This window comes from Cygnus atratus, chromosome 4, assembly GCF_013377495.2.
Source record: "Cygnus atratus isolate AKBS03 ecotype Queensland, Australia chromosome 4, CAtr_DNAZoo_HiC_assembly, whole genome shotgun sequence".
NCBI lineage: Eukaryota > Metazoa > Chordata > Aves > Anseriformes > Anatidae > Cygnus > Cygnus atratus.
In genome coordinates, this window is record NC_066365.1 from 63,606,708 (window position 1) to 63,750,886 (window position 144,179).

General features: G+C 38.8%; 2 protein-coding genes across 6 annotated transcripts; one reads left to right on the forward strand and one right to left on the reverse strand.

The window, feature by feature from the left end:
- The first annotated feature begins 47,453 nt into the window (after positions 1-47,453).
- Positions 47,454-115,054, forward strand: CLNK (cytokine dependent hematopoietic cell linker). The gene is made up of 18 exons (XM_035547150.2): positions 47,454-47,644; positions 82,446-82,517; positions 83,523-83,572; positions 87,753-87,793; positions 90,240-90,402; positions 92,088-92,167; positions 92,472-92,517; positions 94,818-94,846; positions 95,189-95,208; positions 95,914-96,042; positions 99,111-99,138; positions 101,881-101,899; positions 102,978-103,047; positions 104,257-104,297; positions 108,164-108,303; positions 108,666-108,743; positions 112,041-112,196; positions 114,923-115,054. The coding sequence occupies exons 1-18, from the start codon at positions 47,454-47,456 to the stop codon at positions 115,052-115,054; spliced, it is 1,485 nt and encodes a 494-aa protein (XP_035403043.2).
- A 4,602-nt stretch (positions 115,055-119,656) lies between these two features.
- ZNF518B (zinc finger protein 518B) lies at positions 119,657-131,488 on the reverse strand. Of its 5 annotated transcripts, none has more exons than XM_035547367.2 (3): positions 129,952-131,488; positions 129,284-129,401; positions 119,657-123,123 (listed from the first exon to the last, which is right to left on the reverse strand). In XM_035547367.2, the coding sequence occupies exon 3, from the start codon at positions 122,915-122,917 to the stop codon at positions 119,663-119,665; it is 3,255 nt and encodes a 1,084-aa protein (XP_035403260.1). In that variant the 5' UTR covers positions 122,918-123,123; positions 129,284-129,401; positions 129,952-131,488; the 3' UTR covers positions 119,657-119,662. The 5 variants fall into 5 exon arrangements, 4 of the variants coding, with proteins under 4 accessions (XP_035403260.1, XP_050566628.1, XP_035403261.1 ...); XM_050710671.1 differs by lacking the exon at positions 129,952-131,488 and adding an exon at positions 125,978-126,054 and having other exon boundaries at positions 129,284-129,596; XM_035547368.2 differs by lacking the exon at positions 129,284-129,401.
- Positions 131,489-144,179: the final 12,691 nt, after the last annotated feature.

Consider the following 144,179-nt stretch of genomic DNA (forward strand, 5'->3'; position numbering starts at 1 on the left):
GTCCTGTTTTCTTGTGGCATGATGAGTCACCACCGAGCATTTGCATGGTGGAGTGTTACTTACAGATGGAACTGTCAAAAACAAGTTTTCATTATACAGGATGACAAACGTAATCCTCTTGGGAGAAATTTCTCAGCATAATTAAATCTAATCTCTCTAATTTCAACATTGGTGTCTGTACTTTTGTAAATAGATCCAGAGGACTGGAAGGCGAAAGATTCACTGTCTCTTCATTTCTGTTTTCTCAGCTTCCCTCTAATTACTACTTTCTTTAGAAGGGTTTCACACATCACTCTTTTTGTCAGCTGTGACGAAGTAATGAGAGAGAAGGGGAAGAGGCAGTAATGCCCCAAACTGAAAATGTTTCTTTCTTCCATGCACTTTCTTCCATGTACAATATGTTTCTCCTATTGTATCTCTCTGTTATAATGGTTCCCAGATGAAACATGGCAAGGTATACAAACAAGATCTGCTAGACCTATGCCAGCTCTGCCCAGCTAAATTTTTGTCTATCGTGAGTTCATGTACATTCTCCCATGCACTTGGACCACTTGACTAAAGGGACTATGTTGCAGTTTTGTCTTCCTGATTTCCTTGATTATTTACTGTGGAATCAGCTTCTGCTTTGACTCTTTCCCTATCCCAAAACAGAGATGTCTTACCAACTGTCAAGCCAGCAAAGCTAAAGAAGAAGCAGGCAGAGTAACTGCTGACAAGTGGCACAGAGACCACTACAGTACACTCATATGAACTCATATAAAGCTTGTTTTCAGAAAAGATTGGGAACTGCTGTTTTCCAGCATAAAATACAGAAAGCATCAAGATAAGGTAGAATACTCAAACTTTTCTTCTTCTACAAGGAGGTTTCAATGTTTATATGCCCACCAAATAGCATGTGTTTCTACAATTTACCCAAGGACCTCTGTGTATACATTGAGCTATATATCTGTATGAAAGAGAAATCTTTCCATTGAGTAAGGCAACATGGTCAGAGCAAAAGCAGCAGCACAACTCAATAAGCTCCACATTCTGCTCCAATTTTTACTTTCATTTGGTCATTTAATCCACTCTCACTACGTGCTCAGGTCAGAGCATTAACTAATACATTATTAATGACAACTTTTATTCCGCTCATCAATATCTGTGTGGATAAAGATGAAGGATGTGTCTGCTTTATAGTGTGCTTTAGAAAGTGAGATTTTTTAGATAGGCAGCAGAATCTATGTAAGAAGCTATTATTTGTTTCAAAATATAAACAATACTTTCTGCTTTATAAAAAAAAAAAAAATCTGAAATGATTACACAAAGCACCAAATAGCTGGCTACTAGTCTCTCTAAATTGTTTTAGCTTGTGAAATCTACAACTGGACACATAGAGCATAAATGTGCTTTAAAAAGATTATTTTAGTGTACTTTCATCTGTAAAGTCTTCATCTTGTGTACCACTTTTTCAAAGAGAACGGATCAGATCAAATATTCTTATGCAGATTACATGCAAAATCACATTGCAAATCACATGCAAAAGCCCATTGTTTTTCATTGTAGATATCCATCGTGTGGATGGAAGAAAATAGAGCATGAAGAGTTACAGTAAAAAAAAAAAAAGTTTCTATTACAACAGGAATCAAGACAATTGCCAAGATATGATATGGAATAGAATCAGTAAAGGTAATTTTGTACTCTTACTGAGAGTGGGAAAGAAATAATTCTCTTCCTTGGTCTCATCCCATAAAATTACTGGTGGTTTGCAACACCGTTCTTTTGTTGCAGCCTAACATCTGGTCTGCTCAACAAACTTAGCCGTAGTGTTACTGCATTTTATGTTTCCATATAAGTTTTTGTGTTGCTACCTATATTACCAGAGTTACTTTATATGATTACATGGACATTTTGGTATAGTTTATTCCATTTCCCATTCAGGACCAAACCCTGTTTCTTGACAACTGGAAGAACCCACACAGGTACAGTTTACGAATTCTGGTCAATAATGAAGTTGCTATACTCTTAACTGCTTCAACAGTAAGCTATTCCTTGAAGTAAGTCCTAATATATCACCCACCATGTCTGGAAGGGGCTACAGATCAGAGGAAGCAAATCTGCGCTATTTGTACACTTCAAGCAGAGGGAAAGCTAGGGTTGATTAAAATGGGGGTCAGGGGCCAAGAAGAGTGAAAAATCCCCCAAACAAAATAACAGCTGGGACCCATCAGCCATTAATAATAACACTGAAGACAGCTGCACACAGGTGAGTCTGACCTCTTTGCTTTCAATGTTAGTACCTGCTGGAGAGAGTGTCAGATGAGACCGTAATGAGTTCTCTTTGTGAATATGTGTGAAAACTGCTTTCCTATGGTTTCTCTGGGACAGACAGAGCTGAGTTTTCCTGAAGTGAATGCTGGGCTTACTTACATTCAGAGCACTCGATAATAAAGCAAATGGTGAAATCTGATGGATTTATAGAATTGCTCTTTCCCTACTTAGTTGCCACAAGCTACTTCTGGTGATCTGACCACACCATTCTACTTCAGAAGCTACTCTTGACAGTAAAGAAAAGCTCACAGAAGAATCGAGGGCAATGAGGGACAGTTTTTGTTCTGCATACTTAGAAATTTGTCCCCAAAGATGTAAGGTTTTTGGGTGGATTGTTTTGGTTTAACACTTAGGGATTCAATCAGTGAGCTATGGCAAAGAGATGTAGATATGACCTTTTCCAGCTAACATGGCTCCACTGGAGGAGTCAATCCTGTCATAACACAGCAATAAAAAGACCATATATTTCAGGAGACATCACTTTCTTGTAACTAGGAACTCTACTAGCTAAAGAAATCAGTGTTCTCTCGAGCTAGTTGCTGCCTTTCTTCTTCAACGCATGGCCTTTGCTCATAACCTTTCATATTCCTCCCCACCCTTGCTTCCTGTTGCAATTTAAAGGAAAAACTAAGTATATCTCACTAACTCCAGAAAGGCAGGTAGTCACTTGCTTTGTGAGTCTTCTGTCACAAACATGAAGTTAGAATTTGCAGTTAGGGCTCCATATCTAGATGTCTTTCTGCCAGAGGCTTCAGAAGAAAATGTGATAAACTAACACTATCCAGCCAGTACAGTATGCTTCTTAGCTTCTTCACCTTCTGGTTCTCACACAGACACAGTACGCAGTGCCATTTCTACCTATGTGCATCTAATATCTTTGCTGATGAAAATCAGCATAATAATTATAAAAGATAGTGAAAAGGTTGAAAGTCAATGTAATCATACTGAAACGATTATAAGTTAAGAAAATGTAATACAGACTCACTTTTTTCCATCCATAAGGAATTATGAAGATTACTCTGTGGTCAGTACTTAATGCTATCTCCATTTGCTCTTGTTCAGTGTGAGTTTAGGTTTTCAGATGGCCCCTCTGTGTCTGTGGGAGTAAGTGTAAATTTCAGTACTGGTATTTGTAGAAAAAAACAGGTGTTTGCTTGTCAAGTCAGTTACAGTATCCATAATAACTAGTTTGCACAAACCAACATGTGCTTGTGGTGAGGTAAACAGATGGTGGGAAATGCATCACATTTTCCTACCTGATGCAAACACTTTTTAAAAGCTTTTACAAATATTGCTTCAGTAAAGTTAACAGTGTCACAGACAAACATATTTAGCACCTCTTTTCACTTCTAATTCAAGGTACTGATGCATTTGTAGTTTCTTTATCCACATCTATATTCCTCAAGTCATATATTATCCTTTAGATACAATGCTTGATTGCATTTTGGCCCTCTTCAAGTCAGAGAGGCTTTTGCCACTGATGTAACTAGTAACAAGATTACTTCTCCATAACCACTTTTTATTTTAACCGTAAGCTTTCTCCCTATTTCATACATCTGCCACTGCAGCTTAGATCTTCTGAATACACAGGTAACTTCAAACAGACAATACTTTAATCTCTGATACTACTCATCTGCTTAGATCTGCTAAACATTTGTAGGATTAGGGGTTCTGTGATGACTCTGATCCAATTTTAACACACATGCTGGAAAGACACATTATCTTACTGTTTGTTGCTTAGAGCTCCAGTTAGAACCAAACTACCTCATGGCTGTAGGAGGGCGCAGAACTGAAAATACTTCCCCAGTAGCAAAGAAGTGTCTGGATCTCAAGCTACCCTCTATCATCTGTGAATGTTACCTCACCAATGTGAAACACAACCAAGTGAGCCTACTATAATAGCAGCATGTGCAATGCCTCTTGCTGGAGTCAGAATGCAGATACTCCTACATGCCTGAAGCTGAACCTCTATGACATCTCTGGATGCCTTTAGCTCTCATGAAACTGAACAGGTACAAGTCTATGGGGACCGATGACATACATCCATGGGTCCTGAGGCTGATGGATTTGCCAAGCCTCTCTCCATCATATTTGAAATGTCTGGGCAGTCAGGTGAAGTCCCTAGTGACTGGAAAAAAAGGGAAACAACACTCCCATTTTTAAAGAGGGCAGAAAGGAAGACATATGGAGCTGCCGACTGGTAAACCTCAACTCTGTGCCTGGGAAGACCATGGAAGAGATCCTTCTGGAAGCAATGTCAAGGCACGTGCAAGACAAGGAGGCAATTAGAGACAGCCACCACAGCTTCATCAAGGAAAAATCATGCCTGACCAATCTGGTAGCCTTCTATGATGGCATGACTGCATCAGTCAACACGGGAAGATGAACTGATGTTATCTGCCTGGACTTCTCTAAGGCCTTTGATGTGGTCCCACACAGCATCCTTATCTCTAAATTGGAGAGATATGGATTTGAAGTTGATGAATACAAGGAATTAGATGATTTTTAAGGTCCCTTACAACCCAAGCTGTTCTATGATTTCAATTAAAGGTTGACAGTGGAAGCCTGAGAGTTTTATCTGTACCTTACCAATTCCACATGCCTTAGAGCTTTGATTGATGTTTTCTACAAGTCTTAGGTTAAAAGAGACAAAAAAAAAATCTAATAAATATGTTATTTCACTCAACAGAAAACTACTTCATTTAAATTTCTAATTGAGAGATTAATACTGATCTTGTCTTAGAACACAAGTCATGGTCATCTGCATGCATTCTGCCCCTTTCTTTCACTTAATTTTCTTTGCACAGTGTGGACAGACACTCTCTGCTTGATCATTTGTAGGCGTTTTTGTCAGCAGGACAGATGTATAACCCACCACTCATAAAAATCAGCTGACAGATTTAGTAGGTAGATTCACCTCGATTATTTCTTTCTACAACTTTGTACAACTGAACTAGATTACTAGCCTTGCTTTACCTTAATAAGAAGAAAGAGACATTGCTGGAGGCAGAGCTCATGTTACATTTCTAAGATTTAATTTCAGTAGAAATCACACTATATTGATTGCATTGGCTATAAGGGTGACTAGGAAAATTAATTCTTGTTGTAGACACTAGGATGAAATCAGCCTTCTGACCAAAAGAACTTATGATTTAATGTGGGAGGTAAGATTCAACAAGTCACTACAGCAAAACCTCAGACAATTGATGTAGATTCACACGTAGCTCAAAAGGCAACAGCTAAAGAGACTGCTGCTTCAAGATTATTCTATTAATACAGATAGCAACAAATGTCAAGTACTCATTAAAAATACAAGCCAGTGCAAGCTCTTATGACAGTAGTTTTGTTGGCCTGTGTTTTATTGTCAATTTTATTTTAGCATCAGACAGGCTAAAAGGAAACTGGAGGTAGTGGTTTACAGCATTGTAAAACCAATGGCAAGCAAACTGCAATCAGACATATAAATTAGGAGATAAAGTTTCTTTTTAAAGTGTTGTGTAATTCAAAATAAAATATTAATATTGAAATTAATAAGTATTTCCAGAATCCTGTAGAATCTGTTGGGGTTTTTTTTGCTACTTTGACTCTGGCATTTATATCCTCACAGAATAGACTCAGTAAGAGAGAAGGAGGTCTCCTGTAAGTCAATTTTGTCACCCAGTCATCCTGACTTGAAGCCTAACCCAATGAAATCTAAGGACAATATTGTACCATTGAAGGTTATTTTTGTTTTCAAAATCACTCTACACGGTATTATCTATGGACTTTGCGAAAAACAGAATTTTGAAAAAAAAAGTTTTTGACAGTTTTCAACTTTCATTGGTGTAAAATTGAGATTATATTTTCATTTCTATCAAAGGGAAGGCAATGGACTTATTCTCAAATCCCTTTTCCCACCAAGTGGAACAGAATCTACAGTCCTGTCTCATGAAGGAGAGAAGAGAAGTCATGAAGTAACCTCTCATCTCCATATCCTGAGTCTGGAAAACCTTTCCAAATGTGGTCATTAGAACTATCATTTTTCTAAAGAACATTTTGGTTTTAACAGACAAATGTTTCATCTATTTTTTTTTCCTTTCTTTCTGATTTTATTTTTAATCTGCTTTGGCTATAACAGAGACTGCCAAAGCAGCACCCAGAGGGGATGCTGCACTGCTGATGCCTGACTCTATAGTTATTATACTTGTTCAGAAAAAATAAATAAATAAATAAAGACAATTTCTTCTAAACCACATTATCAGTGATCAAGTAAGACTAGAGAGGTACTGTCAGGAAACAGGAAGGATAAATCAAGTGGAATGTTGCACCTTCACAATGTCTTTGATAGGTGGAAATAGTTTAAAGGAGAACCAGCATCATCTTTCCATCCACTTCTCCCATAGCTCCTGTCAGTCAATGAATAGTATCGTGTAAGCAGAAGGAAAGAAGAACAAGCAGCCAGGGGCCTTGTAGCTTATGTTATGTCCTGACAGTGTTCTCTGCAAATCATAGTGCTCTATTTGCATTGTCACTTTCCCTGGATTTCCTTAACAATAATAATAAAATGCAAGAAACTGCAAGGCAGGAAAGAAAATGCATTTATGAGCATAAATGACACATTTAAAGGAATACCACATCTCTACTGTAGGAATCAGAGTTCAGTAAATACAGAGATTGTGTCAAATGTAGTCTAAAATAAACACTGTGATTAAAAAACAGGACAAAACAAAACTCCTAGACTGCTGCTGAATCAATTTTTTGGTAAATGTGATTAAGATTTAATCTCGCTGTCATAATATTAGGAAAACAAAAATGAAAAATAAGACATTTGGACAGCAGAATAATAATAATAAAGTAGCAATGTTTACTCTCTTCTTCAGTAAATTTCTAAATGAGCAGTCACTGGCAATAACAAATGATGCATATTTCTATAATCACATACTGCAGGGCTGCTCAATTCTGACAAAAACTTAAGATTGCTAAGTAATCCAAGTTTCAGACATTGCTTCATGGTACTAGCATTCAGGATAGTAATAAAAGGGGAGTCAGAAAACAGAGCAAGAAAAGAATGAACAAATTTAATATTAGCAGAGAGTTACATATTTAGAAGAATGGGAATACAATATCTTTACAGAAGGAAAACAGTAACACTTGTACCTGATTCAACGGTACAAGTCACAGAAGAGTGTCTTATCTGACAGTGGTCTTGGCATCAAGTCCAGTGTAACTGAACCTAGTATGAAACTGATTGATCAACTATAGATAATAATTTAGAAAAAGAAGACTTAACAGTTTTCATCTCCAATTTTTGCCAATACACTTGCTTATTTTTGTGGAATCCATATATAATGATATAGAATTCACAAAAACTTTTATTTCAGTGAAGATCAAAGTCTTCATTTCCAAATACAGATTCTTTAGATGTTTCTTAAGTATCAGACACTTTAATAGATTAAATCTACTTTTATTTACATCTAGACACCAAGTTTAAAAGTAGCTCTGTATCTCAATTAGAATACATCCTTCCAGATCACATCAGAAAGCCCTGAAAATCACTCCACAATCTGACAATTGGTTATCTTAATGCAATAAGCCATGAGTCCCATATGCTGCACCTTAGGACACTGAAGCTGAGCATCTGTTCTGCTGCACCACATTGTACATTAAGATGACTGTGAAAACCTGACTTCTTCTAAATGGTTCATAGCAAGTGGCAACCTATTTCAGATAAATCAACAGAAACAAAGACTCCAAAGCTGTTTCCCTTCATAAGCTACATCTCACCTTCTTGCTCAGTGTTTCCAAGCCATATGTTACTTTTCCTTTCTATTGTTTAATATATGATATATATCATGTTCTCCTTATTCCCATCAATGGCTATCATTGATTAAGTTTGGTGACGCCTGTCACAACTTATACTTTAATCAGACATAGGAACTAACTCCTTCATTCCTGTTCATTCTGTATAGTAACCCATGACACAAGTAAAGGGGTAGTAGAGACAAGACTGCAAGACTAGACCAAGAATTGAAAGGCCAAATGACCAAACATACATAGACTCTAATGGAAACTGCAAACATTTACTGACTATTTTTTATTTCAGAAAGAACAAGAATACCAAGTGTAATGCGGGACTTTTAAGTACTTTTGCTGAGTAGAAATTAATCAAGCATTTGACTTGGTGACATTTGATTTGCACATTTAGAGGATTGTGAGAATTTTATTAACATCTGTTTCCTAAATAAAAGACAGATTTACAAGGTTTATATGGATTTATTCTGAAAAAAAAAAAAAAAAAAAAAAAAAAAAGATCATTAGGGAACAGTTGAAACCGTTGAGAGGGGAAAAAAAAAAAAAAAAAAAAGCAGAACATTTCAGGATTACCAGGTTAAATGATAATAATAATAGTTTGCTAACAAATAATTACATAATGATTTAACTTTAGTTGTCTTTTAGGCAAGCATTAATCATACAACATAGGGAAAAGAACTGCAATAAATCATGGATTAACAGAATAATTTATGTTGGAAGTGACATACTGAGATCATCTAAGTCCAACCCTCCTGTTCAAGCAGGGCCACATACAGCAGGTTGCTCGGGACTACGTCCAGTCACGTGTTGAATATCTCCATGGAGGTTAACTCCACAGCCTCTCTGGGCAACCTGTGCCAGTGCTTGGTTACCCTTTCTTGAGTTAAGATGGAATGTCATGTTTTTTTCATTTGTGCCCATTTCTTCTCTCTTGTTTACTACTGAGAAAAGTCTGGCTCTCTTGTCTTCATTCCTTCTCGTCAGGTGTTTATGTACATTGATGAGATCCCCCTGAGCCTTTTCTCCAGGCTGGAGTCCCAGCTCTCTCAAGCTCTCCCCATACAAAAGATGGCCCAGTTCCTCCCTCATCTTTGTGACCTTTTGCTGGACTCACTTTAGTAAGTCCATATCTTTATGGTACTAGTAATCCCAGTAAGTTTAAACAAACCCAAATAAGTTTATTCATTGCTTTCTAAAATGTTGTAGAAAAGAGAAATGACACAACACCTATTGTAAAGAAAAAGAAAATCTTTGAAGAAGAAGAAAGGATTTTGCATGTTACACAAGTTATTTTTTATATTTCTATTTGATTCCCTTTCAGATTAATAAAAACCTTAGTAGACTCCAAAAGCAGAGGAAAATTTTCTGCAACATGCAAAAAGAGAACAAATCATTGAAGAAAAAGAAAACCAAGTAAAATACATAGATAATGTCTGATTTGTTTTCTACAGATGCAAGGCCACAATGACACAAAGGAAAGCAGAAAGGCAATGCTACAGCAGCAGTAGTTGACAGTTAAGAAAAGGCTCAAACATAGGCACCTTTCTGAAAAAGAGGAAGTCAAGAAAGCAACCACAATTTACAGCAACATGTGGATATTCTGGAGTAAATATGCACAAGTAGAGATAAGCTAGAAAACTGTTCAAACTTTACATGACTATTCATTTTACTACTTCCTCACATAATACTTATTTTCTCATTTTTCTCCTCTAGGCTTCTTCCATGATTGAAATGATCAGACATACATATTGAATCTGCCCATACATGCTCTGCCTCTTTTCTGTGACTATGCTGGATACTCTTCTATACATCAGCTAATGTAGGTACCTAAGATGCCTGGGAGCCCAGATGATCTTTCTGTAATTTGTCAGCAAAATGAGAGAGGTGTCTAGAAGATGCCTTTTGGATCACATAGTTCCTCAGCGCACCTCTGCCTTGCTTTAGCCTTCATCTCCCATCAGGGCATGCTGACAGTTCTACACAGCATGTTTATGCAAAGGCTGTCCTTAGGCCACCATTCCTGGGAGAGCCACTCTACCATGAGCCCTGCCATTCCTGAGAGTAGCCTAAAAGTCTCAAATTCTGTCCGTTCTGACTGCATAACCCTGTAAAAAAGTATACAACAGAATGGCTGAGATCTCAGCCACACCCTCTTTACAGCACCACTTCACTTACTCTAACACAAACTTTAGAGACACTTAAAGCAATGCCATGGAGAATATTGCAGCTTTTGCAGCACACGAAGCAAAAGCAATGGAGCACATCTTACCTGAGGCAGGTAAAAAGCAAAAACCTAAAATGATTTCTTTACAACTTTTAATTCTTGGATATCTTTTCCTCTCCACAAATTATTGTAGAGTTAATATTATTTTCTCTCTGGGGATGGAGTTTTGAAAGGATAACTAAATAAACTGGTCTAAATGGTATAAATTAGTCCAGTGATTTTTGTGTTGATTCATGCCCATTAAGGATCAATGTTTTAAGTCTACTTTCTGTCTCCCATCTGCAGTTATTTTAGATTATATTTTCAGTTACATCTTTGTCTTTCTGTCGTTTTCCTTTTTTCCTGTCATATATCCACAACACCACTCTTCTTCTCATCACTGCAAAATGCAAAGAGCAAAACTGAGTTCTCAAGCAGCTCAACCACAAACCACCTTACTCTGATGTTATTACAGTATTCTATCCTGTATCTTTGTTTATTTTCTCTCTTGCAGGAATTTTGATTTTCTCAACCAGACACATTGGCACAATTATTTTTACCTTATTTTATGCACCCTGCTGTGTATGTCTACAGGCTCACAGCAAACGTCTGCTTCCTCAGCAGCTGATAATCTTCCAAGCTCTGTGGGACTTGTTTAATAGTCTGTGCCAAAGGGGCACAATGTTCTTTGAGTGGCTCTAGTAGAGAGCTGTTGAATTTTTTACAAAGATGAAAATCAATGATGGGAAAAAACAAGGATGAATTTGCTGTCACTTAATTACATCAAAACAGTACATTTTCAAAGGAGAGTCTCAATTACTCGATCCTGCTATTGTAAAGACATAAACCTTATAATTATTTGGGCTGTATTTTGTGGCTGCTTTTGCTATTGTTGTTGTTTTGTTTTTAAACTAAAGCATAAATAACCAATCAAAACCTGATCTAAGGAAATTAGAATGGGATTTTGATTCTCTTTTACAATATCCAAGTTAAAATATTGGCAGATGATGTCAGATGTATATCATGGATATATAAAATCACCATATAGCCTAGCTAAGTGCTTAATCATGTCAAACTTGTAGTCTCTCTATATCCAGTATGTGCTGTTGAATCAGCTCTCCACATATATATATTTTTTAAAGCAACCACCTACACTACGACATAAATAAGATGAAACAAATAGGATTTTTTCTCCCTGTGCTCTACTGCATGGGGGAGACAGCACGTCCCACTGGACAACAGAACCTAATTTTATTTCATGCAGTCATATTTCCCTTCCCAATTCAGCCTCTGGATGCGCTGGACAAGTCATTTCACTTCTACTTCTCCCATGAAACAGGACCTACAATATTGACCTCAACTGCAGATTGCTTTGAGATTTAATGACAGAAACAAAATAGAGAAGACAGGAATTATAATAAGATGATTATAGAATGTTATCATATATAATGATCATATATATATATCATATATATATGATCATATATATATAAAGATCATATATAATCTTATTATAAGATTATAATAAGATGACAATCATTTAATTGTTTGCACATCAGCAAAAATGAAATTAAAAGGTAGTGCAGTAATCTTAAAACAGTATGTAAATTCAGCTTTTGAAGACTGCTTTGCTATGCATTTGCTAAACTTTATACTGATGGTTCCCAAAGTCTGTTTTCCAAGAAAACACTGTTACTTTTCACCTAAAGGTATATCAATTATCAGCAACTTCCTTTATAAACAATAACTTACTATAGATACATGAATTACTTCTGTGAAATTTGAGTGTTTGTCTTAATACACTTGGATACTTTTAGCATGCTCAGATTTTCCTTTTCTACAAAGCGGAATAGCTAATAACCACTTCTGTTAAACTATCAACTGATGGGACAAACTCCAGGCAAAATTTAACACAACCAAACTTCACTAAAAGGTTGAGCTGGAACAGCATCCCTCTGAGATGGATTCCCTTTGGGGCAGAAATGGACAAATTGACTACTTCAGCTTTACCACCCTGAAACTCTCCAAATCATACAAGGTCATACTGCAGATTTTTCTGGAGTTTTGCTGTAAGAGTCTTACTAAACATAATCCTCAGAAAATCCTTCTGGTTTTGGTATCATCCCTTTAAAGAGCTTGGGTTAATTGAATTAGCAAGATTAAAAATTACATGTGCTAAATAGCAGAAGTCAGCATCAGATTCTGCAGTTCATGCTACTGTCATAACAATTGCAGTAGGCCATTCATATCATGGTACCAACATCCACCTATTAATTCTAATGCCTTTGGTGGGTACAAAATCAGGAATAAGGTTTAAATTGGCTATTCTGATTGAGTAAAACATTTTACATGTAGTTCTGAGTGTTGTTATTTGCCTTACTAGCCTGAAATATGATTAAGTGGTCATGGTTATAACTGCATGATGTAAGCAATAGTCATAGCTGTATGTTTGTCTTGTCAGTTTTAGAGCACGTAACAAACACATACAGTTACAAATAGAAACTTTTTTTTTTCTTGTATTCTAACCTATGTCTTCTATCCTAGTGGGAGTCCAGAAAAATAAAAAAGATATGTACCAAAGTAAAATTATGTGACTGCTTTTCTCCTAGGGCCCTCACAAGAACAAAGGCATGGATACTGGGGGCAAACAGACATCATTTGACATGACAAATAAAATAAATGCACCAGCCTCAAGGACAAAAGGAATAAAGGCTTGAGTAATAGGTCAAATTTCAGGCATCTTGCTGAGGTAACTGACAAATTTCCTGTCATGTGTTATAGAGTCACCAGGTGAAAGGAATTGCTATATAATGGTTAAAGAAACTTTGATAATATTCAATTATGGTAACTTTTTCTTCTTTACATGACATACAACTCAAGTATTTGGATGAACAGAATAATATATGAAGCTACAGCACAAGTGACAGATATAGTCATGTTGCGGTATAACCTGGCTGGAAGCTAAGCACTACACAGCTGTTTGCTCATTCCACCCCAACCACCCCCATCCCCACCCCAGCTGGAACACACAAAAAAAGTGATGCACAGTGCAATTGCTCGCTACCCACTGAATGATGCCCAGCCACTCCCCGAGCAGCAGCAATCCACCACCCTGCCAACCCCCCCAGTTTTATTGTTCGGCATGATGCCATATGGTATGGAATAACCCTTTGGATAGTCAGGGTCTGATGTCCTGGCTGTGTCATCTCCCAGCTCCTGGTACACCCCCAGCCTCCTTGCAGGCAAGGCAGCATGAGAAGCTAAAAAGCCCTTGGCTCTGCATAAGCACTGCTCTGCAATAGCTAAAATATCAATGTGTTATCATCATTATTCTCATTCTAAATCCAAAATACAGCACCATACAAGCTACTAGGAAGAAAATTAACTCTATCTCAGCCAAAATCACCCCTTATTCTATATCATCTGTGTCATGCTCAGGTACACTTTCTAATACATCTCAATTAATCAACACTTCCTTTTCTGTCTTTTGATATATACACACAGATATCATTCCCATAGTTTATGGGTCATCCTCCTAAAATGTCCATTGAGTTTGTTTAGTCCATGACTTTGGGATCCATCTGCCATTAACAGTCTTGCAGTGCAGGAGAGATGGTGTGTGGTGTCGAACTTTTGCATGCTGAAGCCAGTTCTGGTTCCACCACCACTGTGCTTGTCCGGTTCTGTCACCGCTGTACTTTGATCAGTTCCATCAAAATTCATTTTTCATTAGTCTGGGTGATTCTTACTGTAATACCATTGATATGGCATATAGTAACCACAATAGTACTGACATACAGTATTATATAGTAATTCACATCATATAATTCAAATTATTGTCTACTCTAACCCAACATTAAAACCCCTAGATGTAGACATTGGACTTTCCCATCCTTCCACATTACCCATCAAGTGCACCCTGGTCCTTGAGCCTTGAGTGTTGACTAACCATGATTCACAGTGTTGACTAACAACATGGCTTTTGCCAAATGTGTATCCCAATGTTTGAATGTCCCAGCACCCATTGCTCTCACTGTAGTCTTTAACAGTCCATTGTGTAAGTTGATTTTCCTTGAGGCTGGTGCCTGATAGGGGATGCGATACACCTATTCAATGCCATGCTCTTTGGCCCAGGTATCCAAGTTGTTTTAAAGATGAGTCCCATTGTCTGATTCAATTCTTTCTGGGATGCCATGTCATGACAGAACATGCTTTTCAAGGCCCAGCATAGTGTTCTGGCAGTGGCATGAAGCATGCGATGTTTCCAACCATCCAGTGGTTGCTTCCGCCATTGCAAGCACATGGTGCTTGCCTTGGCAGGTTTGTGGGAGTGTGCTATAATCAATCTGCCAGGCCTCCCCGTATTGATATTTCAGCCATCATCCTCCATACCAGAGGCTTTAACCTCTTGGCTTGCTTAATTGCAGAAGGTGTTTCATATTCATGGATAACCTGTGCAATAATGTCCATGGTCAAGTCCAACCCTCAGTCATGAGCTCATCTATATTTTGCATCTCTTCCTTGATGGCCTGAAGTGCCATAGACCCACTGAAATATAAATAATTCACCCCTGTATTACAAGTCCAGACCCACCTGAGACACTCTATCTTCACAGCCTAATCCTTCTGCTGGCTGTTTTGATGTTCTTCAGTGGCCTGACTGTTGGATACATGAGAATCTATGTGGCATAATTTTACAACCAGGATCTCTATCCGGGCAGCAATATCTTGCCATGATGTGGCAGCCCTGATAGGTTTCCCTCTGTGCTGCCAGTTTTTCTGCTTCCATTGCTGTAACCACTCCCACAGGGCATTTGTCACCATCCATGAGTCAGTACAGAGATAGAGCATGGGCCACTTTTCCCATTCAGCAATATCTAAAGCCATCTAAATGGCTTAAAATTCTGAAAATTTAGTTAATTCACCCACTCCTTCAGCTGATTACTCCTTGTCTCTCCAATCGATGAATCACCTTATGGATGGAAAGTGGGGTGTCTTGGTTGATGCAATATTACTACCGGAGCACCACTGAGGTAATGATCAGCACTTGCTGTTCTTCAACCATAAGCAACACCAAAACAGAAGGGTCCTCTGAGAGACTGGGCAAGGTAGACAGCTGTTTAATTTCCTCTGTCTCCAAGGCATGCATGCCAAAAGCTTGTTGGTACCCTTCTGGGTCTTTGAAGTATCCTCTCCTGAGGTAGTCTATGACAATGATGCACAGAGCATCTGGGCCAGTCACAATGGGGTGCTTTTACCAATCTTTCCCAGTTAGGCTCACTTTGGTCTCCAATAGAATTAGTTGGTGGGATCATATCCCATCCAAAACCAGGGCAAGTCAACAGATTACAAACGGAAAAAGTTATGAAAATAAAACTAGGCAAATACCTTCTGCAGATTGAACATCTAAGAGTTGACCATGATACACAAACTAAAACAAACATCCATAATAGAACAAAGATGGAATGAAGTAATATGGGACCACTAATTAATTTTGAAAATATTTAGGTTGTTCTTTTCCCTTTGACATATCCACTAGCTTTTAAATTTATCATTACTCTTATTGGATAATGAGCTGCCTACTTTGGTTTAATCTGAATATATTGCTGTTAAGATTTAGCAGCCTAATGAAATATGAATAAATAATATTTTCAGTGTCAAAGCATCTCTCTTACGCAATATCACTATACTACAGTAAGTTTTGAAAGCTCTCTGTGTATTTACATCTAGTGCTATGCTTACATGGAATGCAGATAAGCTCATTTAATAAAGAAAATTACTAATTATTCTGTAGCTTCTTAAGGAAGGCCATATGGGAGATACTCAGATGTTTTCCTTAAGTGAACCTACATTTCAGAAGTATGAAAGAAACACATTTGAGGGCATATTCTAATCTAATATACAAGGCTACAGACACTGATAAACAATACAGGAAGTCCATATTTTAAACAAGCATATATTAAAAAATTTGTTTTTAAAATTTATGTTGAAAAATGAACTTTTAGCCTCCTTGATTCAGACATGAAGTTCCACATAACAGGAATGGCATCTTTTTTTCCACTGATCAGTCATTTCTTTGAGGCAGTTAAAACAAAGTTCTTGCAGAAATTCTCAACATTAACAAATCAAATTATCAGTTGTTCACACAAACTTTGACCCTGCAAATATTAAGGGAAAATTAAGATTCAATTCTATACATTCAAAAGCAGCACTACTGCTACCATATACTAACATAAATAAATACCAAAGCACTTACAAAGTTTGATGCCAAAAAATCTAATATCACAACCTATAAAATTAATCAGTAAATCCAATAAACCTGAACACAGCTCACTGGCCCACAAAATCATTTTGGGGATAGGGAAGTTTAACATGTGCAGTACAGAGATAGTTCAATGGCCTTTAGATTTCCCAAGTGGATGGCAGTGCTCATTACTGGTGATTACAACTCAAAGTGGTAAGTGGGCTCTGATGTGTAGGGCACCTACATTCTGCAAAGTGGGATTTCTTGAACACTAAACTACTTTTAGCATGATTCTTAAGATTGTATTGAAAACCACCTACACACTTAACATTTACACCTTTAGGAAGGACATACACATCATGGGAGCAATTACTGTTAGAATGATTATTGTTTTTTCTTTGCTTTTTCTCCATGTCCATGTTAATTTGGGAAAATAAAATCTCCACATGTTCAAAAATTGTGAGAAAAACTGTTATCAATGCAGTATTTCCTGAATTAATATTTTTGTAAAAAATATTAGTATAATTTTGCAGTTCTTCTACAGATGAATAACTTACAGGGAAAAAAAAAAAAAGTAGGTCAAGTTAAATCTATGGTGCAATTCTACTGTAAATTGATTATATTATTCTTAAAATGCACTTGGCAGTTGATTTGTGCCAAGACAGCACATTCACATTTCTAAAAAGTTAAATGAGTTTTAGTAAATCCTTTTCATCTCTGAACTGGAACCTCTTCCTACTGTGTTTGAATCAAATGCATCAATGCACTGAAACCCACAGAACCAACTGTATGTCTGTGCCTGAAAACTTCTGCTACATCCAGTTTAACAGAGCAAAAAATCCTTTGAAGGCAGGGTCCCAAAACGTACTGCACTTTAATGTAAAACAAGGGATGTAACTTGTAAAATGTTTCCTTCCCAATGTGGAAGACAGTATTTCACCTTTGTTTATAGTGTGCTTATAAATTAAGATGGGTGTATCTCCTTGACATTGCAAACATTCTTAGGTGATTTTGTATCTAAACAATGCTCTCCATCCCTTTCTGATTCAGTTGAAAGGGTGTGAATTGTAAAGAAAATACATTGGAAATTGCTTTATCAAGGGCAAACAGTTCTGCATACTCTATGTCATTAAACCAAATTATTCCTTTTATATATACATATGTATATATATGTGTGTGTGTGTATATATACATATATATATATTTGATGTCCTTGATCTTGAAATCAGGCATGGAAAAATCTACATTCAGAGTATTAGGTGCTTTCTAGTTAACAGATGATAGGCAGAACACAGTAAGCATCCTAGCGTCGCTGACCAAAGGTGAGACTTGGGCTGTGGGTTTGAGACATGACCACACTCTGAGTGTGGTCTAAACTCTGTCCATGGACTGGGGTCCTTGTTCAGCTCTTAAGATTCTGCACTGCATTTATTTCTGATCCTGTAATCAGTGTCTAGTCAGCCTAAGACCACTCTCACATTTGCATAACCTTCACTGAACTTTCACTTGGTCTCTTACTAGTTATTCTTTAACTTCTCTGGGTTCCTCATTAAGCTTTCTTTTAGACTAATAGAGCAGGAGACAAAGGAGTGCAAATTTAGCCATGCTAAGCCAGGTTTAACCAAAGTATATACCTTACCCTTGCTTTTTAAAGCCAGTGCAGATTTGGGGTGATCATCTGTTCCTTTGTTGAGAAAAGTGTTCCTTTCTTTTGGCTATGCAGACAAACTGCGTATTTATAGATAGAGCATTGCTGTTGCTGAGGAGACAATCCACCATTATGAGGAACTAGACCAGCAGTTGTAGATATCAAAGATGATGCTCCTTAACTGCTGTCTGATGCTTTCCCAGTCACTAGCCCTGCAGAATTTGTCACTAACCTCCAGTGGAATACACCATGGCAGATTTGCCTGGGCAAGTTTAAACATACATTGAACACAACAAAGTGCAAGACTGTCCAAAACAGATGCATGCCTTGTGTCACAGCCACCTTCCACCACTCCACTTTCAGTTTAGAAATAAAACTGATTTGCTGATTATTAGCAGTCACTGATGTTACTGTGTGATTTCTCAACCTTATTTTGTTGATGATATCTTAGCAAGGTTCTGGACAGGTTGTTGTGTTCTACTTACCTCCTGCTCCTCATTGTTCTTACATTAGACTGGAAATTCTCTACTGCTTCCTTTCCTAAACTGATGCATATTTGTAAACAAATTTCAATTTTACTACTTTTAACTGACCAATGCAATTCCTGTAATTATTTGAGTTTCTGGCAATTTTTGTGCTGAAACTGCTCCAGTTAGTGTTCCTATTCTTTTCTAATTTTCACTGTATCCATCAACGCTTATAAAAATTCAAATCAACATTTCACACATCCACATTAGCTATGACTAGAGAAACAACTTACTGATTGGTTCTTTTGAAAAAATCTACTCCCAATGAAAATTTAATAAATGAAATTACAAAGTAAAGGAATTAGGATGTTGTGATACCAATTAGATTATGCAATGCTAATCTTACTTAACTCATAGTAATTGTGGTATTGATGACTTAGGATAAATGACAAAGCATGGCATACCCTCATAAAAAGGTAATGATTGGCAATATCTGGCAGTAATAAAAATTATATTAAATTGAAATATACTTGAGATTATCATTTTTTTGTAAATATATTTGAAATTATTAAAGAAAGGAAAGGCTTGGTTATTTTATCTGTTTGGCTTCTTATCACTTGTCACAAATGATAACTACGTTTTCTCACTATATTCTCCCTCCACTCCCAATTAGTGACCTTTAACTATGATGGGATTTTGTTTTCGGCAAAACACACTAAAAGTATGCAGGGGATGGATGTAGATTCTTTGTGCATCATCAATTTTGATGGTAAAAGCTAGGCTCCAAAAATCTAATAGAGACACCCGCCCAAGTTCCACAGCCTGCTCTCTCACACAGTATGTCTTGGGAGCACATCTGAAGTTCAGAAAATCCGTGGCTGAAATAATACAACTTCACTGCAGACAGATCTCCTTAAATTGTTGGATTTTTACAAGAAATAATGAAAACTAGCAATAGAAATAAATTGATGCCATTTGCATAGCTCTCTGTAATTATAGATTCTAATCATAAATGCATTTAAAACTATCTTTTGAAGTGGCTCCTAGTCCCCCAGATCTTCAACTCTAACAATTCTCATTTTCTTCCCACAGCTCAGTCGCCTCGATCCCCACATTCTGTCCTTCAAAGGTCTCTGTCTTTCCAGTCTTCTAAGGAGACAGGTCTTCAGTCTCATACACCATTTAACAAGTGACCCCTGTTTTTTTGGATGAAGACAAGCCATGATCTTATACTGTCTTTAGGAGAAACACATTTGAGTTGGCCAGCAGAAGCAGTTTACAAGCCAATTTCTTTGACTGACCTGTGAAGATCCACATTTCCTTTACATCCTTTCCATTCTGGAAGACTGAGCAAGCTTTAATCTCTCGGTCAGTGACTACCATGCTTCGAGTTCAAAGAATAAAACATAATCTAGTGGAAACATATGATTTACTCTTACTATCACCAGGCCAGCACTCTCATGATTTAGAACACATTACCTGTGAGTCCTTCCTTAAATTTCATCAAGAGGAGATTAAAATCGTGGAATATCATCCAGTTCCAACCATATCATCAAAACAAAATGTTATCCACTAATTATTACACATCTGGGGGATTTTAAGGTTTTGCTTAATTTATTTTTTTTAACCTTCTCTTCATTGTTTCTGCTTCTTTTAATCTTTTCCTTCCACCATTATTTCTTTCTTCTCTACTGATCCCAGCAGACCATACTTTGCTTTCTCAGGTTTTCATCTCATCCTCACCTTCATCCTGCTCCAATTCTCACCTTCTTTTGTGCATTCTATTTTTTATTATTATTATTACATATATATATATATGTTATGTATTCAGCTCACATTTTTTACTTCCACATCCTTTCTGTTCCTTTGGTTATTACCAAATATCTCTCTTCCTTCCTCCCACTTGATCTCCTCGCTATTTCCCAGCAGTTAATAGGAACTCTGCAGCTGACAGACTCTTGCCTCTCAACATCTTTGAGGCTTCCTACTCTACCTAACAGCTAAAGTAAAAGGAACACCAGACACAATATGAAAAAGGAACCTCATTAATGACAGTATAATTACAATTTTCTTATCAAATTGCCAAAAGCTATCAGCACTTAATTGCTATGATTTGAATATGTCCAGCCTCAGCTAATATCAGGAAATCCTAGAAAGTATATTTGGGACTATTTTGTAGTTTAAAGAGGTATTTGAGTCTTTACCATCTATCTTTACTGATATAGCACCAAATGGATGCAGTTATGCCATTCCAGACATTTCATTCTCCATATGGAAAGATGAATAAACTGTATTAACTCAGAGCATTATTATATTAGATTAACTGTATCCCTGAGGTTTTCCAGTGTTATGACTATTGTTAATATGTTACATCTTCTATGTATACACAAGATCTCAGATGATCTAGATAGCCCTTAGGCTTGACCATTACACCTGAATGCAGTCATTTAAATGATTTGCTGTATTTTCCTAACTTAGCTAAAGGAAAACAGTTATTGCTGTGCAATTTGGTATTGCTACTGGTATAGAAGGATCTTGTATAGAACTTGCTTAGCATAAGTAGCTAAATTTGCTGAAGCCTAAGGCTGCAGGCTGTTGAATTTTTACCTGGTTACAAGTAAGGAAGGTCACAAAGATGGCTTGAACTGGAAGATAAGAATGTAAAAAAGACTACACTAACAGATTCTGCATTCATCAGCACATTCTACAACCCTGAAGATAGGAGAAAACAGCCCACCTAGAGACAATGAAAGGAACCAAGCAAGAGCAGAGACCTCCAACCCTACTATTACTGTTGATATGGACTGTTGAGTGAGGGGTTGGAAATGTAGAGTGCAAGGGCACAATTGCCCAGAGATTTATTTGTTCAAGGTCCCTTCTTGGAGGCACTCAGCTTGAGCTGTTGCTGTAACTTTAACTCTGCAGAAGGTTTTGCTTTTTGGTGTTTTTGTTTGTTTGTTTGTTTTTGTTTGTTTGTTGCGTGAGGTTTTTTTTGGTGGTTGACTCTCATAAATTCCATAACAGCTTTGTGACATATAATTTTCTTTGTCAACAAAATGATGGAATTATTTTTCTCTGTTTCCAGTAGCTGTTTACTCCTGGTAGCTAATAACTTGGTGACAGTACCTGTTTTATTTTTAATTTTATAATAAAATAAGTTTTATAAATTTAACTCAGGCATTAGAGAGAATATATGACCCTTTTGTACAACATACATAATTTTTCTGCTGTCTGTGGTTAATTTTAAACTTACTGTGTTTTTTGGATCTCTTATTCGGATTATTTTAAGTAGTGCCACTATGGATTTTTAGGTATGTGCTTGGATGTAACTTTGAATTTTATGTACAGGAAAAAAAAAAAATCAAGTATCTTGTTCTGAACCAATATGTCTATATATATATATATATATATATATATATATAAAAGACAAAACATTTTACATAAAATAGACTTCTTCATTGTCCATTTCCAGTGGGACTCCTCTCATGGAAATTCTGGGATGATATTTTAAAGGACAAAATGATATTTTGTCCTTTAAAACATGTCCTTTAAAACATGACACTTCGGCTGGAGGCAAGGTTTTCCATCTGATCAGGAAAGCGAGGGACGTAAGTCAACTCTTATGGAAAAATACTGCTAGCTAGAGTGATCCACTAACAGATATGCTTTGTTTTCTGAAAAAGCAGAAGTGCCAATGTTTGTTGTTGTTGTTGTTGTTGTTGTTTTTAATACCATTTCTGATAGACAGCCGAAAAATTCATAGTGTGTTTTCCGACATAACAGATTAGAGATTGCCATTGTAGCTTCTTACACTGTCTAACCAAGTTTACTGAATGCAGAAATATACTCACTGCTACAAAGATAATGTCTCACACTGCTCTCTCTCCTCATTGTCTGCATTTATCTTGTCATAATCCTACATGAGAAGGGGAAAGGCAAAGAAAGATGTACTTAATTTGTATGCAAAGTGGGATCTGTTTTCTTAACCGGAAGTACTGTGGCACTCTTGAGATATACTCATCTGCTTCATGCTTTATCTAACATGCATTTCTTTTCACTGGCACCTTGACCACAGAGTCTTCAATAACCCCAGTACTGTGCTCCACAATACTGTAATCCATACTGCAAAGGGACTCTGTCACCAGACTTTACCCAGGTTGACCAAGAAATCTGCTGTGGAAATGGAAACCTAAGCCTACAATTTCACAACTTAAATCAGAGCCTTAAACCCTAAGCCATCATAAAATATTACTTACTATACATGAAACCATGTGTATTAAAGAAATATGTTGTCCTGAGAACAAGTTGGTGGAATTTATGTTTTTATGCTCTCCACTTCACTAGGCAGAAGACAGATTCTGACTAGAATTTAACAAATATGTGACAAAGCATGCTACATTTTGCCACTAGCTTTATCACTGCTTATAAAATAACATTTACTTTGACATTTACATTGGCCTTTCTTTTGCTCCTACATACATTTCTCTCTATACTCTAAACACAACTTTACGTTTTGTCATGACAGCATTATTCTGATGAATGGTCTATACCAGTTATGTTTCAGTATATACAGGATCATGCCAGCTTCTAGTGGCTCAGTACCTGCACCATACATAGGATTATGGGACAAATCCTACAGCTTTATTGGCATACTAGTTACACTGACTGCATCAGAGTTACTACTGTGGGTAAGATAGCTGTGATATATTCAGTACAACTGCATCAGCTATATATCAACAGATATAAATTCTGAAAGCTATCAGGCTTGTATGCTATTTTTAAAAAATCACATTTTGTTTTGTGGGTTGTTTTTTATTTTTTTTTCATTTTAGCAGATGTATTGCATGTCAAAATCCTTCATGGCAGAGAAAAAATAAACAACAAACAAAATGCATAAGTGGAATGAATAAATAAATGAATATAAAATAAAATGTGTTCAAAGAATGAAGAGGAAAAAAAAATAAGAAAAGAAATAAAAACAGCTCTTAAGACTAGCAGGTATTTTGAGGTACTTGACCAACAGCTCCCAAACCAGAGGTTATAAAGCATTTTGGGGTCATAGAAGGTATCACTGAGGTCATGAACTTGATGGAAATTCTGTTGTAGAAGTGTTTTTTGCTACCAGAAGTGTTGATAGCTGTTGTGAGCTGGGAAACAACAGCTGCCACAGAGAAACCTCCCTCTCAGACTTACAAAAAAATTCACTTACAATCATAAACTCATAACACAATGATAAATAAAGAACAGTGCATTGCAGATAAAACATAGAGAATTTATACACAAAATCAATATTACATCTGAGGGTCTAGATAATAAGTGGAAAATATTTTCAAATATTGTCTTGAATACCATTAACAAATGGCTGTTCCACTGGAAATACATCTAATTTCAGCTTAGAGACCATTTCAAATAAGATCAGGGAGATTTCTTATGCTATATGAGGTAAGTGAATATTACTATGTGATTTTTATCTGCATACAAAAATAAATACATCTATTAGTATTTTAAGTTGTTTCATGTTAAATATATACATATATATATTGGTTGGTTTTGGACCAAGCTGTCTTTCAATCCCTGCTCATGGAAAGTCCTGAATCATTTCCTTTTCCTGATTCGTCCTTCTGACAATAAGTTTTTAATTATCTTATTTCCTATTTACATAACTAAAGCCAGACTTTTTTTTTTTTTTTTTTTTATGTTTGGCTAAGCTTTTACAGATATGTATTTAAAATTTTTAAAGATTATTTTGGACTATTTAATTAAGGCTTGATGACATATCTCAGAAATAAGGTCAAGAGTCTGGAAACAAAGTCACCTATAAATGTGTTTTTAAATGTTGTGGAGGGAAAAGAGCTCTTTACATTGACAGACAGTGAAAAGAGCAGCCTCAAAACTGCTTTATATACACGGGCTCTTTTACTCAGAGATTAATAGAAGCTCCAAAATGAAGAAACTTTCTACTCTTGTCTGGATGAATGAGGAAGGACAACTTCACTGGCACAAGATTTCTACTCAGACATCTTCCAAATACACTTTGGAAACCATCATAACTTAGCATGAACTTAGCACTAGTTGGCAGTTAAATTAACTCGATCAAGAATAACATTTAGGAACTTAGCTTTCCCAACAGAAATTTTGCTCAAGAGCCTCAGATGTGTTAGTTCTCTGCTCTTGAGTTGCATATGGACTACAATAATATATTGGGTTTACATGGCAAGGGCTTGGTAGCAGGAGGCTGCAGGGGTGGCCTCTGTGAGCAGAGCCCAGCAGCTGCCCCATGTCAAATCAGAGCCAGCTCCAGCTGGCTCCAAAGGGACCTGCTGCTGGCCAGAGCCAAGCCAGTGAGCAACGCTGGCTGGTACTACGGAAGAGCAAATTTAAGAAAGAGAGAAACTGCTGTGACACAGCAGCTGAGAGAGAGGATTGAGAAAATGTGAGAAAAACAGCCCTGCAGGCCCCAAGGTCAGTATAGAAGGAAGGTAGGAGGTGCTCCAGGCACACAGCAGAAGTTCCCCTGCGGCCTGTGGAGAGGCTCCTGGTGGAGCAGGCTGTCCCCCTGCAGCCCATGGGTCCCACATGGAGCAGATCTCCATGCTGCAGCCTGTGAAGGAGCCCCCGGTGGAGTAGGAGGATGTGGCCTGGAGGAGGCTGCAGCTCATGGAGAGCCCGCACAGGAGCAGGCCCCGGGCCGGAGCCGCAGCCCGTGGAGAGGAGCCCACACAGGAGCAGGGGTCTGGGGGGAGCTGCTGCCCATGGGGAACCCATGCTGGAGCAGCTTGCTCCTGGAGGACGGACCCCGTGGTATGGAGCCATGTGGGAGCAGTTCTTGAAGAGCTGCTGCCTGTGGGAAGCCCATGCAGGAGGATGGCATCCCATGGGAGGGACCCCACGTGGAGCAGGTGCAGAGAGTGACCATGAAGGAGCGGAGGAGATGAACATCATGAGTTGACCGCAGCCCCCATTCCCCTGTGCTGCTTGGGAAGAGAAGGTAGAATAGGGTTGATATGGGGAAGGTGATTTAAGTTTGTTAGTTTTTTGTTTGTTTGTTTGTTTGTTAGTTTCTCACTTCTCTAGCTTTTTACTAATAGGTAGTAAATTTCTCTAATCTCCCTAGGCTGAGTGTTTTGCCCGTAACGATAATCACTGAGTGATCTCCCTGTCCTTATCTCAGCCTTTAAGCCCTTTTCATCGTATTTTCTCCTGCTTTCCCTTTGTGGAGGAGGAGTGGGAGATCGGTTTTGGTAGAGCTCAGGAGTATAATGCTGGACATCTTTTCAAAACAAGGGTATAATACTTTTTACACTGATGGGTTCTCCTCCTTCCAATATGCCCATTCCTTTAAAAGATTGCTAATATCTTCATGTGTGATAGTAAAGTAGAGTCTTACACGTATTCTGGTGGGGAAGGAGAAGAATCTAATCATTCTGTGCTGAAACTCTCTTGATTAATTTCAGTCTTTTCTTGCTTTTCTGTTGTTCTGTTTGACCTGCTAGTATGGCATGCCAGATTTACAAAAGTCCATTCATGCTTCACTGTCACTTTTCTTTAAACTTTATTAAAGCATTGATATTTAGAAATTGTAATTTAGTTAAAGGTGAAAGTCTGTTTTTTTAAGTATCTATCTTTAGAAATGTGATGCTTAAGCAGAAACATTAAGGTATCAAAGAGTGACTGAATAGCAGTTTTTGTATTACTGGTTGTTGTCTGAACTTTTGGCATCTGGCATTTTACTCGACTCCCTAAAGAACATGATTCTTAAGTGAAATTACTGTGGAGAACGTGATACAAGCGAATTAGTACCAACAGATGAAGTATTGATTTATTACCAGAAGTGAAACCTGCTGTAGGAAGGAAAAGAAAAACATTGGTAAATGTATATAAATGCTGGTGATAAGTGTTTATAATCTTTGCTTTAAAATATGGTTGCACAGAGGTTTGTACAGAGGGCTTATATGAAAGATATCTGCACCTATACTGTTGGAGGAGGGAGGAAACAAGACATAGCAGATGAAGTTGTCACATGGCCTCTTCACCTCCTTGGCTTTCAGTATGTGCTTTCTGTCACAAAATCCATAGCCCAAATCAGAAAGCATGGCAGGTAGAGGCTACATGAGAGGCCAGAAAAAAAGTTAGGGGTTTAAAATAATGAGAACATAGTCAGCCTCTGTAATGAAGAAATTTGACTGTGCTTTCAGCACACTAGTTGAAAATTATCAGTGGTTGCTGGATTGATGCCTCGAGATTCTAACCACGAAATCCTCATTGTGTAGCCTTCTAGATTTACAAAAAGAAAAAAGCCTTGAATGATTGTAGCCCAATCCTCACACCAGACAGCTAGATTTTGGAGAGCAAAAGGTTGGGGAAATAAATCCCATTCTTAGACTAAATTTGCCATCTACACTCCTCTAGTCAATGAAGAGAGATGGACATGGAAAACGGCAATTCATCTCATCCATCTTATGACAGAATGAATAGTTCTCTGGAGACAGCGATTTCTCTGCACTGTCTAGAGAGTGAGCCTGATGACTACCTTAGATTAGAGCTGTATCTTTTTGATGGCTGAAATAAAATAAGATGAATCTAAGCCAAAATTACTAGAATTTCTAGAAACCCATTTATTTTTCTTTCGTCTCATGCTACCCGCAATCACTGGGAACAGTACAGATGACTACATTTTCTCTGCTCATTAATTTTTAATCCAACAACAATTCTTACTTAGCCTAATATATTGTTTTTTTTTCCAAAAATGCAAGATTCTGTTCAAGTGTAATACATTTCTACTAAACTTTCAACTCTGTTTAATTTTTGAAATAGATTATTTTAACCCTGCATCATAAAATATGCAGTATTTCATTTTATTTAAAAAGTCTGAACAGTGGTCTGTGAGATGTAAAATCTCTGTTCATTAGTTCTCTGTCACTTTTCCATTTTATCTTTTTACTGGTAATGGCTATTTAAAAGACAGATCTATAGGAACTATCATATTTGAGAAGTAGCATTATGTAATTAGTAAAAAAATGTTATTTTAGTTCAACAGAAAGGCTTTTAGTAGCTTGCTTTTCTTTACTGGAATAAATTTCCTTTTTAGTTTCCTTTTATCCTGCCTGGGCTTGTGCTTCCCACTTTACATACAAGATGTAAAAACCTCCTTTCTAACTTGCACGAGCTGACTTTGGATCCAAAGGCACATGGTTTGGAATTGCTCCATATTATTTCTGCTTAAGTATCTGCCTTCTTCCCTCCAGAGTAAATGAAAAAGAATGTTGAAAATGAATTGAATTTTGGTTGTGCCTTTAACAGACCGTTCTGCTCAACTTGAACTAGGTGCCAGTCAGTAGCAAATTAACACTGTATAGAGCTGGACAGAATTTGGATGAGCAGTATTGTGAGAGAAAGCCTGTGCAGACTACTCAGAACAGGTAATGGGTGATGAAACATGAATCTTGCTCTGGTTGGTAACTAAAGAGAAGCAATCTATCCTTCAGTTATAAGTTATTAACATTGAAAGTTACAAAAATAAAAGCACAATGTTTTTCTGCTTCCAGTGTTTTTGACTGAATGAAACTGAATATTATCATAAATAAAACTACTAATTGGATTATGGGTACCTTTCCAATGCTAGTAATTCAAGAATATGCTGCAGACTTGCATATTTAGGGCACTGTTTGGAAATCCAAGATTATGAATGAATTTTTGTATACCTAGTTCATTTCCAGAATTTTTATATATGTGTATATATGTGTGTGTATATATATACACACACACTTTTTTTTAACCGTAAAATATGTTCTATTCATCAAATCAGGAATTAACACAGTGGTAACAAACAGTATAAAAAAGGTGAGTTAAAATATTAGTCTATTGGTGGAGTAGATCCAACAGGGCACAACCCATGGTGGGGTATGGTGCCAGGCTGATGTTTATGGTTGGTGCGCACAGCATGCACATAAGCTTAGCACTCTGTTCTCCATTCACCTAATGGTGTTTACATCCTGAAACAAGTGCCCAGAAAGATTATGGTATCTCCTTGGTGGTGTTCAGGACCAAACTGGACATGGCCCAGAGCAACTTGATCTGGTTATTCCTGTGTGAGCAGAGGGCTGGATTAAGATGATCTCTGGAGGTCCCTTCTGCCCTGGATTATGATTCTGTGTGATGACATTATGTCACCAAGTGCTCTTAAACAGTCTGTGATGCTGCTCAGCAATAAAGCAGAAAAAGTGGAAATACAGCATTAGCTAATGCATCTTTGGATACTCGTGTAGCCTAAGCTTGTGGCAGAAGATGAGTTTGTGAGACAGCATAATGATACACAGTTGGTGCATGTTAATAATCAGATGCAAGTCTAAGAGAGCCTAATTTGCATGTTAAGATGCTTAGAAGAGTCAGTTTACGCTGATACGTGAGTGTGGAGAGCTACAGATAGCTCAGAAGGCTGGAATCCTTACCTTGACTTTACATTTACCACAGGCGTCAATGGTCGGTGTCACTTCCACACAAGCGGTGAATTATACAAGAAAAAAGTTAGCAAGAAGCAGGGTGAATGAAAAAGGCAAAGGATATGTAAAAGACTAAAGAATTTGATACTTTAAAGCAAAATTCAATGCTTTATAAATATTTTTTGAATATTGCATTCAAGCAGAAATCTAGTTATTAATAATTTGATCATCAGTGGCACTTCTATGCTGTAAATCTGGTCCTTACTTAGTTTTGAAAATTAGTTTTGAAAAAGTTTTTTTTACTTGTCTGTTTTTAGTTTAAGTGACCTTATTCTTTCTTTTTATTGATTGAGAATTTGCCAAAGATAGCAGAAAGGTCTTTTGTTGTAAGGTTCCTGCCTTTTGTTGTGTGCAAGCTTCTTCTAGAACCTTCCAGAAGGATCATCATGTTCTTACTAACCAGCTCACATCTGGGGATGATTGCAGCACGTGTATGAACTGTGAGCTGCAAGACCTATCACACCACACTTAATTTTTCTAACTGAGCCCTGGAAAGCTAGGTCAGGCCCTGCATGCTTTGGCTGGCAGCTGTCAGGTACAAACACATGAGGTGTACAAGGCTGCAGGCAAGATTTTAAAAGCCTATTGGCCACTTAAGATAAAACATATTAACACTGGTATTGTGGGCAGTTAGCATCTCCCCACAATGTAGGTAAACCCGGCACTAACAGTCTCACTACTTTGTGTCACTGTTTTCTTCCCCTCTTTTTTTTTTCTTTTTTTTTCTCTTTTTTTTTTTTTTTTTTTTTTACCTAAAAGAAATGGAATAATTGCTCATAGGTTTTCTGGTATCATGGCTGGTTCCGCAGTAGCATTTATCTAGAAATCACCCTTGCCAGAGCTCAGCTGACAAACTTGATGAAGCAGGTGCACTGCATGAACAAATAAGTGTTGGCAAGATGAAGTGTCATTTCAGTTGAAGTTGTGATTCTGAAACAAAATCAGCAATGTTAAATCCAGTTTCACTGAGGGGGGGATCAACAAGGTTTGTTAAAGTGATAGTGATTTTTTGTCCTCTAAAGGAATGGGAAAAACATCTTACTTCAGTCTGTACTCTGGTTTTATTTCAGCAACGGAATGCTTTCCTTCCTCTTAATGGACTTTAGGACTGAAAAAGCTTTAGCAGTCTGAACTGTAACCATTGCTTTGTTATAATACATAATTGAAGTTGTTTTAAGAAACTAAGAGAACACTTTTTGATGAACAATGTTACTAAAAGATTGTCCTTGATAGCCCAGTCATTTCAACCTGGGCTTAAAAATATTTCCACTGAATGTCATCTGTTTTAGTCAATGATATGACATTTTAAAAAAGCTTGTTTTTCTTATTCTTGGAGAAAGAAGACTACATCACTGAGTTTTGTCAAGCTTGTGATGGGAGGGCAAAATTTAAAATATATAAGACAAATAGTTACATGCCCACCATAAGTGACTTCATGAGTAGTCCCTTTGCTCCTGCGGTTGGAAGTACTTGCATTTATATACAGTGTTGTATTTATGTAGGTCTCACAGTTGATAAAGTGGGAACTGCTGTCACCTCAATTGTCACACTAATAACTGTGCTATCCGGTGTTCTCCCTACTGCTGTGTTGACATATTATCTCGGAAGTTAGCCTAAAATAGCATGCCTCTAAGCTCTAAATTTTACAGCTGTATCTCAGATGTAAACACCATGCCCAGCCTGATGAGGATGAGAGATTCAAATCTAACACAACAACAAAAAATATGTTTGAAGGCACTGTTGTAACAACATACCTTTTGCACCGGTCTAGCAGTGCATGTGCTAAGAACTTTTTCAGCTGTACCTTCAAAAGAAACCAGCATTTTAACTTGGGAGTAATATCTGTTCATCCAAGCTCAACACTGCTGATGTAACCAAAGTGCAAAAGAAAGGTTGATTGTAGGAATTATCTACATGAAATCTATTTTTCTTTCAGTTTTCAACAATACTCTTTTTAGAATAACTATTCCAATGTACATCTGCATACAGACATTAATTTCCTGGCTTTAGCTTAATATATATGTGAAATTCCCAGCTGTATGTGTAGATGAATCATAATACAGAATATGATACTTTATTGATAACTTTGCACCTCATCCTTTAACAAGGTTTTCCAGCCTGGGCCACATTTAATTGCAAGCTGGTTGTATATATTTGGATACATTTGTTTGAATTTAATGACATAAATAGTCTTGGAAATATGTGTAAAAAAATTCATTCCTTGAATAAAAAAGGAAAAAAGCTTTAAAATATTCTCATTCAAGGAGAAAGAAAATACAAACGATTCCAAGCTTATATTCCAAGTGTATTCTCCTAGAAGTACAGCTTTTAAACATAGTTCAGTGTGTAGGTCTACATACAGTGCATTTTCAGAACATCAGCCTACAAGTAAAATATGACAACACTTTGTCCAGTTATTTCATTTAATCTGGCAGTTTAGAATATAAAGAATATAAACATTTAGTGAAGAAAATACACATGCCTGAAAGACAACTGAATTCCAAGACTAATTTCAAGTCAAACAGTTCCCACAAAAGATACACCTGTCAAACTGCCATCTAGAATGGGCAAAGTTTGAAAAACAAGAAAATAAGTGAACGTGCAAGTCTTTTTAACTCATCAGTTTGGCTGTGGTCCTCCTGCAGATTTGCACATCTTTGCTTTTCCTCTAAGCAGTCAACATGCAAATTTAATTAGGAATTTAGTTTGATCGCAGGGTTTTCGATGTATGAATATAACCCCAGACAATAACTTCAGTACTAGACTTCAGATTCATATGACCTTTCCTAAGTCCCTTATCTGATCAATACAACCACTATGTTAATGAAGTCAGCTACTTACTGCCTTAGACCTATGAAGTTCAGAAATCCAGATACAATGTTATGCATGTTTACTGTGATATCAAGTATCGTCATTGATTTGGCAGCTCTTCTTAATTGAAAGTAATACCATACACAGGGAATACTTGTATTTTACTTGTTTTGAGGACAAAAAAATAGTTTTTCTGTTCCAAAATATTTTTCGAAGTAATTTTCAAACATACATGGAGCATTTATGTAACAATATTTAACTTCTAAGCAGCAATAAGCAAGCATGCATTGCACTGCTGATACTTGCAGCTGAGAGACACAGAGATAGAGACAGAGTAAGACTTGTGAATGCTCAAGTATTTTTCTGTTACAACTGTATGGCTTTTTATAATAAAGCACAGCTGGGGACCCATACATCTCAATTCTCACCAACTGAAAGCTATAACACTTTCTGGAACACAACTGGAAAAGAAACCAGCCAAAGCAAACACACAGGGCAAAAAGAAGTGTTCTTAGAATTTTAAAAACATGGGATTCTGCTGATTTCACAGCAAGGCAAATGTGCACTGGTCACAGTCCTGCAGGAGGGTGTTTCAAATGGAAGTCTTCCCAGCCATATTTAAGAGCCTGTGTTTTCTTAAAGAAAGTTAAATCAGATGGTCTGGCCACATAAAGTCCAATGTCTCTGTGCATGCATAACATTAATTTTCATTTCTTGCATTAGAACTGCTGAAAAGCTGGCTTCACTTTTGAGTTTACTAAGTTCTCAACGGAAGAAAAAAAGAAGGGTAATTCTGTAATTCTTAATCTTTTATGAAAAGCTCATTAAACAGAATGTTGTGTAGTTTTTCGTTTTTTATTTATTTGTTTTGTTTTGTATTTTCATCATGAGTGAAACTTGGCAGTGATAACTGCATAACCTTGTGAATATGTCTTCAAAAAAAGCCCTGACTTCAGAGTGAAAGAGTTTTAATTGTTCCTTAAGTTCTGCTTGTCAACAATTGACACAAATTTCACAGATTTCAGATAGCAATTAGCTTCCTTTGCTTTGTAGTATACAACAATTTTATCACCCCTTCCAGTCTTCTGGACTTTTGTAGGTTGTCATGGAAAATTTGAAACTACTTGACCTCAAAAGATCAGCAGTTATTTGATGCCAGCAAATGTCTGTTCTAAATAGCATTTTTTTCCTTTTAACATTAAAATGGAAGTATCACTTCCAAGAATATTTTTACTTATATTTCTCATTCCATCTTTGCATAGAAGTGTAAAGAAAACTTATTAAAAAAAAAAAATCAGATGAAATTTAGATGCGCCTGTGCTTTCTTAATTATATAATTAAATCTGGAAATTTTGCATGGTTTCCATTGCTCTGTTAACTCAACCTTGTGTCACTAGAAATGGATTAAAGTAGATCAAATCAACAATCTGCCTTTCATTTTGACATATTGCACAGACAAAATAGAAAACAATGAGCTTTTGGGAGTTCCATTAAAAAGGTAGCTCCATTCTGACGGGTCTGAAATAGCTATTGACTCAGAGTTAAGTCTTTCAAATGTACTCAAATCCCCTACCAGTGGAAATCAAGAGTAGAGTGCTCTTGCTAAAAGGCAATTTTACATATTTTAAAAATGGAAGATATGAATGAATGAATGAATATTCAGTTGGGACAAAGTTAAAATACCCAAGTGTTCCTGACATGCATTGAAAACATGACTCTTCACAGTTCATTACTTGATTCAACTAAATTACTTATAAAATGTTTTAATTAATTTCTAAAGGTGTTGCCAATGCTATTCCTTATTCCCTGTACAAATATTCATCTATTCTGATTGTTCTCAAATCTCTGAATAAATACAGGTACCTTTAATCCTACAGGAATAGCTGAATTTCAGATTCTCTTTTCTGAAGAATAACTCAATACAATTATATCCCACAAATAATTAAAATTTGTGTAAGATTAAAAAGAGGAAGATGAAATATACATTCCAGAAAGTGATGATGTTCCCTCTGTAGTCATACTTGTCCTAAGATCTGTCCATTTCCAGAAGCTTCTTAGAAAGAATTAACCAGTGACAACAACTGTATATGTGCGGTCCCCTTTTGTAAATAACAAATATGATGTTGGAACTATGTGTAGTACAATGCTGAATCTGTTCAATACTGTATACTTGTTTAATTGGTTTATTCACAGTTACTACATTTACGTGTTTACAAAGCTGTATCTGGGCAGAGGGGAGGACCACTGCGTCACTTTCTTTGGCCCAGCATGTACACCTTGAGTCTAGGAAGCCTGGGAGATGGGAAGGTTTCTCCTTCCTTGAGGGCATCTGAGGGGAAGCCAGTGGGAATAAGGCAATGCTCAGCATTCTAGTGTCCAGTCCCAGAGTGCTTGCTTGGAAAAAGCACTCTAAATGATTCATCAATATCTAACCAAGCTGGGCATATGGTAACATTTAAAAATATATACATTTGGATAAATAAACACTTTTGGGATCACTTGATACAGTACTATCCTTTTTGACTTGAATAACTGGTTTGAATTCTGATAACCAACAGAATTAGGGATCTTTGGTTCAAATCTGTTTGTTCAAAACCTATCAGGAATAAAGAAATAGAGATGGTTTTATGTCCCACAGCTACAAGGCACTTTTGGTCAGTACTCTGCCATAAACTCTCTCATGACTTGTGTTTTTTTTGTATCATATCAGGTTTTGGGATCTTTTGTGTTTCCTTCTGTGTTCTGGCTTGCTTTTGTCTCTTTCCAAATACCTCCCTGTCTCAAGTAGACCAAATAAAAAATATTCCACCTAAATAGCTCCAACTTTTAAGTGATTATACATATGTCTTTCTTTCTATTTGGAAAAATTTAATCTCATAAGTTTCTGCAGTCATAAGTGTAGGGCAGGACTATATCCATACTCAGCTAAGCTTTTCCCTAAGCTTTATTAGCTTTAAACTAACAAGTACCTAATTTATTTTCTGTTCTACAAAGCAGGCTATTCCTTTATTCACTTTGAGTTTCCCATTAAAGATATTGCATATCCAAACATCTTTTTTTACCTCAGCATCTTTATTGTCTTGGTATATATCAGAGGTATTTTTTTGGTATTGAGATGTATTTATTGCAGTGACAACAAACCCTTCAACCTTCTCTGTGACAGAGAAATTCTTTCATTCTTCTTTGGCCAAGTGGTCCTTAGGGAAGTTTGGAGATCAACAACTGGCAAAGGCTGGTGACCTTTCTTCTGGGAATCATAATATGTGGGTTTGCTCCTTCCAAGGTAGATGGATTTGGGTGTCCAACTTCTGTGTGTCTCCAGCTCCTAGGTACTTCATAGAACAACTCTGTTTTTTGGTGGTCTTTTTTCAGTCTTAAGCAGCTGACTGATTCTTCTGAAACAAGATTTTTTCACATCGTAAAAGCCGACAGGTTTTCCCTCCAGCTGCTCTCTCTTTTGAAAGTGTTATACAAATTCTTTTCATTGATGTATATTACCTTTCAACTTCAGTCTAAATGGGTATTCTCATGCACATTTGTTCCAGTGCCAACTTTGTTCTTTAGTTTAAATAACTCTTCTCTCCCTGTTATTTTTCTTCCTAGCACATAGAATTCCCTCCTAGAATTTCTCATACAAGCAGTGCTCTTCCTGTTTATTTTCTTCAAATATGCTTCCTATTCCCCTTTTCTTTACATGCTCAGTTTAAATTTGTCTTTCATGAACATCATCTGCATAGACTTCCAGATAAGATATTAGGAATCATTCTTGGTCCCCGCCAACATACAACAATTTTCACTTAAGGATCTGTGTTTGGAAACCACCTCATGAGAAAGTAGAATTTGAGCATTATAATTCTATCCTTCCTTTTAATTTCCAAATAAAGACAGACTTGAGATCCCTCAAAGAGCAAGCAGATAAACCACAACCACATGAATCTCATGGCAAATGTTAGCAAAGAACTATCAATAAGGTGGAAAATTTTGAAAAGTTAAATGCTGTGGAGCATCACATTAAAAATGCGTAGCAAATCTGAGGGTTATCTAGAATAATTATTATCCTGTTTTCCAGAGGAGGGTGAGACTTTTTTTAGTCTTCTAGACATAACTATGTAATCTGTTGTAAAAGAACTTCCCAGGTTTTTCTTCTAAGTGAAGACAATGAAGTAGACATCTCCACAAAAACATTTTTGTGCACAATTTCAGTCTTGTCCTTTTCATAAGCAATAAGTCATCTGCTTCACACTAGCAGTTAAACAGGTACTTAACTCATTTTGTTTGATATGCAGTAACTATCAGAAATATATATATATCCCACAGTTTGGGGGATAAATACTCCACCTAAATCTTTCCAGTCATGGTATCAATTGCAACTCAAAGACAATTAAATTTCATGCAAACACAAAGACACAGCGTGTTAAACTGGTTGGAATACTAGGACCACAACCTTCAGGATGCTGGACACTGTTAGAGAACAGGGTTCAGAAGACGTTAATTTTTCCCTGCAGTGTTTGAGTTCATAGGCTGAATGTGCCAAACAAACTTTGCCCAGCATGAACTCCACTCAAGTACAGACCAAGAAGTGTTAAAGCTTAATGTGTTTGATTCCTTGTGTATTCCACCCAGATGCTTCTGTCCCTCCTGATTGCAGAATGCAGGTTATTTCTATCCCTACTATTCACTCCATATAAAACAGGAGTAATATGGCAGATTTCTGGGTGAAGGTATATTCAGCTTTGAACATGCTTCAATTTACATCTCCATGAATTTGCTGGATTATGAGGGCCATATTCTGCTCCCCATCCCCTTCCACCAGCTCAGGGTACTGGGAATCCAGCAGAACAAAACTGGTTTTGCCGCTAAAGACTGAGGCAAAGAAGGCATTAAGCACCTCAGCCTTTTCCTCATCTCTTCCTCATCTATTTCTTTACTGTGAGGGTAGTCAAACACTGAAACAGGCTTCCTAGAGGGGTAATATATACCCCAAGGCCTGTCAGTGTTCAAGAGGCCTTTGGAGACTGCCTCATTAATATGCCTTCTCTTTTCATTAGCCCTGGAAGTGGTCGGGCAGTTGGGGACTGGGGGTGATCGTTGTGGGTCCGTTCCAACGGAACTATTCTGTCACGCTCAAACGAGTGTGCCCACCATCCTGTCTAGGCAACTGGTATGGGAGCTTAAAGGGCCCTAACACTGCTGGTCGCTAAGTCTTTACAGCTTGCCTTTCATACGACTAGGGGTGGACGCACAGCCAAAAGGTGCATTTTCTTGGTTAGCAGGCCATGTAGGACTCAGCCCTACCTCAGCAGAAGTCACCCAAGAGGAGAAGAGGGAAGGAGCAAGCTTACAAGTCCCTTTTTTTATTTTGAGAGCAGTTTGGAGGGGGTTCGGAGCCCCGGGGAGCTCACTGCTCTCGGGTTTGTAGGTTGTGGGTGCCGGGGCCTCGGTGCCCAAGGCAGCCGTGCATCAGCTGGGCGGTGGGGCGTCTGTGACACGGCTCTGACGCCTGTCACATGTCAGAGGACATGTCACAATGGAGAGCTGTCCTCAAGGGAGCGAGCGCCAGGCAGTGCGCTTCATTTGGACTTGGGCGATCGGTGAATATGGTGTGTGGGGGAAGGCTGGGCTGGGCAAGGGCCGCGGCACACATCGGGGGGGCGGGGTCCTGAGCCTGCACCTGGGGCCCAGACACTCAGGGCCACACCGCAGGCAGGGCACGGTGCTGCCACAGGGGCTGGGAGCAAGGGTAAAGGGACTCCCAGGGAGTCTCTGCCCGGGGCCTGTGTCCGCTTCAAGCCTGCCGGCAACACCCAGCCATGCAGTGCTCACAAGCCCTGCTTTTGCCCCCTCCAAGCCCACCCCTCTTACCAGCCCCGCTCCCCAGCCACCAGATCCCTCCCAGCCAGACCCACTAACCCCCTTTCTCTCCCCCCTCCTCCAGGCCGTGGCCGAGTGGATTGTCTTTGCCCTGTCTGTGCTGGGAAGCCAGTATGTGGGGCATGTCAACGAACAGGCTGACATGTCCACGCTTGAGCAGATTGTGGCAGCGTGAGGAGCAGCTGAGACAGGAGATGGCTCGGCTGCTAGACAAGATGGAGCGCAAGGTGGTTGTCGAGGAGCCACGCTCTCCACTGTGTTCCAGCAGTGGCATATCTGGGCCGTTGTTGGAGCCTTTCTCGTGCTCTGTGGGCTCTGCTGGCTGGCCAGGCGAAGGAAGACAAAGTCTGCCAGAAGCAGAAAGGAGATCAGCTCGAGCAGTGAGGGGGAGGGGGAAGAGGACAACAAGGGAAAAGTCCGCAGTGGTGCACGGCGTGCTTTTCAGGTCTTCAGCAAAGCGCACCTTTGGGCCCCATGCAAGAATTGACCAACTGTGCAAGGAGCTAGTAGGAGACCTCCTCTGCGCAGCCAAGCACTTTGCAGGAATATTTTCATGCCACAGCTGCAGCTAGCCACAGGGACGCACAGACACCTACAATGGCTGGAGTCTTCAGGAGGATGGCTTATTCTACCGCGTGCATGTGTTCCTGGATCCACCTCCCGGGTTCTCCTTCCTCCTCAACTTGGACCCCACAGGGCAGTGGCCAGCAAGGCAGTCTGACGTCCGTCTGGAACTGAATTGCGTGTGCTCCAGGGAGAGGCTGCTGGGGGACGTGAAGTGCATCCTCCACCATCTCAATGACAACGTGGGGAAGTATCTGGCCTCGCGTCTCCTAAGCACCCTCTGCACCCAAATTCTACCTTGACACGGAGAAAGTCGCCTCCTGGGTCCAAGTGCTGGTGAAAAAGGCCTGGGTGCTTTTGCCTATGTCGCACCACTGCCAGCTAACAGTGCTGCCCTCCTCCCACTCCTGCAAGTTACAGGTGACAAACGCCTCCCAGAGGTCCATCTTCATCGAGATGATTATTGCCATGCAGCAAGCTGAATAGGACTCCTTATGCTGCAGCATCAGCTAGGCAGGGGCTGGCTTCACCATCAGCACGCCGTGAGGGACAACGTCACGTCATGACCATCAGCTGCGCTTCTTGAGGCTCACGGCGAGGCACGCCTGCCAGAACAGCTTCTACCTCCTATGCCGCAGCTCTGCACCATATCCTGGAAGGCACAGACTGTTCCACCTCTTCCTCAAAGGCAGCTGTGATGCACCTCCTGATGACGACACCCTTGCCAAGATGGCACAGGAGGTTTCCTGCTGCAGCTGGATGACATCCTCTGGTACCATGCTGCTGCCTAGAGGAGAAATACCATTGACCCTTCCTCCTAGGAAATAAAAGGGTGACCGAGGAGGTTGTCTTACCCTCGTTCTTCTGAACAACCATCCTGCTCAACCTCTCACAGTGCCTGGTGCTGGAACCAGCTGCCCAAGCCCAGGTGCTGCACAAGTTCCAGGAGCTACAAGACCGGCTCAAAGTGTTGTTAACCTACGGACATCAACAGAGGCCTCCACACAAAGCGCTGTGTTTGTGGGGTTCACAGATGGCAGTGGACATTGACCTCATCCCTTGGGGAAGAAGAAAAGGGGAGAACGTGAGAAATGAAACCCCCCGGCAGTAGCAATGTCTTCTTCTGGACGATCCTTCTTGTTCAGCAGGAAATGAAGACAACAGCAGCTACAAAAAAAATGACTTTCCCACTCCGTTCCCCTTGCACTGGTTTGGCCTGGGTGACAATTTCAGGCACTGGGGCAGAGAATCTGCTCAGCCCAGAGACTCTGTGGGGAGAACTGAGTACTCTGCACATGAAGAAGACAGTGGGAATGGATCCTCACACCTGGGAACAGTCATGGAGGAATCGTGCATGTGTTCTGGACTGTGGGCAAGGTGGATTAGAGGAATTCATCAAAAGCAGAGTCTGGGGAACCTCACCCAACCCAGACCAAGAAGCCATTGCAAGCGGGCTTACCACAGAGCACGCTGTCACCTCCTGGACAATGACTGCCCAGCCTGTGTGAGAGAGTCAGTTCCCTGGGGGACCTTCAGCTTTGCAAAGATGACAATAAATTAGCTCTCTTCCTGAATGTCTATGCAATACACTTTACTGGGGAAAGTAGGCATAGGTTGCTACCTGCTCAGCTGCAGCAGAATCAAGGCGCCGTTTGGAGGTGATATGCACCAAAACAGAATGCTTCCCCTCTCCCCCTCTTCTCTTTCTTTTCCAGTTTTCTAGACTGCTTCCCTTTTCGACAAAGATGTCTTTGTGTATAAATACCTGATGGGAGGGAACAGAGAGACAAGGCAGAAAAACTTTTCTCTGTAGTGCACACTGACAGCAATAGGACCAAATAAAAACCTTGTAATTCCACCTGAACACAGAGAGCACTTTTTTTTACTCCGTGGGTGCATATTCTCTGGCACTTGTGGTCCAGAGAGGTTGTAGAGTCTCCATCTCTCAAGATACTCAAAAGCCATCTGGACACGATCCAGGGCAACCTTCAGTCGGTGGCCCGGCTTGAGCAGATGGGTTGGACTACACGACCTCCAGAGGTCCCTGCCAACCTCAGCCATTCTGTGATTCTGATGCCTCGGGTTAGTAAGAATCAGGATGGAGAGAAAGGAGAACCTTTGCTGCCCATCCAATACCTCATTGTTTGCCTGCCACACAATGGCTTCCAGCTCCTCCTGTTTGTTGCGCATGCTGCGTGCATTGGTGTAGATGCACTTGAGTCACATCATTGCCCTCACCCTCAACCCTGGGACTGCTCCCCCAGGCTCATCACTATTGAGCCTCATTTCCCCCTCATCCCCCTTCATACCTAGTTTAAAGCCCTCTCAATGACCCTTGCCAGCTCCTGGACTAGAGTCCGTTTCCCTCTTTGGGACAGGTGGGACCCACCGGCAGCCATCAGGCCAGGTGCCCATGCCTGTCAGTGTTCAAGAGGCCTTTGGAGACTGCCTTCATTAATATGCCTTCTCTTTTCATTAGCCCTGAAGTGGTCGGGCAGTTGGACTGGGTGATCGTTGTGGGTCCGTTCCAACGGAACTATTCTGTCACGCTCAAACGAGTGCCCACCATCCTGTCTAGGCAACTGGTATGGGAGCTTAAAGGGCCCTAACACTGCTGGTCGCTAAGTCTTTACAGCTTGCCTTTCATACGACTAGGGGTGGACGCACAGCCAAAAGGTGCATTTTCTTGGTTAGCAGGCCATGTAGGACTCAGCCCTACCTCAGCAGAAGTCACCCAAGAGGAGAAGAGGGAAGGAGCAAGCTTACAAGTCCCTTTTTTTATTTTTGAGAGCAGTTTGGAGGGGGTTCGGAGCCCCGGGGAGCTCACTGCTCTCGGGTTTGTAGGTTGTGGGTGCCGGGGCCTCGGTGCCCAAGGCAGCCGTGCATCAGCTGGGCGGTGGGGGTCGTCTGTGACACGGCTCTGACGCCTGTCACATGTCAGAGGACATGTCACAATGGAGAGCTGTCCTCAAGGGAGCGAGCGCCAGGCAGTGCGCTTCATTTGGACTTGGGCGATCGGTGAATATGGTGTGTGGGGGAAGGCTGGGCTGGGCAAGGGCCGCGGCACACATCGGGGGGGCGGGGTCCTGAGCCTGCACCTGGGGCCCAGACACTCAGGGCCACACCGCAGGCAGGGCACGGTGCTGCCACAGGGGCTGGGAGCAAGGGTAAAGGGACTCCCAGGGAGTCTCTGCCCGGGGCCTGTGTCCCCTTCAAGCCTGCCAACACCCAGTGGCCCCATGCAGTGCTCACAAGCCCTGCTTTTGCCCCCTCCAAGCCCACCCCTCTTACCAGCCCCGCTCCCCCAGCCACCAGATCCCTCCCAGCCAGACCCACTAACCCCCTTTCTCTCCCCCCTCCTCCAGGCCGTGGCCGAGTGGATTGTCTTTGCCCTGTCTGTGCTGGGAAGCCAGTATGTGGGGCATGTCAACGAACAGGCTGACATGTCCACGCTTGAGCAGATGTGGCAGCGTGAGGAGCAGCTGAGACAGGAGATGGCTCGGCTGCTAGACAAGATGGAGCGCAAGGTGGTTGTCGAGGGAGCCACGCTCTCCACTGTGTTCCAGCAGTGGCATATCTGGGCCGTTGTTGGAGCCTTTCTCGTCGTGCTCTGTGGGCTCTGCTGGCTGCTGGCCAGGCGAAGGAAGACAAAGTCTGCCAGAAGCAGAAAGGAGATCAGCTCGAGCAGTGAGGGGGAGGGGGAAGAGGACAACAAGGGAAAAGTCCGCAGTGGTGCACGGCGTGCTTTCATGGTCTTCAGCAAAGCGCACCTTTGGGCCCATGCAAGAATTGACCAACTTGTGCAAGGAGCTAGTAGGAGACCTCCTCTGCGTCAGCCAAGCACTTTGCAGGAATATTTTCATGCCACAGCTGCACCTAGCCACAGGGACGCACAGACACCTACAATGGCTGGAGTCTTCAGGAGGATGGCTTATTCTACCGCGTGCATGTGTTCCTGGATCCACCTCCCGGGGTTCTCCTTCCTCCTCAACTTGGACCCCACAGGGCAGTGGCCAGCAAGGCAGTCTGGCACGTCCGTCTGGAACTAGAATTGCGGAAGTGCTCCAGGGAGAGGCTGCTGGGGGACGTGAAGTGCATCCTCCACCATCTCAATGACAACGTGGGGAAGTATCTGGCCTCGCGTCTCCTAAGCACCCTCTGCACCAAATTCTACCTTGACACGGAGAAAGTCGCCTCCTGGGTCCAAGTGCTGGTGAAAAAGGCCTGGGTGCTTTTGCCTATGTCGCACCACTGCCAGCTAACAGTGCTGCCCTCCTCCCACTCCTGCAAGTTACAGGTGACAAATGCCTCCCAGAGGTCCATCTTCATCGAGATGATTATTGCCATGCAGCAAGCTGAATAGGACTCCTTATGCTGCAGCATCAGCTAGGCAGGGGCTGGCTTCACCATCAGCACGCCGTGAGGGACAACGTCACGTCATGACCATCAGCTGCGCTTCTTGAGGCTCACGGCGAGGCACGCCTGCCAGAACAGCTTCTACCTCCTATGCCGCAGCTCTGCACCATATCCTGGAAGGCACAGACTGTTCCACCTCTTCCTCAAAGGCAGCTGTGATGCACCTCCTGATGACGACACCCTTGCCAAGATGGCACAGGAGGTTTCCTGCTGCAGCTGGATGACATCCTCTGGTACCCATGCTGCTGCCTAGAGGAGAAATACCATTGACCCTTCCTCCTAGGAAATAAAAGGGTGACCGAGAGGTTGTCTTACCCTCGTTCTTCTGAACAACCATCCTGCTCAACCTCTCACAGTGCCTGGTGCTGGAACCAGCTGCCCAAGCCCAGGTGCTGCACAAGTTCCAGGAGCTACAAGACCGGCTCAAAGTGTTGTTAACCTACGGCCATCAACAGAGGCCTCCACACAAAGCGCTGTGTTTGTGGGGTTCACAGATGGCAGTGGACATTGACCTCATCCCTTGGGGAAGAAAAGGGGAGAACGTGAGAAATGAAACCCCCCGGCAGTAGCAATGTCTTCTTCTGGACGATCCTTCTTGTTCAGCAGGAAATGAAGACAACAGCAGCTACAAAAAAAAATGACTTTCCCACTCCGTTCCCCTTGCACTGGTTTGGCCTGGGTGACAATTTCAGGCACTGGGGCAGAGAATCTGCTCAGCCCAGAGACTCTGTGGGGAGAACTGAGTACTCTGCACATGAAGAAGACAGTGGGAATGGATCCTCACACCTGGGAACAGTCATGGAGGAATCGTGCATGTGTTCTGGACTGTGGGCAAGGTGGATTAGAGGAATTCATCAAAAGCAGAGTCTGGGGAACCTCACCCAACCCAGACCAAGAAGCCATTGCAAGCGGGCTTACCACAGAGCACGCTGTCACCTCCTGGACAATGACTGCCCAGCCTGTGTGAGAGAGTCAGTTCCCTGGGGGACCTTCAGCTTTGCAAAGATGACAATAAATTAGCTCTCTTCCTGAATGTCTATGCAATACACTTTACTGGGGAAAGTAGGCATAGGTTGCTACCTGCTCAGCTGCAGCAGAATCAAGGCGCCGTTTGGAGGTGATATGCACCAAAACAGAATGCTTCCCCTCTCCCCCTCTTCTCTTTCTTTTCCAGTTTTCTAGACTGCTTCCCTTTTCGACAAAGATGTCTTTGTGTATAAATACCTGATGGGAGGGAACAGAGAGACAAGGCAGAAAAACTTTTCTCTGTAGTGCACACTGACAGCAATAGGACCAAATAAAAACCTTGTAATTCCACCTGAACACAAGAGAGCACTTTTTTTTACTCCGTGGGTGCATATTCTCTGGCACTTGTGGTCCAGAGAGGTTGTAGAGTCTCCATCTCTCAAGATACTCAAAAGCCATCTGGACACGATCCAGGGCAACCTTCAGTCGGTGGCCCGGCTTGAGCAGATGGGTTGGACTACACGACCTCCAGAGGTCCCTGCCAACCTCAGCCATTCTGTGATTCTGATGCCTCGGGTTAGTAAGAATCAGGATGGAGAGAAAGGAGAACCTTTGCTGCCCATCCAATACCTCATTGTTTGCCTGCCACACAATGGCTTCCAGCTCCTCCTGTTTGTTGCGCATGCTGCGTGCATTGGTGTAGATGCACTTGAGTCACATCATTGCCCTCACCCTCAACCCTGGGACTGCTCCCCCAGGCTCATCACTATTGAGCCTCATTTCCCCCTCATCCCCCTTCATACCTAGTTTAAAGCCCTCTCAATGACCCTTGCCAGCTCCTGGACTAGAGTCCGCTTCCCTCTTTGGGACAGGTGGGACCCACCGGCAGCCATCAGGCCAGGTGCCCATGCCTGTCAGTGTTCAAGAGGCCTTTGGAGACTGCCTTCATTAATATGCCTTCTCTTTTCATTAGCCCTGAAGTGGTCGGGCAGTTGGACTGGGTGATCGTTGTGGGTCCGTTCCAACGGAACTATTCTGTCACGCTCAAACGAGTGCCCACCATCCTGTCTAGGCAACTGGTATGGGAGCTTAAAGGGCCCTAACACTGCTGGTCGCTAAGTCTTTACAGCTTGCCTTTCATACGACTAGGGGTGGACGCACAGCCAAAAGGTGCATTTTCTTGGTTAGCAGGCCATGTAGGACTCAGCCCTACCTCAGCAGAAGTCACCCAAGAGGAGAAGAGGGAAGGAGCAAGCTTACAAGTCCCTTTTTTTATTTTTGAGAGCAGTTTGGAGGGGGTTCGGAGCCCCGGGGAGCTCACTGCTCTCGGGTTTGTAGGTTGTGGGTGCCGGGGCCTCGGTGCCCAAGGCAGCCGTGCATCAGCTGGGCGGTGGGGCGTCTGTGACACGGCTCTGACGCCTGTCACATGTCAGAGGACATGTCACAATGGAGAGCTGTCCTCAAGGGAGCGAGCGCCAGGCAGTGCGCTTCATTTGGACTTGGGCGATCGGTGAATATGGTGTGTGGGGGAAGGCTGGGCTGGGCAAGGGCCGCGGCACACATCGGGGGGGGCGGGGTCCTGAGCCTGCACCTGGGGCCCAGACACTCAGGGCCACACCGCAGGCAGGGCACGGTGCTGCCACAGGGGCTGGGAGCAAGGGTAAAGGGACTCCCAGGGAGTCTCTGCCCGGGGCCTGTGTCCGCTTCAAGCCTGCCAACACCCAGCCATGCAGTGCTCACAAGCCCTGCTTTTGCCCCCTCCAAGCCCACCCCTCTTACCAGCCCCGCTCCCCCAGCCACCAGATCCCTCCCAGCCAGACCCACTAACCCCCTTTCTCTCCCCCCTCCTCCAGGCCGTGGCCGAGTGGATTGTCTTTGCCCTGTCTGTGCTGGGAAGCCAGTATGTGTGGGGCATGTCAACGAACAGGCTGACATGTCCACGCTTGAGCAGATGTGGCAGCGTGAGGAGCAGCTGAGACAGGAGATGGCTCGGCTGCTAGACAAGATGGAGCGCAAGGTGGTTGTCGAGGGAGCCACGCTCTCCACTGTGTTCCAGCAGTGGCATATCTGGGCCGTTGTTGGAGCCTTTCTCGTGCTCTGTGGGCTCTGCTGGCTGGCCAGGCGAAGGAAGACAAAGTCTGCCAGAAGCAGAAAGGAGATCAGCTCGAGCAGTGAGGGGGAGGGGGAAGAGGACAACAAGGGAAAAGTCCGCAGTGGTGCACGGCGTGCTTTCAGGTCTTCAGCAAAGCGCACCTTTGGGCCCATGCAAGAATTGACCAACTTGTGCAAGGAGCTAGTAGGAGACCTCCTCTGCGTCAGCCAAGCACTTTGCAGGAATATTTTCATGCCACAGCTGCAGCTAGCCACAGGGACGCACAGCACCTACAATGGCTGGAGTCTTCAGGAGGATGGCTTATTCTACCGCGTGCATGTGTTCCTGGATCCACCTCCCGGGTTCTCCTTCCTCCTCAACTTGGACCCCACAGGGCAGTGGCCAGCAAGGCAGTCTGACGTCCGTCTGGAACTGAATTGCGTGTGCTCCAGGGAGAGGCTGCTGGGGGACGTGAAGTGCATCCTCCACCATCTCAATGACAACGTGGGGAAGTATCTGGCCTCGCGTCTCCTACGCACCCTCTGCACCCAATTCTACCTTGACACGGAGAAAGTCGCCTCCTGGGTCCAAGTGCTGGTGAAAAAGGCCTGGGTGCTTTTGCCTATGTCGCACCACTGCCAGCTAACAGTGCTGCCCTCCTCCCACTCCTGCAAGTTACAGGTGACAAATGCCTCCCAGAGGTCCATCTTCATCGAGATGATTATTGCCATGCAGCAAGCTGAATAGGACTCCTTATGCTGCAGCATCAGCTAGGCAGGGGCTGGCTTCACCATCAGCACGCCGTGAGGGACAACGTCACGTCATGACCATCAGCTGCGCTTCTTGAGGCTCACGGCGAGGCACGCCTGCCAGAACAGCTTCTACCTCCTATGCCGCAGCTCTGCACCATATCCTGGAAGGCACAGACTGTTCCACCTCTTCCTCAAAGGCAGCTGTGATGCACCTCCTGATGACGACACCCTTGCCAAGATGGCACAGGAGGTTTCCTGCTGCAGCTGGATGACATCCTCTGGTACCCATGCTGCTGCCTAGAGGAGAAATACCATTGACCCTTCCTCCTAGGAAATAAAAGGGTGACCGAGGAGGTTGTCTTACCCTCGTTCTTCTGAACAACCATCCTGCTCAACCTCTCACAGTGCCTGGTGCTGGAACCAGCTGCCCAAGCCCAGGTGCTGCACAAGTTCCAGGAGCTACAAGACCGGCTCAAAGTGTTGTTAACCTACGGCATCAACAGAGGCCTCCACACAAAGCGCTGTGTTTGTGGGGTTCACAGATGGCAGTGGACATTGACCTCATCCCTTGGGGAAGAAAAGGGGAGAACGTGAGAAATGAAACCCCCCGGCAGTAGCAATGTCTTCTTCTGGACGATCCTTCTTGTTCAGCAGGAAATGAAGACAACAGCAGCTACAAAAAAAAAATGACTTTCCCACTCCGTTCCCCTTGCACTGGTTTGGCCTGGGTGACAATTTCAGGCACTGGGGCAGAGAATCTGCTCAGCCCAGAGACTCTGTGGGGAGAACTGAGTACTCTGCACATGAAGAAGACAGTGGGAATGGATCCTCACACCTGGGAACAGTCATGGAGGAATCGTGCATGTGTTCTGGACTGTGGGCAAGGTGGATTAGAGGAATTCATCAAAGGCAGAGTCTGGGGAACCTCACCCAACCCAGACCAAGAAGCCATTGCAAGCGGGCTTACCACAGAGCACGCTGTCACCTCCTGGACAATGACTGCCCAGCCTGTGTGAGAGAGTCAGTTCCCTGGGGGACCTTCAGCTTTGCAAAGATGACAATAAATTAGCTCTCTTCCTGAATGTCTATGCAATACACTTTACTGGGGAAAGTAGGCATAGGTTGCTACCTGCTCAGCTGCAGCAGAATCAAGGCGCCGTTTGGAGGTGATATGCACCAAAACAGAATGCTTCCCCTCTCCCCCTCTTCTCTTTCTTTTCCAGTTTTCTAGACTGCTTCCCTTTTCGACAAAGATGTCTTTGTGTATAAATACCTGATGGGAGGGAACAGAGAGACAAGGCAGAAAAACTTTTCTCTGTAGTGCACACTGACAGCAATAGGACCAAATAAAAACCTTGTAATTCCACCTGAACACAAGAGAGCACTTTTTTTTACTCCGTGGGTGCATATTCTCTGGCACTTGTGGTCCAGAGAGGTTGTAGAGTCTCCATCTCTCAAGATACTCAAAAGCCATCTGGACACGATCCAGGGCAACCTTCAGTCGGTGGCCCGGCTTGAGCAGATGGGTTGGACTACACGACCTCCAGAGGTCCCTGCCAACCTCAGCCATTCTGTGATTCTGATGCCTCGGGTTAGTAAGAATCAGGATGGAGAGAAAGGAGAACCTTTGCTGACCCCATCCAATAGCTCAGACCAGACCCAAGTCCCCTGCTACTCACTGATGTGGTGTTTCATTTTGATGGGCAGCTCAACTCCACCCCCACCTCTCTCTCATTTCCCCTCCTCAAAGGAAGAGGGCGATAAAATATGATGGAAAAGGGCCCAAAGGTTGAGGTAAGGACAGGGAGATCGGCCACCTGTTACAGTCACAGGGAAAACAGACTCAATGCAAGGATAAATAATGTAAGTTTTTACCTATTACTAACACACTAGAGCACTGAGAAACCAAAAGCAAACTAAAGATACGTTTCCCAAACCCCCATCCTTCTTCTACCTCCTCCTCTTGTGTGGCACAGGGAAATGGGGAAAAAATATTTTTCTTTTTATAATAGCAACAATAAAATTAAAAATTAAAAATAAAAAAAAAATGCAAGAGTCACTTATGAGAGTTGGCAGCATTGAATACAATGATGGTTTTCCAATCATCACAACTAAATTTGGAATTATATGCATAAAATCAGAACAAAAAATCTGGCAGAAATATTTCTATCTGCCTTAATTCATAATCGTCTATTTAAATGCAATTTACAAGCCAAAACTAACTTGGCATAGACTCTGTAAACCAGAACAAGGAAGAAACTTGTAGTCTACTATGAATTATTATTTAGGAGTGAAAGCTGCCCTGAATCTCTGTGAAAATAATTCTGTTGGAGAAAAAACATTTATTATTTTATTTTCCTTGTGTCTTGTCTCTGTAGTGATTATTTAGTAATCTATAGAAATGGAGTTTTAAAGACAGCATCATTTACATGTAAAAAATGAATAAGAAATATGAGGCCTAACTATGCTTCTTTTCCTCATATAAATATAATCACAGTATAAAATAATTATCATAAGCCATAACTTCTGAGAAATTGGAAGAGAGACACACTCTGATTATTTGTCAGTAAGATTATGATTTTTCTCTTACAGTACTTAACACTGATGCTTTATTATAGCACACCGCTAAGAAGCTTCCTTTTCAGAGCTTTCAGTTTGTTTTGAGCTGGGGTCTACTTGAGACCCCTCCCCCCCCCAAAAAAAAACATATTACAGTATCTGAAACATGTATCTGTTTGCTTAGGAAAGTAGTTATGTTAGTACTAAGAAGTAGTAATAATTGTCTGGGGAAAAAAATTCATAAAGAATTTGGTATTAGCCACATCTGTCTCTTGCATATACACGGCAGCAGTGGAATGAAGTACTTAATAGAAGTTAGCTTGTGAGCAGCCTTCTTAAGTAACATGTTCTATTACTTTAAGTCAGAAGGTCTCACTCTGCAGAAAAATATTTCAAAGAATTTTTCAGAGTCATCTCTCTTAAAACATCTCTTCTTTTTAATCACTGTTTCATTCCATGCAACTGAGGAATCATTCTGCAGGCTCTTTGAAAGAGCCATCTGCATTTGCCGTATTTATGCAATAGTAAAGTACACTACCGTTCATAGGTATACACTCCTTGCACACATATACAGACACACACTGCCCAGGTTGGTGACACAAGCATTCAATATAAAGTACCAGACATCGAAGTCCTTGAAAACATTTTCTATAAACTTGTCTCCTCAGCAATCTTATGTGGTTCAGGAATTGCTTATTTGGGAAGGGTCGACACTGAGGTTTTGGTGTAGGACACTGCTGAATTACACCCAGTAACTTATCACTGCTGTGATAAGTGGTTCTTCAGTATCTTTAAGGGACTTATTAAAAAAAAAAAAAAAGCAATAAATGTGACATTTGCATAAGACGATACTGACACTCATTCTAACTTATACTGAAAAACTGGTTCTTCTTCCATTTGCTAAATGTTTTTGATCTCATTTAGTGTGAGAATAGGCATTTTTAGGTTTTGTACTAGAAGAAATGACCTTTTCTCTAGTATGCAGGAGGGAATTACATATTGGAGATTAAAATATTTTACAGATTCATTTCAACTTAGTAAATATATAAAGCAAATATATATATATATGTAAATGCAAAACAATTACAAATGTATAAAGCAAACCAGGTGGTTTTCTTGTAAAATAGTGAATACATTGTATACTACCAGACTCCTAGAGTGATACTTCCTCTGTGTTTTAACAGAGTGACTGAGAAAAATACAGAAACATTAACCTGAAAATTATTATTTAGAACTATACTATCAGTACATGAGACTCTTCCAACAGTGACAGACTAGTTAGAGACTGTCAACAAACAATTATGAACCAACAGCCACCATTAGTGGGACCACTGCTAGCAGTGCTGTGCCGTCTCTGTTGCCCGCAGATGAAGGATGTGAAAATGCAAAGGCAGTTCAAAGGAAGGCCAAAATAATGAACTGGGGGATAGGAAAAATAAGTTGCATGACAGGAGACCTAAAGAGCTCAACTTATTTTGTGAGTGCTTGATCATGAATACATGAAATAGCTACTTGATAGTGGGCCTTTGAACCTTACTGACAATGACATAACAAGATCCATAACTAGAAATGTAAATTAAAGAACTCAACTTCAAAGCAGGTAAACTTCACAAAAAATAGAATTTCAGAGAAATGACAGTGATTAAATACTCCAACAATTTAGCTTTACTAACACCTTGAGCCTGTAAAGTGAGATTAGATATATTTCTCCAAAACAGAATTAATTTCTCTTTTGGAAGAAATTCCCTGGCTTGTGATCATGCCATGAAGGGGAGGTTAAGGCTGGAGAATTTTTCTGGATTCAAACTTCTTGAGCTGAATTAATATCACTCATGTCTTTTATTTCTTAGCCCCAGGGTGACCAAGACTATATGCACAGTCCCCATGTGCTCTGTACTTCTATATTAAGGTAAGGATTACAGCATGAAGTTGTGTACCCAGGGAGGTTCAGATTGGATATTAGAAAATAAGTTCTTCACTGAGAAGGTAGTCAGGCACTGAAACAGGCTCCCCAGGGAAGTGGTCACGGCACCAAGTCTCTGGAGTTCAAGAAGTGTTTGAACAACACTATCTGATTTTGGGGTGGCCCTGTGTGGAGCCAGGAATTGGACTCAACGATTCTTGTGGGTCCCTTCCAACTCAGAAGATTCTATGATTACAAATTTCATGTTTTGGGATTTGTCAAAATGCCTGTAAAGAACTGAAAATAACAGTTTTTCCTCAACATGAAATTTGGTGCCAGTGGGACAAGGGTTCAACCTTCTTCAGAAGCAACAGAGTTCAGCTATGGGGAAGGGTAAGACATTGACAAGGATAAGCCTCCAAACCTCCAAAATAGTATGCCTTATTCCAATTCTAATGAACATAAATAGATAAATAATCATTGAATTTGGAGTATGAAATTTCCTCTCAACTGAAAATGGCAGAACCCGTCAGTTTTCAACACTTCTGACTTTTTAAAAAGAGCGATTCTTCTCTATCCATGTCCCTCCATTCTACCAGTCACAGTAGAAAACGCAAGACTTTGATTGCACTTAACAGTGTATTGGATTTACATGGCAAGGGTTTGGTAGCTGGGGGGCTGCAGGGGTGGCCTCTATGAAAAGACTCCAGGAGCTGCCCCATGTTACATAAACACCAGTTTCAGCTGGCTCCAAAGGGACCTGCCATGGCCCAAAGCCAAGCCAGTGAGTGACGCTAGTTGGGCCTCTGGGAGAGCAGATTGAAGAAAGGGGAAAAACTGCTGTGGCACAACAGCTGGGAGAGAGGAGGGACAAAATGTGAGAGAACCAGCCCTGCAGACCCCAAGGTCAGTGCAGAGGGAGGGCAGTAGGTGCTCCAGGCACACAGCAGAAGTTCCCCTGCGGCCTGTGGAGAGGCTCCTGGTGGAGCAGGCTGTCCCCCTGCAGCCCATGGGTCCCACATGGAGCAGATCTCCATGCTGCAGCCTGTGAAGGAGCCCCCGGTGGAGTAGGAGGATGTGGCCTGGAGGAGGCTGCGGCCCATGGAGAGCCCCCACAGGAGCAGGCCCTGGGCCCTGGGAGAAGGGGGTGAATGTGGGTATGGTGGAGGTGTCTCTAGTTTGCTTTTAGTTTCTCACTGTTCTAGTCTGCTAGTGATAGGCGAAAATTTATATTAATCTCCCTGTGCTGAGTCTGTTTTGTCCATGACAATAATTGGTGAGTGGTTGCCCTGTCTTTATCTCAGTCCGTGAGGCTTTTTTTTTCAATCATATTTTCTCCCCCTTCTTTGAGGAGGGGTGGGGTGAGAGAGCAGTTTTGGTGGAATTCAGCTGCTGAGTACGGTAAAACCACCACAACTGTTACTTCTGGTAAACTTTTGTTCTCTGAATACTGAAGTATTTCAGTAGTCTTTACCTGATGATCTCTAAAATAAACAAAATAAAACAAGATATTCATATGTACTACTGATCTTTGACCTTATTAATTAATTTGAATTAATTAAAATAATTTAAAATTTAAAAATAATAAAATTAATTATTCACTTGTCATCTGGCCAGTGTTCTTGTAAACAAGAGGTGGTATTTGTATATGTACATATATATATACATACTTTTATATCTATACATACATATGTGACTAAAGTGCCTAAGTAGAGCAATTTCATGAACATAACCTTTTTTCCTACTAAAATTTGATCAGGTTTCTGTATGTACTATTACTAACTCAACTCTTATTGATTTTATGTTCATATTACATTAGCACTTAGAAACTCAGAATTCAAACCAAGAAAAAAAAACATTTCTAATTTTATGTTTCAGCCCAAATGACTTTATTATTTCAAAGATGGATACTGAGTGATTTTAATATTTTGTCCATGTTAAAAAAAATATATATATATACGATTTTAACCATGTGTGAATACTTTTATGTGTACCATTTTATGTACTACTTTTATGTATACTATTAGTATACTATACTATTATGTATACTATTTTATGTACAAATCTATCATTCCAGCACCCAGACTTTAAAGAAAGAACTTAAGATGGGACACAGAAAGGACATTTATTCTAGAGATACTTTTTTTTCTGTGAAAAAGGACCATATTTCAAAATTTAACGCAAACAAAATGCTTCCACAAATATGCAGTTGATTAGATAAACTGAGATGCAAGTTTCCTGAGAAACTCAGAGAAGTGCCCTCCTTGCAGAGTCCTCTCATGTTCTAAGTCCCAATTCCAGAGCAAAGAGTCTAGAAACCAAGAGGAATAAGGTATGCTGAGTAGTTACTTGATGGTCGCAGAGTCCTTTTTGTGAAGGTGAGGGCTGTGTGGCTAGAGCGAGGGTTGCTCAGTCAGAGAGGCTCTGTTCAAATGGTGTTGCCTAAGGTGGTCTCTGAAGTCGTGTGTGACAGGTTGTCCAAGCACTGGGTCACCAGAGCTCCCATACCACCCACCTCTGGGAAGATCTCAGGCAGAAAGGACTCAGTGTCTCCAGAATGCAGCGTTTCCCTTGGGAAATGAGGCACCCAAGGATTTCAGAGCATCCAATATGGGCCTGTCCCAGAGCTGTAGAACTACCATGCAGCCCATCATAATCACAGGAGAGATTTTGTCAGCCTTCCCCTAGCTTCAGTGATATTTCCTTAAAGATAGAAGGCTACAAATGAAACATTTAGGGTTACAGTTGTTTATTATATTTTTTTTAAAGTGACTGTTTTTATTAACAAATCAGAGAGCTGTACTGTGGATAAAAGGAGTGCTATAGAAGGATAAGCACTCTGAAAAATTAGATTTTTTGTCAAGTTAGAGTCAACTCTCAAAATTAATGGAAGCCTTTGAATCTCTCAGTTAGTTCCTCATCAATCAAATTTGAATAATATCATGCCAGCACCTCCCAAGGGTGCTGTGAAGATTTATTAGTTAATGTTTATGAAGCACTTAGAAACCATAGTGATGATTCCTTGACAGACATAGGGAAGTCTGTCAAGACTGTCAAGAATGCAATCACTGTCTTCAAAGCAGGTTTCCAACAACATACAGTAAAAAGACAAGGCACAAACTGAACAGTGAAGAATGAATCATAGAATGGTTTGGGTTGGAAGGGACCTCAAAGACCACCTAGTTCCAACCTCCCTGCCATGGGCATGGACACCTTCCACTAGACCATGTTGCTCACAGCCCCATCCAACCTGGCCTTGAGCACTTCCAGGGCTGGGTCAGCCACAGCTTCTTTGGGCAAACTGTTCCTGTGCCTCACCACTCTCATAGTGAAGAATTTCTTCCTAATATCTAATCTAAAGCTACTCTCTTTTAGCTTAACACCATTTCCTCTTGCACTATCACTATATTCCCTGAAAAGAGTCAGCATCTTTCCTGTAGCACCATCTAAACACTAGAAGGCCGCTATACAGTCTCCCCAGAGCCTTATCTTTTCTAGGCTAACTAACCCCAACTTTCTCAGCCTTTCTTCACACGAGAGGTGCTCCAGCCCTGTGATAATCTTTCTGGCCCTCCATTCTAACAGGTCCACATCATTCTTAGGCTGCAGAGCTGAATACAGTACTCCAAGTTGGGTCTCACAAGTGGAGAGTAGAAGGGGAGAATCACCTCCTTCAAGGAAATTGTTTTTGGTCAAATCCCACTCGTCAATGTACTTAACATGACATCCTAATGCCTTTTTTTGTTTTAATAAATTGAAATTAAACTGGGAAAAAGGAAACTGAAATAAGTTCACCCACACAGAAATTCTGGTATTTTTTAAATTCCATGTGCTGAGTGTGCAACCTTCCCAAAGCTCTTCTAATGCTGAATCTTTGTACAGTCTCTCAGAATCTCTCTCACATAATTGGAGGTGTTTTTACAATTTTTCATGTATTTAATCTGCATATACATTAAAACACATGCAGTGGGATGTTTTAATCTCTATATTTACCTGAGTGAGGATCTAGCTGCAGTAAATGTTCACTCATCAGGTAGTTTTGTTAGCAAAAACCTTAGTTCTGGCAACCTGTTCCAGGAAATATAACCAACCACAAAAAGCTAAAATTGAAAGAAAAGCACCTACAGAAAACATGAGTATATGCATAGGTCTTCAGGTTGTGGGTTTTTGCTTGGGTTCGATTGTTTTATTTTCTAAACTGCAGTGTGAGGTTTTACTGACTTCTCTGTCTAAAATTGGTCATCTCAATTTGAATTGGTTAAGCGTGTCATCAGTAAAATTTTGAATTAATCAGTCTCGGGTCAAACTCAGTCATGGGATACATTAATTTTGTTAACAAAAAATAAAATTAAGGTGTGATCACAAATTGCAAATGCAGTGCCCACAATTCACTGTTTCAGCCATTGACTTGCTCTTTCTTAACAGGACATCAACTAAGTGCTTCTATTGGTGGAAACAGATGAATTTGATATGTGTGCAGAAACCCAGTGAGAGGCATTGTATTTTTACACTCACAGACAAGCCAGCTCAGCTCATTTGGCTCTTTTCAGAAAGGAAAAGATGAGTAATCATCTGGTCAACAGCATCTTGTCTTGTGGACAAGAGAGGCTCCTGGTTTGTGTTTCCTGCTGAGCTTTGAACTTAGCAGTAAGTCCTACCTAACTTCTTTCCTTCAGCTGCATGCCAGGCCAGAAGCCCATGCTTCTCAGGGAGGCAAAAAGTCATTAACCAGCTACTGTCACTGTGATACTCCAAACTGCAGGTATATAATGCCTAATGAGAGCAGTGTAGCTATGCCAGCCAACATTAAATCAGTGCAATACTGAGATGACATTACGTTTGTTTCTTCACTACTTGATACTGAGGTACACAAGGTACTGGTGAGATAATATACAGAAGGCTATGATTTTTTTTGTTATTGTTATTTTTTATCTGATTGAAAACTCTCCATAGGAAACTGTTTCAGAGACGGCATAAGAAGTTAAATAAATAAATGCTTTTCATCTTTGGAGTAACACTCAGATTGACTTTATTTATCATTAAAAAAAAAAAGAGCAGAATATGACTTTTTATTTTAATGTCTGAATAATGTAGTAATGACATTGAAACACAGACGAGTAGGAAGATACAGAAAAGCAACTGCCCCAATTGCTCAATTGCTCCTTCATGCCCTAATTAGACATGAGACACTGAATAAGTTATCTTGTCATATCAGTCAAATTAGAAAAGACAAAAATAAAGCAGGTTTTCTCAGTGTTTTAAAGGCACAGCAATCAGCAATGCTTCGCTGATTTGCAGTCCCATATTAGCACCAGGCAGCTGTGTGACGGAATATATCTTGCAGGTTCCTGCCTGCTCCCAAAGGCATGCTCAGGTTGACACTTTCAAAATATTTTGCTTAGATATCCCTGGGTTTACTTCAAACTTCCTATTAAACACCTTTTCCCCAAACTTAAGCTTGAGCAGAGAGCTATTCATTACAATTTACATGGACTAATCCAAACACCTTTTTTCAGAATTGGCTTCAGCACCTTTTACCCAAGACCATATTTGACAGCCATGCAGTTTAAAACCACAAGTTGAGTACAACATAAGTTTAAAGGAGCTAAGGTACTAATGATTTGTGCCAAATTCCTAAATTAGTATATTCTATTATTCCTGATTCATGAATATAAAAATCATTATTTTAATAGCATGCTTTCTAGAGGTAGGAGACAAAGATATCTATGGATATTATTTTCATTGTTCACTAGGCCTGAGAGGTTTTTATTTCTTAACCAGTATTAAAACATTCACCTGATTAAAATCAAGCTCCCTAGGGGAAGGGAAGGGAAGGGAAGGGAAGGGAAGGGAAGGGAAGGGAAGGGAAGGGAAGGGAAGGGAAGGGAAGGGAAGGGAGAAGGAGAAAGGAAAAGAAAAAAAGAGTTAATTAGCTTAATATCAGTGACGTTTTCATTTGTACAAGTCAAAATCTGTATTTTTTGTTTCAGCAAAATTTTATACCTCACAGACAGGCTTTTAAGCTGTATACAAATACCACGTTTCTAGTCAACTTAGAGCAAAACGGATAACTGTAATGAAAAGAAGATGACCTGAAAGTCAGAAAGTGACCAGGGAATGGTCACATAGGTCCCATAGGACCCGCAGGAATGGTGTCAAGCTGCGGCAGGAGAGGTTCAGGCTAGACATCAGGAAGAGGTTCTTCACTGAGAGGGTTGTCACGCACCGGAACAGTCTCCCCAGGGAAGTAGTCACTGCACCAAGCCTGGCGGAGTTTAAGAAACATTTGGACTATACACTTAGTCACATGGTCCGAATTTTTGGGTTGACGTGTGTGGTGCCAGGAATTGGACTTGATGATCCTTGTGGGTCCCTTCCAACTCGGGATATTCTATGATTCTATGATAAAATATTCATAAATTTGATCCCAGTGTGATGTCCTAAACGGCAAAACTTACTTTGTCAAGAATATTTTTGTCATACACTTCAAAACAAAGTGAAACTTTTCAACATCTAGTATGATGAGTAGAAAAGAGATTGATACCAACCCACACCAGACATTCACATCCTATCGAAGACCCCTGTGCTGTGAATAGAAAGAGTCAGAGTGCTTCACAGAGGACATTAAAAAATGCTTCTTGAAATCGTTAAGAATAACTCAGTTTGTCTCCATTGACCACAGAGCTAGCAGCCTCCTGCTTCAGCTGTGGAACGCGTCCAGAGAAGGGCTACAAAGCTGGGGAAGGGTCTGGAGCGCAAGTCCTATGAGGAGCAGCTGAGGGAACTGGGGTTGTTTAGTCTGGAGAAGAGAAGGCTCAGGGGAGACCTTACTGCTCTCTACAGCTGCCTGAAAGGAAGGTGTGGGGAGCTGGGAATCGGCCTCTTCTCACAGATAATTAGCGATAGGACTAGAGGGAATGGCCTCAAGTTGCGCCAGGGGAGGTTTAGGTTGGAAAATAGGAGACATATATTCTCAGAAAGAGCAGTCAGGCATTGGAATGGGTTGTCCAGGGAGGTGGTGGTGTCACCGTCCCTGCGGGTGTTTAAGGAAAGGTTGGACGTGGTGCTTAGGGATATGGTTTAGTGGGTGATACTGGTGGTAGGGGAACAGTTGGACCAGATGATCTTGGAGGTCTTTTCCAACCCCAATGATTCTATGATTCTATTCTATATCTAAAACTTACACTGTGCCAATGAAAAAGGTTGAACAGTTATCAGCTGAAACAAGGCTAAACACATCATCGTGCACCAAAATTTCATTTGTTTCACTTCTCCTGAAGTTATTTTTCTTTCTTTTTTGACCTGTAATGATACAAGTGTTTTTTCCTGTTTATTTCAATTTATTGGTCAGTCCATCAAAGCAAACCCAATTGTTTTCACAGCTCTATCAACATAATTTCCCTAACAACTCTAAGAAAATACAGTAGCAGTTGTATATTGCAGAGTAATTAAACAAAGGCTCCCATAAGACTTCCCTGGCATTACGTTCTTTAATTTACCTTGGAAGAATACATTTAGGTTAAAAGAAAGATATATCGTGACCTTATTTATATTGACAGAGTTGCTATATTACTGTAAACTGTGTAAACTTGATTGAATGTAGACATTTTAATACAGAGGCAGTCTCCAGCCAAAAAATAGCAGAGGTACACTGTACACAAAGCTTCCCAACGAAATATGCCAGCCTTTTACCTCAGCATAACAGATTCTGAGATTTACTGATCTGTAGTTTGGCTTTGTAAATGACACCAAGGAATCTATAGGAAATTAAACCAAGAGTCAGCAAAACCCACTGTAGATACATCTCTGCTTTTCCAAGCAATAGAATGGGGGGGGTTGAGGGGAGGGGGAGGAGGTTTCTATAAGGGATTGAATATCAACTTTCTTAGAAAGGTTTAAATATAATTCTGTAATGCTCCATCCAGCTCATTGTTGCTTCAGGGCAGCAATCCGCAATATACATGTTACCTGTATATTACAATTTCCATTATTGTTACGGAATTATTATTATTAATAGGATTTATGTGTAAAATTATCTATCACCAAAACATGATCATAAACAAAAGGGATGGAAGAATTGAATGACTTGTGTTTGTTTGGTTTTGTGCTGTTTTTGTTTTTTCCCATTGACTAAAACATGAAGGCAAAGCCTATCCTACAGGATGTCAGCTGTAGGACACATATTAACAGTGTTTAAATAATGAGTCTTCCTTCTATAGGTTCCTCATTCCAGCTTTCCTCTGTACAGAGTTTGGATGTACCCCAGTTAAGACAGAAGATTCCTCTTAAGCATCCATTCATTTAACTCCCTTATTTATTTATTTTTTTAACTCCTTCACTGACATAGGAAAACCAGCAAGCTTTTATTCCATATATCTCAAAGGTGAGTTTATTTTTCATTCCATTTTCTCTAGATACTACTAAATTGTGTTGTAAAAACTGTCTCTGTGTTTACTTTCCCATCATAATTCATCAGCACTTACACAAAAATAATTACGTCGTTAGAAGCTGAGTTTGGCAATTCTGGCATTTTATTCTGTGTTGATGACTGATGTATTTTAAAGTGTGAGTGATGTTCACATGTGGTCATTAACATAGTAGTTGACTAAAAAGAAAAATAAGAGGTGCAGGTATGAACATCAAGTAAAATGGACATCTAAACATGGGCGTTTTAGTTCTTCATCCAAGAACTGAAGGGAATAAATAGAACATGCACTGTCTCCCCAAAACAGAAAAGGCAACGTACAACCCATTCTTCCCTCTGCTTTGCAAAGACAAATATTCCTTGTCTGTACTGTTCATTAAAGGGCATCTCCACTGAACCTTTTAAGCCTTAACTCTCCAATAGAGTAAGCCTGCAAGAGCAGCTTTATATAGGTTGGGAGAGCATCCTCCACAGAACAGAAGAGCTTGTAGGTCCAAGGATGCCCAGGGTGTTTGTGCACATTAAGCTTGTCCCACAGGCAGTCTGCAGGCTGTGTACCAAAGCAGCCATGCAGACAGAAAGATTGCAGGAGGCAAATCATGCTGTGTTTACATCTGCCCTGGGATGTTGCTCTTTCAGAGGCGTAAAGACACAGCCATTGAGTCCTTTCCCTGTAAATGAAACATTTTCTTACAATGAACAGATTGGATGTTAAAGTACCATTTACTAAAGGCAAAGTCATACTGATATCAATTATAACATTAAAGGAACTTTTTCTGAGAAAAAGCAAACTTAGAGGATATTTATCATCTAACTACTTCAAGATGCTGTGAAATTTTCTGAAATTTTTTCAACTTCCCTGATTGAAACTTCCCTTAGTATTTACATATTTCAGCCCTAGTCACCATACGTTCGTCTGGGATGACTGTTACACAAAAAAATGTTGAGACTGCTCAATCCACAGCAGTGGAGTATACCAATCTTCAATAGATACCTATTCGTCACATATACTTCTGTATCATCCAGAGTCAGTAAGGGAGGCTTGTTCCTTTGAATCTGAAGACTGTTTTTATAAATAGTCCCTCCGTGAACTTGCTGGACGTAGTTTAAAAAAAAAATAGTTAATTTCAGAAATTTCAAAATAATAAACTGTTTCAAATTTTTTCTTCAGCTGAACTACCAGTGGAACCCAGTTTGCAAGTAGACATGGGTACATGGGTATTAAAATTATTAAAATAATTTTTAACTAGCAAATAAAGCAAGCCTAGGTAATAAAAAACTAATTATACAGTAACAAGCACAGCATGAAAAATGCAATCCCACCAGAAACTACCTCACAGCTCCAGAACCTTCTATTCTGTGAAACACGAGCAAGCACAGACAACTTGAAGTGGAGGAGGGGAGGAAGGGGTGTCAAGTTAGCATTGACTTAGTCAGATGAAACACAGATATGAACAGAAAACAAAGAATAGAGGAAAAAGAGCTGCAGAGTCACTTCTGCAATATGCAACAAGAAGGGTCCATCCTCCAATGGACAGTAGTAAATGGGACAGAGATTGTAGTGTCACTGTTGTCCTAACTCTTCCTAGGAATTTTTGCAGTCATTCTTTCTACTCTTTATAGCAGAATAAGGAAAGGAAAAAGAATGAATTTTCAGGTTGCTTTACAAGGAAATTAATAGGGTTTATTTTTATTCTCTAAAAGAACAATTAATGACAATAGGAAGACTTCTCTTGCCTCCATGTCCTGGCTTTGGGCTGGGATAGATTTAATTTTCTTCCTAGTAGCTGATATGGTGCTGTATTTTGGTTTTAGGGTGAGAATAATTCTGATAATACACATATTTTCATTGTTGCTGAGCGGTGCTTACACAGAGCCTATGACTTTCAGCTACTCATGCAGCCTGGCTGGCAAGGAGGCTGGGGATGCACCAGGAGCTGGGAGAGGACAGAACGAGGACAGCTGGCCGAGACTGACCAAAGGGGTGCCCCATAGCATATGGCATCGTGCTGAACCATAAGAGCTGGGAAGGTTGGCTGGGGAGGGTGACAGCCACTGCTTGGAGTCTGGCTGGATGTCAGTCAGCAGGTGGAGAACAACTGCATTGTTCATCACTTCCTTTGTATATTTCTTTATCATAATTATTATTTTCCCTTCCTTTTCTCTCCTATTAAACTGTCTTTATATCATCCCCTTAATTCCGCCCCCCCCGCCGTGTTTTTTTTTTCCTGATTCTCTCCCCCGTTCCACTATGAGGGGAAGTAAGCAAACAGCTGTGTGGTGTTCAGCTGCTGGACAGGTTAAACCACAACACTCCAGTTTATGCTAAATCAGGACTCTAGTTTTGGAGCATATAAATGGAAAAAAAAATGAAACTATAGTGTAACTATATGAAACTATAGCATAAGAATAAGCATATTTTTCCCAAAGTATTTGTTTTGCTTGTGTTGTCTTTTTTTTTTTTTTTTTTTGAGGAAATAGATTTTAAAAGTAGTTACACATATCTCAAAATAATTTGTAAGCTCTTTAAACAGCTTGCGAAATAAGAAAATACAAGATCAGGAGCAATAATCATTTTTCCCAGTTAAATAAAACAGCTGCATATTGGAAGAAATTTCTTTTCTTCATGCTAAGGTTTGGAACACCTATTGTGACACTGAGACAGAATTGTTGAATGTAGGTTAAGGTAGAGAATACATTCATCCTATCTCACTTGAGGCAGATGCACAGATAAGAAATGATGGGTATTCACTGGTCAGCTTGCATAGTGCTGATTGGTGCCTCTATGTGTGCTAGCCATCCACAGGAAACTCTCCAAAAAGCAGCAGAATACTCATCCACTTGCACTGAGCATCACTGACCTCCAGCTAGCTTGGTGAGGCATTTAGGAACAGCGTACAATTCCTTTACAGGGGAAAACATCTCAGCGTTGTTCTAGCTCAGAGCCCAACGCCTTAAAGGAAAGCAACTGTGAGTTGCCCTTGTTTCTTCCTATGCTCTTCTGCTTTGAAAATGTTTTTTGTCTTTTAACCAAGGGATTAACTTGTGTATCAGTGTGGTTTTGTTCTTACAGTGTAGCTTTCTGCTATGGTTCAAAACATTTGGATTGTATTAGCAGTAGGTCCATAAAACTGCCGTACTCCATTGGGCAGCCTCTCAGCCTACAGCAAATGCTCATGCCTGCCTTCTTAAACCATTTTCTTCCCCTTCTCACTCTAAGTAAATCAATAGAGCCTTCACTTTTTTTTTTTTTTTTTGTGGCTAATTCCTCTGTATGTGTCTTGTGCTCTGCTGATTTGTATTTCTGGGTAGAAGTCATGTATTAAAACAAAAGTGCAGTATATTTTTACACTTAATAAACCAATGCAAATAGCTTCCTAAATAACTATCTTTACAGAGAACTTTCATGGTTCCTATTAGAGATATATTTTGTTTCTATGAAACTTCTGGTTGCATTTCTGGCAAGAGGAAGAATCAAATTAATGTGCTATTAAAATAAATTGAGCAACATGCTAGTTATTGCCAGAAAAAGATTAGCAAAACCAGATTATATTCATTTAAATCAGATAAGTACTTCCTGCTACATGTAACTGTTTTCTGTTGTTGTGAAGACAGACTTTGAAAATAATCTTGACAATGCCATTTGACAACTGCGTCACACTTGCTCGTAAAACGACTGTTTCATGTCCTACCATTGTGCCCCATTGTACTCACTACGATTGGCCTTGTACTCCAAAGCACTTCAAAAGAAGGTACAGTGGGACACTGGCAGCATGAAAATTGAGCTATCCAACATTCCTGCACCTTAACTGTAGTCTTGTAAGTGATTTCCTGAATCATGCACACAGCAACTGTCATACATTTCCATTAAAATGTGTTGTAAGAAAACAGATGGTCAAATGAGAAAGGATAACCAGTATAAGGTTTATGTGCAGTCTCTACAGTGTCACAGTCACTGAATGGCTCCTGGTAGATATTTTTAGCTAATTATAGGAATTTATAATTATTTGAGTTTGATTATTTGCAGAACTGAAAACCAAATTCTCCCATGTTGTCTGACCAAGAATCTGGCTGTGCTGTGAGCTGGATTTTCAAACCTGTTTTTCGAAGGTGTCTAAGTGATTTAGAAGCTTATGTCCCAATTTCAGAAGCAAAGTATTCACTTGCTAACTCATGTCTGATTGGAGAAAATATAAGAATAAAAACATCTTTTTCTGCATCATAACCATGCATGCTTCATTTGCTTGTTTTTGTTTAACCTGTAGATTTTCTTCTTATTCAAATAAAAAAGGCAAAAAAGCTTAAAGTGCTAACTAGCACATACTGTCTAGCAAGTTTTTTATAGGACTAATTAGCATTAAGTGTTCATGCGAACAGAGTACTCCATTCTCAAACAGAACATCTCTGTTCAACATTTTAAGATACTGGGCATTCACAATGACCCATTGGGAATTGGGTCATTCCCAATACTATAAATACTGCAAGTTCATGTGGCTTGCTCCATTCTGTTCTGTTTAGACAGACAACCCATGAAATTTTCTAGAGATGCCTGAAATCTGCTGGAACTGTGCATCCTTTCTCTCAAAGTAAAAGCCCTAGAAAATCCCTCAATACTCTCCAAGCGAGCCTTCAAAAAAACATAAGATTTGTTTGGCTTTTTTTTTTTATGCAAGTTTTCTCACTTTGTCCTGCCTCTAATTTAGACTTTGTGCTTTTAAGCTCCATTCCACACCAAAATGCCTACAGAGGGGAAAAAAAAAAAAAGAAAAAAAAAAGTTTTATAACTTTAGAATTATTAAGTCCTTCATAATTCTCTCATTTGCAATACTATGAGTTACTAGTAATTGTTGGAATTATTATACAGTTACAGTTTGGCTCATGCTATCTTATAGCTCTAGATATCTGAAAAGAGCTAAATATTCAGAAGAAAGTTATCTGAAGCAAAATACCCAATATTTAAGGTAGGAAAAGTACCATTTCTACTCTGGTTACTCCATGACAGAAATCAGCATTCTGGTGAGCTTTTACAAGAGTAGACATTTAGGCAAAAGCACTCTTTTTTTTTTTTTTCTTTTATTATAACATCTTCCAGAATTTTTATTCCATCTTAACTTTCAAAAGTAATCAAGGATTCATTTTTCTCAGTCAGATGTACACCTGCTTCTACTGTTGCTGCTTACTGTAAATCACAAGCCACCGTTGGCTATTTTGGCTATCACAAATACATTTTTGTGGATTTCAAATTGAAAGCAACCTATCTCTTTTATTCAATGTTTGCAGAATTCTTGTTAATTAGCACAGGATAAAAACATCAGGATAAAATTAACTTTAGAAAATAAAACAGTTTGGCTCACTACAGATACATAGCAATAGCTAAAATTAGGTTAAGGCATTTTAAACTGGACTGAATATGCACACTCCCTTGTAAAGAGAAAGCTTTAAAATTTTTGTGTATGAATTTAAGGCTAGTCTAAAATGAAAACACAAAATAGAGTGAAGATGATAGAAAGCTCAGAAGCAATTGGCATACATAAGGTTGCAAGGCCCTGCCATTTGACAAGTGGCTGCACATTAGGAGAGAAAAAAAGACCATTTTTTACTCTCATTACAGTTATTTTAACTGATAAAAAGTAATGGCAGTGGACAAAGATAGAATAAATGGAAAAGTTATAAACTCTATTTGTACTTCCAAATTATGGAACTACTAAGGCTCCGATTAGGAAATATTGGGCATAGACAAGCAGACAATTGGAAAACTGATTGTGTCATCAACATAAAAGACATGGCAATACAATAGCTGACGACTCTGAAACAGTCTTTAGAGTTTTAGATTTCTCCAACAAAATTGCAAAACCAAACTTTAAAAGTGTGTTTTCACATGTATTTATTTTCATATCACCATTTGTGACCAAGAGTTTCACAAGACCTATAATGTCTAGATGTGGTTTTGACAAATTATCTTCAAACTTTATGCTTGGTTTTTAAAACTTAAACTTCACTTCAAATTCTCACAGAAATACAGATCTGTACGTACAAATTCTATTACTGAGTACACAGATGGCAGTGGTAGAACAATGTACACAAAAAACATAGAATCATAGAATCACCAAGGTTGGAAAAGACCTTGAAAACTTGTTCAAGTACACGTGGAGATTTCATTAACACCACCTTTAAAAACATGACCACGCTATACACTTTCTGATGCTGGTCACAGTCATCATCACATCTTTGACTACAGTACTCCTGCCAAAAGTGAAGCATTTTCTCTTTGAATAGATGACATCACAATTTATTTTCTAGCTTCGCAAAAAGTTATTCTATTTTTTTGTTGTTGTTGTTTGGTTGTTTTTTTTTTTAGGAGGGTGGCAAGAAATATATACATCTAGATTTTTAAGACTCTATATTCTTTTTATCCTCACAGGCTCATTTGAAGATTTGCATTTCCATGAGTCAGGAATCATGAGCATGGAGTAAGTATTGTACCTGAACATTTGCCAACCTCTTTGGCACTCTATACTTAACAGCTACTGCATTTTATTATTGATGTTAATTTTATGCTTCACTTATGCTAAAAGTTACATGGCAGTCTCACAGTCATCCCAAATCTTCTGTAGTCTGTTATTGCCTTCTACCTTAGTTCTTTCTGAAACTGTAGTCTCCTGCCTCACCTAGTTCTCAAATCATTGCTCCAGGAAGATTTCTGAAGGGTATCCTTAACTCTACTACACTTACCTCTATGTTTACACACATTGAGTGTATAAACCTCATTCTTCTCTGTCAGAGCATTTCATGGAGTTTAAAGAAGGCTGGTCACAAAACACTAGTGACAGTGCTGATGGGATGCCATTAGGCAGTGAAGCCAGGCACAAATTGCATGCAAAAAATCTCTGCAGACCTCAAGAGAAAGGTAAGCCCAAGGATCTCCCCATACCTGGGAAAAGCACCTGCAACACCCTGAAGTTAGCTTGTAGGAAGCTCTGGTATTAAGAGCGCAGATGGGCGCAAAGTCTAGGCTTGATTCTGAAGCCAGTTTAAATGCACTGAATGCATGGCCAGAGTCAGTTAACTGAAATCATACCGGAACTGAGTAGTGTATCCCAGTATGCAATGAAAGGTTTCTGAATCCCACTCTGATGTCCTTCACCAAGAAACACTGCCTCCCATGTCTCTTTCCAACAAGGACATTTGAAGATAAGATTTATTCAAGCTGTTCCAGAATCACATATTAGTGGACAGATCTACAAGTATATTTAAAATAACCTGAATCCACAATTTTTTTCCACTGATAATAAGCAGACTTCCTATTCAGCAGCAGCCAGAAGTTTTTGGAGGGTGGTAGGTGCTACTTTTTAACTTTGTTCTGGCTGGGGTGCATCAGTTAGGATCACCTCACATTTCCACAAACGTCAGAGGACCTGTAGCTTCTGCTTACCACCCCCGTAGAAGTGATAAGGATATGTGACAAAGCTTTTCCATAGAAGAGCTCAGTCTTGCTTCATTAAATTGGTCTGAGTATGGGCTGCTGTTCAAAAGCCCTCTGAACTTTTCCAGTAATTCGTTTTCTGTTTACTGAATGTAAAACGCTGATTTTCACAGGAAATTTTGATTTTGCAAGCTTTGAGAACTGGCTTTTTTGTTGTTGCTGCTGTCTTTAAGCACTCCGGCGACCAAGAAAAAGTTACTTCAGAAATATCCTGTAGCTACCAAATCTTGTGAAGAAATTAGCTGAAACTACTCACTTTCTACTCACAGCTCACAACTGATAGCAATGCACCCAAAGCAGCTCACTGCTTAACCACCTACCTGAGTATTTGCAGGTCTCCATCTAAAACTAGCTTTGTTAGATTTGTCTGGGCTTAGATCCCTCTAGAAACCAAAGACATTCAGTTACGTTTTATGTGGGGAAGGGTAGGAGATGAATTTGTGGGTGTGTAGGAACGTTAACGTAATAACCTAGAACAAATGCATGTTCTGGCAGGAAACTCTTGATTTTTCTTTTTTTTTGCCAGCTCTTTGCAGTAAAAGAGAATTTGTATAATAGCTGGTATCAGTTCATATTGTCTGAAAAATGATATCTAGGCTGTACTTAAGTTTTCTTGTTCAGCTGGGGGAAGGGAAACTTTCAATTCTCAGAACTGAGGCTTAGCTAAATGAAAAGGTTTCATAAATATCCATTTTCTGAGCTTTCACAGAAGATAGAATGGATGTTGTAGGGAGTTAGACTTTCAAAGGACGCTGGACTTAGGAACAGGAAGGGGCAAATCTGATAGTTCCTGAGGTCTTGACAGATTAATCGGATATATTATTTGCTATAGGTTTTATATCTGCTAATTAAGTAGCTAGTCAGCTCTCCATTCTAGCTTACCTACCTTTTTTGAGGTTGACTGATTGGTAGCAGGCCTCACCCTATGTAAGTTTATAATTTTGAGCATGTTTTAAAAAAATCCAAAATTTTAGAAATATACAAATTTGGACCTTGAGTTACAGCACTCTACAAATACCCAAATTCGGTAATCACTGAATGAACTACTGTAGTCCCCAGATCTACGGGCAGTAAAACACATGCCTGGCAAACTGGCCAGTATAATATTTGTAGGAGGAAAAAAAAAAAAAAAAAGAGTGTATAAAGTCATTTAGCAATTCTAGTATCAGAGTTATAGTCAGCATAATAATAATACAATATAAAAAAGAATTAAAAACACATAAGAGATGTACATATTTTTGTCTCCTAAATTAAATAAAAACAAAGCCATTTATTCCCTCTAACTTGGAAATCAATGAGAAGTAAATATTTAAACACCTTTAAATCCATGGACTTAAACTATGTTAAAGTCAACATACTCTTTCATCCTTAAGCAAAGTCATTTCTCAGATCTCTCCCAATCGTGTTTCAGCCAGCTTTCTAGCTCAAGGAGTAAAGGTATAACCCAGTATTCTTGATACTTTTAATTAAGACTGAGAAGGAAAATAATGTGTAAAATGGTACCATCTTTGTACAAGATGAAAGAACATCAGAGAACATATAACCTTTGCTGTTCACCTTTTTACATATGGTCATTCTATGGGTGCAGCCTAGGAATTGGGGTGACAGAGTTTCTGGAAGAGCATACTAGCCTTCTTTTCTATTTTGTTTTTTTTCATAAAGCTGACCAGAAGGAAAGAAGTATCTAGAAAAGAATGTGTGGCTATTATTATCCTCTTCAAGGTCTTGAAACAGCCATACAACACATCACTTTAAAAACATTTTTAAATGAACAAGACACCTTCAAGGCTGAAGACTCGTGAAACCTCCCGTGCTACATAAAACACATCACTTTCGGTTTCAGCTAGGGCCCCTGCTGTGGCTTCTCTTTTGAAGTGCTCACAGGTAGGGACAGCTCAGCAGAGAAAGCCCTGCTGGTTTTCACCAAGGAGCCTGAACCCAAAGAGCTTACTTTATGCTTGTTCTGGAAAAATTCCTGCTGAGCAGCAGGCAGAGATATTCAAAGAGAAGGGTGATGGGTACATTTGAAACACTGCAATTGATTAAATGACATTTTGCATGGGAAAGAGGCTCAAATTTAAGCTAAGGTCTTTACACATAAGAGCAATAAACTGAATTTAAACTTGTGTTTTAAAGCTGGTGGCTTACCTTTGCTATGGGAGTAAACTTTTAACTACACCTGAGACTGAAGATGTTGTAGTGTCACTAGCCTTTGAAGCAGATACAAAGATAGCTCTCTGCAATGAGAAGCAAGTCTTTAAGTCAAGTTCCAACTAAGCTACAGCAAATTTAAAGCCTATGTTTTTAACTAGCAGGTTTCTTTGTCTGTAGCAAGGAGCTTCAACCCCAGCTGCAAGCACTTCAAAGGCATAGATTCCACAGCTGTAAATGTAGCTGGAAGATGCCAGCTTCATCACACCCTAGGTTTTACAATATAAAGTTTTCTAGCATCAGTTATAGAACTGTACAAATTTTATTAAACTAGAAGTTATCTATAACATTAATTTGCAATTTTGAAAGAAGTTTTAGTGGAAAATAGAGCTACACTCTAAAATATTATTTAGATAAAGTAGATGCTTTAGCATTTGTGAATTATTTACATTTGACACAGGTCTTCTTTTCCAAAAGACCACAAATATACCTTTTGTAGTTCTCTAAGGTGCTGCCTTTTATTAGCACGTCAGGTAGAGCTGTTCCTATGATCAATCAAGGCTTCTGAAATATTTATACAATATACCAAGGAATTATTTCACAACCTAGCCAAGTACAGTGTTCACTGCAAAAAGGCCAGTGCTGCTATGCAGAGGGATAACTTTATTACCCAAATTTTGTTCAGAAATTGCACAAACACTTCATGCACACCACTGAGTACCTGGAGGGAGAACAAAGAGTGAGATTGTGGCTTTTGCTGCTCTATAAAGTATGGTGAGGAGACACTGTCTTCAAAGGAAGCATTCTCTGAAGAAAAGCACAGATTTTATAATATTGAAAAAAAAAAACAAAATGGTTCTTATGATACATTTCTAAATGGTGTCTCCTAGATTAATCCACAGACCCCTCCTTATCTTCTCCCTGATTCATGGGTATGTATGTCAACCATTTTCCTCTGCCTTGTGAATTTGGAGTCAGGAGAGGGTCCAGACCTGGCCAAGGGAAACAAAAAGAAAACTCCCTGCTGGTTCATTGCCTGCAGGGGGTATTGAGCCAACAGAAGGAGTGGAAAAGTATCTTAAGAATAGGCTTTTAGGGGGCTGACAGTTCCATTTTTAAGTCATAGGTTTTTATTTCCTCTGAAATGAAGCTTTACTTTTAAGAGTTTGCCCTTTTATTTTTAATGAAAATACTAAATCAATGATTTACAGTCTTCCTGACAAAAAAACTTCTCAAGATTTCCTTGGTGAAGTAGCTTTATTTTACTTTGTCTCAATTATTTGATGAACAAAACCTTCTAGTTCATTTGGCTTTAGTTATATGTTTTCTCTCCTTCAGAAACAAAGCTAAAAAAAAGAAACACAAAAAAGAGAGAATGGAATGAAATCAGGAGAAAAAAAAAATAAACTGGAGACAGCCACATGCTTCCTAAGAGTGCTTTCTACATACTCATTACACCTCCTATTTCCTCCCTTCTTCCTCTGGGCAGGAGGCAATACTCCATTTTACTAGCCCTTTGTGAGAAGCAATACAGTGTTTGCTATCTGGCCAGTCTGGAACTACTGTCAGTTAAGCAGTTAAGCTGCTCTGTGCAAGAGACATTAAAGAGTATCTCTTATTCCATAATAGGGTTTACATTTTGTCTACAGCTGTGAAGCTTTTTCAGGCTTTTTAACAAGGGCAGCACAATGTCTTTGGAGGGATTATATGCTTGCCCTTTTCTTACTGTGACTTAAAGTATAATAGGGAACTATGGAGTAAATATAATGCTGTAATTAACTGGAGTGGCTCTGCTGATGTTATTAACCATGAGCGTGTAACTCAAGTGGCTTCTGAATAGCCACAAAACCCCAAGAGTGAAATACAACTCTCTATTCACTTCATAGCCATCTGTTATTTTTAAAGGATGCTGGATTTTCCCGTTAATGCTGAAAGTTTTAAAGTAAGGCGCTGCTATGAGACATTACAAAATGCTTTTGTAGATGGTGCATGAATAGGGGAGCAGGCAAAAATTATAATTCACTGATTCTAAACTTTAATTTAACTGTGTCACAGCAGAGGCATGCTTGTAATGCTGATTACCCATTTTTTCCCAATGCAATTTTCCTTTCCATTCTAATTCATCCTTCTGAGCAGTTTATGTACATCTAACGTAACTATAGCCTGCATTATGGGGGAGTGGAAAACATACAGTTCAAAGCCATTATGGCTCTCTCTGCTCTGCAGTACAGAGTCCAGTTGCAGGAGTTGTAGCTACATTAAGGTCAATGTTCCAGCAACTGGTACAGCAACTGATGCTCCTGTGGTTTTGATCTAATGATTTCCTTCCCATCTGCTTTCCCTCTCATACTAAACTTTTATATTTCAAAAAATGTATGCTTAAAATGCTTCTCAGTTCATAGGGAAGCATGTTAAAAATGTTTGATTTTTAAGATCCTTATGTCAATTCTAGACCCTAAGAAAACATGGCAGGAACTGTAGCTGCAAGAGCAAAGCTTTAGCAGTCATCAGGCCTTATGCTTTTAGCACAGAATTGGAAATTCCTGATTTATTTTTTTTTTTCTGTTTCCCTTATTATATGCAACATTACTCTGGTTCTGTATCTAAATGGAAGATATTCCAGGACAAATCATTGAAAATGTGAAGTTGGTCACAACAGGGAGCTAATCACTCAAAGGAATCAAAGGAACGAACAGTGCTAGGTGGACTTCTGCATTTTCCTTTATAATACCATGACCAAAAAGTCTCAGGTATCCAGCCAAGTATTCACAAGTCTCTGTCAAGCCACTGTTAGTTACACAGAAAGAAATGGGGACTGAGACGAGAGCAGTCAGTAGAAGTCTGGAGCCAGCTGATGATGGGTGGAGTGCAGAGACACAACTGTGGAGCATTGTTTAAATTTTTGGGTTACAGTCAGATCTGGTACTGGAGTTTGAAACTGAAGGAACCAGACCTTGTTTATCACAGGACTCTGCAAGGCATTTGGGGTTAGATGAAGCGTGCTACTGCTGTAGACAAAGAACTTTTGTTTGGTTTGGGTAGTATTAAAATCACTGTTAAATAGTATAGTATTCTCAGATAGGAAGAACTGGAAAGGTTGTTGTGTGGCTGAATGCTGGTGGAAGCCAAGGGGCCTGGATGACACAATTCTTGCCAGCAAATACTTATTATTGGAACTGAACTTAGTACATTAGTGGATTTTACCAGAGCCAGGATGAGGGCTGTCCCAAGGGTCAGCAAGCCGGGAGCTGAGGAGCATAACAGGGCTGTCAGGCAAGAGGCTCACCAGCCAGGGCCCATTCCACCATCCCAGGCAGGTGAGCAGGGCATACTGAGGGGTAGCAGCCAGGTTCAGCCAAGGGTCCCAATCATCAGGCATGGAGCTGTGTCAGGGTTATGATCATATCTGGTGAGAGTAATCAGGGTCAGACACAGCCCAGCGATTACTGAGCAGCTCCAATGTGATGAAAGAGGTTCAAGGTCAGGCTGGAAAGTCTTTCTGTAGGTTGGGTCTGAATCAACAGAGTCCATGGCCAGACATGGGCATGGCTGTGACTGAGCTGGGAACTGACAATTTGATGACATAGTTCATTGGGTAGAGTCTGACAGCTCTGGGCTGAGCTGAAATGGGGCTCCAGGCCCATAGGCACGTGTGGTGAGAGGCTCCACGTGAGGCCAGTCAAGGCCATTAAAGCCTATTACTGCCCTCAGGGCCCTGGCAACAGAAGGTGATGAGTGGTTTGCAGGGGTCCCTAAACTGTCTTTAAGGCTCCAAGTTGGAATTGAGGTTTGAGGCCTAGATTAAAGAGCTAGCTTTAAGCTGTATCAGGTAAACCCCACAGAATCTGGATATGGGCTGACAGCAACAGTATGGTTAGGTAGATGGGAATTTTCCTGTAACCTTATTTGGCTCTAGCTCATTCATTAGATTATGAGTGAAGTTGATGATTAAATAGTGGAATATTAATTATCCTGCCATAGACTGCAGAAGTAGCAGAGGTAAAGTAGGTGTTTTTAGAAGTTTACATCATTAAGTTAGCACTATTGATTTTTACCAAGTAGCCTGTTACGGTCTCCCCAGGTACTAAAGCATTCTGTCTTTGCTCCTCTAAGCAATATCTGACAGCAACTAAAGTTGCTACATGCAGGAAATAAACACAGAAATAAACATAAACCATTGACCATAGCTGGAAGTTAACTAGCCCAGTGTGGATCCAAAGCCCATACCTGGTCTGATTCCAAGACTATTTCACAGCACAAAGGATGGACAACTTGAGGACTGTTTAAATTTTATCACCTTCGAATTCCTGTGCACCACAGACAAACTTGACCTAGTAACTTTATGCTGCTCCATTATGAACATACAGAGTGCTCAGTTATTGACAGAATGTTTATTTTAATAAATATTCTGTCAATAATAACAGGTTCTTGGAATCTGTTTCTGCTTCTGTTGAATGGTCTTCAAGGAGACAAGAACTTGGATAAGGATTAAATATTAGGCTGCAGTTAACAGTGATGATTTCAGAAACCTTTTCTAAAAGGAATGTTGTGCTGCTTGTGAAATGCATCTGGTTTTCATCTTTGCCAGCTGCCAGAGTCAGGCACTTATTCACAAAGACTCCAGAAACAGCATAGCCTATGCCAACACAATCCCTATCCTTTAGTAAGCTTTTTATGTAGACATCCAACATTTACCTATCTACATGTCTGTAGCTGTCAGGCAAGGTGACCTGAAATCCCACGAAGCCACAATATCAGGCAGCTGACAGCACCAAGTAGATATCCAGATACAGAGTGGAGCACAACTAGAAAAGAGTGGTCAAAAGCAATAAGAGGGATATTCTAGGATTAATTAGGAACAGAAACGGATAGGAATATAGGACTGTACAAGAACATGATTTCTTACATCAGGCTGGATAATCAAGAGAGAGAGGGAAAGGGGGAAAGAAAAAATCTCTAAAGTTGAGATTTTTTTTTAAATATTCAGAGGCACCTGGCTACAGCTAGAGAAAATCCAGTCTTTTCAAACATGAATGCCTACAGTGACTCAATAACAGGTTAATTCAAACACCTAATTTATATTTCATGATCCCAATCTTAGTGGCACGAATATTTAAATAGGCAAATATATCCCATTCAGCAAAGCACCTTCTCTTTCTTCTAAACTGCATCATTCCTTAATTTTTGTTTGTTTGGTTTTTGTTTTGTTTTGTTTGGAAATATTGATTGTAGTTTTGTGTAAAAAAAAAAGATAAATATATATATATTGTTTGACATCTGCTCATATAAGCATATAAATGAAAAAAATGTAAACAATAACTGAAAAAAAATGCTATAAAGATACTTGCTTGCTTTCATTTTAACTTAGAAGTGTGACTGCCATATGTACCTTTAACTCAACATGGAAACCATTCCTGTGAGAATACGTGGAGCGGCCATTTTCATCCAACTCTAAACGGGATTTCATTGGCAACCTATAGCTGTGGTGTAATGTGTGATTCATAGATATTAAGGACATGGATATAGGTTTACAGTTCAGTAGCAGTAAGCTGGAGTCCTTTTATATATTTCCTTTCTGCTTTGGACAGGATAATTTTATTTTTTTTGAGTACTAAAAGCCATACTTTAGGCTAGACTCTATGTCTATGGTGGAAGGATCAACCACTTGTACTTTTGTTTTTATATGGAGATTATTCCACCTCGACTCAGATAGAGTGAAATTAAAGTAAAATCTGCTTATCTGTCGGCTCCTTCCTGGCAGCAGGTGGGCAGGGAAGGACAGAAATGGCATATTCTTTCAGTTCCGTACGGTTAAGTGTCTGTCATGTGCAATGGGTTTGCTCAGCTTGTTTTACAATTTGCTGTTGTAGAGCAGAAGCAAACCAGCCATATTACAGCAATAAGGAGGGAATTTTGATACTGATACTTAACTCAGAGTCAAACATCTCCTGAAACAAGAGGTTTGCCTGGGGCTATGGTAAAATTGCCAGACTCCCATATATGCTAGAAAAGGGTATACGTAATGACAACACCCCAGGCAGTTCTGGTTGCACAGTGCCTCCCCAGATTCTCTGGCAGGTAACTCCAGCCAGCACTACATGCTCTGAGATAAGATGTCATCTGCTGCCTTCTTGTCTTCTCCCAGGGTATTGCTCATCTGTGCAGGAGGAAGGAGATGATAAACCTTCAGCTCCTCTGCCTGCTCAGATTAAATACTTTGGTATTCTTTTAAGAAAGTGGAAAGCTAGAAGGCTTTGGGTTCCTTTTTCACTCCCAAGCACTAGGGAGAGAATTAAGAAGTTAAATACTTTTCCTCAGACATCCCCGTGTGTACAGGGATTTGCACTCGTCATTGCAAGATGTAAGGGCATCTTGCAAATAAGCAGAGTATCCTAATGTATGGACTTAAAAAAGCCAGAAAAAGCCAGTAAAAATAACTTGGTAGGTAGCTACACAGAACACATCTGGAAACAATACTGCTTATAAAAGGCAAACGAAAAATAAGTTAAAATCTATATATGAACCTTCTGAAAGACATATATTGCAGGCAGAATTGCCTTCAGAGGGAATGTTTTCAAATTTTGCAAGTCCTCGGAGAGTATCTGTTACCAGAATCTTCACAAAAAAAGTAAAACACATTCGCTTCCCATTCATATCTTTACTCTTCATTCCAGAAGAAACTCTCTACCATTTAGATGTCAAAAATCCCAAGGGGCTGCACAGAAACTATGGAATATGAAAATGAAAGTAGTCACAGTGATGCAACCCTACACCTCTAGGAAGTGTTAATATCATCCCAGGACCAAATTCAGATGAGGCATTGTACTTGAATTACACTGATTTCTATGGTCACAAATCACGGTGCTTCTAATGTATATCTTTAATATTATTATGTCACTGTAAACTGTTTTATATGCATTAAGGTCTTCCTTCAGTCTTGCTCATTCACATTACTATTTAAGTACTTGGATTTAAAAATGTGAAAACCCTATCCACATGATATATTTGGTTCATCAATGCTTTTCCTGATCTTCTCATAGAATACATGATTTCAGGTGAGTTTAGAAAAACTCACTGAGAGACCATTTTTATTCACACTTAATAAGCATTTCTATTTCAAGCCACTGTTAGCCTAATCTCCCTGTTCTATATTATGCCATGACAGAGCTGTTATTATAGATAAGAAAGTGCTTGGCATAAACATGCACAGTGATATGAACAGTAACCACAGGTACCAAAAGCCTCCCACTAGCATTTTTTCAAGTGTCAAATGTCTGTGGTTACCTTTCAGGTATCCAAGGTCCCTGACCCTCCTGACAACATATGCTCAGCCAGCTTGACAGTTTTATTAGGGGTTCATGCTGCTGGCCCTAAGTGTTTGCACTGAGGTGACAGAACTGATTGCTATCCTTAAACAAGTACATATTGTAATGTATAATATAATATACAATATTTATATACTAATGTATATAATAGATACTATATGCAGAGAGAGAGAATATATGTATTCTACTCTTTTGTATATATATATAAATGGTCTGTATGTGTATATATACATACGCAATGTGTACATATATAGAGAGAGATTATATATATGTATATATATATACACAAGGTTCTGCCTTTTGCATTGTATTCCTTTAAGGAGACATACAGGAATGGTAAGGCATGGAGGAGGCAGCCCCATGGTTCATACTCCTTTCTTCAAGGGCAAAATGTCCGTGCCATACCTCCCTGAGGAAGCTTTGCAATGTGGTTCGTATTATATTGAAGCATTTGGCTTGAAGTGTCCCAAAACACTGTTGCTGTTTGAATATGTTTTGCGTGATTTGATAGCAGAGTTCTGGGGAGGAATCTCTGCCAAACTCCAAATCTTTTCCAGGCATTTCTGTGCACAGCATGGTATCACGCACAACAACAAAACATAAATCTACATTTTGCAACAGTAATTTTTTAAAAGGGCCAGTCTCTCTAAGTGTTTGCAAATAGGGCTGAGTAAAATCTTTCCTTCTCCTTAAAGATCACAAAGCTTGGCTTGAAATGTGCCTCAGTATTGTCCCATCTTTTTCTTCAGACACAATGGGTTATCATTTTTCTCTCCTTTTAGTCTCTTTCAACCTGTGCAAAATCACCTGGCTAGGATTCATTGCAGCCACTCCAAACCAGATGAGGCAAATAAAAGTGTCTTCTGTGTGTCTTAATTGTCAGTCTGAATACCTGTATTACCCAGTAGTAGAGAGGTGGGAGTGATAACATGTTCACCAAAGGAGCTGTTTCCTGATAAAGATAACTTTAAAATCTTTTAATATTTTGTAAGTGGAGTTTCAAAGAGCTGGCATTTTGCTGATTGCTAATGCAGTTTGGCACAAAGGAAATGTTTCTGTTCAACACTTCTAAAATCCGTATTTAATCAATAGGATAACTAATTATTGTTCACTTTACTTGTGTTTCTGTGGGTTTATTTTAACTGACATTATAGTGATCAGTTGGTATGTTTATACATCTATATACATCATTTTAAAGGTTGCCAAGGAAACCTACAGTATGTTTTGGTTTTTTTTTAAGAAAATAATTCAAATGAATTGTGCCAGTCAAAATTCAAATCATTTTGCAAATGAACTGTTACATAATTATACTAAGAGAATATAGCCTATAACATTTATTATTATGCTCCTAACATTCACTTTAGGTTAAAAAAAAAAGATATACTTGGAGACTTGGAGGATCACAGCTGAAGTCATTTAAAGATGTTAATCATATAAGCATCTGTTTTAGGCAGCTTTTTGTCTGATGTCACTGCACTGAGTACAATGCTTCCACAGATGATCTTATTACTGATTCATAAAAACTGACCTTTACAAATTAAAACAAACCCAAAAAAAAAAAAAAAAAAAAAAAAAAGCTAATTTCCAGGACAGTGTCTGGGACTGATTTCAGAAAAGTGGTTGGGCCTCTGCGTCAGACCTGCAGGATGCTTATGTGCCTGCGTTCAAAACCATCAACCTGAAAAACATGTGATGCAAAGGTTTTCACTCACCATCTCCCACGGGTAGGCCAATGCCTAAAGAGTCTCTAAGCAGTGGCTATCTCCCCCAAAAACTTCCTTTAAATTTTAGTGCTGAGTACAGCGTCATATGTTGTGGGACATCTCTTTGGTCAGCTGGGGTCAGCTGTCCTGCTCTGTGCCCTCCCAACCCCTGGGGAGCAGAAAGGGAAGAAAATTGAGCCTTGATGCTGAGCAGTCACTGCTCAGCAACAGCCAAAACAGTGGAGCATTATCAACATTGTTCGCGCCACAAAGCCAAAATACAGCCCCATATGGGCTGCTGTGAAGATGATTAACTTCATCCCAGCCAGACCCAGTACGGCACACTGCAAATTATCTCAAGTACATAGAAAGGTAACTGTGCTGGCCCAAAACTACCTCAAAAGGACTTAAAAGCTGAATGTGTGCCACAGGCAATTTGGAGTACAGAGGCTCCATGTTAGCCTGTTAAACGTTCTAAATAACCCTGCTCAGATGTTCTTCCCATGTGTACCTCCTACCCACCACTGGCATCAGTCCCAAAATTACTGTTTCTGCCCCTAAGTGGGATGGTAGCAGTAGGAAAGCTCTCCCGCTGCCCTTCTGCACATAATTATGGGATTCAGGAAAAGGAAGATTTGGACTCACATCCTCCTGAGCTTCAACGGGAGGCCAGGTGGGGTGTATTCAGGCACCCAAAATGTCAATGCATCCCTGCATTGAGGCAACTTTGAAATCCTCTTCAGTAGTGAGCTAGCCCAATCAAGCCAGATTCATGATCTCTCTTATTTCCTGTCACTTCCAAAAGTGAACTAACTCTCTTCCATGCACTCCGTGAGAGGTTTTTGTGAGTGTTCTCTGCTGTTAGATTTAAACATTACTTCTGCCCTACTGACTTCAGTTGTGCTTAATCAGGGCCACAACAGCAGTACCCAAGCCTCCTCCTAAGCCAAACCCTACTGCTAGGTAACGTCTAACGTCTAACGTAGAGAAAGATGTTACCAGAAAATGAGTGAACAGTATGATGCACTTTCAAACCACCTCATAACAGAATGGCATTGCGATTGCAACATCCCCAAAATCTAATCACACTGCCATGTGCAGTGCACACAGCACATTTAGACACAATTCAGGAAACAAACTGTGTTTTGAACGACACCGTCCCTTATTAATTGCCCTGGTAAACATTTTTATTCAGAAAATTACTTCAAGGCATGAATTGGGATAATCAGAGTGAAAAATACTAGGATCTTTCTTTTGTGTTAGGTAGACAATAAAATGTATCTCTTTGTATAATAGTAATGATACAAAGATTGCTTTCTCTTTCCACGGGCCTGACAGGTACCTAGGTTTTCACACCAGGGACTGACCCCCTTCAGATGTCTACAGTTATCACAGGGTTGCATACTCCATGATTTCCTCCTTTCCTTCTAACCAAACTTTTTTTTTTTTGCCTTCAGCTTATTGTTTTGTTCCCTATTTGTTGGTGGCATCCACATCTTTTCTTGTTTTATGCATTCTTTGACTTTACGATTGTGAATCATCCAGCACAGCGAAGATCTATTCTTTGAGACGAGCTCTCACAAATTTCTGCCAAAACAAATAAATATGCAAATAACTGCAAAAGTAAGTAACTACGGAAATAAATAACCACAATAATGTTTAACCAATAGGGAATTGCTTCTGAATACTTTGGGACGAATGATGGCATTTACGATCTCTCGTGAAGAAAAATTTGACACAGGAGTATGGCAGGGTGTTTGGAATGTAGTAATTGATGGAACAAAGCATCAGGCAATATTGAACTGCTTCATGTAAAGTATTGCCTGCAGAGGAGAACCGATATGATAGTTATTTTTGTTCTTCTTATTTCACTGTTGAAACAGAAGAAAAGAGAAAGAATAAAGGTAAGAAGAAAAGGATTTGTCTCTCTTTTTACCGTCAATATTTCAGCTACTGATTTAGTCATTCTTTACTCCGGGCAAGTAAAATTTACCCTAGTAATTATCCCCTTAAATGCTGGGAAGTAAGTAAACTTCCAGATGGAGTAACATAGCTACAACTTCTGTGACTCCGGGAAATTCTGAGATTTTGAAACAGGAACTTTTGTACATCCAGTTCGTCATGAATTAATCATAACTTATCGCAAGAGAACTCATCAAGAGGAATTCAGCTGACATTAATGTAAATGTTATTTTTATTGCTTTAGGTGCTCCATTACAGTTTGTCTGCAGTAAAATATTAGTCAACCATCACTTAACAGGAAGCCTACCCTAGATTTTCTTCTTGGTATATCCTCTGGCCATACACAATGTAACCTGGATCTTGAGCTAAATAGGTTTTGCTGATCTCTCTGTGCCACTAAAGTGCCCTGTCAAAGACATGCAATTTAGGTTTCTGTATCTGGTCAATCTCAATTGAGTAATAGATGAAAAATGTTCTAAAACATAGCCAGATAAATGAAATTCTACATATCCCTTAAGTTAGAAGTGAAAGGGTCTTATAATGCATAGAAAAAAAAAGTGCCTTTTGCAGAAGGAGGGAGAAAAGTCACTGTATTATTAAGCAGAGAATGAAGAAAATTCCATGAAAGCAAAAATGCATTGGCACTGTAATTAGACACAGGGACTTAAGAAATGGCATATCTGTATTTTAAAGAAAAAAATGGTGAAGTGGGCTTTTTGTAATCTTTCTGGGCAAGGGAGGGATTTTGTTAACATAGGTCATCCAAAAAGCGCAGAATGTCCCCAGGATCTGAACCCATGATAAGCTTCTGACAAATCCTGTACCATTAACAGTATTAGTTACCTTTAACATGTCTGTGGTTCTGAAGGACTTATGTAGGTAACCATCAAAAGAGGTATTTAACCTCAGTGCTGCATCTCACATGCAGAAAAAAAGCATACAAAGGGGACTAAAATAGTTTCCTGCTGCAGGCGAAGGAGAACTTGCAGAAGGTCACTTTTCAGATGCATGTTGGGAAATTCACCATGCAGAAGGGTTGGTGACAAATGCTGCAAATTCAAGCACACAAAAATTGCATTCACTGTATTTTATAACATTTATATGCAGTAGGCATTTGCATTTGGAATAGATACTTCAGTAAGTGGAATTGGGGAAAGTTTTGCAGAGAATGAAATTGTTCTCTTAAAGGAAAAACAAAAAGTTATACATGAATGATAAAGAGAATAGAGCTGACAGAAATCAGTTACCTGTTTGTATTTCTGACATTCTAGAGAGATAACTCAGCAGTAAAAATTTAACCATTTACACTTCTGGTGGCTGGGGAATACAACAAGATTTTTAAAAGTCTTGACTGGCAAACTGAGAAATAGGCAATGTCCAAAATTCTCTGCAGTGATAGCCACTGTTCAAAAATATCTCTCATGCCAAACAAAATCATGTCTTCTCTTTGTGTTTGTGACCATTAGTATTTGCACACTGACAGAAAAAAATATCTATCAATGTGTACATTCAAATATTGATTGAAGGATTCTTATTATTTAAAATGAATTTTGGAGCATGTCTATAAGGAAAAATGAAACTTGATTTGGCAATACTAATTATAGGATCTATGAACTTAGAGTAATTAGGGCAGGACTGAGCCCAAGTGAAATTCTTCAAGAGAACATGACCAACTTGACTATCTGTAGGCATGATTTAGCAAGAAAATCCTAACTCTTTTGCTGCAAACACTGAAGTCTCTGGTAGTTAAGTGGTAAAAGTTGAAATCTTTTCAGTGTTTCAAATTAGTTTATTTTACATGAGTAAAATTATGTAATCTGTTTCTACATAGGGCTCAAGAGCAACCAGAAGTGGGGGACCAAGAGAACAGGTCTCTGGTACTTTGATACATACATTGCTGGTGTTTAGCAAGTGTTTTAGTATCAAAAGAGATCTTGGATAGGTGCCCTGTGTTTTAATTCCTATTCAGCTATATAAGAGTTTACTAAGTACCATACAGTAAAGAAACCAAACCACTGGATGCAGGAATTCAGTTCCTAGACTCCCATTCTCTCAGCAGGAAAACACTTTAGTTATAGTGTTTGGGGTGTTTTGTTTTGTTTTTTACAAATCAGAAAGAAAGAAAGAAAGAAAGAAAGAAAGAAAGGTCAGCAAATATATTCCACCAGAGGATGGAAATGTTTGAGGTAGAAAAAGCAATAATTTACATAAATGTGTTTCCCAGACTTGAAAATTTGAAAACTCACTTTTCTTTCCCATTTACTGCTACTTGCTAACAATAGACTTTGTTCATTTATGTCAGAGCTAACAGAAAAACCAGAGTACAGTGCCTGACAGATTCAAACAGCATAAAGAAAACTATGCCAAAAAATAGGTAAGTGAATAAATTACCTTTAAAGGCATCCATAAGTAACTTTAATAAAAGCCGTAGTATTGATATGCCCATGTTTTAAGCAGCAGAAAGCAAAGACCAGATGTGTGGTTTACATACTTCTCGCTGAACAGGAAACCACTCAGCTTCACTCTGTTCAAAAGCTGCTGCTAACCTAAATTATGTTGTGATTCCAAGAGTGGGGCACTTGAAGCTCAAAGTTTTACACTGATATTTTTGCAAACTTTAGGAAATTCCAAGAATGGGTCATCAGAAAGTAGGTAAAATAAGTGTGTATTACTGTACTCCTGATGTGAACCCTGTCTGCATATTCATTGTAAAATAATAATTCTTGTTGTTTCTGAATACTAAGTACTGCTACTGTGAAGATCTATATATGTTGCTGGACAGAGTGATACAGAGACAAAGTCCAGTGGGTAACGAGGGTGATGGTGAGAAAACTATCGTCCACAACACCAGGGTTAGGTCAAGACCTGTCAATGCATTTCTTCTGCACTCAATATATCTCATATATTCCCTGTGTCTGAGTAATAGCAGGATGGAAGAATGCCATGTCAGAGTTGGGGGAAATCGTGATACCTGTGGGGGTTGGCAGAAGGGGAAGGGAGCCACGTGCAGTGGCACAGCTGCATGCTAAAAGGTTTAGGTCCTATCTCTCCAAGCAAATTCATCCCTGAAATGATATACTGAAGATGCTGTCAATAAGGCAGTTACAATATTTATGCCTAAAATTAATATTAGCAATATCAGTAGAGTTCTCTTTAACTGCACCAAATTTGGGGCTGTAAATGATTAAAAAAAAAAAAAAAGCACAGTTTGACCAAAAGTGTTGAATTTCCATGTCTATTGAATTGTTTTTCAAATGTAAATTATTATCCTTGCAACTTTCATTCATTCTGTTATACTAGATTGTATGTAAAGTTTAATAGAGCAGTGGTAATTTCTAATATTTAAATTGTTTTTTTTTTGTTTTTTTTATGTTCTTAGGTCTTGTCCAAACATACTTGCAGAAATGAATCTGGAAATACATCCAAAAGGTAAAATTCATTCAGTACTGAAAAAAAAAAAAAAAAAAAAAAAAGTGCTATAACATATCTTTTTACCTTACTGTTTATTCAGTCAGTGATGGTTTCTAGTATGCAAGGAACAAAGGGCCAGAACATTTTAATGTGATTTAAAAAAAAAAAAAAAAAAAGAATTGTAGGAAAAAAAGGAAAAGAAAGCTAACTTCTTGGATACCCACTAATGAAAAAAACAAACAAACAAAAAAAAAAACAAGAAGGTGTTTGTTTCCAGGCTGCTCCAAAAAAAATGTTGGCTTCATGATGTTATATACTGAAAAAAGCCACACATAAGTTATCTTATTGCTGGAAACTGAAAATATTACATTGGCTGGTGACTTCTAGAAAGCAATTGAGGGAATTTAAAAAGACTCACCTGTTTTAAAACAATCACTTTTGTTGTTGTTCCAAAACAGTGGGACAATGACATAGGAGCTCTAAATCTGATTCCATGACAGTTATGGTCAATGTTAGGCATGTGTTTAATTCCCATTGACTTCATAAGTAAAGTACTGCTTCTTGTCAAGTCAGTGGAAAATGATACCGTTTTCACAACTTTAGCTGAGCTTAGAGATATTTACTGCAAAGCATATATAAAATTATCTAAGTAAGTAAGTGCAAATCTGTTTAGTATACCATATATTTATTGTGTTATGTGAAGTTTTCTTAAATGTACAATACAGAAGATTTAGATTTAAGTCTGGAAAAAAAAGTAAAAGTGGTTCTGGAAAAATAAAACCCGACAGTCGAGCATCTTACTGCAGGTCTTTTATTCCCTGTGGATAACTGACATATCACAAAAGCTTAACATAACTGGCATTTATTCACATACCTTTTTCACAGTCTCTGAGGAGAAGCCTGCCTAGCCTTTTCCTTGGTCCTGGAATTAAATCTGTGCAATTTATGAAGGTTCTGCTTGTCTTGCCTAGCTCCTCTAGAGGCTAAAGGAAAATGCCAAGCATTTTACACAGTACTTTTGGACCCGACAGAAAAAAGTGACACTGAAAATTCCTGTGCAGGTTCTTCCTTGCAGTATTCCATCCTTTTTTTTTTTTTTTTCTTATTTTTTTTTCCTTCTATTGAAGAGGTTAGGAGACACCCTGTAAGTATGACAAGGTTTATTGAAACATAACCCACAACACTTTATTGTTTTCTGTCACTTGCTGAAACACCACAAAAATGACTGAAAAACCACAGCACATTCACAGACCCACAGAAGTCTGTGGGAATAGATTTATCTTCTGCTTTCTCATTTAAATATGGACTAGATTTCTGACATTAGATTTGCATGCACGAATTGTTAACCAGTCACTCTTTTGGTCAGACTTTTTTTAGGTCACAATGAAAAGCAAGCAAGATGGTCAGAAAATGCACACAATTTTATTCCGCTACAAAGTAAATAAATTTAATTTCTTCACTTTTGTCCTTTGACAAGGACAAAAATGTCCTTCTCTATCAGCTAGCAGAAACACCCACACGTATGCCATAGAAATGCAACACCTTACTGTTGTTACAACTGGTATACTCCATCTATTAATTTCACAGAGGATGCAGTGAAGCAACAAGAAATTTTAAGACTGATTATGACATGTTCAGTCTCTATAGCTTGAGAAAACTCCCACCAGTTGCAAGTTGTTAACTTCACTGAAAAAACATTGATGTGAGAATGTCCACCTGATTGCAAACTACCTGACACAAAGATGGAGAGAGACTAAGAGAGCTGGCGTTGTTCAGCCTGGAGAATAGAAGACTCCAGGGAAATGTTATAGTTAGTTGCCTTATGTTACAGTTAGTTGCCTTTCAGTAATTAAGTGGGCATACAGAAAAGATGGAGAGAGACTTTTTACCAGGACCTGCAGTGACAGGACAAGGGGCAAGAGTTTTAAACTGAAAGAGCGTAGATTTAGATTGGATATAAGGAATAAATTCTTCGCTATGAGGATGTTGAGGCACTGGAACAGGTTGCCCAGAGAAGCTGTGGATGCCCCATCCCTGGAAGTGCTCAAGGCCAGGCTGGATGGGGCTTTGAGCAATCTGGTCTGGTGGGAGGTGTCCATACCTGTGGCAGGGGGTTGGAACTAGGTGATCTTTAAGGTCCCTTCTAACCCAAAACATTCTACAACTCTGTGATTCTGTCCTCTTTTATACCTGTACAATAGGGAATGGAAGCCAGGGGATTGGAAGCTCCAGGGCAATATATATAGTAAACAGCAGAAATTGTCTCTCCCTGAGTGGTGAGTCTCTTTGACAGTCTTCCACCACCCAGATGGCAATCAGCACTTTTCATTCTGCAAACCCAATATGTCTAGCGTAGTTGACAAAATGAAATATTCATCATCACTTCCAAAATGTCATCCTTAAATAACAGGAGGAGCAGTTTCTGTCTGGTTTGCACTCCTCAGCTAGCACAGAGCAAATATTTGGGAACTCACCTTATGTAAAGGGAATGCCCACAGAATAGCACAACTCTCTCTCCCCTTTCACTGGCATTGTGCAAAGGGCTGCAGTTCCTCCAAACTGTGGTGATTCTTGGGTAACAGAATAGGTTATAAACTAACCTGAACATCAATTTGTAAATCAATGTTAGATATCAATAAATCAACCCAAAGGCTCACGTCAGCCCATTTTTGGCATTAAGCATGAAATGTGCATCAATAACTTTGATGTTTACCACTATTTTTCATTTATGTTCTTCACTGTTACTCTGTGGGAGATAAAATGACCATTTTTATTAACAGATGTACAAAAGTGACAATTTAAAGACACTGACTGTTTTTTCATTGTTATATTGTCACCATCTAATTATCCTATCATCTCCATCGGTTTTACTCAGTGTCATTGATTTAACTGGCCTTACTTCTGATTCACACCAGCATAACAAAACAGAAAATCAGATAACTATTTTGCATGAATAATTCTCCTTGTCAATAACCCTCTGAGTAGAGATAAGAGCACTATGTACATTGTATAAATGAACATTGAATGCCATCTGCTGGGGCATACAACACTCTGCAATACCAGGCTTATGTGCTTTTCAGACCTTAAAAAGAAATAATAATAATAATTAATAATAATAATAATAATAAAAATGAAGGTGGTAAAGACTGGCTTCTCTTAAAACACATCTGGAAGGGAGGGCTGTGGGATGCTGCCCATCCTTCATATACTTGCACAGAGTACCCATTGGGTCTTGTTTTAACTCTCTCCTTGGCATAGAAGAATTTCAGTCCACAATTCTCCCTTCCTTCTAAGCATTAGATCATGTTGTAATTATGTTAGTCTTGACAGAACCTTCATTCTCTGCTTTTGAAACCAGGCCATTACGTAGGCACAGGTGTGAGGTTAGTGAGGCTAAAGGGTCATTTCAACAGCTCAGAACAAGATGACTTACTGGGCAAGGACATACTATGGCCATTTTGCATTTACCAGTCACCAGATTAAATGTGTAAACCAGGTTAAGGGTGAAACTAAGGACTCTCTTCTCAAGTGAACACACTGTCTTGTTCACCAGCCCCTTGGCCCTGTAACATGCTTTCTTGGCTAAACCATGAAACAACATCTATGGGCAAACAGTCACCAGCTGGAACAGTTTACATCCTGGTAGATGGAGTGCTCTTATCTTGGGAATCATGGCTCTGAAGCTTCTCAAGCTGAAACCAGAGTCATATCTCCAGGGCAAGTGCTGCAAGTGCTGTGCTATTATTACAGAAAAGACATCAGCACAACTCCTTTTCTCATTCAGTCTTGAAAGCAGGAGGCCACGTTTGCTTGTACCACTAAAGGAACAAGATATGTTTCTATCCAGAAGAGGGATTTCCAGTCCAGCATCCCCAAACTCAACACTTGGAGTTCTGCCCTAGGCAAGCAAAACTCAGAAGAGAGGTAGGAGATGGAGCACATCCTTCTCTGGGTGTTTTCTGTGGGTGCACTTAGACAAGCTAGTGGTTGTGGATCCTGTTTCTACATAGCTACTTCCTTGTGCATTGTATGGGTCAAAAAACTCTTGGGTGGATTTGCTTCTGCTTCTTTGTATCAGTCACTGATCTGTAAAATACTGTGCCATTGACAAATTTTTATTACTCTATGTAATCTACTAGTTATTGTATCATCTTCTACAGAATGACATCTGCTGACATTTTTTCTCCATTTCATACAGAATATGAGAGAAGGAGTGTTCCCACTAATGCACATTGTTCTGTAAGTACCATGCTGTTCTTCCTAGCATTTTATATTTCTTTCACTTCTAGATGTGTGCTAATATTGTCTTGGCTACAGCACCGGTAACAGAACATGTAGTCCTCACTGTTAATGTAAAATAAAGCATGAGATTTTTTTAATTACATAGGATAACTTCAACTTTGTTTTAATGGGAGCTAGATAAGTGAAGTCCGTATATGGTATGCATCTAAAATGCATCTTTATCATAAGATCATGCAAAATTAACAGGAGTCAAGCTGAGCAAGTATGTAAATCGTAAACTTTGAGCTTTAATACAAAACCAATGCAAATAAAAGCTGAAAAGATAACAGTACACATTTCAATATCTTCCAACTCATATCTGAAAGATGATTTTGAGTTTCAGCTGTTAGGTAATGCATAAAAGAGTGCAAATACCTTACAAGTTACAGAAAGGTGAAAAGAAAGCACAGGTCCATTGCATAATGAAGAAGTTAAACAAATAAATGATGACAGAAGAAGGCTGCTGTAATTGATACTGTGGCTGCTTCAGGTTTTGTAGAAAGCTTAATTACATTCATACACTATATGGATTTAATAAAAATAGAAGGCAGTAATGGTGAAAAGCAGAACAAGGAAAGAACTGCTAGGAGAATATTTATTTATGTGAAAGCACTTAAGGAAGTATTCGAAGTAATTTCTGAGATATTAATTTATTATCTTTGGGAACTCTTCAAGGAGTCATAGGTTCCTAAAACAGCGGAGAACAGAGGTAACATCAATTTCTTACAAGTAAGAAAGCAGTTTCTGAGGGTTCATTGGATACCTGGAGAGACTATTACACAAAGTCAGTTTGAAAGCATTTTTTGGAAATATTAAGTATGTTTATTAAAAAAAAGCTGTTATTGTGAACATGAAGAACCATTCATTGAACCAAAATAATTTTTTGGCAGAAATATGAGCATGCTGGGGAGAAAGAAAACAGTAGATGTGATATATCTTGATTTTTGTTAGGCCTTTGACATTTTGTAGAAGACTGTCTCACAAGCAAACTGTGGAAACCTGGCCTAGATTATGTATATTATGTATATTATGTGTAAAGTGTTTGCACAATTGATTGAAAAAATATCCACCCTCAGTCTAGCTCACAGTAGGCCTGCTGCTAAACTGGAAAGAGTTACCCAGAAGAGTACCCTGAAAATGCAGGTATCCTGCAGGGGTATGTCTAGGGTGTAGTGCTATTTTTTTGTGCAATATGTACAGTTATAAAAAGGCATACCTCACCCTGATATGTACTGTCTAAAGCACTATATTCTTGGATGTCCACGTGATGTTTTCATCAAGCTGTGTACAACCTGGAGAGAGTTTCTAGGAAAGTAACGCTGGGGGTATGAGGTTCAAAATCCTTTTGAGGATATAAGGTTCAAAATCCTTTGAGTTGTCTGAGCACAGAAAAGCTTTAAACTAAAGCTTTAAAGAATTGTTCTTTTTTAGTCTAGGAATGAAAAGACTAAAAGGAAGTATAATTATAGACATTAAACATAATAAAGGTTGAAATAAAGTGGATAGTAATCAATTTTTGTGTGTGTGTGTATGTGTCCTTGGAGTGTGAAACAAATTGGTTTAATTTGTAGCACTCAAGAGAAAAAGCATTAACTGAAAGGATAGTTAACTAGTGGAAGAAGACACCTCAGGAAGCTATCGATTCTCTATTATTAGCAAATTCAAAACAAACATCAGAGAAGATCCAAGTATGCTGTGAGTGGGTGGATGTACCTATACTGTCTCCAGTAGCAAAACATTATTAACTGAGCTGCTGGGTGCCCTCAGCTGAGTTGATACGGCAATAATCTCAGCTATGTGCTGCCTGTGCATTTCTCCTCCAGAAGTATGCCAGCAGTGATGTCCCAGCATGTAAACAGTGAGTAAGAAGTGTGGAGCAGGACTCCAGAAAGAAATCTTGAGCAAACCTGGTCCAAGTATGTAGACACATCCAGAGACATCTTGAGTCAATTGGACTGCTAATTTGCTAGCATGAAATCCCCAAAACAGTGCATGCTTTTATTTTAAAGCATGAAATTTGTGATGAGCTAGTTGATATATTCTTGCAAGTAACATATATATATGTAAACAGTCAGTACAATACAAACACCACATGGATAATATTATGAAAGGCATAGTTTCAAATGTCTGCAATGATCATAAAATTAAACACTCTCAATGCATTTTCAAGAGTGCTGACAGGGAGATTTAAGCCGCCTCCCAAAAGGATATTGTATGAATCAAAATCAAAAATGTAGAGCCTCAAAACTCTTGCTCAATTACTTTTCAACCCTTCAATTTCCATCAGAAAATGTACGGTGTACCAAAATATCTTTTTCTGGCCATCACTTATTTCCAAATCTGAAATTAATCTTGAACTTAAACTTATCTGCATTATCTGTATATCTCTACGTCTTTTATCCAGAACAAAAATTTCACAGGGGAGGATCAGGCTGACTTCAAATCATGCTCTAATCTATACGAGAAGGAAGAAGATGATTATGAGACAATAAATTCTTCCACTCTGGAACCCATACATACTTTGAGAATCCTTCCTCCCAAACCTGTACAGGAATCTGAATATGCAGGTATTTATTTTTTTTCTGTTTGCTGAAAGTAGGCCAAACCTAGACATAAGCAGGAACAGTACACATTTGGTTTTATTTCATTCTTGGTATTTATTTTAATGGTATAGTTTAATTGAAAAAAATAAAGCAGGATCAAACTAGTGAGCAGGATCAAAAGAGGAACTTTGTCTGCAGTTTCATGTTCACCCCCTTTTTCCATTAGGGTATGTTAAATCAATACTTAGATGCTGCTTTTTGTTGGTTTTGTTTGTTTATGTGTTTGTTTCATTTTGGTATTGCTTTCATGGAAGAAATTCTATAATCCCACCTTCTAGAAGAAATTCTATAATCCCATTTGCAAAAACTGACTAGTCAAATCTACAACCTTTACAGAAAAGCTCACTGCTATTTAAGCCTAGAAACCTTTAAGATGGAAAGCATATTAGAAAAAAAAAAATTTCCTCCAGATGATAATTTGCAGATGGATGAATGCAGCATTCTTTTAAAAGGTATTTTCTGCTGCTTTTAATATCAGTAATTAACAATTACTTCGAATGTGTTTCTCAGAAGGTATTCTTAACTTTACAAGATAGCTGCATCAGTCAAGTTTTAGATTACTAAAGCTATCTGAAGTCAAATTTAATAACTAAACATGGCTAGAAGCCATGGATTATAGAGGTTCTAAAGTATTTTCAAAATAAAAAGTACAAAAATGGAGGAAATCCTAGATGAGGAAGAATGGAAAACAGAAGCCAAACACAATCTGAATTTACAGGATATGTGTGTATATATATATAAAAACTTGCTCCAGTTCCCATCAAAGTCTGTGAAGATTTTTCCATTGATTTTTGTATGAGTTTGATGTCTAAACAAATAAATGGCTTTTTATGTGAGAACTCTATCAGTGTGTGAGCAGATCACAATGAGTCTGAACATCCAGATATTTTACATAATGTTCCAAAGAGTCATTTGGGCATTTTGTTTGGAAAAGAGTTATGTTGGTTAGAAAAGATTTTACGTCAACAGCCAGTACCTTCTGTGGTTTATGTAACTGTCCCAAAATATCAAAAAGAAACTTTTATTTTTTATGGTTTTGGAGAAAACATATTAAACAAAAAGCTGCCTTTTACCTGCATGTTATGCCCAGTAACTATGATGTAGCATTGATACATGAATTCCATGCTACCATCCCATTTTGCCATCTTTCCTAGAAAAATAAAAATGCCCTTGAGATACAAAGTAATGACTTGAAAACATGCCAGTTAACAATCTGCCCACTTCCTTTAGAGGGCGATAGGTGCAGTATTTATTAGAGGCTAAAGTAAAAATTAAGATGTTCTCTGGAGACCCACCCCCTCCACCCCTTGCTAAACCCAAACAACTCATTCAAGAAGGCTGTTGGCATCTCCAAGAACAAATGTTCCAGTGAAAAACAGAATCACTGATATGTTCACAGCCTACATCAAACATCTGCCTTAACTGTGCATCAGCTCACAAAGGCTTTTTTTTTTTCTTTTTTTTTTTTTTAACCACAGTGAGGTGTGCCTCAATACCATTACTAAAATAATGTAGAAGTTCAGAAAAGACAAAATGAAAATGCTATAAAAATGGCATCACCTGACCTCGTAAACATGTTCTAAACCTATTCATATTGAGACACAGCATCACTGAATTACTAAGGTTTACTTTTTCTTCCTCTTTTACAGACAAACGTTATCTGATGCCTTCAGGTATCACTTCTGAGATGAGCAGCCAACACCCATGTCAGTCACTTCAATACTTGGCTGTAAGTAAAGACCTTAAACCCTGTTCACAAATGGTATTTCCTCTTTTCTGTCACATCATTTAAAGCTACAAGCGGTCCAGTCAAAGTCTTAGCCACATAACATTTGATTTTTTCCAAAGTCACAAAGGTTCCTGTTTCACTTTGCAACAATGTGCTCTTGACTAACTATTGTTTGTTGATGCCTAAAGTCAAGACTGGATCTACAAAGTATATGGGGCATCCCAGTGAAGAATAGACATGTTTTTACTAGCTAGTTTCAAATAACAATGCCTAAGATCACATCTTTACTTTGTTTTATTAACAGAAACGCACGTCTGCTCTAGAGGGGAGGAGCATGCTGACTATTAGAGGTATAATTAAAAAAATCTGTTTCTGCAATCAGAAATAGAATATGCTGATTCCATATTTAGCTTTGTTATATTAGGTACACATTGAAGATGATAGAAAAGACAGTTTTCAGAACAGCAGCTGCTTTCCAAATTAAACCTGCTGCAAAATGTGGAATGCTGTTTCGACAACCAAACATTTAAGTAATTATTTAACAAAGGAGATACATTTTATCCCATGAGCACCTTGTTTCTCAATGGAAATATATTTATAAAAGCTATCTGACAATGTTCTCCTACTCAGAACATGCTAAATCTATAGTATTACCTGGTATATATTATATATAGATATATATCCACTGCGTTTGTTCTATTTCTTGTGACAAATTTGTAGACAGACTGCAATCTTATTCTTCAAGAACTTAATGAGGCCTCTGACTATTAAATCCTTTAATTTACAATTTTACTCAATAGTAAGTTTATTTTAAAAGTATATTTCTAAATAAATTTCTATATACATTTCTATATGTTTGATATACTTTAGATATAGCAAAATATCATGAAACCAAGTACTGAAGAATTAAATATCATTCACCTTGAAAGGGAATTATGATTTTTCTCTTATCATTTCAAATCTTTGAACCATATTTGCTAAATATTGCCAGAAAAAATGCAATTATCAAAATATGATCACTTTCTATGTTTGATGTAAAGGCTGATTTTCAGAGAGTAAGTATTACATTTGACCAGTCAGAAAAATAATACAAAGAATTCCATTAAAAAAAGAATCTGTTTACATTTTTCCTTTTATTTCATACTTTAATTCAAAGCATTGAGCCAAGTAATTCCTACAGATGATGAGAAAGTAAGCAGTATAAGTTCAGAAAATGAAAGGTTAGACTGAATCTTATGAGCAAATACTGATATAGCTTGTACGAAAGCTGAACTGAGAGAAATACCAAGCAAGGCAGCTTCAAAATCTGCAGAAATTAGTAGGAAAGGTCCTGCTGACAGTTGGATGGTTTGATAAAGCCTCAAATTCCACAACGTTTTACGAGTTGGCTATATGTGTTTGCCTGCCTTCTTGAGATGTGTGCTGACATCATTAAAGATGAACCAAGGACAATGCAGAAAGGTAAATTAAACTCTGCAATTCGAAGGTGTAACTTAAACATATTTTTGAGTACTTCCTGAGCTAACAGTGCTTGTAGAGTAATCTAATAGTTTTAGATAATAACTACACTATTATTAAATTTGTCTTAATGTTTACTCTCATACACACTGCTATTAGTAGCTTTGCCACAAGATGGCATAAACAGCACAAAATTTTTTTCAACAGCTATTTTCTAGAATGGTTAAACATTTAAGGTGTCAGTATTTTTGTTCACAGCAACTTGCTCTGGCTTACTTGAAGGAGAACTTAGATTGTTTTGCATCACTTTTAACGTTACTTATGATGTCAGTATATAGAACTTCTGAAAATATTTTCAAAACCAAACTCTAATGCAAATAGAGTAAAATAATTTTTACTAGTAAGATGTCCTATGTGCATTTAAATAATCAGTCAAATTGTGGTAAATTTGGAAACAACAGCAATGACAAAAAGCGTAGATTTACTTTCATTTTTAGCAAAACAGACCAAAAAAAAGTCCTAAATAACTTGATAAGCACACATATAAAGTCTCTGAACAGTGTTTAAATTTGCAAATTACATGAAAAAAAAATCTCACTTTCAAATATTTCATTCTGAAATCCAGAGGTAAAAACAAACTTTACTCTGTTTTATCAAGCATCATGAAGAGTTTTTAGTTTGCTTTATTTTATATTTTGAGCTGAGAAGCTGAGATAATCAAAAATATTTTTTGTTGTTTTTTGGTTGGTTGGTTTGCTTTGCTTTGCTTTGTTTTTTTCCTGCTTTAGCTTCAGGTAATTTCTAGTTATGTCTCTTATGAAACAAATGTTTGTGAGTGATATTAAAAAGATTTACCTGGCTACTATACAAGAAGACTCTCAATATTTCCAGGACTGCCATAATTATACAAGAACAAGTAGTCTACTGTTTAATTGGAGAGAAGCACAAATGTTTGAGAAGGAGTTTTAAATTGCATCTGAATCTATCTCCAAATCCATCCTTAAAAAAAGGCTAAATAAAGTAGATTGAACAAAACCCACATGTGATGAGACAACAAAGAGTTCTGGAGGTGGAACAGGGTGGCAGGTGGATGGGGGTGGACTGCCAATAATAATACTAGAATAAGCCTATACTTTTATTTGTGGATTATATGGACAGCATTCTATCAACAATTATTATCAATTTTCTTTAGGAGAAAGAGGGAAAATACATGGACCCCAGGTAAGCAGAATCTCTCATCAGTTAGATTTTTTACAGGGCATTTTGCCATTGAAAGTTTTTTAAAAGCACACTCCAATTTTGCTCGCACTAACTGAAGGATGAGAGAACTTGTATCTGTAGTCCTACATTATCTCACTTATTTGTATTCATGGTTTGTATAGGCATCTTCTACCCCTCAGTGATTTTAAAGTGGCATATTAAAGTATGATGTTATGTGTTGTGGACTACATAAAACTTTGACTGTTGACACAGACATGCCTGCTTAATCTAAGATAGCAACACTTCTTTTAGTAAAACGAGGAAGAAAAGCTTAAATGTATTTTTGTTTTCTCTCTTTCCTAGCAGCCTTTGCCTCCTCCACGGTAAGATCACTTAAGAGATGGCTTTTGTGCATTTCCCAAAACGTGTGCTCAGGGCACTGAGTGCTGACGAGTGCTCACATCCAGCTGTAGCAGTTTTAATCACTCCCACAGAAGACAGGCCAAGCTCTGTTCCATGAATACGTATGAATACATTTTTCTATGATACGCCCACACACACAAAAAAAATCTTTTTTGATTTTTTTCCAATCTCAAACAATAATAATTGCTGTAGTTAATAGATACTTTCAAAGGGTAATCCAAAAATTCCAAGCTTATTCTTCACCATCTATATTAAATGCAGTAAGAGCTGTAAATCAGTTTTAAAATGTGATTAGAATTACAGACATTCAAATTATTTCTTAAGTAAACTGCAGCGTATTCTGCAGCTGGGCTCTATACACAGCTGTACCCACCCAGAGATGTCAGCACTGAGGAGCTGTATTTGGCACATACCAGTGAAGTGTATGAAAGTACTGTTAAGTGGCACAGAACATAGTACAGTAATGTCTTGCAAATTTAGAATATTATCCAAAATTACTTTTGCTATTGAATCCTGGACCTGAGCTAAACTCAGCACAAATACATTGAAAAAATCTTGGAAAAATCCTGTATTTTCCTTTTTTGAGCTTGCAGTTACAACAGACATAATTCTTGTTCCTCCTTTATACTCTACAAGTTCTTCCAATTCTCCTTTGACTTCTTCAGGCCACTGAAGACACTGCCAAAGCAATATCAACCACTTCCTCCAGAGCCAAAGATAAGCAGCCAGGTCTCTCACACCAGGAAAACGCTCAGCCAAGCACATACCTTTCCAGTATCAGCAAAGCTCACAAGGTACTGCTATGTTTCTTCATGCTGATTGCCTGAAAATTAAAACACTCTCCCTGGCAAAATCACCAGACTTTACATCCATTGCACCTTTGCTTTTACTTAAGGAAAATAAATGTTGATTCTTTAGACAGCTGTGAATAATCAAGAGAAGGGGTATTTAGAGTAATCTGATACTAACATTCTTTAAAGAAAAAAATGCCAAAATAATGGTAAAGAAGTAAAGTAGCAGAAAAGTAGAAGTCGAAAAGGAGTAGAAAAGTAGACTAAAAGTCATGAACACTTAGTATAAGGTTTTTCCTACTTTTTTCCTGACATTTAGAGGTTTTGCAACCACTTCCAAGCAAAAATAATAGCACTTGCTTAGCACAGTTGGTGAACCGAGTAATAGCGAACCATGTGATGGGAATATACACTGACTGTGCCAGAGAAATACAGAAATATCTCCATAACCCAAGGATGCTACATTCAGCAAAAGAAATGACTAATCTGCAGCCAGAAATCTTGCCCCAGCCTGAGACCAGTCCTTTACACCAGATCCCTGTAGCCCATCCTCTGTCATACAAAACCCAGCAGAGAATGGATCTGCAGCACAAACCACTAGTGTCCAGCTCTATGGCAGACCATGTGCATGCCAAGTTACGAAACTGTCTGCTTTTTTCATGCAACAAGCATGCTTAGCCACATGAGCATGAATGTATGCTGCTCACTGCCATGGAAACAGATGCACTCCTGCTGTGTGACCAAAACACACATGTGTAAATGGGGAAGGTGGTGGGCATGTGCTGGGAACAGGAGTGGTACGTATCCTGGGGCCACAGGGTATAATGCTCAGACGCCTCTCTGTGAAAACCTATTGCAGCCAGATGTTTGGGCCCAACGAAAATATGTCAGTTCTGTCCATCCTTCCCCAAATAGTTTCAATTTCAGTTTGTCAAGTTGGAATTTTGCTTCATTTTACAAAAGTCACCACAGTCCAAATCCTATAGTACTAATACCACAGAGAAAGAAAAAAAAAGCAGCTTACAAATCAATGAAGTAATCTTCTACTCCAAGTTAAGTATATACTTAAGGAGCTGACTCTAAGTATGTTTTATTTTTTCCTGAATGGTGCTTAAATTTTTTTTCATGGATTAAGTTACAGAAGCTTTCAGTTGTTAAGACATTTTATTAATATGAAGTAGCTTCATATTCAGATGTGTGACCTGACCTACAGCTGAGAAATTCCAAATCTCATGACTGATCCCTTCCCTTCGTAGGACAGCATATAAAATTGAAAGCTGTGAGAACTATTTCAAGCTGTGTTTGCCAGCAGTCATCAGTATGCATAGTGCTAGAATTCAAAAGGTCCTTTACAAAACCAAAGTCTGTAATATAAATACATGTAATTTCTTATTTTAGAAGTAAGGAGTGGCAGCAAAAATCATAAACACAATGCTCTGTATTGCAGTTATAAATACTAAAATCTTTCTAATAGTCTTTTTTTTTTTTTTAAGTTGACATAGGGTTTTTTTTTAATCACAGGAGTGAAAGGGGAGTGGCAAAGACTAAGACCACACATAATCTGGGAAGGCATTTCACAAATTTCCGACACAAGCACTTCACTCAAAATATTTGTCACCCATCACCAATCCAGTCACAGCTCTGCAGGGAAAAAACATATGTATGGACTGCAGCATGGAGGAGTGCAGCACTACACAGTTATCTGCCAGACTGTAAGCAAAGCTGTCAAACTGCAGGCATGATTTAGGAGCACACATCCTATTTTCCAACAAGATTTGGAAGACTTATAAAATTACACACCATTATTTATACACTCTATAAACATCTGCGTAAAACATGGGCATGTGCAGGATGCTGGAATGTATCTGAGAAACTTTGGTGAGATTTAAACGTGGTAAATGGAATGGGCCATACAAGTGGTGTGTCCCCTCGTAGAGGAGTCCTCCCTGCAAACACACCTTTATTACCTCCTAACTTTACTATGCACCCAGCATCCTACATATGGACTTTTCCTTGTCAAATAATGACCTCAGAGTCCAAGCTAACAAATTGCACATGCTAACACAAAAGCATCTCTCCAAACCCAAAACAGCATGATGCCATTTCCCGTGGCCTTATCACTTGGTGCCTGGGAGAAGAGCCTGATCCCCACTGCGCTATAGCCTCCTTTAAGGCAATTGTACAGTGTGATAAGGTCAGCCCTGAGCCTCCTCTCTGCTAGGCTAAACAAACCCAGTTCCCTCAGTCGCTACTGTAAGACCTGTTTTCTAGACATTTCACCAGCTTCAATGCCCATCTTTGGACACGCTCCAGCATGTTGATGTCCTTGTTGTTTTACGTTCATAAATAACTTCTAAAATTTAGACCTCTATCTCTTTTGCTATTAAATGCAAGCTGCTGAAAAGTTTGTTCATCAAACCTAGGACATCCAACAAAATATGCCAGACTTGATACATTGTCCCTTTTGAGGGGGACAATACTTTCTGATGATCCTTCTCACTAGGGGAAGGTATTCCTGTTGACCAGGCATATCAGGAGAAGGCAGAAAAATACCTAAATACCAGCTTGAATCAGGACCAGGAGAAGCATTCTACAATTCTCTTTATCTGTTTGCATCTTAAGTTCCTGGTTTGCATTTCCTTTTGTCTATACTTTGCGTTCTGCCACCATGAACGTTTCATTTTTGAAACTCTTCAGTCTTCAAGAAAATCTGTTTATAGCTGACTTTAAAGTTTCTAATAAGATTTTTAGCATGAGAGTAAGAGTAGAGAAAAAAGCTCATAATCCTTCATATCACTTCTCCCTTCCCCCCAGAATCAATCCTTACAAGGACTTTTCTCATTTACCATAATGAATTCTGCGGATGCTGTTCTTCTTTTATGGAAGTCCATAACCTTTTCTTGCAAATAATTTATGTCAAAAAATTACCAGCCTCTGAATTTCTATAGCACTAATAAAATGCCAAGGGCTGTTAATTTTCAGTGATGATGTAACCAAAGTATTTAAGTACTCAAAGTCATTTTTTATTTTATGATAATGATTTTTTTTTCGTATATTTCTTTCTTTACTAGGCATATATCTCTTAGGGAACTGAATGAAGTAAGTAATCATCTTTGTATACATTATTACCACCAAAAGCATACACATTTCATGGCTGTGTAGCTTCAGAAGTACAATTATTTCAGTCGCAACTTAGCCTGTTAGGTAGAAACAGTATAATAACCATATTAGCTTTGGGTCATAAATATATCTATTTTTAATGTGTGTAGTACTGTCAAAATGGCTACTCTGTGAATGACAGCTAACATCCTGAAGTTGTTTTCAGAAATAAAAACACAAACAGTGTATAGCAACCTCCCCAGGTATCCAAATAAAAGCACATCTCCTAAGTGCCAAATGCTGCAAATGTCTGAAAAATGTGCGGAAGAGGCACTCGTGCTCTGAAGGCCAGTGATACTGAGCTCCTGTGTGCAACAGAGGCTATAAAGGCTCTCGCTCCCCACTCTCACCTCCAAGCTGAGCTCCTCTCCCAGTGCAGCCTGCAGCCCCATACCAGCTGCCTGTGGCCAGAGGGCAGAAACTGAGAGATGATGCCATGAACTCACCTGTAGGCATAAATGCAACATAAAGCATTATCTTTTCTCAGAGACTGGTAAAGGCAAGTGATTTTTTTTTTCAGATCCCAGTTTCTGTAAAAAAATTTTTAGAAAGTTTGTTCACCACCTAATCTACCTGTCAATGAAGTAAAGCAGAAAAAATGGGCTTAGCAACAAAAAAAAAGGGGGGGGGGTACTTATGACAAACAGAAATTTCTTAGTGGTTTCCTGTAAGATGTATTAAGAGATACAGTCCCTACAATAATGCAGAATGTTAAAGGCTGTAAAATTCAGAGATGATAGATTATAATCTACATCATTTTGTGTTTCTTACTGTGTTCTATTTGTTACAGTAATACATTTGTAAAATGTTTTTATCTCATTACAAGGGAACAAAGGAAAAAAAGTAATTTCTACACTGGTTAAGTCCAGCCATTTCCTATCACAGAAGCTGTATCACAAACCCATAAGCTGATCTAGCTCTAACTTCAAAATCCTTTGAATTTTTCTGATCCACAGCTCTGAATGGGAGGCTATCCCAGAACCTCACCCCTCCCATGGCTAGAAACTCCTTTGCTTTGAAAGATTTTTACAAACCATGCTTTGATTGTAATATTATAATTAACAATTAAAGCAAAAAAAAAAAGAGCTACTGCCAAGAAAGATAATATTTTAACACAAAAATCTTTGTCTTCTCCTAGATGATGACTCATTACCAAATATAAAAATAACCCCAAGAACAACAAATATCTTACATCTGTAATTAATATTTCTGGCTGGGCACTGTACAGCTGCACAAATGCTGCAGCTCCTAGTAAGCTCATTGTTTAGCTACATCTTAAGGAGAAATACTGTATATTTCATAACATGGATCACTTCCCATCTGTATAGCTCCTAAGACATAGATAGCTTCAGTGTGACCCAGAGGAGACAGGATATGCTCTTGTTAAGTTTTTGGACATCAAACTGCAGGTCAAAATGGTTGAGAGCAGACCCAGACACAACAGGACCCAGATGAGCTGTAGGAAAGGGTCAGGAGGAGCTCACTCACCAGAGCACATCTGGAATGCTGCACAAGGAGCTGCTGGCAGGCAGGAGCGGGATGGACATAGGGTCACCAACACTATTGGGGTGTGCAGCCCTTGCCCTGTGAAATGAGGCTGACAGGCCTGGACTCCCTGAGCCTGGAGAGGAGACAACCCCAGGGGAACCCCAGGCTCTTAGAAGCCTTCCAACACCCAAAATAAGGTTATCGAGAAGAAGGCAGAGGCTGGCACTTTACAGAGTGCACAGTTGAAGTACAAGAGGCAATGATCACAAATTGAAACTAGGAAGATTTCAACCAGAAATAAGGAAAAAAAAAATTATGAGGGCAATTTCAAGAGTGTTGGAACAGGTTAACCAGACAGGCTGTGAAATCTATGTTCTGTGGGTCTGCAAGACTCAGCTGGACAAAGCTCTGAGCCCTGGCCTCATCAACTAGCTTAGTCTTTGAGCAGGGGCTTGGTCTAATGACCTGCCTAGGTCCTGTCCAATATGAATAGCACTATGAATTTCTAAGTAATGCAAAAACATTAATGGGGAGGTAAGTTTTAAGGAAGACTAAAAAAAGCACCATTTACAAAGAGTATTTTTTTTCTGTTTAATGCTTATGTATTATATTCTCATGTGTATCAAATTAATAATCAAAATAATTACTATTCTTGCGTGAATCAAAATACTACAGAAATATAGTGAAAGTTTATCCAACTGTGGTCTCTAGACACCTATCTATTGTTCACTTCTCTGCAATATAATATGCTGTACTGAGACTCCGCACACAGTGATTTTGAATGAAGTATCTGCCATGACAGTTAAAGTAATTGTTCTACTAAAGGGTCTGAAAAGAAATGACTGATTTTAATCTTTGGATAGTGTATCTCCAGTCAATCAAAATCAATCTCTTGAATTCACAGAAGATCAGTTAAGGAAAGCCATATTGTAAATTAAGCTGATGCATGACAGTGATCATGAAAATGGTGATCATCGTGATACACCCTGTGTTCACTTATACCCCTAAACATTCATTTCTCATTGTTGCCAGTGGACTGAAATGAAAATTCAGCCTGAGGTTTTGACAAAGTGATCAGGTATTTATAACTGAATGTCTGAATTTAAAATGAAAAGATAGTTGAGTTTGTTGTGGTAAGTTCAAGTTGGTAATCAAAAGAAAAATATTCACTGTCTATGTTATCATTTTATATAGGCATCTGGAAGAGAAAAAGGTTAGTATTTAAAAATATATTAACTTGTTTTCTTTCTTTCATATCCCAAGAACAAAATAGCCTATCATTAAAACTCCAGATGTAGTTCTCAGTACAGGAACCTGACATCTATCCTACTGTACGGGATTATGCAGTCTGGCTCTGAATTAAAACTAGTAATAGACATCCCCCAGGTATACATCTGCTGGGAACTGAGAGATTTAGAGTGACCTCAACGGTTCTGGAAAATGGAGTGGAAAAAGGGATTTAATTTGCATTAGCTACACCTAGTTGGGGAAGCAGTGCATCACATTTGTTCTAAGCAAACCAAAATTTTAAGGTCCTAGGGGGAAAAAGAGTGAAAAGAAAGTTAAAAATCTTAAAAGAGATTTAAAGAAAAATCTTTAAAGAGTTAAAAATCTGTCTTTTTAAGCTTTACATTTTTAAAGCTACAAATAGCAGCTTTTGTTTTGTTTTGTTTTTTCAAAAAGCATTTTAAAAATATGTCAATTCTTTAGATGCACATAAAATGTTTTAAAACCACCTTAAGCTATTCTGTCTGTATGAAGGTCCATGAAACAAAAAAATACTTGAAAATACCTTGAAGACAGATACAGACTAATTGTTATGCTGTTTACACCTCCATGTCAATGAATTCATAATTTCCCCTGGCAGTTCCTTTTGTGGATTAAGGCACGGTTTCCCGATTTTCAGCTAGAAGTACTATTGACTGCATTTGTTTTCTATCTGTCCTGCCCTACAAAAAGGATTTATGAACTCTCTGTATGCTTCTAGTACAGCATTCTCCACTATTTACCATTATGTTAATCCATATTATGTTAATCCATATTTGGCACCAGCAAAACCTGCAATGTTCAGCATCACCATATAACATTCAGTACCACAGTAATGTTTCCTACTCTAATCATTAATTGACTGATTTAAATCAGACTGATTGTAGCCTATTAGCTTTCTCTAAGCTTCCCCTTGTACACAAATTTGGTTAACAATTTTTTTTCTGTGGTAGTTGCTAGAATACTGTCAAAGTTACACAAGAGAGGATACAATAAGTTCTCATTCTTTTTATTCATAGTTACAGATTTGATGAAGAAACTCGAATTGACTTTACAAGCACAACAGTACAAAATAAAGCATCTTCCTGAATCCAGGTAGGAATATAAGAATTTCATGAGCTTGTACTGGATGCTTCAAAAACTAAACATTCTGCACGTAGCAAATTATACTTCACTATGTAATAAAAGCAAGAAGATATCACTTTCTGATGCCATGTAGTGATATATAATGTTTTGCCCTGAAGCACAGGTCTTTGGGAATTGCTTTTAAGCTATTATAAATACACTTTCAATTTTTATCTTTAATAGCATACCAGTGTATTATATTTTGCCTCAATTTCCCTGCAGTGGTGTTAAATATACTATACGAAGTAGCTCTGTCATCTCCAGCCTCAGCATTTTCCCTACCCTCTGTTTTCCATTTTTATATGTGAAGATATGCTTGGCCTTCTTAAGGCCAATTATTATTCCATAGAAATCTGCCACAGTTTCTACTACTTTTCTAACCTTGCAAATCTTTCTTTTCTAAATAAGTTTTTGAATGTAATTCTACCACATCTCTCCTAAAGCATTCAACAAAATATAAAAGTATAGGATAAAGTATAGGAACTATGCCAAAAATTTAACATCTTTCCTACAGTTGACTGATAAGACAGAATCTCTCCTCTAGCCTTCTTGATGATGACAGCATTTCTCCAAGATAAAATTACTACCTGTAATACCTAAAATTATTACCAGTATTTGTGACCCCTAGTATTTTGATTCTTGTGCTGTGGTACCAGTGGCTCTGTTATGGGAAGTTATCTGTCCAGTGCATTTCCCAGTTCTAACTAATATTACTACAAAATTTGGGGCACTCAGCAGTGAGCGAGAAAATCACAAGCATCAGGGAACAACTGCTTGCTGCATCTTCCTTATGGAAGGACTGGAAATATCAGGTGAAATTAGCAGGGGGTGGGCTCAGAACAGACACAGGGAAATTGTGCTTCACTATAGAATCAAAGAATCATAGAATCATTAATACATGGAGTTAAAGCATGAAACTCTTGCAAAGGCTCGTGGGGAGTAAAAATGTATGTAATTTCAAAAAGTGACTGGAGAAATTAATGGAAGAGAAATCTGTCAAAAGCTGGTAAATACAAAATTACCACCTGAAACTCAGGAGAGCCCAAGGCTGCAATTTGTAGGATGAAGGTGTGTTCTGGGGCAGCACAGCTATGCATTGCTCTGTAATTTTACTCTTACTTAAATATGTGCCGCTAACAGAAATATTTTTCTGATGTTACTTTCATTGCTTTCTCCTAGCTTCCAGTATATACAGAGCTCAAAGAATGTTTGCAGCTCAGGTAAGAAGAGAAGAGCTTTGAAAACTAAACCAGGAATGGATAAACTGTGACACAGTAGGCACCAGATCTGTGTTTCTATGTGTGTGCATCTGCACTGGGTGTTTTCAGTGCATTGAGGCAGTATAAAGGGATTGTTAAAGGAAGCAAGCAGAAGAAAAAAAAAAAAAAAAAGTAAAACAATGGCACAGTCAATAGCAATGAAGAACCAACAGGAGTTACTTGCTTGGCTGTACCCTGCGCGTGGTTCAAGAAAGCTAAGAAATGCCTAACCTAGCACCCAAGGGCATTAAGCCACTACAAAACCCGACACCCAGAAAAGGAAGGAGATTTGGACAAGCTGCTGAAGGACAACAGGGATAAGAGGAGAAGGCAAATTGCTGGGCTGACATGGGTGGAAGCTGCAGATGTTCAGGCTATTATATAGCAGCTACCTTGGTTTTAATGACTTTGTGTAAGTGAATACATTGATCTTTTCTTTGTGGAAACTACTTTAGGTTTATCACGGATTCCTAGAGGGAAGGACTTGTAGATGGCATTATCAGACAGGCCTGTTAACGTATTATGGCTGGAAATAGGAAATTCACTGGGCTGCGTGGTGTTTCCTGAGGGAAGGGACTGGGAGCCAAAAGTAGCAGTTGTGGGGTGCCCTGCTCAGCCCCAGCCCGTGGTGTGGCTTATCCAGTAACTATGGCAACATCACTCCTGTCATTGTCCCTGTATTTTTTTGAGACTCACAGAACTAAATGCAGCACATGGGAGTTTCACCACATTCACGGGCACACTCTGTAATCTGGAAGATGATGCTGCCACAAACACAGTTAAAAGCTGTGTTGGCTTTTTGCTGTTGTGTCATATTGTATCTGGTGTCTGTCAACCTCTCTACCTAATCTCTTCTAAAAAAAAACATGGCTTTATTTGTATTTAACCCTTTAGCCCAAAAGTTCTATTTGACTTATCCCTAGCTGTCAAAGTTATGCTTGCTTTAAAAAGCAATTCCATAAATCCAAAAGAGAAAGGATTAAAGTAAAATAAAATAACATAAAATAACATATAAAATAAAATAAAATAAAATAATAAAAATGTCATCTGTTTACAGATATTTGAAAAGCAAAATCCCTTTGTTAGCCAAACTTCATGATAAGAATTGTGTAAGGAAAAGAAAACATTTATCACTATGTTGTATAATTATGATTTTTGCACATATATATACTAAAGAGGAAATATTATAGAAAGGAAACTCTCTGATATGTTGGTCTTTCATAAAAAGGTTGATTGACAAAGAAGTGTGTCTAAACCTTAAGTGGAGTACATATAAATAACATGACCGTGGTCTTTTGAATTCTCTGGGTCTCTGGGTTTTTTGAATGTCATTAAAAGTGCACCAGCCAAGTTATCTCATATTTTATCTCTTTTTTTTTTAAAGTAAGTCTTTGAGAGTGCATGCCTTGGGAGACCCAGTGGCTCTGGGGCCCCAAGGAGTACAGGGCTCATCCATGCTGGTAACTTTCTACTGTCTTTGACTACACTTACTGTACTTTTGTATTCTCCCTTAACTGCCACTGCAAATGCCCTTTCTACCAAAAATACAAACCTCTAAGCCATGCTGAGAACCCATGAGCTGCATAATCTGAATTCATGCTAAAAGCCAGGAACACCAGGAAGCACATACAGGCTGTATTATTTGTTCAAATAAAGAAGGATTCACCTTGACTTCAGCCTGTGTCAGGCCAAACAAGCCCACCTCCCTCAGCTTCGTGCCATAAGCTCCTTTACTTCTGTTTCGGGCTGTTCTCAGGAGTCTCTCAGTCCTCTCATCTACGCACAATTCCTTGTTTTTCCTAGGTTCCCTGTACCAACCTCTTCTTCAGAAACTCCTGCCATTCCTACCACTGCTTTTGGTCCTTCACGTGCAGGCCCTCTGGGACAGCGCAACCTCACTTTATCTCCTTAAATTCCTTGCCCTTGTGAAACAACAGGGACAGAACAGAACAAAGAAGTGGCCTTCACCCCTGCTATCCTACGTGGTCCTTTAAAGCCCATGTTTGGATTAAAAAAAAATATTTTACAAAGAAATTATTAACTTTACTGGATTTGTACGAATAACCTTGTATTTTTTACAATATGTAAATATATATTTCTCTCACTCTGATTGATTTTTTTTATCCTTTATTGTTTAAAACAAGTTATTTTCTGTGTAAAAGTCTAAACTGTTCTTTAATTTCTTGGCAAGCAGTGTAAGAGAATTTTCTACTTCTTGACATACGAGAAAGAAATTCTACAGAACACACCAGTCACAAAGCAAACATAGTGCTAGCTGCAGGGTTTCTTTTTAAGAATAAAGTATCTGAGGACAGCCACCAAAAATGAAATGTGAACACAAATGACAGCTTCAGGATCTAATAAACTGAATGGTGGCATATGGGTGTTTTAACGACTCAATCTGCAGAAAAAAAATGTAGATGCCTGGTTACAGACCCTTTACACAATTGGCTCAGTAATTTCATTTCTGAAGGGATCGATTGCCTATTGAATATGAATGAATATAAATGAATATGGTTGTTTTCCTACTGACATCAGTGGACATTGTTTACTGGCTTAAACACAAATGCAATGTGCTGTAAACCAGAACAAGACACATGGTACATGCATGAAACAATGAAAACTATTATTCTTCTGTAAAAGAATGTCTCTGAACTTCTTTAAAACTTTCATATGTTATGTATTGGCAGAATAATCTGATAAAACATGAGCAACAGATAAAACATAATGAAATTTCATTTTGGCAAACATTACTGTCTCTTATGACAGTAAAGGAAAAGATGGAAGCCATCGATAATCACATTTTTCTCATTTACTCTTACAATAGTCACTAATTCATTTCTACCAGCAGCACTGCACAAAACAAATAAAAATGCCTTCTGTTTTATGGCAGGATATGATGTTTTTATTCTGCAGTTAACCATTTCTTTTTCTCATGGTGTGCACCTGCAAAATGCTTCCTAACCATACATCTTGAAGCTTTTCTCACGCTGTTTCCACTGCAGCCTCACCAGCCTGAGCCTTCCCATGTCACCCCACGCTTTGTGGTCCTGCGCCATCCCGTGCACTCCTTGGTGCTGTGCTGTTAAAAGGCAATATTAAATATAGACTGCAAATCACTTGCTTCAGGAGGACGCTTTTCAGCTGCCTGAGCAACCTCAATTGGCTCATGTAACCCCACCAGGAAAGGAGGGAGCAGGAGCGTGCAGCCTGAGAGCTCTGCCTTCACCTTTTTCTTGATGCAAGAGCAAATTCACTACTCCGTATCCAAAAAATGAGGCCTGGCCCTAAATTTATTCACTGCAGCAAGCTGCAGAGCAAACTGAAATTCATCAGCACAGCAGAGCCTTGAATCCTCTAAGGCTTGGTGGAAATAATGCCATCTGGCAATGGGATAAATGAGGAGCTTTAATATGCTTGGATACAATACAAATGCAAGGGGTTTGAAAGGTAAATGCAGAGCAGAATTACACTTGTAGAACATAAATGTCCACGTATTTATTATTTTATTTAGTATTTTATATTTTATTATAATTTACATATAATATTTTGCTGTGCTTACAGGTACGAGAACCTTGTAGAGTGATGTCAGTTAAAAGGCATCAGAAAACTAACTCATGTCTTAAATTTCTTGGGGCATGAATCTGAAATCACTGGTCCTGCATTAGCACAAGAGCAGTCATAACAGTTCTAAATTGTAAAGGTTGAGAACACAAAACTGCAATTCCAAATTGTAAATGCTATTCTCTTGTGTATAACAGATAGGGTAAAATGAAGCTAAAATTTAAGTTTAAAAAATATGACTGTTTTTCTTTCTGAATTTACAGAGCCCACATTAAATGTAGAGGATGTGTCAGTGAAGAGGTCACCATCTCCTATACAGTGCACATCATATGAAAACAAACCATTCACAAAACATTCACTTGTAAAACGGGAAATGAAATCTCTTACCCAGCCCACTGAAAAGGTAAATAATACTTTGCTTAATGAAGGCAGGGTTGTTGTTTTTTAAATGGGATTATCACTCTATAGCATGCACACAACTAAGAAATATGGTCTACTAAATATATTTGTCTAAGAAATTAAATAGTCTGAAACCTGTGGGCTTTCAGCACCCCTGAAAACAATCCAACATGATAAGAATTTAGATGTTTAATTTGAAACAGATTTTCCAAAACAATTTCTAGATATAGATGCATTATAATCATTTTAATAAACCATGATAAATTTGCTTTAAAGGCAAATTTGATTTAATCAGTTTTCACTGGGAATTGCTTCTACCAGCTGTGGTGAATTTCTCAACACTGATTATGATATCTTAAAATTAAGGACTTAAACAAATATGAATGGTACATTGGAGAATATGATCGCCATGAAGCAGAGGTGGCATTGTTACAGGAGAACACCGTAAGTACAATTTATCTTGAAATCTGTGGTGTAAATCTTGGAGAATATGTCTTTAAACTGTCCACAATGGCTTACTTTTTTTTGTTGTTGTTGTTTTGTAAACTAACTATACAATCCATAACAACTTAGATTTGATACAAAATATAGAAAGAGTTAAAAATATTGTCAACTGATTTTATTGCATTTCTGATAAACAAATTTACATTAAAATTCTTAATTGCCACACTACCAAACACATATACACCAACAAGTAGTTTGCTAATTAACACATCAGACATTATCAACAGGATTAAGGACAGGAGTATGTTTCAGTATTTGTTTATTTCTAATTAACTACTAGTCATATGGGCATCCACCTATCTTGCTGTTTTGCAGTCATTATTATGCTTAAGTGTTTTGCAAAGCACAGCCTGGAGGGCGTGGGGTGAGCAGAAGGACGGATGACTCCTGGGAGCAGGAGACGCTGAGCAGAGTGCTCTGAGCAGTGCCCAGCAGCCGGGGCAGCTAGCACTGGCTTGTGACCTACATGAAAGACGCTCTGCTCTCACTGTCTCACTCTGGGCAATGCGGGTGGATAAAAATAATTCTGTTGGGTTTAAAAAAGGTTTGTGGTATGGTCAACAAAAGGCATAAAATCCATTTATCTTGTAACTACTTCAGAGACTGAAAGCAAGCCTTCAGGGCTGAAACGTCAAAGACACATTCCAACCCATCAGCCAACCCAGAGTACCCCAAACTGTGAAGGGCTGGATTTATTTACTTATTAATATAATAGAATGCAGTGATTGCTATTTTTGAGGGCAACTTTTTAGCACAAAACCTCTCAGCTGCAGTCTCCAGGGAGTTGCAGTCACTGAAGGAGTCAGGAGCATGAGGGCTGATGTACTGCCATGGGTTAACAGCCAGCAGGGAGTTTCGAAGGGCTGGGGCCCCACACAACACAAGGGATCCCACACGTCCTGGTGGCTGCCCTGGTGTTCTGGCAGACCCACATCAGAATGAGCTGCGAAGGGTTGCTGAGGACAGCCAGGCCAAAGAGCGCTAGCATCAAGTTATTCCAGTGTTTTTAATTTTTCTGTGGTCATTTAACTTCTTCCACTGGGCTTCCAGTCTGATAGGGTTTTACAGTGTTTCTTTAGAATACTTCTGTGCATAATAATTTTAAATACGGTATGGGATCCCAGGGCAAATGGGAGAGAGAAGGCAGTTTCTCAGTGAGCTCTTTCTGATTGCATTCAGAGTAATGGCTTGAGGCCTCCCATCAGATCTGAATTTGACTACACTATCCTGAAGTGCCCACTCTGAAAAGAGTTTGGAAAGCAAAGCATACAGCCGCTCTGTGATTGTGTAGGGGAGCATAAATGAGAAGCAGTTAGTAAAGGTGTGCCTTTGATAACAGCTGAGTGTGGGGATTAGTTCTGATACCAGATCCTGGCTTACAGCTCAATGCTTTGCACCCAGGAGGACTATCAACAAGAACAACAATGTAGGTATATTTTTTGGACTTCAATTTATTCATAGCATCTGCTGGGAATAGCATAGTGATTTTCAGCTATTCAAAAGTAAATCAGATTTTATAACCTCCTATCCTTAGCTACCTGTGAAAACCCCAGAAAGTATCCATTTAAGAATTAATGACTCTATTTTTTAACATTCTTGTAGAAATACACTGTAGCAGCTTTCTTCAATATTAGCACAGTCTCACTGAAATGCATAAATACATTTTTTCCCTTTTTTTTTTTTTTTTGTATCTGATTTCTGGCCAGAAAAAAGTCTTGCACCCCACAGCATGGGTTCTACTACTGATTGCAGCAAGCACAGAATCAGATATAATAAGATTAATAGCATTCCTTGATTATTGTCATCTCTTGGTTTCTTCATTAGCTGCCGATCCTTAAAAAAAAAAAAAAGTTCAGGTCTCCTGGTGCAGTTGGCAATTCTCGTCAGAAATTCCTGTAGTTCCTACTACAGTGACAATAATTTGTTATTATTCGCATAGAATCCAAAAACTTGTGAAATGCTTAGATTTGTCAGCGGTTCTTAGCTTCTCTGATTCTCTGATTTACATATTCTTTCACTCTAGTCTCAAACATTGTTACAGTTAAGGAAAAAATAAAATAAAACCATATATATGAGAACACACTCCATAGAGTCGTAATTTTGAAAAAGCGACATTTTGTTTTTCCTTCCTCTGATCCTCTACTGCATAAATGAGAAATATCAAGTTGACATGGATCAGAATTAGATAAAGTCATTTGAAGGAATTAATGTTGGAATCTTAGTTCCATCACTGGTAACTTTCTTATTCTAAGGCCTTCCTACAAAAGAGTAAAACTAGACAGCCAGATCACAGAATCTGAAACATTTTCTAACAAACATTTAGGTTCATGAACTCTTTACGCATATGAAAATCTTCACTGTGTTGAATGAAATTGCTAAAATCAATCATGCAAACATTTAATTGCATACTGAACTTTATGTATATGAACAACCTACTGGGTAGTTCTGCATGGGTGTCAACTCAGAACACACATTAAGTGGACAAAGCCGTTTTTCAGTATTATTTCTATATTCACTGTTACACTTCATGGGTATCTTTTTATTATTGCATGTCCTTAAAAACAGAAACTATAATTGAAACTGTTGTAATAATTACATAAAGGATTTATTACACACCCAGGTTACCCCAATAGTGTAAATATATATCATACCAGCTTAAGACTCACTACAATTTAAAACTAAGAGGTCATAACAAGCATTAGAGACCATGTCCTTGTATCATAAATCATTATTCTATCCAAAGGAAATTAACCAAAATCATACACTGTTTTTTAAAAAGAAAAAATGTCATTATCTATCCTTTCTTCCTTCTTACTGTTACTCATTAACTTTTTTCTTTTAATTGATTTGGCTTTTGATATCTCATTTTAAGATTATTTACTAGCATGGAGCTTCAATAAAAATTTCAGCTTAACATTGTACAAGACAGCAGCGTTGATCAAGCCATGCTTTTCACTATCATCAGTCAAAATGTATGCTAATTATATTTGACTCATGGAAATTATTGATTTAAACACAGTTTCACTACATTTAAAGTAAGTGCTTTGCTAAACTGCCTACCATCAAACTTCATTTAAAAATATATTTTCTTGATACAGTATAACACTGCACTGTAAAAATTAACTAGTTTTGCAAGATTTAAAACCAAACACCCAAACACCAGCTCTAGGCAAATGTTATGATACACTTTTACCAGGATTTACTGGTATAACTACTATAATAATTTGTGTCATACAGGATGAGACTTTCTTGGTTAGAGACTGTTCAAAGAAATCAAACACTGAACCATATGTTTTGGTTGTCTATTATGGAAGAAGAGTATACAACATTAAAGTACGTTTTCTAGAAGACAGCCAACAGTATGCGCTGGGAACAGGTCTCAGAGGAGATGATGTAAGTAAAATGACCTCTGTCTATTGTCTATTTTATTGTATATTTGCCTATTTTATTGTATATTGTCTATTTTGTGTTGCACTTCACAAGTTCTTAACACCAAAGATTTATTATAAACTTCCACACATAACAATTTTGCTGTTTCATTAGTTTCTTTTACAATACTGGTGTTTCAAGTATGTCTCAATGTTTCATGTAACTTCAAGACAGTAATTTAAAACCTAATTTTACATGCCATGCTCAAATACTGATTTAAATAACTGAAAATTTCCTATGCATGTATAATATTTCTACCTATCCTAAGTATCACCTGCAAAGTAAAGCGGAAAGTCCTCCTTTTCCAGGTATACATCTTTATACCTATAACTTTAGCATATTTTGTAATTTGTTAAAATAAGTAGAAATTTTAAAATCTGTACAACTTCATACATCTGGCAGCATGGTCTGTTGCTTCTATTGCTACAAAATCAACCAGATTCTCTAATTGTCTGTCCCTCATATAACGAAAAGTGAATTAATATCTTTAAAAAGAGATGAGAAAGTAGGAAAAATATGGGACAAAGGATATTCAGAAACCATGAAATAATGTGGGAGGGTTATTTTTCCAAGCAAACACTATTTATTTGGTTGTTGCCTTCCCCCATTCCAGTCAGTTTTCATTATTAAAGATCCAAAGATAACTATAACACTGCTACTTTTCTTGTACACAGTTCTTTTGACAAACAACTCAAATCTTTGCTCACATTTAAAGCTCATCATGACACAAAAATTAAATATTTTCTACTTTCTAATTAAATATTATCTACTTTGCTAATCTGCTACATACAAAATGCATGGTTTTAGCAGAGTGGATCAAAATTATATTAGTAAAAATTACAAAAACTTTTAAAAAATAGCACATTTGCTTTGAATCAAGTAATTTTGATTCTTAAAAAAATACAAGATTGCCAAATCAGATTTCATCTGATCCTCTTGTTATAAACTGGGCATGGATCAGGTGGAAGTGACAGTGATTACCATGAGATACTATCATGTATACAGTATGTCTGTGAATATAGGAAATGTGATAGAATAAGCCATGCATTTCTTCTAGAAACAGCACTAAAAGTACTAAACTAACAGTATACTTGCATTTCTGTGTACTGTTCTCGTGACTTAACAATGAATCCAAAGAATAGCTCAAGATGAAAAACAGTGGTGTGATCACACATGACACGTGATTGGATCCATGACAGAAATGGATCACTTACCTCTAGAGTTAAAGTTAGAAGTCAGTTTGTCTCACCTGCAAAAGCTTTGAAGTTACACACAGAGGGAAGAGTACTATTTAAATTGAAAGTCAATGGCACAAGGTGATTACTAATGAATTGACTGGAAAGTAAAGAAGTAGAGGATTGCTAACCATCAGAATGGCAGAATCAAGGACAGATTCTCACCAGTAGGACAGGTGAGGGTAGCTTTCATAGAATCATAGAATGATTTGCCATGGGCACGGACACCTTCCACTAGACTAGGTTGCTCAAATTCCCATCCAACCTGGCCTTGAACACCTTCAGGGATGGGGTATCCACAGCTTCTCTGGGCAACCTGTGCCAGTGCCTCACCACCCTCATAGGAAAGAATTTCTTCCTAATATCTAATCTAAATCTCCCTTCTTTTAGTTTAAAACCATTAACCCTGACCTATCCCTACATTCCCTGACAAAGAGTCCCTCGCCAGCTTTCCTGTAAGCCTCCTTCAGGTACTGGAAGGCCGCTATAAGATCTCTCTCCCTGGAGCCTTCTCTTCTCCAGGCTGAACAACCCCAACTCCCTCAGCCTGTCTTCGCAGGAAAGGTGCTCCAGACCTTTGATCATCTTCATGGCCCTCCTCTGGACTCATTCTAATACATCCACGTCCTTCTTGTGCTGGGGGCCCCAGACCTGAATGCAGCACTTTAGCTGTGGTCTCACAAGAGCAGAGTAGAGGGAGAGAATCACCTCCCTCACCCTGCTGGCCATGCTTCTTTTGATGCAGCCCAGGACATGGTTGGCTTTCTGGGCTGCAAGCGCAATTGCTAGCTCATGTTGATTGTCTCAACATGTTTGAGAATGGTTCAGTTGCAACTTGACCAGTTCAGGAACCTTGAACCAAACATTCATCATTTTATGAATGGGCTTAAGGGACATCATTGTTTCTCACAGCCGGGAACAAAATTAAAACTCTGCTGAAACCCTCCTGATCTCGTACATTAAAGGGATTTTATAGTGACTTAATTAGCAAATCAAATGGGAAAATAAAAGGTACATGTAAAAAACAGACAAACAAAACAAAACAACAACAAAAAACAGAGAAACCAGCAGTATATCATGTACTACAAACTAAGAGTAATTTTGATAGGATAAAGTTAGTAATAACTTAAAGTTGCTTCATCTTTTCAAAACCTATCATTGCATCTGTTATCACAGACTTTTATGGGGTCACTCACTGCATTCCTGGGGCTAGACATGCTCCCCTTTTGCTCCAAGCAGACAGCTGCTTTCTATCACACAAGATGGAGACACAAAGAAAATAAACGGATTAAATCCCATTGCGTTTCCTTTTATGATAGCTTCTGTCCAATCATAATTCTATGCAAAATATTGCCTACTTCTAATGCTGTCGTTTGCAATTCTTTTAATGTTATTGACAAAAACATATAGTACTTGCAGTGTCAATGAATAATTACAATTTTCCTTTTTCCCCAGAAATTTAATTCTGTGAAAGAAATCATTGACTTCTACAAATATGTTCCTATCACACTCATCGATGGAAAGGATAAGGCAGGAAGCCAAAGAGAACAATGCTACCTTACATATCCATTCAAGTTACGCAAATGATATTTTCTGCCTCAATATCACCCATTTCTGTATAAATGTAAATAGAATAATTATTTAAATACGTCAAAAGCCAGATTAGCCTTTGAGTGATGAAGCATTCATATTATGAAGCATTCTAAACATAAAAAACTAAAAAACTTCTCTCCAACTTGGATTATAGATTACTGTATTTTTGATTTGTTGCAATTTGTTTTTATCCAATAGATGTAAGTGAGCCTCACATTGTATTAATTCACAGAAAAGTCTTAAAAGACTAACTCCTGATACTTTGACAATGGTTGAGCAATTTGCTTATCTTGCACTGTACCTGCTAATGCAAGATGAAAACCAGTCTTGCTTACCTAAATGTCACTGAAGCTCAGTTAGTAGCAAAGCCTAATAAAGCACATTGTAGTCATATTAAATATATTCTTGCTTTTAAAAATACACACCAAATGCTATTTTTCTGAGTATTTGCTGTTTAACACTTTCATTCAGCATGCATATGTACTTGCACAACAAAAAGCCCTGCTCAGCAGCCACTGAAGTCAATGGGTATCAGCTGATGCTCCCAGGTACTGGAGCAGATTCTAAGGCTACCTTTAGCAACAAAAACTCTTACTGGTTAACTAACACATATTCTTCACCTTAAGTAGAATCATAGAATCATGTAGGTGGGAAAAAACCTCTGAGATCATTAAGTCCAACCATTAACCTAGCACTGCCAAGTCTACCACTAAACCGTGTCCCTAAGCACCACATCTACATGTCCACAACCAGCCTGTACTGACATTGGAGATCTCGCCAACCTAGATGCAGGAACTTGAACATGCCCTTGCTGAACTTCATGAGGTTCACATGGCCCCAGTTATCACATCTGTCAGGGTCCCTCCTGATAAAATCCCTTCCCAACAGGGATATCAAGTGCACCACTTGCCTTGGTGTCATCAACAAAGTTAGTGTCACCCATAAACATTATGGTCGTTCAGATTCTCTTAGGCATTGCCTTTCTAGGCAGGCCACCTCTGGTCTTGGGTTTTAGACTCTCCCTCAGATTAACTATTGCTCTTGGGAGAAATGTGCCTGGCTCTTCTTTTACAATCATACTTCTCCCCTTCATACCTTCCTGCTTTACACAGTGTAAAATAATACTACGAAGATTTGGGAATGAATGTGCTGAGCTATTTATACACATCCCTCTATCTGCCCATGTCTTTGTGCTTTGGCTGTCCGGACTGACAGCACAGCAGGCACAACCACATAGTTGGTAGGATTTCCACAGGACACCCCACCCTGCTCACCAGAGGTGCCCCTAACGCTGCCCGAGGCAGGGTCAGCAGAGTGGCAGAAGCAAAGCACTGTCTGTGGAGGACAAGAGCATGGGAAGGGGGTGCTGAGAACAGAGCTGGCGGTGTGCCACTCCCTCAGTCTCCCCAGCTTGAGGCCAGGGTGGAGGGACAAAGTGATCACTGAAGTAACAGATACTTGTATTCCATATTTGAACTTTCAAACATATGTTAGGACCATTAAGCAAGCAGTCCCTTTGAATTCTCACTATGTTCAAGTGTACAGATAAAAATTATCAGTAGGAGCAGTAGAATTGTTTCAAAGTCACCTAAAAATGTTTCAGCATTTATCAAAGCGGATGAGAATTTTATTATTTTTTTTTCCCAGAAAAAAAAAATATAATTTATTCATATCTGAGTTTGGGGAAGTTTAACTAATTTTCCCTATGAATATGAAAGGCTGTTCTGTAAAGCATTAATGATCCTCTTTTCTCAGCATGCTGAGAAGTTTAATGAGGTAATTGGAATACACCAAGAAAGCAACCTCAGGTACTTTATCCTTACAGAACAGGACCAAGAAGAATAAAGCATTAAAGCCTAGAATATGACATTCCAACCCAACTTAGGATGTACTGTGTAGTTGCACAGACTAGCTCTACATGAATTTAACAGTTGGTTGTTGACTTCCTTGCAATCTTTTTATTTCTCCATGCTGCGTCAGAATGCAAAGGAATATTCATTACAATTATTTCTCTCAAACCACTGAGAGTATTAAATATGAAGGAAATTATTTTCACATGACATTATCTGATCATTAGAACCAAAAAATCAACAGAACAGAAGCTGCTAAGTACAGTTTGGCAAAGCTCATGAAAAGGAAGAGAGGCATCATGTAATCTGCTTTCAGACTTTTATAGTCACCATACAAGTTAACTTGTGGAAAGTTTTCATGTTAAAAAAAATATTTTTTTTTCTAAATTAAACCCATGAGAAAATAGAACAGCTTAACAATTTAGATAGGAGACCATGTCAGTGACATACAAAGCCTTGTAGATGTTTACTAAAACAGAAAAGTTGCTTACTAAAGACAAGCATTACTAGTATACTTAAACCACCTACAGTTTATAATGCTGAGCAGCAACACTTTTTCCACACATACAAAGATTACAGCTTTCATTAGGAATGTTCTAATTTTGCCAGTGACAACTCTTAAGAAGAAAATTCAAAGCCATTTTATTTAGTAGCTTCTACAGAAACAAAATCAATTCAAACAGTAACCTGGACTGAAAGAGTTTAAACAAAGGAGGAATTTTAGCCATGTTTTTCTTATGTTAACAATTTCAATATTTATTGTATATGATAGGCCAAAGTTTTAAAATGGAAACTATTTTCAGAATCAAAAATGCAAATAGTACTGTTAGGTTTGGCATAAAAGTACATGAAGTGAAAAAACCCTCTGGTGCACCCATCTAAAAAAATATAATTCCATTTGAATACAAAATGAGAACTGTCATTTCGTTATTACTGACAAAGCAGACAAAAGGAAGTTTGTTCTGTGGAATAGGTTAGTCTATGATACAAATGATACAAAATTTTTCAATGTGTGATGAAAAAGATCTCACTTAAAGCACCAAATATCTGAAGGATTTTAACACTATTGCAAAATGTTTGGAAAGCAATGTTTTAACTGTTTTTTAAAATAAGCCTCAGTCAGATGTACTTTATAGTTTTAAAATATTTACATTTCAATACAGATACCATACATACTTTATCAAAACAATGTATAATCTGCCGGAGTGTATAAAAAAATATTCCAAGCTTAGTTCAACTGTTTACAAAAATGCACCAACAGCGAAAAGAAGAGTTAGGAACTACCAGTTTTTCAAAAGAGTAGTCCCAGTTCAAACATACAATAAACATCCAGCATTACAGTCAGTATTGATTTTCTTATATTTAAAAATGTACTAGGTGATTTTAATTGCAATTGTGTGCTTCAATATAATTCACTCTATATGATTTTAAAATAGAATGATTTAAAATTGACGAGATGAAGAAAAACATGTATTGTTCACGTACAGTAATAACCATCCCTCTTCTGTAAAAACTTGAAATTTGGCCCTGACTTAGAAATGTGTTTACGCAACTGAGCAATGTTTATACTGCACTGAAGTCAGTAGATATTATAGGTACATATGTAACTAGGCACATGCTTGTATGAATTGACACCTACAAAAAATATACTCTAGCAACATCTAAAGTTTTAAGATTAAGGATGAAAGATTGCACTGGAAATCTGGTTCACTGGTTCAACACTGTCAAAGTTGTGCAACACTGTTTTTCATTTTGAAAAGTCTTTCCTCTTCAGCAAGCTTCCCCTGTAAGTAAGCATTAACCTACTGACTAAAGTTTTAACCAAATGCCCAATTCTGCAAATGTGTTCCTATCAGACTACACACATGGTATTAGAGGGTTTATGTTTGGCTATTAACTCCTCAGATTTCAGAACAATCTGTTGAGACCACATTAAGAAAAGCTTCTCTCTCCTATCAGTCCAAGTTTGATGGTATCTCTGGCTCTGCCTGCTCAGAACAAAGCCAGTACAAAAAGCTTGACAGTCTTGTGCTCTCCTTCTCATCTCTACGCAATACAGTCTAGGTAAAGACTAAGTACTACAAAAAATTAATCTTTTTAGTGCTATTTGACCTAGCGTGAGTAACTCTGATCTTACAGAGTCTTCATTTACACACTTGTATTCCTTGAAAGTCAGTGGAGGTAGTTTTCTTCCACTGAAACAGTGCTTGCACTTAAGTTTTACTTTCTCTGCTTGGTACATAAATTGCCACCAAAAACTGATATACGCTTCCTGCCCACTGAAGATTGAAGGTGCTTTTCACTACATATATGCCTAATCTCTGAAACAGCACGCTGTAACAAAACGAATTAAACCCTGTGAGACAGATCCCATAGTCTAAGATTTTAATTCATACAGACCTAGAACAAATCAGTTACAGCACACTATTCTAACACAGAGAATGGCAACTAGAAAAATGTTTGCATAGCAAATCTTTTTCAAGTTTATCTTATGGAACAGATGAAGTTGACCTCCAATAAAAATTTCAAACATGAGTGCAAAGTAGTGCTTAGTCCTCATTATAAGCTTCTCAGTATCTTCCTAATTCTGCTCTCTTCTCCCACTTTGCTAACAGTAGAGACCTTCTCACGAAGTAAAATGTTTTTTCCCGTCTTCCTTTCCAAACAAATTGATGGCACCCATTAAAATTGAGATTTAAAAACAAAAACAAACAAAAAAAAAACAAACAACAACAACAACAACTACTCTTGCTTAATGATTTTTTACTGGAAGAGAAAGAACATCCCAACCCTTAGTTGCCTCTATCAAGTGCCTTTGTCCATGACTTATCCATTCTTCTTGGTCCACATATACTCTTCCACAAAACCAACACTTAAACATACACTGAAGTGTTTCAGCTGGTGAAGCTTCTACCACCTGGTAATTGTTTTTATGGGTCTTTTTTAGTTTCATTTTTAGCATACTCTGCTTTTTTGCTTGGCTTCCTGTCTCAGCATTTTGAAGAGTAAGACGCTTTCGATAACGTTTGACACCAAGACAACTACTTGTCCTTTCCGATAGAACTACTTTCAGGACGTGACCTTTATACTTGTTGATAGTCTTCATTACATTAATTATCTCTGGCGTGTCAACGTCAGGATGGTTTAGTACCACAACTGGCTGGTTGCGACGAGGGCATCTGATCAACTGATTCATTCTCAGAGGGACAAGCCGAAGACGTCTTGCTGTCAATAGATACGACATGTCAGAACTTGAACTGGTTTCTGACTGAGTTCTTGTTTTCCTCTTAGGAAGTTCCCTGAAGCTTGCTTGTTTTACCTTATTTTTGGGTCCTAGTTGACTTTTTGAATAGGGTTTGCTTTGCTTACTCACATCACTGCTTTTCTGATATGGTACACCATTTTGTTTGCTATTTTTAAAACTTGCTTCTCGCCTTGGTCTTTGCCTGAGCGATAGACTTCGAGACTGAGCATTTGGTTCAATCTGATTAGGCAAATGTGGCAAATTACTGCTAAATTTCTCAGAAACACTAACAGGAACTGGGCGAGGCAAAAGCATTTCATTGCAATACACAGAAGGAGCTGATACTTCACTCCTCTTCTCTATTCCTTTAGAGTTTTGACTGCTAGTAGCATTAAGCACTCTCAACACTGTCCCTTTGGGGATAAACACTGGAGTAGCAACATTGGAATTTTTAGTTACCCTGCTTTTAGATGTTCTTGCAAATGTAAGCAGCTGCTCGTTACTGTGTTCTTCACTACTCATCACACTATTTCCACCATGCACTTGAGGGAAAGACATAGCTTGTTCCAATTCAGTGGCAGGAACGACTCTCTCACAGCTTGCTGAATTTTCCTGAGGGAAATGCACCTTTTTACTAGAAGCTTGACATCTCAAAGGCATAGATTTCATGTTAGATTCAGCAGCAGACATGAGCTGAGCAATCTTTCTACACAGCAACGTTGCTGACTTCTTATTGCATGTTGTATTATCCCATCTGATGCCCTCTGGAACATTTTCGGCCCCAGAACTAAGAGAAAATACAGATGAAATAACAGGTCCCTCAAAAGGATTGCTCTTATTTTCCATTTTCTGTAGTTCTAATGATTCCAGAAGAATATTGTTTTTTGGACTTATGGTTTCAGCTTTCTTTACTTTGCTAAAGCCAAAAGTCATGTCCTCCCAAGGTGGAGTTTTAGTGAAATTAAAGTTTTTTTCTGCTTCAGAACATGTAACAGATTTTTTATCAAAACCCTTACCAGTTAGATGTGTTTCCGCAGAGCTAACTACCAGATTCTTACATTCTTTGTCATCCCTCTTTAGAGGCAATGTATCTTTTTGTTTAAGGACTGCAGCAGAATAGAATGTTTTGCCCTCCTGAGTAGCCTTTACTGAAACATTCTTGGAACTTTTATCTTCAGAAACAGTGGCATATTTTGGACGGGATATATCCACACCTTTTTCATAACAATACAAATCATAATGTAAGTTATTTTTTCCATCTACTTCCCACTTTGAGGATTTAAGATCACTTTTTTTTTCAGTACTATTAGTCACCAGAGACTGAGAATAAAGCTCTGCAACACCTGAATGCACATCAATACCTTTTACCAAATGAAGGTGTAATTTTGATGCATCTTCTCTCTGTATAGATACAGAATTGTAGTCTAAACATTGAGAATCTGAAGAACAAAGACATTCAGAATTTTTGTCATGTGTACTCTCCAAATTAAGCTGGTTACTAACACTGGATAACTTGTCTACATTCACTTCCATGGTTAGTAACTCATTTTGAATCACAGGAGATGGTTTTTTTCCTTCTACAGATCGTTCTATACCTTGATACTCAAGTTCCTCTTCAGCACAGTTCACAGGTTTGTAAGCTGCTTCTTTCATAGGAATTAGTTTAAGAACCAGCTGTTGAGCTCCATTCACTATTTTAATCTCTACTATCTGAGCTAAACAGTTAGAAGGAACTACAAGTTCAGATGGTGCAATTACTGTTAAAGGCATTCCAGGTTGTAAAGGCTCAGATTTTGGAGAATAAACCTCAACTTCCACACTTTGATTCTCACAGATGTTTATTTCAGATGGCTCCAATATTGTTTTGTCCTGTAGTGATGTTGCATTTATGCTACATTCCGTATCATGAGATGAACAGACTATTTTAGTCACTCTTTCTGGAATCTCACAAATCATATTTGAAGATGAATTTGAAAGTTCACTTTGAAAAGGAATTTCTTCATATTTCTGCTTTTCAAATAAAGTGCTTTTACTTGGCAAGCAAGCCTTCTTTCGCTTGTGGTTTATGGTAGTATTTGAAGGCCGTTTTGTGGGTGCTTCATGTACTCTTCTTGTATGTTTTACTATATAGTCATGTCTAACGGCACCATATTCACAGTATTCACACTGATAAGGAAAAGTTCCAGTGTGTTTCACCAAATGTCTCTGGAATTCACCTTTAGTGTAAGATACATAATTACATTGGGAACAAATAAATTTAATTTCTTCATGTTGACCTATATGCTTTTTATACTGTAAAGGATCCCGTGTTGAAAATCTACACTTATCACAGTAGTATTTACCTGGCAGAAAGTTTTTAACTTTAAATGTTTTCTGTTTTCTACTTGAGGATATTTTTTCATGCTTTTCAAAGTCTACAGCGTTGGCACCTTCAGGAACAAAATGGAAAGCAGGCGGTGGAATATGACTGCATGTCTTACATATGAAATTTTTGTCTTCAGTCCATCCGAGTTTCTTATGCTTTTCTATATCTCGCATTGAAATTTTCTGAACATTTCTGCATTTTATACAGTTTATCAGTGACAACTTATTATTCTCAGCCTCAGTCCCTTGGTACAGGCAGTTCTGGTCATCATCCCCTTTTGATGGATTTGTTTTATCTTCAGAAGATTGCTTTGGGGATGTAGTTAAGGAATTATTTTTATCATTAACTTGGCCAGGGTACAATCTTGGTAAAATTTCCCTCATTTTCTTCAATTGCATTTGAGAAGATGCAACTCTGCAGTAGTCTTGTCAAACAGAGCAGTAACAGACAATGTTTTCTTGATATTACTCTTGTGTATGCTGCTTATCAATTACTCATTTGGGCCACCAATCTGCAAAATATGCTCTTCGGAAGAAGTGGTGCTCAAGGAACTGCATCCATATTATATTCCATGTCCTTAATTTTATTCAATCAACTTGCAGCACTAAGGAATAAAAAGTAGAAGATTAAGTCAGTTATGATTTACTAATCACTAAACTACAGTGAACTACAGCTTAATTACAACATGCAAACTTGTTAATGTAACATTGATTGTATTGTGCACATACAATCATTAACTCTACGTGAAATATATCCAAATAAATAACCCTTTAATGTTTTCATATATTCACTGTTCGTAAATTCATGAAATCATCTAATATATAACAAAACCTAGAGAGTTTCTTCCATGTTGTGAAAAAAAAATCAATTTAAAAACACGTATTTAAGCCTAACAAAAAAGATGCTCAGTAACAGAACTCAGCACCAGAATTTGATTTCAGCTTATATACAGTCCTTGACTGAAGAAAAGATACTATAAAACACTATAGGTGTCACTCATTTATGAATAGCACTAAGAAAAAGGAAAGCAACTCCAACTCTAAGGATTACTAGAAACGCACAACCAAGTTAACATAAAAATTCCTGAAGTATAGATGTAAATTCTTTTCTAAGCCATGCCAATGTTTCCAGATCCAAGCAGTCCTGAACACTAGCTCGTAACAACATATGATTTCTACTTCACATATTCTCAAAATAATTAGGTCAAAACAATCTGTGGCTGCAATAAGTAATTACTTTCACTTCTATTAATATCAGTACAATCACTTCTACATACATGTGCTTGTGGACAAGCACATAAATAATTCACTCCAACCCAATAATACAATATGTATTATTCAAGCAAAATAAGCAATGCAATGGTAGGCAGAGGAAGAACAGTAGTATTAGTATAAAACCACCACAATCACTTGTGCAACACTTTTGGCCCCACAGGTTCTAGTACTTACTGTTCGTGTTAAATATAGAAAAGTGACAAGATCTCAGCTTTAAAAGCTTTTGCCAAAACTACGAGACCATTGAAATTTGGAAAATAAACAACTGAAGCGTCTTTTTGAGACATAAATAAAACAAGATAAAGTTCAAAGCTAACAGTAACAAGTAAAAATCTATTCAACACCTTTCTTACTCAAACAGTCTTACTTACAGACATAGTGTTGCACAGATCTGCATTCAAGTATAGAACCTGAGGTTATTTCTAGACTCCTCTGCATTTTAATATATCACACAGAAGATGGTTATTTCTCCTCCTGAAATCTAGTTTCCTTCCGTATCTATCTACAGAGAATAGGGCTTGATTTGGGCTCTAAAACCCTCTCACAGAGCTGAGATTACATAGTAACATCTTACTACTATAATACCACCTGAATGAGAACTTGACACTCCGGAACACCTTTACATTGCCTGGATATGAGTAAGAATCCAGAAGGTTCTTCCTGCATTTCCCTGCGTTCCATCTGCTAACATTCCTAATTGCTATAAGAATGCCACCCTAGAGATGGGGCTATACAAAGAGCATATAAATTGACGTAAACTCAAACAACAGCAAAAAGTTAGAAAACTGGTTAGATAATTGCCTTTTCAGTCTCTAGCAGATGGATGGTGGCACACCTCAAACTCATCAGTAGGTAGCACTTAGGACTATAGCAGTCTCATCTCATTACAGTGCAGACAGCTATAGCTACATCCCTGCTTGAAAAACAAATCCACGGCAGCTTCCCAGGAAGAAGAAAAGTATACATTACTATATCATGATCTGAAGTTGTGTGTTTGATTTGTTTGGTTGTTTTAATCTAACATTCGTAACATTAGCACCTGGATAACAGGAGGAAAGTAAAATAAACACTTCTGATGATCTCAGAAGGACTGTTCTCCCCTGCTAACATAACTTTAGACTTGGGATGAATCTTGTTGACACAAAAGACATCCGGTAGACCTATATTCAAGAGATCCACTGCTTTATTTCAGGAGAAAGATTATACAAGAGTTTGGAGAGCTCAAGTGCTGCATCCAGACTAAAGATGCTTTGATGATTTGTACAGTTTTAACAAGTAACTAAAAAACTGCATTTTGAAAGGGACAGGTGAAATTAGATTAATATTGTCTTTGCCTTTTTTGCTGTTGGAAATTACCTGCTCATACTGAAACTGCACTCCACATAAACTGGCCGGCAGATAAGCATTGCGTACCTTATGCCATCAACAACCTTGATCACAAAAACCAGTATTAGACTAAATACATGGAAAGTTTTCTTATTTTTTGTAACACTGTAAACTTCACCTTCTGGAACAGCATGAAAAAGGATCCATCACCTTTAAAGACCAAGAAAGCACAGGAAACACTGTCAAACTTCTTACAAATGCTTCAATTTACCAGACAGACCTCGATTGCTCAGCCCAAGAAGGCAGCACTAGAAGAATTTAACAGAGGTAACTCAGAGAACAGGCTAGTAGTCTTTCTAAACTTTTCTAACTCAAGTAGTTTTATATTTGAAAGAGAAAACAAATGGGTATATAACCCCAAATCCAAGCTTTTATGCAGATCTGTGACAAATACTATGTTCAAATCAGTGTTGCTAGAAGCCAGGTTTCAAATGTTGCTGGAGTTACTGTGACTGCATTTGAGACATGTGGTCAGTTAAACCCCACCAGCATCCAAACAACCACACAACCTCTCACTCAGTTCCCATCCCTCCCTGAATAGAAAGGGGAGTGAACTGCAGGACAAGAGCAAGAAAACTCATGGGTTGAGACAAAGACAGTGTCATAGATGAAAGTAAGAAGCAAAGTGTAGGGGAGGCAGTGACATAAACGAACTCACTCACCATCTCCCACAAGCAGACCAATGCCCAGCCAGTCTACACGCAGCAACCACCTTGGAAGCCAACACTCCTCCCCCCTTTTTCCTCTACTTCCAGTTATTATTGCATATTAGGATGTTTTATGGTATGAAATACCCACCTGGCCAATTCTAACCAGTTGTCCCAGCAGTGCCCCCTCCCAGTCTCTTGCTCACCCCTTCTCTACTCACTACGAGGCTAGGGGGGCAGTAAGGGAAAAAAAAAAAAAAAAAAAGCCTTGACATTGTGCAAACACTGTTCAACATCAGCCAAAACACTGGTATGTTATCAATTCTGTTTTAGCCACAAATTCAAAACACAGCCCAATACAGGCTGCTCTTAAAAAAATTTAACTCCATCCCAGCCTAACCCAGTACAAGGTGAAAATGAACTGAATAACCAGTAGCTGCTGAAACGACACCCTTGCTGTCTACCCAGCTTTTTTTTTTTTTTTTTTTTTTAAATTAACTGTTCAGTGATCAGGAAAGGTTTGATGCAAACCATTCCATTTTATCACTATTTTGGCTAAAATAAAGTACATTGCAATGTGTTGGTTTTTGATTTTTCATTAAATACAGGAATGAAATTATTTGCTTTTTCTGATTACTTCAAAAAAAATATATCTTTAATGTACACACAGAAAGGTGGTACAATAATCCAGCATCCATTCACTCCATACCAGCATGAATGGGGAGAGGAGGGGGGAGGCTGAGAATTACCCTGAAGAATTGTGGTAATTAACTGTTAGCAGAGACATGCTTCAGAAGATTAAATTATACGTACTGTATTTTTTCAAGTTACATTCAGATGCAGAGCACACAGACCAAACCAAAGATACCACTGGAACAAGACCTGAAAGTCTACGAGGAGTCTGAATAGAAATGCAGGAATGGGACAGATTAAGAATCACGTAGCCGATACTAGGAGTGTCAAAAATCAGTTCTAGTCACTGTCTTTATAAGAATGTATTCACAAAAAAAAAGTTTATGAAAATACTTTGAAATTCTAGATACCCTAGTTTTTGGAAAAACTTGGAAGAAGAAACAGAGGCACATGAAAAAAGGATAACAGGAAGTTAAACCAAACTTTATTCACTCCTACCAAACACTTACTATTCAATGACATTAAAAAAAAAGGAAAATTAATGAAAGGAAATATTCCCACCTTGCACGTAACACTAAGCAGTGTATCTTGAACCTTGCTTCTCAAGATAGAGATCAACAAATCCACAGAAGTCAAACGTATTCCGAACAGTAGATAGCACATTTTTATAAAGGTTAGAAAACAAACACCAAGTAAAAATAAATAAGTAAATAGACATCCTCTGTAGTCTGACTATGCCAAATCCATCCAGTACAAAGTTTTTGCACTGCAGTAAATTACAAACCACTGACGCAGCCACTGTCAGAGACAGGAATTCCTAGCATCTTCCCATTATTCTATACTTATGAAAATTTCCATTAACTTCAAATACATTAATATTTTGTTCATCATCTCAAAGAAAAATATCTCTTTTCCACTCTTTTACTTCTCTTCTTTACCTCAAAGTATACACTGCTATCAACAAAATGGATGTGACAAGCAGCATGTTTTTATCATACGTGATCAAATAAGTAAGAGCTTACTTCAGCGAAGTATACACCTCTCACATACTAAGTTCACAAACCGCACTCAACAATCAAGCTCTCCTTTGGTACTCAAAAACCCATTCAAGTCATTTCCTAAGAGAAATAAGTTTAAAAAGAATTAGAAGACACTGTGCATCACTGTACCAGGAGTATAGAGTGCAAAATGCAAGTCTCTGTGGGAAAACTTAAATCTCCATGTAAACTTATCTTGTCTGCATTTCACAACTCCATACTATGCCACATACTAGCCATGTAGTATTGGTTGGCTGTATCTGATAAGCTGAGTGAACCGTCCTACTGACCCAGCAACAGGGGTTGACTAGCCAACAACCCACAATTGACAGCCACTAGCTTTATGCCTAACAATTGGAAGAGATCCAAAGCGCTTGACCCAAGTATTGCATAATATTGCAACTAATTAAAAGCACCGATTTTGTATTAAAAGCGAATTATTCAAATACACCAAAGAGATTTTATCTGTAATTATTTCTTCTTAAAATTGCACTTTGCTTCAAAATGACAGCTAATCACACAGACATAGGGCTTTTTGTATCTGAAATTCACATCAAGCTTTTCAATCAAAATCAATGGAGGAATGTCAATGCAGATAATTAAGAAAGAACAAAGACCACGAACCAAGTTTTTAAATCTTATTTTTATTATAAAATATACAGTTATTTCACTCTACAGAAAAAAATGTAACTACATTCAGAATGTTTACTACTTATGGTATAAAGTTATGCAAAATATTGATTAAAAGTAACTAAATATTTTTCTAATGCATAGATGAAAAATTGTAAAAATGTATCAACATTTATAGACATCATAAGAAGGCAGATATACATATGTGTATATATATATATTAAATGCAGTATACAAATACACAGTATTCTACTGAAATGGAGGTCTGAGGCTCTAGGCCTGAGACCTAGCTTTATCTGTACCTGACATATAAAAGACTCTGGTATATAATTCCACTGCTTGGTGGTCTTATTGCAATAAACTAAGCAAGACACCCTAATGTAACTACTATATCAAAGGCAATACTTTAGACAGTGTCCAAAGAGATGCTCATACAGTTGTTTATCATTACATGCATGATTATCTTATGAATATCTCTCTATTTGAATATGAATATCTATATGAATATCTCTCTGCATATCTCTCTATTTCACAGAAATTACAACCATTTCAAAAATCCCTCTGTATATCCAAAGCATACTGACTAGCATTTAGTATTACCTTGTTCTATGCTTTAAGGCCTGTAAGCAACAAAGCAAGGAAGCATGACACTACAGAAAATGGGAGAGGAAGGAGAAAAGAGCTCTATTACATATTCCTCCATACCCAGTTCACAAAACACTCATGTAGATGCTAAAATTCATCTCTACAGATTTAATTTCTAATCAAATAAACCACTTACATAAGGATCTGCAAGAAAAGGACCTACTACTACAACCTTTTATTGTAGTAGTCATGCAGAAGAGAATACTAGCAAAATCCTGTAGAATACCTTAGGTCTTCTTCGTAACAAAAGACTTCATTTTATTACATGTGTGCTTCAGGACACGTAGGCTACATCCATGATAATACTGGATTACTTTTTAAAAGAATTCCGTCATTTTATACATCAATTTTTTCTTTAGTGTCCAACGTCAGATAATTTTATGATAGATTCTGTAGCAACAAAATGTAGTTTCGGATTTAATTAAGAGATTCTTATGCCTAAACACTATAAAGAACAAAATTTACATACAAAAGGCAAGATGTTCAATTTGCTCAATAACGTGGTTACTAACCCGAAAGCTTCTCTTCTTCAAGAAAAACATCCCAGACGCCAAACCTGGACAACAGCTTTAGAGTCCAGGCGAATCCACAGCACTCTCATGGCGTCCACGAGCCAGCAGCACCCGCCAGCTTACCACCAAAAAAATAACAAAGAAAAAAAAAATCCCAATTTTCACAGGCATCCAGCCCACCCACGCAGACACGGTGCTGCCCCTCCGAGGAGGCCAGGCCTGTCTCGCTGAGGGAGCGTCTTCGCTTCGGTGCCCGGGCGGTGAGGGATGACCGGGCGGCCGGCGCATCCTCCGCAAGGCCGCGCAGCCGTCCGCCCGCCTCCGCCGCCGCCGGCGGGGAGGCGGCTCCTCCCGCAGCGCCGTGGCAACGCCGGCGGCGGCCCGCAGGGGGCAGCACTGCGCCGGGCCGCAGCCCGCGCTCGCCGCCCGGACCCCCTTCAGACCTCCCCCTCAGGGGAAGCCGGGCACGCAGGCTGGCAGCCGCGACGCGGGACCGCCTGGGGGAGCCCGGCGGTAAGGCAGCCGCCCCCCCCCCCCGGCTGGGAGGAGGGCGATAAAAGCGTTGTCTTCCTCTGCAGCTTCACGGACTCCCCTCGGCTCCAGGCGCGGCGCCCGCTCCACCTCTCCCCACAGAAGGCGCCGCTCCTTGGCGCCCCCGAAGCACTTACCCCAGCGACAGCGAGCCCGCGCCCCCCGCCGCTGCCGCTGCTGCTTCTAGTGCTGCTGCTCCTAGTGCTGCTTCGGCCCGGCCCTCCGCTCACCACGGCGACGGGCAGCGGAACTGACCTCAGCGGCGGCCAGGCGCCGCGCCGCCCCATTGGTCAGCGCCGCGCCGCCGTTCCCGCCGGCGGCGCCGTGTAGAACTCTACTGAGGCGCCCCGCGCGCGCCGGCGGTGGCGCAGGCGCGCTGCGAGCCCCAGCCTGCACCGTGAGGCCCGGCCGGGTACGGCCCCGCTGGGATCCCTTGGGAGAAGAGCCCGCCGCAGCGGTGCCACCTCGAGGAGGCGCGGGGAGTGCAGCCCGGCCACGCACGCCGAGCTGTCAAATACCCGTGCGGGGCTCGAGAGGAGCGGTGGTGGAGAAGGATGAGGCCGGGTTGATGTTAAAAGGCGTTCAGTGTTTACCAGAAGGATGACTGGAGAAGGGTTCATCGTAGGGTTGCTGTACGCTCAATGTCTATCGTGTGTTGCGTGACTGAGATCGCAGGGATACGGGAAAACCAGGGGGAAGCGAAGCATCCTTGTGTCGTGCTCGGCAGGGCAGCGCCCTGTTTGCTGGCACTGTCACAGCTCTTACCACACTGCATTTGGTTTTCCTTTGTAGGGAAGGGTTCTGACAGGACAAAAGTCTGTTGGTTGCAATATCTCACCACATTCCCACTGACATCACAGTGGTTAATTTAATACAGGACATAGGCTTAAATTTCACAGGGATTGCTCAGTTAAGTAGCACGATGGTGTAGTGGTTGCTTGTTTTCTGTTGCTTCCTATTAAATCTAACTTTCTGTTTAAATACATTGTTCATAGTCTAATTTGAAGGGAGAAAAGTTTAAACTTTTAGCATGCTACCTCCTAAAAATCCTTTTAATGTGACCACAGTATTTAACTATTATACTTAAAGAGGAAACCACATTTAACATAGAATCCAGAGTCTTTGCGAATAGTGTCTTTAAAATGGAGCTTTTTCTGTACAAGACTTAACAGTTGTATGCCATTTTCCTGCTTGTTCTGTTACATGGGATCTGTGCGATAAAAGGAACTGCTAGTAGGTTGTATCTTCTGATGAGTCTTTACTAGTACCATTGGAAAGAGTGGGCTTGACCTAGTCTTTCCCTTGTCTAGGTACGCCTGAGTGATATAGGTGGTATTTTGTGTTCTTACTCCACCATAGGCATTCACTGTACTCTGTGTTGCAGACAGGTTATGGGAGTGGATCGGCCTTTGCCTTGACAAATTTATGCGTTGAGATAGCTAACATTGTCATCTAATCAGTTAGAGTTATGTATCATCTGTGTGGATGCCATGAAAGCCACCACGGGTAATCTCGACTTAACTGGCTTGTGTCAACTGTTCTGCAAAGATAAATATATGTGGGTTACATTTAGCATATAGTTTTCTTGAAAATCAGAAGCAATGGAAACATTCCTGAAATAAAAGATGATACTGTGTAACACAAGTAGTAAGTCAAGAAATAAAGAGTTTGCTGGTCAAACTGTTCTGTGGTGTTCTGGTTTGTTCTTTTTTTCCACATCATTTAGCTGTATCTTAAACAGTCCTGAGTGTGATAAATGCACTTCATATCCGTGAAATTGAACAAGTTATCTGATACACAACAGTGATTAAACACTTTCACAATTCTTCCTTAGCCTGTTCCTAGGTTAGAAAAGCAATTGCCTGTAGCAAAAGCAAATAGATCATTCAGTATTTAAATAAGGCCAGATTAAACGATGTGACCCAGAAAAGCCTTTTTTTTTTTTTAATGGAAAGATTAAGAGCCATTTTTTTTTTAAATGGAAAGATTAAGAGCCAATTTGCAGCTTCCTTGCTGTTTTCCAGCTACACTAAATTCAGTCTCCTCCCTGCACTTTGTATCCTTGTGTTCACAGCTACTCCACCATTTCCTTTCACTGTCATGTAAATGCTGTCTTCGCTGAAATGAGTCAGATCCTTTCAGATCCTAGCTCCCCTTCTCATTTAGTCTCCAGCCCTCAACCTATTTAGACTACCAGAGAGAGGATAATTCTGTAGACTTATCACCTCATCACTCCCCTTTCCTTTGCCATTGACCAGGGAATTCACACCCTTGTGAGGTCTTCCATTCCTTCCCTATTTGTCCTTTAATTCCCTGACCCTACAGGTACCACCAGTGTTAGTCGGGCACTTGGGGGCATCCACAATGAGGACCCTAAAGCGAGGGTCATTACTCGGTAATGGTAAGGGTTGTTACTTAGGTAGATGCTGGTGGTAATGATACCAATTAGCAAACAGAATCATCAACTAAGCAAGTAGCCTGCTTTACTTTAGAGCGAGTCCCAGTTCTTGCGGCAAAGAGATGATGCTCTTCCTGCATTTGGGACAAAATCTATTGTTCCTTTGTACCATTGTTATCCCCTGTGAGACCTGCCCACCAGGAATTCCGCACAACTCCTCATCTGCTGCTGACTGTCTTTCTGTCAGCCTGCATTTCCTTCCACTCAGTAACAAGATTATCTGACATGAAATGCTGATGATGGCTTGAAGAGCCAGGAGGGCCACAGAGAATTTTTGATGTTGAGCTACAGCTTTGCAACTCAGCTGCAAAACTATGAAACAGATGTGCTTGGAGAGGAACCAGGACGAAAAAGTATAAAGAGGGTAAAAGGACTACAAGACTAAATGAGGGACTCTAGGAGGTTTTCTTGGAAGAGTTTTCTGTGCATATTACTAAATACACAAGCTTCAAAAAGTAGGAAAGAGATGTACTGGAAAAACTGAGAAAAACAGTAGTGATAACAGAAGTTGCCAATGAAAAGGGACACTTTTTTGGAGACATACAAAATTTCTCCTTGAACTGTAGAAGTACCCTCACATAACATCCTCCTATCTCTTCAAGACTATCATAATTACACTCAGGTGGATATGGTTTCACTATATGCTGTGATAATGCAACTGCACAGTCTGTTGTGATCTGGGAACAGAGGGGAAAGTGCTTCATTGGGTTATACATTCTGTGCATACACACTGTAGATTTGAATTATATAAAGAGTGAAACATATACTTGAAACATAGGAATATTTTGTCTTTCAGGGTGGAAGTATACTACTTTGTAAGAGTTCAGAGCACTTAAAAAAGAAAAACCCAATCTTTGTTTTCTGAAGTGTGCAAGTACAAAATGCATGCAGATGACAAAAATGAGAATTTGAAATAGAAGCAAGTTTAAATTCTGAAAGTTCCCCACTCCTCTTGGGGGGGGGGGAGGGGTGCACTTGCAGGATTGGACTTGGAGACTGAAAATAACGGCTTTACATTTCTGCAGCTGATCTCAATGTTTTATGATACATTCCTGATTCAAGCAGCTACACAAAGTGCATGTCAGATATGATACATTTCAGACATTTCTTGAGTTGCAGGTTGCTGCTTATTATCAGAGTGCTCACTTCTGCTATTCTGTTTGACTTGAGGGCATTAGGACTATTAAGAAGCGGCAAGAGGGTAATTTTACATTATGATGTTCATTTCTGCATCTGTACTTTTAAAAATGTTACAGCCCTGTAGGGTGCTGAGATTTTACTGTACCACCCGTAAAACTACTGGTTTTCTATTGCTCTCTAGTGGTCAACACGTAACCCTGCTCCTACACCTTATAAAGATTAACTTCATGTTTTTTGCTACCAGAGTGCACTATGCTAACATTATAAATCCCTCTGCAGACATTTACCTTTAGTTTAAGGAAACTTACACTCCGATCCTTGGCGGGGGCGGGAGGCTTCGTGAAGGCATGGGAGGGAATGCAAAGTGAGCAGAAGCAAAACTTAGAAGTATATCAACTAGATTAAAACACGTGTTGTTACAAGTGACCAGTTCTCTATCACTGCTTATTTTTGTGTTTTGTAGCTATTTCTTATAAGTATTTGAGACCACCTAAGTACATAATAACTCTAGAATAGAAATAGTTCAGTTGGAAGGGACCCCCAGATATCATCTAGTCCAACTGCCTGACCACTTCAGGGCTAAAAGTTAAAGCACATTATCAAGGGCATTATCCAAATGCCTCTTGAACATTGATAGTCATGTAGCATCAACCACCTCTCTAGGAAGCCTGTTCCAGTGTTTGACAACCCTCACAGTAAAGAAATTTTCCCTACTATCCAGCCAGAACCTCCCCAGCACAGCTTTGTGAAAGTGCCTTGCAACAGCCTTAGTCAAGCAACAGTGTGTTCATGGCAGACTCATTGCATGAACATCAAGACAGAAATGTGAAAAACAGTCTTACATTTTGCATGAAATTTAGAAAAATAGCTATCATTAACATGTCTTAATACTCATTTCAGGCTTTTCATATGCAATCTGCAGGTTTACTAAAACATCAAGGATATGGTATCTTTGAAAGTGGGATAAATAAACTACTAGAAATGTGTTTCATTTCCAAATATCTACACATGCAGTAACACAATACATCTGTCATGTCAACTGCATGTTGATATAACCTGGTAAAAACAAACCTTGCAATAATCCTGTTCTAGTGTCTCTTTAATATCTAGTGCTTTCCTACAAAACCAATTCCATCAGACTTAACCGTCTATTTCAAGTTCTGTTGGGGAGTGACCATAAAAAGTAAAATATACCTGTGTGGGAGAAATAGGAGAGGCTTACCACATAGTAGTGAGCAAACAGGTGGTAAAATCAGTGTGGGTATTATCTTATCTGTGTTAGAGATAGCTGCTCTGTGATAACAGAATTAAATACATTTTTTTCCCTTAGGAATACAGTTTTCCATACTTTTGCTACAGCAAAAGTACTTTCACCCCCACTGAGATAGGGACCTCATTCCCCTGACTCAACAAATGTACTTTAGACCTCTCCTTAAGTACCATAATTGCTCTAAGAGCTTTTTCAGGTAATTAGTCATTCTGTGAAACTTCTGTTTTCTCATTATTGTTGTGTCCTCTATGAGGAAATTAAAGACAGGTGGAAGATCATCCCTGTTAAATCTACACATATTCAAAACAAGTTAAAGTTATACAGACCTTAGATGGCATTCCTTTATTTAAAAGTATTTTTCTTCATGACTTTTTATAAAGGATCCTAGTTTCACATTAAAGAAAATATTCAAGGGTATATATAAGACTGTTCAGTGTGTGCCTTTTTCTCTAGAATAAATGAAAACTGACAAAAGAGGAGTTTGGGGTCTTTCCCACCCTGCCCCCTTAATAGGTCTGATCATCTACATCCAATTCTGATCATCCTTACTGCTTCTGTTTTACTTCTGTATTGGTGTGTGCTTAATTCCTAAAGTGGAACAGGTGATGAATTAATAGAAGGAAATATTTTAAGGTATTCCCAAGGCTCTAGAATGAGTAAATACTTGGTTCAGTCAAGCCTGAGAACTTTTCTTCCTCCTGCTCGACACCCTAAACCCCTAGAGCTGTTCTGTCTGCACAGAGCTCTGGCCATGGCAGGAGACTGAGCTGTGCTTCATTAAGTACAAGCCTTTGAATACAGCCCTGAGATGTGATGTGATATCAAAACTGACTTATCCTGGTTATCCTCGCAAAAACACATTTAAGGGGCATCTTTTAATTTCTTATCTCAGAAAGGGCTGAGGAGATTAAAATTTTATATAGCTTCTGGCTTAACATTTTTATGAACCTGTAGATTTCTGGAAAGTCTCTCAGATATCTGACAGCTGAGGTGCACCCCTGTGACATAAGACCAAAAAGAGTGTAATTTTTTGGACAGTTTTCCAGCAAGTCTACTATTGCAGAATTTATTTCACATATATTGTTTGATGCAAAAGAGCTTGAATTTTAGAAAATGCTACAGAATCACAGATTTTCCATATTTGAGGCCCGTGGGGGTTTAAAAGTTTTCTGCTGCTATGGCAACTTTAGCAATAAATGCTTCTTAAATACCCCCTTGATGAGTCATAAGTATCTATTAAACTTTCTTTGTGGTGAGTTACTATTTCCATTCAAAGAATCTCATTGATCTTTTATAGTAATCATTCACTCTCTACAATCTAATACTAAGGAGGAAAAAAATAATGTTTCAGATGTATACAGTCAGAAAATAAATTCTACGAAATTCCTGGATCTTCAGACATAGTCCCAAACATAGTGTGAGGAAACATTGCATCACATTACCAGACAGCTCCAAAACAGAGCCTTAAAAACTCTTAGATAATGACAAATATGAAAAACAATTTGTAAAGCACCAAATGCAACACACTAAATGCTATAAATATGGGGTTATCATCTCTACTGTTTATCAAAAGTTAGATCTGAGAAATGTTATCACACTTGCTCCCTACACACTGCAATTATTAGATATTTTTATTTTAAATGCACCCAGCAGAGAAAGGTAATAAACAATAAATTACTTTATATAAGGCTAAAAAATACTTTTTTTTTTTAGTAAAACCACTTTTCAGCCCCTTATATTTACACTCACCCTCTTTCCACACCTCCCCCTGCCTCTTTGGAGCTTTAAACACCCTACATGACAAAGACAAGCTCAAACGGCCATATATAACTAGTCCTGTGCAAGAGTTGATGTCAATAATTTGGGAGTCTCCTGGGCTTCAAAATTTAGCCACCTAAGTCTAGTTCGATGGCATCAGTCTGGATAGTTCAGACAGCAACTCAAATTGGGTGGAAAACTGTATTAGCAGAATATTAGATACACAGAGACTTCTACAGTTTGAGGACCAATATAACTCCTTGTTTTTGCATCCTTTACCATTTGCAGTGGAAGAAAATAGATCTGAGCAGCTTTTGATGGGGAGAGACCTGGATATGAATGTATTCTAAAGTAAGATTACTTTTTTTTACATGTGTTTAATCTTATAATCATCACTGAAAAAAAATGTGCACTGTTGTAGAAAGGATTTTTGTTTTAAATAAAAGTTGGTTAATTGACTTTGAACAGATAATGGATGCAGCTAGTCTTTTGAATACACCTAATGAGCTTATTTAGCTTTTTGAAGTCAACTTGATGTCTCAACAGGCATCCTTAGTGATATTTTTAGTTGCAGTAAACAATTTCACAAAATAATGAGGCTTGCAACAGGGAAATCTTTAGTCAAATTAGAATTCCAAGTTTAGACTGCATTTCCTAGCAGCTGCAAATTGTTATTTTTTTCAAGAAAAAATATAGTCTTCCACCTCCATTCCAGGAAACCATTCCACATAAAGGGAACCAACAACAATCGGATTTCAATAGACACTCTTTGTGTTGTTATTTTACTGTATTCCACTTTATTCTGCACTGTTGTTGCTAACACATGGCCCTGAGTTCAAACCAATTTAGTTCACTAAGTCCTTAAAGTGAACAATTCTGCATAAGATATAGAGTTTAGACATAGGACATTAAACAGCAGTTTTACTCCAGAAGCAAAACACTGGTCTAGTTTTGTGCTATTACTGAAAGTTTCTGTGATTCTTGCCTCCCCCCCAGAAAAAGAAAAAAAACAAAGCCATAGAGCAATATTCAGCAACCATTGATTCATATAAATTATTACAATGTTTTGCTATTAAGAGTTAAAAAAAAAAAAAGTTTTATTTAAGGTCTTTCAGTGCTTATATATCTGCTTGGCCCCAAGAACCTATCTACCTCTTTAGCCACCAACAGAACTTTAAAGCCTTTACCCAGCACACACTGCTGATTCATTTAACAACACAAAATGTTATATTATTTGCTAGTACTTTTAACTATATTTCTTCAGAGTTATCTTTAAGTAATGCAAAAGGCTCTTCCTTTTACATTCATGTCACTCAATGGGACATCAATACCAATATTAAATTTATTAAATTTACATGCTTAATTTCTTTATAAAAGATGTTTATCAAGACACTTCTTAACATAATTAGAAACATCATGAGATCGATATTCAATTCTCTATTTAAAATTCAGAGATTAACTGATCAAAACAAAATATGGAATCATGACTCTTTTTATGCTCCAAAGTCCCCTCTATCATCTTTATTCCAAGCTCCAAAGGCAGGATTAAAAACCCACTAAAGCTGATGGAAGTCTTTCCATTGATTTTCACAGGTCTTTGGTCAAGCTCCAGATGACCTAGATAATTGTGCCAATGAACAAGCTGGAACTCCTTGTATGTTCTTGTTTACAAAAGAGATGGAGCAGGTCAAAATTCTCATTTAATCTCACTATACTGGATAGATCAGTTACAAAACAGCACAACAGTAAAGGAGACTTTAAAGAGACAGACCTGAAACAACCTGCTGTGCAAGTGTCATTTTATTACTTTAGTTCTCTGAGCTTTATTTTTCTTGATACAACCTGCCAGAACATTTCAAAATTGACTTAAGAATACTATTTCTGTTCTCTGTGCTTTTTTTCAGTTATTATTGTTTTTTGCATAATGGATGTATCAATAGAATAAGTTTGAAGGGAGTTTTACCCTATTGGTAAGACGCAATGAGATCCTGTCCAGCTCAGCATATCTCAGATCAGCTAGGGAAATCCTTGCCTCTGACTGGCTTCTCTCTGTGTTACAGCCCAATATTTTTGCACCGCACTTTCCTCCCATGTCTAGGTCTGAAGTTGACAGGAACTGAACTGTTTCAGATTTTTCTTACTGCTCCATCAAAAAAAAATATCTTTCTTAATGGTGAACTAATTGAATTGTACGCATACTAATGCAACAGAATTATTGCATTAATATGTAAAACAAAGTTTTTAAGAAGACATCACCAGGGTTCCTTATGCTACTGGCTGCATCAGCTTTAATGAATCTTTTTACAGGGCAAGCCTAAGCCTTCCTATGCAGAGGAAGAGACACTAAACTGTAGGATAAACACAGTGAACAGCCAGCATGTGAGCAAAGCAAAGCCGAATATAAAGCAGTCATTGCATGTGAGCACCAGTTCTGAAACATAAAATAATGGATAGAAAGAAAAGACAAATTATTATAGTTGTACAACATTTCTAAAAGAAACCATAGTTCTCATGCATTTATAAACCTAGGTGAGACTTCAGGTGAGAGCCCCATGATAAATCATCTCAGCTTCACTGTCTCAAGAGGAGTGGTCATTTAGATCAACTGTTATTCCAGAAAGGTAATGCAAAACTCATGATGGTAAATTCCTCTGAGAGTCAATACAGAAGCCTCATGTGATTCTATGTTTTTCTCTATGAGGGTAATTTTCAACATTTGCAACTAATAGGTATGGTTGGTGTTCTATTTGTCATCAGCATCATCAGCATCATCTTCAGTTCACAGTATACCTCATGAAAATAACCAAAAATTATTAAGGACTCCAGTCACTCCTAGTAGCACACATACAAAAAACCTTCTAATGCAGGTGTCATATCAGTCAACACAGAAGGAGATACTAATTATTTTGGTATCAAATATTAAATATGTTTCTGTGTTTAGAATTCATGATATTTTATTCTAATGATTTTTATAAAAATCTATATGAATCACTTGAAATTTCTGTTAGCTCTTGTATCAGCTATTATATGGATAATAAGACATGCAAGAGAGAATCTAGACATTCTGCTGATTTTAGCAACCAAATGCTTGGATGCAAAATGAACAGACTCACTGAACAGGAGAATAAACCAAAACACCCACACATTACAATATTTTTCTCCATACTACTGCAAAAACAGGAAAAGCAAAACCAAACTCAATGAAATAAATAAATGAAATGAAATGAAATGAAATGAAATGAAATGAAATGAAATGAAATGAAATAAATCTCCTGGGATTGTTTGAATCAATAATCATGGTGGCCTGAAAGCCTGAAAACTGTTAAATGGAAAAATATACTGGATTGATACTGATATACACCCTCACTGGAGTACTGCAAGTGGAGAAATAAGTTCATAAAGAAATTTACATCAATTCAAAAGCCTTTTTGCTACACCTTTTTCTTTAGAGAACAATTGCACATACAATCTGAATCAGCTATAATGTTCTTCCAGTGCACTGACTGTTATCTGCTGCCACCAGGACAAGAAATATTCCCTTTTTTCCTCTCTTCTCCCTATCCAAACATCACATGATGTGGCTTCAAAATTGCTGATAACCTCTTTCTTCAAAGAGATTTTTGTAATAAATGTTTAGTATGATCAGCAAAGAGCTAATGAAGAGTTTTGGTCAGAACAGAATGTATTTGTCCTGCAAGAAGGTGTGACAAACAGGAAAAAACCAAACTTTTTCTACAGTTTCCAGCTCCATGGTACTGACACAATAGTCTTTTGCACAACAAAAGAAAGAGAGCGTCCCTGTCCTTAAACGGTTAAAATGTAAATGTACAAGATAAGTAATGGCAGAATTTGTGACAGGATATGATATTGTAGAATGTCTGAGAAGTCTTAAAGGCTTTATAGGCAGACAACCGGAATCTCAAAAAATAACATAACAGGACCAAGTATAGTTTGTCAGATGACAACGTAAGTTTTGTACAAAACAAGAATCCAGAAATGCAAGGCATTTCATGCAGTGCATTCCACATGGAATATACATGCTACAGGGAAAAAAAATATATAGTTATTGAAGTAATTTCCAGGAATGAGAAAAAGCAAAGTGGGAACAAGATAAATGATTATAGATCTGATCAGGACTAACTTAAACAGAAATATACATATATATATATATATATATATATATGTTTCTTTGTGAGAACAAGTACAAGGACACATTATTTTTTTAAAAATGCATATCATCTAAGGTAGAAAACTTAGGACTGTGTTCTATGATAAAAACTATGTTGAATTAAAATATATCTCTGAATACAAAGAGGGGATATTAACCTTTTCTATTCAAATTAGGCATGGCTTTGAAGCAGAATTTAAATTGAGTAGTAGCCTGGAAGCTTTGATTTACATCAAATAATTGGATATGAGCTTCCAACATGCAAAGCAGGCAGCTGCTGAAAATGATCTGACGAAAAACGAGATTTTCAAAATCATCACTGAATTACCAGTAACAAAGGCCAGGAGTATTGGGAACAAAACCAAGACTGAGGAAAGTATTAAAGATCAGATGATTCACCCAGGAAAACTTTGCATATAAAATAATGGCCTCTATGAATGCTGCTACCATTCAGGGAAAAGATCTATTTTTTACAAATGAGAATTTTAGGAAAATGTCAACTAAGTGTGCAGATGCTCAGGTCAGAAAAACAAATCAAATGCTAGAAATGACAAAGAAAGGAATAAGGAACAGACCAGGGGATGTTATTTTTTCTGTATATGGAAGCAGTATGCATACACCTTGCGTATTCTGAGATGTTATGATTTTCCCATCCCAGCCAGTAGAATGGGTTCACAGAAGGGCAGTGGAGGTTATCAGGGGCTGGACGAGCTCTGTGAGAAACAAGTGCTAGCATGAGAAAGAAACCACTGAGGAGGGAATACAATAGCTGCCTCTGCAGCCATTGGCAACACAGAGAATAAATAGAGGACAATTGTTTTTTACAGTCCAAGAGATAAGGGTATTATTCTTAAATAAAAGAAGCATGCAGCAGATGCAGAACAAAGGAAAGGAGGTGATCTTCCACACAGCAGATATACTGCAAAAATTGCAGTGATAGAGTGTAGTTCATAATAAAAGTGCACATGGATTCAGTGAGGGAGTGAACAAATTCAAGCAGAAGTGTCTGCTGGGGGCTGAGCAGAGGGACATCACTCTCAGAGAACACTGCCCGGTTGCTGGTTTTGTACCCTTCACTAAGCCTCTGCTGCTGATTACTGCTGGGTGCTAGGTTGGAAGGACCTTTGGCCTAACATGCCTTTTGTGCACTCTCAGGCAGCTGCAGGTGTACCCTCGTATCTTAAACATGTCAGCTTAATTCACAGTACAAATCATTTTCCACCTTGTCAAAAAAAAAAACAGAAGCAATGGAGACCTATTAGGGATCAGTAAATTAAAATTACATAATAAGCTACTGATGGTGATTTTCCCATCAAAGACAGCAACAGGCATTTGTTACAGAAAAGCAGGTTTATTATGACACAAGCAGAAGGAATAAGTTAAAAAGTGATGTAACAAGATTGCAACTTAAAAGTCCAAAGGTGTTTGGGGATCTTCAGCATGCAGGAATATGTTTCCCATTGATATTTGGCTCAAATGTTCAGCAAATAGCATAACCACTTTGTACATTTTATATAATACGAATATCTGCCATATTTTTTTCACAGTATTACTCCATTTGTATATATACATATATATATATATACACATACATATATATGCATATATATATAATCCACAAGAACTCATCCAAAGCTTGATAAACATTGGTAGTATTTTTAAGATGTTAAAAAAAATTAATAAAATTAAACTAAAAAAGATAGGAAGCCTAGAATCAGAAACAAGAAGTTCCTTGATTAAACATAGGAATAAACACCAGTGGTATAAATACTCTTTAAGAAAGTAAGATATGGGTAAAGTGAGAAGAGCTCAATAAGAAGGTCTGTCCAAAAAAATCTTTTCAGATGCAGGAGCAAAACGATTGAACAATTAAGACAAACCTCTTTCCTTTACAGGTTCTTGAAGACCTATAAAGACTGCAGTGATACAGCAACTTTACTAGATGAGAAAAACCCACTCCTTTGATTTTACTGGGATTCAAGTGTATTCTTCAAATGTTATTGTTCCTCTCCTTATCTTCAGTAACTTAATTCAATTCCTTTGTTGAACAAGTTTATGGGAGGATTTATTTTTAGTATCTCCTGTCACTGCATCACAACATTCCCACACTGATTACTCCTCAAGACAATTGTGCTTCCATAACAAGGCTGTGGAGGCAATGGGTGGGGGATGATGGATAGCGGGCAATATATTCAAAGACTGCTGTAACCTAGTGAGACCGAACATCTCGGACTCCTTCTAGCGTCGACAGTTGGAGGTGGGGTCCTCCAGAAAGCAGTTCAGAAGGAAGTGAAATTCCAATTTTCCCACCTTTAATTTCTCTCTGGAGAGCTTATCTCTCTACACTGATTGTGGAGGGAGCTTGGGAGATCAGGCTTATCATGTTAATATTGAGCTTTGGGATGCTACTCCCCTTTGAAGATCTGGCACAGAGTGCCACAAGCCTATTGGATTTCACAGTAGCAAAGGCCCCTGAGACCACAAGTGCAAGATAACAACAGAGGCTTTAAGAATAGAGGCTCAGGCCCCAGGGGCATAAACACAAATCACAGAAGGTCAGTGACTCACCAGTGCGGGAATGCAACCTTGGGAGTCAAGCTGAGCTGATTTTAAGGCATCACAAAGAGAACATAGAAAATGTATCTAACATATGTAAAACATCCTATAGACATCCTATAGACAGTGAAAACACAAAGATAACAAGAAAGTGCAAATAACAGTCAGAGTCCCTGCTAGGAAACAAAGGAAGAACAGAAATAAGGGAATTTCTCCAGCACCCTCTCTTCCAGTTGCAGAGGCTGTGTCTGAGTCACATTGCTACTTATCCACAGCTCTTCCTTCCCTCACCTTTAGCAGAGAAGGAGCAACTTCTGCTTTGCCATCCCCCACATTTTGCTACTGTGACTCAGCAGTTATATGAAAAGAGTTTTCATAAGTTAAGTAAATAAGAATTTTGAATAAAATTTGTATTTTCTGCTCCAGATTTCCCACAGGATAGTGTGATTTATTACCACAGCACCAAACCAATGTAAACTAGGGTGCAACAATCACAACGGTGTGCATGCAGTGGAAATTTTTTAACAGCTCGATAGAAAACATCCCAGGAACAAGCCACTTCACACAGAAAGTGAAATGAAAATGATGAGATGGCAAAATGAACTGTGCAAATACCTCTTAGAGGCAAAGATGAAGAAATGATTTAATAAATCTCACTAATTTTTTTTGAAAGCATTTAAAACATTAACACTTGGACCAAAAAAATAAAAAATAAAAAATCCTTGGAATATAACTGGATTTTACCAATCTAATGTACAATATTCACCAGTGAATTACTGTGCTAAACTATGAAATTATCACTGTATTCCTTTACAGATGTTATATACCATAGATAACCCCCCCAAAGTGTGTTTTGTGGCCTGCCTAAAAGTCTTCATATATATCATAGAAAAGTCTTCTTTAAATGAAATAAATTGAACCTTATTTCCTGCTCTATGATTATTTTGACATTAGAACAAAATGTTCAGCTACTTGCTTGAACCATGACTCTCTCCAAGAGCTTTAGTAGCTAAGC

What these genes read in the sequence shown, in the direction of transcription:
- ZNF518B (XM_035547368.2), bottom strand. Translation starts at nt 122,917, where the DNA reads ATGCAATTGAAGAAAATGAGGGAAATTTTACCAAGATTGTACCCTGGC.
- CLNK (XM_035547150.2), top strand. Translation starts at nt 47,454, where the DNA reads ATGGATCCTCACACCTGGGAACAGTCATGGAGGAATCGTGCATGTGTT. An exon ending in CAGCCTTTGCCTCCTCCACG is followed by an intron (nt 95,209 to 95,913) that starts GTAAGATCACTT and finishes TGACTTCTTCAG; the next exon opens with GCCACTGAAGACACTGCCAA. An exon ending in CATTGTTACAGGAGAACACC is followed by an intron (nt 108,744 to 112,040) that starts GTAAGTACAATT and finishes TGTGTCATACAG; the next exon opens with GATGAGACTTTCTTGGTTAG.